This window comes from Sinohyriopsis cumingii, chromosome 15, assembly GCF_028554795.1.
Source record: "Sinohyriopsis cumingii isolate HCF-2022 chromosome 15, ASM2855479v2, whole genome shotgun sequence".
Lineage (NCBI taxonomy): Eukaryota > Metazoa > Mollusca > Bivalvia > Unionida > Unionidae > Sinohyriopsis > Sinohyriopsis cumingii.
In genome coordinates, this window is record NC_142975.1 from 26,092,294 (window position 1) to 26,236,472 (window position 144,179).

Genomic DNA, 144,179 nt, shown 5'->3' on the forward strand with positions numbered 1-144,179 from the left:
TAATAATAATGTCTTATTTAGAAAGAGTAGGTCAATTAGTTGAGTACCACTAATCTCCAATGAGGCCCTCTACTAATTACAAAAATACACTGTATTATTACGCATTAAAAGGAAAAGTCTCTCTCAGTAAGTATTTACAATTAAAAGTAGCCGCACAGAAATTGCTAACATACACACAGAATAAAAGGCAGTTCCAGTTGTCAATTCAGAACTAAGACTGAAAGAGGTGAAGGACATCATTAAAGGGTATGGGCAGCATCAGCTCCTGGACCGAATGATGTGCCTTACAAGGTTTACAAATATTATCAGAGATTAACCAGGAGACTTGGCAAGCTAATAAAGGTAATATGGAGAAGAGGCGAGTTGATAGAGAACTGGCTGGTTGCAGAGGGCTGCTTTATTCCGAAGGAAGAGAGTCCATCAAGAATCATCAAATATAGGACAATATCACTCCTAAACGTGGAAGGGAAGACATACCTAGCCATCTATGCACAGGTGTCGGTTGAAATACATGCTGGAGAACATGTACATCGATACATCAGTTCAGAAAGGCGGAGTTCCAGGAGTGTCTTCACTAAGATCATGCAGTATGGTAAGGAAAACAAAGTGATCTGACGGTGTTGTGGTTAGACCTCGCGAACGCATATGGTATAATTAAACAAAATTTGATGAAGGTGACTCAAGAGACGTATCATGTACCAGAGAGGTTCAGAAACATGCTTCGATACTACCTCGATAACTTTAAAAAGCGTCTCACCGTGTCCAAATACACAAGAGCATGGTATAAATTTTAGTTGGCATAACAAGTGGATGTACCGTTTCTGTGGGTGGTACTTTTTCAATTTCAAATCGTCTCCTTGTGAAGTCAGAACATTGGGGCTAGGAAGTCTGAAAAGACCTACATGGCAAGCATATGACATCAAGGGAAGCGTGCCATGGTCCAGAAAGGAGTACGTCTTGCAGAAGGATAAGAAAGGCAAATTAAAGCTGTGAGCATGAGAGAGCAGGATGAATGGCTACGCTAGGAAGCTGTCTTGGAGTGACATCTTGAGAGTTTATGCCAAGAAAAATAGCTTCCTTGTACGCTCAGTGTACGATGTTTTCTTTACACCAATACACAACAAGGCATGGGGATTAACGGATGACCCAAACTGTAAATTTGTGTGAGAGTTGCACGATCTGTCGGCCCGCAATGCAGCTTAGACAGATGGTCGTTATCGCTGGTGCCATGACCAGGTGCTTCTTGAAATTGCTGCCAGTATGGATACAGCCAGGAAACAGAAACATCAAGTAAAAAGCAGTCCAAACATCATCAATATTGTGAGAAGCGGCGAGACACAAAGGTAAAAGACTGAAGAAAGAGGAATCTAGACAACCGCGCAGGGTTGGAAAATGCAGGCAGATATAAAGGACAGGTGAAATATCCAATGAACATCGGTAACACGAAGTTTAGACCTACATTGTATTGTGGCCAAAAGGCACCAGCTACGTGATTTTGTTGGATCTGACAGCGCCTTTCGAATTTAGAATGGAGAAGGCCTATGAGAGGAATCGGCCAAGTACCGGCTCTGAGGCCAGCAGAATGGATGGAAGGCCTGGAATCTACGGGTGGAAATAAGATGCCGTGGCTTTGCAGCACAGCCCGTTTGGTTGCGTACTTTGGGAGTCATACAGGCCTGAGACGCTGAAAATTAATCACCTAGGTTTGCAAACTAGCAGAGGAAGCTTCACATTGACTTTGCCAAAAGAAAGAAAACACATTGGAAAAGCTAATCGGGTTTGGGCTGAGTCAGATCAACTCAGTCGGCCAGTCCATGGAAAGCGTTGTGGATTAGTGCCGAAACTCACGATGAAAGGGAACTCCTATCTGATGATGAATTCGGTTCCATTGCAAATCTGTATTTATATATGCAATGAATGTGTTGAGCTCATTTTAGGTTGTTGTCAACAGAAACTAACAGCGTGCAGCATTGTGTAAATTGTACGAGGAGGACGAGATAAATTATCTATAACTCGCGAGGAGATATCATCCTCAGCACGCAATAATGCATCAAATAAAAAGGGCCTTTATATTAACTTTCATTACTCTATACATTATTAAAGCAAATAATCAGAAATTGTTATTGCTTTCAAATTAACGAAAAAAAATTGTGAGAAATCATGACCAGTACTGGTTTCGGGACTGATTTACCAACTAACATGAGTTCAGTCACTATGGCAAAGTGTTTCTTAGCCGTCTTGTTTCGTAGTCAATTTCGCCGTATCTAAAGACACTAATTAATCTTTAGTTTAATGTAAATCTTCGTGTTATATACAGTATACTTTTGTTATTTGACGGTAATATAATGGTAATGTACAAAAGTGATATAATTTCACGGTGATATAATTTCATGGCACAAAGTGATATAATGGCAGGAAACAAAAGGCAATGCTTTCCTTCTCTATTTCACGTTCGTCATCATAAAGGTCACCGGCCACCTGTATTGCATAAAAGTGTAATATTATTATAGCCATAATAGAAGCGCATTTGTTATACATGTACACAATACAAAATGCTTAGTTAAACTAAACATTCCGTTTTTTTAGTGAAAACAAATTGCTCGGCAATCTCTGTGAACAATCGGTAATTTCCGCGTGCCAAAGACGGATATGACGTACATTTATCCCTTCGGTTAAACCTAGACATTCATGCGTTGAATATCCCCGCGTAAATGTCTACGCGTCACACCTTAACGATTTTGGTTTTCTACAAAAAATATAGTGCACTGTGTTGCTTATGTATGTAACCAAAACAGCGACGATGGGACAAAATGGTTCTTTCTTTATCCGAAAGACAATATTTACCGGAAAAAGTGGATTGAAGCTGTTGGGTCCAATAGAGTGAGGGATGGGAAAGTTGTACCGTTTATATCAACTGCAACATCCCGTCTGTGCATACGGTATTTTGAGGACAGTTGCTTTATACACCCTCCTTCCGTGATGAAATCAGTTAGTTAAAAACGGCAGTGCCTACAATTTTCCCAGAGACTGTTGAATAAAAGAAGAAAACCCTTCCGTCACCAGAGAAGTTTGGACTAACTAAATCAGGCAGACCATATGTCAAGAGTCTCTCACACAACATAGGTAAAAACACACTTCAGCTAAATTTTGATTACTATATTTTCCTTTATATAACTGTTAGCAAAGACAACTCTCGTGCACAAATTATCTCGTGATCATACATGTTTTAATTGTGGATACGACAATAAATCCAGGCTGGAAATTTCATATCTCGTGGGTACAAGATGGATAAAATATAAGTTACTATTGTATTTTGTTTACAAGAAGTTTTAAAATGACGAGACCTCAATTTTGATTGTTGAGTACAAGGCATTTTTGATAATTTACTTCCTTAATGGCATGTTCCTTATAGAACATGTATTCACAAATATGTATCAAGCTCTTAATAAAAAGTGAATAATCCAAATGAATTCTGCTTAGTGGTCTTCAGGAAGAAAAGACACACACATTTTATACAAACTGTTGAGTATATGACATTTGTGTTCACTTGTCCCTCATGCACTAGTCTTGCCACAAGAAACATCCAAACAATTGTAGAACTAATGTTGATGTAAATTTTGAATTTGATGATAGATATTTGTCACTTTTCATGGGTTTGTAATTTTTCTTTCAAGACTTTTCTGCATAGGCACACAGTGAACAAGGCATCCCAGGTCAAGCCTCAACAGAGGGAAGTTGGTATGACAGTATTGCCAGAGATGAAATCAGTTGCACGTGGCCCAGATGAACCAAAATACTTTATTGACAAACGTTCAGTGTTTCCAGACCCTGATGACCATCCAATAGTAGAAGAGGAGGAAACTTTATTTGATGCAGAGGAGTGGGGATAGTTAGTCGACAGTCACGACACTGATCCTGACTGGGGACCAGATGACGGAGACTATGCCGATATGGATTATGAGGAAGAAGAACAAATATGGTATGTGATAAAGTAACATGTACTTTACTTTTTGTAACAAAATGTTGTTACAAAAGTATTCTAAATGTTATCAAGTCACTTTCATAATCAAAGAACAATTTTTATGCAAATAATTATTATGTGGATAAAGAACATTTGCAATATTGTGTTGTAAAGGATTATGAAGTTCGGTAATCTATGTTATTGCTAACAGCAGAAAGTAGATTATTTTCAGTGATGAAATACTTGAAGTTGAGGCAAATAGCATGAAGGAAGCCAGATATATATATATGTGTATGAGAGCTGCTTGAGACAACTTTTACTTTTGTGTTTGTTATGGTAGTACTTGTCATATGATGAAGAAGAAATTGATGTGCACAATGGTTGTGTTAGAGGCAATGTGCGAACATGGAAACGGTAAACTTTGGAGCAGTCAGCCGCTAATTAGAAAGACTCCTATTATGAACCTTCTTATGTCTGGGGCAATTATGTTCAGTGGAGCATCACCATCAAACGTTTTGAACATTTTTAGATTTCTCAGTGTGCAAATGGTAGCAAGTAGAACATACTCAAGGTTTCAGATATCATTTGTTTTACCTGCCATTTCAATTGTATGAGAAAGAACTCGGACAGAAATATTGAGAGAATGTAGAGGCATACCTGTTAAGGTTAGAGGGTATACTAGATGCTGTTGTCCTGGTCATTCAGCTACATATGGTAGTTATACCATCATGGATCTACAGAATGGGCTTGTGTTGGCTGTGGAGCTAGTGCAGGTATACTAACTATTAATGTATATATTCTTTAAAATAGTTAGATATTGATTCAAAGTCTGTTGCATGGAAAGTTCAGTTACTGGTCATTTTAACTTCACAGTATTTTACTGAGTGAATGTTGAATAGAAACTAATGATACGTTTATTTTGTAAAAAATGTGTTTATCGTACTATAACATACATTCTGTTCAAAAATGTGCAGTTGGCATTTTGTAAAGTTTAACATACTTTAACAACATTTGCACAATAATAGGTACCCCATAAACACAAAATAACATTAGCAAAGTCATAGTACATTACAGTGCTGTCATACAAGCCAAAGAACTCAGCATGCATTAGTCTTGAAAACATTACATTTTTAATAGAGTAATGAGGAGAAAAATTCAAATGCAATGAAGTTGGAGGGTTTGAAGAGGACACTACGGAGGATAGACGATACTGGCGTCTCCATCACCGACATAACACCGGCCCGGCATATACAGGTTAAGCGCTATCTGAGGTAGGAACAGAAGACTATAATAATAATAATAATAATAATAATAATGAGGACTTTGTATAGCGCCTAATCTTTAGAAGCTCTAAGCGCTTTACAACATTAGAAAACACCTATAAGATAAAAAACATATAATAATATTATTACAAAAACAAACACCATGAAATTAGAAAAACATAAAAAAAATAAAAAAACATGCTGAGACTATTTCAGATAGGAAATATTATTAGGCCTTTAAGTTTGTTCTTGCAGTCGAAATAAGTGAGTTTTGAGAGCCCTCTTGAATGTGATAATTGTGTCTTTGTGTCTAAGTTCAGTGGGCAATTCATTCCACGTTGCTGGGCCTTGGTATGCAAAAGAACGCTGTCCATATGAATTTGTTTTCATAGTGGGAATAATGAGTATACGATTGTCAGAAGAGGAGCGTAAGTATCTTGCTGGTGTGTACACATGTGTGAGATCGGATAGGTATGTTGGACTAGAGTCCGACAGTGAAATGTAGCACACAGAACAAATTTTGTGTTTGATTCTGGATCGATTGGACAGCCAGTGTAGGTACAGAGCAGCGGGGAGGTGTGTTCTGATCGTGGTACTCTAAGTATGATCCGAGCAGCTGTGTTTTGAACTTTTTGAACTTTCTGGAGTAGATATTGAGATGAACCAGATAGAATTGAGTTACAATAGTCCAGTCTTGAAAGTACTAATGAACACACAAGTGTTTTAGTGGCATCAACTGAAAGATATTTGCGAATTGAGCTGATGCGTCTCAGCTCAAGATATGCAGCCTTGCATATGTCATGACATGTTGGTGCAATGTGAGATTACTGTCCAGAGTAACACCTAGGTTTCGTACTGATTGTGTGAATTTAATGTTGGTGTTGCTGATATTTATTGTTTGAGGTGAAGGATGTGAATGAGAAAGCCTTTGTGTTGTGATCAGAATGGCCTCAGTTTTGTCATCATTCGTCTGCAGCTTGTTACAAGTCATCCATGATTTCACATCAGAAATGCACCTCTCTACACCTTGGATGGTAGCATCAACTTCAGTTGGGTGGCTAGATTTGTATATTTGGGTGTCATCAGCGTACAATTGATGAGACACTGGATGATGATCTACGACACCTGAGAGCAACTGAGTGTACAGAATGAAGAGAACATGTACAAGAATGGACCCTTGTGGAATACCACAACATAGATCAACTGGGCTGGAGTGTATTCCATTTGCAGATACAATATGTATCCTGTTGACCAAGTAGGACTTGAACCACAGTAAGGCTGTATCATGAATGCTAAATACATGCTGGAGACGGTGAAGTAATATATCATGGTCTATTGTGTCAAATGCTGCAGACAAATCAAGGAGGATGAGGACTGTAATCTTTCCGCTGTCCAACTGTGGTGGTTGCACGCATTGGGGTGGGGTTCTTCCAATATATATTAATTAAATTATGGTGAAAGTTCCACTCGGGCTCGTGGGGTTAGAAAGTTAAATTAGTGACGAGGTGGATTTACAGCTCTGAGCCCCCAGTCAGCAATGCCGACGGTTAAATTATAGAGAACACGAAGATGAAATTCAATTAATAACAATTTAATAAATTCGATATTTTAAAACGATAAACTCTCAGTCACCCGTCTTTCCCTCGACCAAGTGACAGCCTAATTCATCCCGTGATTTACAGTGTGAGTTCGATTTTCCCCCTGTCCTGGTGTCTACTCATCTCTTTCTTTCCCGCTAATTCCTTCCTTCCTTCCGTTCCTCCAACACCTCCTTCGACTCCGTTTCCTCTCGACTGTCTCCTCCTCCAATTTCGCTCCCAATTTCCTCTTCCTCCCTTCTCTCCCCTTTTTCTCCTAGACTTCAACTTCTCCTGACTTCTCTTCTTTCTTCTCCTTTGCTACGTCTCTCTATCTGAGACTACGGGACCAAATTGTAACTGGTCTGTCCCTCAAAGCTTCCTTATTTGAAGCTGTCTGTACTTAGAATTTCCTGTTCTAAGATATTCCCACCAATAACGAATGGCTGTTCGGAGTTACGCTATCCTCCACTGGGCAATCTCTCTAGCGAAATAATTCTTGCGGGAAGACGCGGAGATATCATTCTAGCCAAATCAGGGTCTCTTCCCTATCTCGATTCTGATTGGGTGGCGCTGTGACCCTGTCCAATCGTCTTAGCGGCCAGTTCAACCTGGCTGTCTGTCTGCAGGGAAAAGAAGTTAAGACACTCCCACTTCTTCGGGCAACTTCTTTTGATCTGGACAAACGTTTCCACATTTAGGTGATAATTGACTATTTGGCGGCCTCGCAGCTCCTAGGTCTGGCTCTCCACTTCTAGCCACGGCAATCTTACGTAAGGGATTAGTGCTAGCCTGCGGCAATGTTTAACATCAAACAACGGCTTGTCAGAATTGCCTTGATTATACATGTTTCAAATTGGGGCTACTCTGGGTCGTGGTAAACGTGACACCAACGAAGAGAGAATGTCATTTACTACTTTTAGAAGAGTAGTTTCAGTATTGTGGCAGGGGCGACATGCAGATTGTACATTGCTAAAAAGACTGTTTGAATTTAGATGAGATACAAGCTGGGAAAGAACAACCTTTTCTAAAAAAATCTATATGAATGGGAGATTAGAAACTGGGCGGTAGTTCTTTAAATCGTTATGGTCTAGTGTTGGTTTCTTCAGCAGAGGCTTTACAATGGCAGTTTTGAAAAATGATGGGATGTGAGAGAGGTATTAATAACATCAGTTAGTGAAGGCAATACTGGATCTAAGCACTCAAGCAGCAGTGATGTTGGAATTCGATCAAGTTCACATGACTTTGGTGCACTCTTCATCACGATTGTACGTACAAAATCCTTTATGACAGGTTCAAATGCTGCTAATGGTTGACACTCAAATTCTGTATCCCAAATGTATGGTGACGACGAGTCAATTGAAATTATGGTGTCAAGCTTATCTCTAATGGTTTGTACTTTGTCACGGAAGAAATTTGCAAACATGTCCGGAAGGATGGCTGGAGAGAAGGTAGTTGGAAGTAGTGTTGTTTTGTTCCTTGACATTAGCTTGTTAGTAGTCTCGAAGAGCTCTTTGCAGCTGGAACTTTCCATAATCTTAGTAGTGTAGTGGGCTGATTTCGCTGCATGGACTATATTTGTGACATTCGTCCTAGCGACTTCATAGATTTGCTTATGAATAGTGAGTCTGGTGGAAAGCCAGAGCCTCTCAGCTTTACGGCGGTCTCTTTTAGCAGTGCGAATCTGGTCCCTAACACTACAATACCATGGAGAACACTTCTTTTGAATTGATACTCTGCCCTTGGTAGCTGGGGCATGTTTGTCATGCATTGAACGCAGACAGTTATCGAGTTGTTCTGCGGTAGTACGTAAGCAAGTTGTTAGGTTAGCTTGGATGTCGTGCATCAGTTTGGTTCTATTTATCATACGGAGGTTTCTCTTAGTAGCAGATAAAGGTGGAGGGTTAGGGACTGAAACGTCAAGATGGCATATAATGCAGAGGTGATCTGATGCAAGGTCATGGGATACCAGGGAGGACCGTAGAATGTTATCATCAGGTCTATGAAGAATCCAGTCTGAAATGTGACCATGTTTATGGGTGGGTTGGTTAACTGACTGTTTGAGGTTGAAAACATTAATGGAATCTATGAGTTTTGATGTATCTGAGTTTCCGGGACAGTCAAAGTGAAAGTTGAAATCTCCAAGAATAATCAGGTTGCCACCTATCGAATTTCCATAGTCCAGGAGATTCGGAAACTGCTCCAAAAAGAGAGAGTCAGCCAGCTTGTTTTTTCTACTAGGAGGAGGGCGGTATAGGCAGAAAAAATGGACTGATCTTTGCTCCAGTGTGAGTGTGGTTTGGACTAGTTCAAACGATGTGTGGTCGAAACTGAATGTTGTGGTGTAGTTAAGACGTTTTATCATGGAGTTCTTTGCGATGACAGCAATTCCACCTCCGCGAGAATTACGGGGGAACGACTTGATGGAGTAACCAGTGGGTGTTAGATCCGCACACTTGGGTTCATCGCCTGATGTTTATAGCCATGTTTTTGTCAGGGAAAATATGTCAAGATTTTGATCGTTGACCAGTTGTTCGATGGCTGGCATCTTGCAAAAAGTTAGCTAAGATTAAGTCGTATGCATTTCTGTTTTAAAAAAGAAATTGCAAGAATACGTGTTAAACACACCTTGTAATATTCTGAACAAGTATTGTTTTTTTTCTTCACAGATTTTAGTGGCACACATTTTCTTTGAAGAAATTGCATTCATTGATATCCAGTATGCATAAGTAGATTTGTCTGTAAAACATGTAAGTTACCACTGCAAAGAGTCTATGTTCGAAAATTCTTCTTTATATTCTAACAAACTTGCCTACTAAATTTCATTTATTTCATATATACAGTGGTTTGGTCCTGATTTTGCTAATTATAATTTTTTGAAAATTCTAAATTTTAAATATAAAAGAAAATTTGATAATTATGTTCTTGTCCTGAAATGCAATCAAGCAATTTGTACAGAGAACTAACAATATTAGGTCATTTGTTCCAGATATGAAAAAACAGCTTAGCAGTCTAGGGAAGAAGAAGGGATGTGAAATTATCAGTCAGTGGACACAGTCCATATCAAATCACCTATACTACTGTGCAGCATCCGGTGGTAGTGATCGTGATGGAGTGGAACAGAAATGGATGTCGATTGTTAATCATGTGACCAACAATCATGAAGGTCATGGTGAACAATTTCCATATTGTCTCCATGGCCCTATCGAGCAGAACTGTATCAAAGCAGGTAATATTATTCGATGACATTACTTATACTTTACAGTATCTCATTCACCTTAAGAAAATGGTATGGAAATTAAATTATAAAAAAATACATTTCACTCTTAAATTGGAAATAATATATATGGTCAGCAACAATGCTTCTGTCTGACATGTTTTACAGTTCCTGTTTGCATATGTTTTAATTGTTGCATACTTATGAAAACGAATGCTTCTGGTAGTTTGTTTTGAACAATATTATGTATTTCGCAGTCAAGTATTATAATCAATTACAATACTTAGAGGCAATGCACTTGTCATATTTCAGACACTAAGTCGCACAAAGAGCTAGACTTCTCGTTGTTAAATGTTCCTACCTCACGTGACGAGCATTTTTTGCAGGAGTAAGACGAAATTATGTACGCTATTCATGACAGAAATGCAAAATACGAAGTTCAGCATGGAAAGAGATAAACAGACACAAGTTGACATATTTCTGTATATTGATGCAATGATGGCTTTCTATGAAAATAAAAGATTTCCTGAAATATGTATCTACTTTATAATTCTAGATACTGATCATAATTTATTCGCTTGGACATCTAAATTCTTATCTTTTCATAAATTTTATTCTGGGTACTTATAGATTTAAAAATTATAAAAAAAAATATTTCGATGACATAATTCTGGTAGAATCCATCAGAGAGTATCCCAGTGGTTTAAAGTGTCCATGACAGAGTAGCCTAGTCGGTTAAAACGTCCGTTACAGTTTAGCTTAGTGGGTTATGAAGTCCATTACAGAGTAGCCTAGTGGGTTATAAAGTCCATTACAGAGTAGCCTAGTGGGTTATAAACGAACATGAAATATTAGCCTAGTAGGTTAACCTTGCAATGGAAGGTTTATTATGACATAGTCAAAATATTATTATAGTGGTTACCAGGGATTATACATTCTTGATATATTCAGTATCAACGACGAACACAAAAGCATGCAGAACAATTCTTATTTTAGTGGAGTAAACCGTAATGTTTATTCTGTGCTAAGGAAAGGTCAAATCGACATGCTATTTTGGTACATTTTACTAGTTATACAAAAATTATATTCTTTTTATTCGTTACTTAGTTCCATTTACGTCAGTCTAGTCTAACTGGTGCGTTTTAAACACAGATGATGAGATTTTGTGTTAAACAGAGATCTTTATGTTAGTAAACTAATTTGTAGTACACGTATAAGGTAGTTCATGAGATAAAAACTAAAACTATTTCTATTTTTCATATGTTATGTATGTATTTAAGCAATTTATCCAATGAACTTGGGTTTATTTTTTCTTTTGGAGAAGAGGTAGTAAAATCGTCTCAAGGGGGGTAATTCTTAGACTAGGTTTTACATCAAAGCACCTGAGTAAATGCAGTCATGTCTAGTACGCTGAATCGTTGTTGTTAAATATTAGTTGGCAGCCCTGTTTCATAAATGCTGTTCTGTCGGGCCTTACCGAGAGACAAACCAACCCTATGTTATGGACTTGGCAAGAGTAGTGTGGGGAACATTCACACACATTCACACACACACACACACACACACACACACACACATATATCGGGACACTATACGGACAAGACTTTTCATATCACCCTGCTACACTATACGGACAAAAGGTTGGGACTATATACAGACAATAGGAATGGAACAGGTAGATTGACGTCATTTTACTGGAGGTTGGTAACAATGTTGCAAGGGGTTGACCTCAATCGGGCCAAACAACAGGTGACAGCGAGGAAAAAACTAATTCAGCTAATTCAACTTTTAGCGGGTGACGGGTAGCGAGTAGCGGGTAAGTTCAGTCAGTTCATAAACTATACGAAAAATAACGCTTGGCGGGGCGGGACTGGCGGAACATACCCATAGGACACATACATACATACATACATTGATGAACATCAATTTATCACACCTATATAAAATCGACCAAAAACTTTTTTAGGCAAGAGAACAAATATTTTCGAGACAGTGGAGTGGCCCGGAAAAGGGTCTTTGAGTTTCTTCTTTTTATTTTCTTTTCTGTCCTCCTTCCACTTCTCAACCAAGACCTCAATTTTTCATCGCCGTTGTCTTCTTCTCATTCTTTCCCTCGTCCTGTTTCTCCTTCTCCTCCTCCTCCTCTTTCTTCCTCTTCTCATACCCTCTTCCTTTTCTATCCCTTCAATCCAAGCGCTTATTAGGATTTTATCTTCTTCATCTTCTTTCTCTTCCTTTTTCTCTGTTATTATTTCGTTCTATATGTCTTTCCCTTTCTTTAAATTGTTGATCTCCAGAGCCAATCTCTGCGGGCTAAAAGATCTAAACTTCACTGCGATCAACATCTCCTCCACCATACCTAGGGTATCTACTACCTCCTGTAACTTCATCATTTTCTGCAAATGTTTGGTTGTCGCTATTGCTGAGTATTCAGCGTTGAATTACGCGAATTGATTATTGATTGATTTCTTGGATTATAGATGCGTTCACATGGAGTGCCTGTGCCTCTAGTTTATTCCTATTTATGGCAATTGTTCCTGGGGAATGGAATTGGAGCCACATCCCCAAGGCGTTTATGCACTCAAGGAGTGCTGATAATTAAGCCGTCAGTTAGCGAGACATATTGTCCCATGCTATCTGAATGGTGGGCTGTCATAGATGGGAATTGACCCAACACGCACTTATGTTTAAATGGCTCTTATAATGATGATGAGATTTGATTAGCGTCGCTTGCGCACATAGTGCTTACGCGACGATTTAAATTCCGCAATAGCGGACTCCTTAATTGTTCGAGGGGAACAGAAAAAGAGCCTCATCCCCCAACGCTTTAATGCACACAAAGTGTGCTACTTAGTTGTGTCTGATTTCGGGATAATGTAATCCCACGGGACAAACGACGAGCGGGACTAGGAGCACCCAAGTTCATCGTTTTTAGTTTGTATCAATTGCGTCGCTTATTGGAGAATTATACACCATTTATATCGCTACCCCAGTACCATAATGGCACGTTCATCGGGGTAGTAGGTTTAATACGTGCTAGCATAGTATGATTGAATGTCTGGTTGAGGGTAGGAAGGTAGGGGTATAAATAGGACGGGAGCTGTTTCCGAGTTAATTTTGATCCCAATTTCCAGAGTAAATAGCGTCTGGCTTAATTTGTAAAGAGTGTATATCTGCTGTTGGAAATCGTGAAAAAAGAAGGAAAGAAATAATAATAATATTGTAAAATATATATTTCTATCTTTTTTAATATTTGTTTTTTTTAATATATATTATTTTGTTTGTGATTAAGTTCTACTTTATTTTCATAGGGTTTTTATTTGTATCATTTGATAGTTTATGGCTCTAAGTGGAGTGGAGTGAGGGGATGATCATAAGGGTTTAAAATTTTTCTTTGTTTGCCAATTTCTTTCAGGAAGAATAGGATATTATTATATATAGAATTGATGTTAGGGTTACTGGACGACAGGAATTCCGGGTAGGTACTGGTGATCCTATGTGTTTTTGATTTGTCTTAAAGATGTCCCGTTGTGCTTGATGTTCGTTGCATTCATTAAATACATAGTGTAAATCTTCTGGGGTGAGACAATGTGGGTAATTCACGCCTCTAACATTGTTAATATGGATCTATTTTCCGAAACTGTTGGCCAATAATGTATTTCCAGTTTTGATTATATTGATAACTTTCTGGTTTTGTTTTGTTGGCCAGAGTCGGCGCTTTTATATTCCTGGATACTTCCTTTTGTATGAGGTAAAGCGTGCGACCTTTGGTACTATTGTCCCATTCCTGCTAACATTTCCCTAGAATCGTATTCCTGATTATGCTATAGTATTCTTTGCAGCTGTACACGAATGCTTTCTTCAAGTTTGTTTTTAGCTGGTTGGTCAGCTTTTTCGTTTCATGGGATGTTGATATGGGATGGTACCAACATAAATTCGATTATCCTGTCCTTGTTTGCCATTTGTCTCAGTAACAGGTTGGTCTCTTTGAAGAAATTGTCGCAGCAGGTGGAGATGCCGGATTTCAGTGATTTTAAGACACTTGGTGAGTCATTGATAATTTGTGCCTTGCGAATGTTTGTCGATTTCACTCATTTAATGGCTTCAGTTATGGCCCAGAATTATGCTGTGTAAATAGAGCAGTTATCTGGGAGTCTAGCTCCAAGTTCTATTGTTTTTTTTTCGGTACTACTATAGCGGCTGCTGTTCTGATAGGATTGTTTGTTTTTGATCCATCGGTGTAAATCTTAATATCATCTGGATATGAGTTTTCTGTGTTAGAGAGCATTGTAGATCTTATCTCTAGAGGTATGTCATTTTTAGGTCCAGTCCTAGTTGAGCTGAAATTGATATGCACCGTGGTGCATTTCCATGGTATGGGATCAGGGTATGCGATTTGTTCAGCTTGTATGTTTGGAATTTCAAGATTTTTGTTTAATTAACGAATCTTCTTTCCCCCTGGTGTCACCGGGACTAACTTACGTCTGAGGGGGATGTTACATTTTGCTACACATATCTTGGTTGGGTGTGAGTCTTCATGGATCGATAATCTGAACGCATATCTTTAGCAGCAGAGGGGGCGAACAGACCACTTGTCTGAAACGTCATTTGCTTAAAATAAAAGCTCCTCCGAAGTAAAAAAATAAGGTCACAGACCACTTGTCTGAAACGCCATTTGCTTAAAATTACAAAATAAAAGAATAAGGTCACTGACGCTATAAATCAAAGCGTCTAACTTGACCGAGAGTTTCTCTAATTGGATTAATTTATTTTTGTCGAAATTTTTGTTTACCCACCGGACGTCTCATTGAGGTCCCGCCCCCACTGCTGCTATAAATTTATCAAAATTTTTTATCAAGTCCAATACGATATCTTGTTCTAGGATCATGTAAATTTATTGTTATAAACCCGTACTGGGTTGATTGTGTTCGTGAAAAGAAATTTCTGAATTTAGTTATATCCATGTCACCGCAACACCAAGTTTGATGAATATTTCGCAACGTATGTGTATCGACTCCATTAAACATAACTAAAATATTACAGTTATCTCTGATCACTTTTGGTATTTGTGTGTATCGCTGAGTAACATAAATCACATCAGTGTTTTTATGTCTGCCACGTGAAAATATTCTAGCAGGATTTGATTGTTTGTCCAGCATCACATCATCATATACAACTAAATTATTAATAAATCCGTCTAAAACATCAACACTCGGCGCTTCATCAATATCGGTTACAAACTCGATAACATCGTTATCTTCGTCCAGTAATCTTGCGTTTTCATTAAAATCTTTAAGTACATCATAGCATCTCTGATCATCAACTGACGGAGCTACTAAATACAACTTATCCCACTTTAGCCATCTCATTATCAGATTAAGTAATAATTGCATCTTACCCGATCCAGATATACCTATTATTATCATTCTGATGGAATTCGGTAGCGGAGGATGGTGTTTAACTGGCTCTTGCTTTCGTGTCGCTGAGAAATCAATTATATCCATATTATAAACAATGTGAATTTATATTGTTTACGTTGTAGAGCTAAAACTCCAACTAATGATCTTTTATCCACAACAACAAAAAATAAAAGAATAGCATACAGTGGAAGATGTGCAATATGTACTAGGAAGAAATTTTCGTTTTTACCCAATATTGCTACATTAATGTTAAAGTTCTCAGGAACCCCATGGGCTAAATACCCTGGAGAAAAACATCTACTAGGATATAATTATTGTGGTCCTGGTACTCGACTTGATATCAGGCTTGACAATCAGGATCAACCAAAACCAGGTGAATATCCCATAAATGATATTGATAAAGCATGTCACGTTCATGATGTGGCTTATAAAAATAAAGATCTACAACATAGGCATATTGCAGATGTGAAGTTGATTCATTCGTTAAATTCTATAAAAAAAATAAAAATATCAGAGAATCATTAGCTAATTGGTTAGTAAAATCTGCAATGAAAGCTAAACTCGTATTAGGAGCTGGTAATTAATTATAAATGGAATTAATTTATTATAGTCCAAGGGGATACTGGAGGGGTAGAGCAGCAATTAATAAACTCGCTGATACAGCAAAAGCGTGGTTATCCAAACAAGCAATATGGCAAAGTTACCTACCATCACCGAAACGAATTCAGTACGCACATTTCGATGTTAGTGTTCCTAATGAAGTTCATCAGGCTGATATTCTGTTTTTACCTTATGATACGATTAAAGCACGTAGGCGTCAAATAACATACAAATACGCGTTAACTGTCATTGACGTTGCAAGTAGATATAAAGAGGCAGAACCATTATCAACTAAAACATCATCTGAAGTTTCTTCTGCGTTTGAACGAATTTATCAACGAGGACCATTACGATGGCCACAACTATTACAGGTTGATCCTGGCAAAGACTTTATTGGTCCAGTATCATCGTTAATGAAGCAACATAATGTCAAAATCAGACGAGGACATACTGCAATTCATCGTGATCAGGCAATTGTTGAACGATTTAATTGAACAATTGCTGAGCGGTTATTTGGATATCAATACGCGAAGGAATTCATTCAAGATAAAAGATCTCGCGAATGGGTTGCAAGATTACCAAGTTAAATAATTAGATTACTCGAACAACCAACATGAAACCTATTAACGCAATTACCAAATAAAATATACCCGTACAACGACGTGATTTTTCAGCGCAGCCAGCACTGGGTAATATTACTGTAAGATATTTATATGAGCCCGGTGAACTTGAAGGTGGTAAAAAAAGAGCGACTGATCCTATTTGGAGTATTGCCACACACAAGATATCTAACTTAGTGTGAAATTCTTTCTTGGCGCCGTGAATTTTATTGATGAAAATTTTATTTTTCTGATCAACCAGATCTCGCATCGGTAGGTCGGGAGATATCCGGTCGAGATTAAATTTATATGTTTTCCAGGGCTTGATCTTGGATAATCTATCGAAATCGTTCATATTATATTTCAAACAAGTATTTAAATTAAAATATTATATATAATGTCTTAATGCAAATGGTTGATGATCGGTTCATTAACTCCTTGTAACAAATCCTGTCAAAATGAATTCTGCGGACAACACTTACAGAGTGTTCGTGGTGGAAGTCTAGGACCAAAACCATGTCTATTATGTGGTGTCGGAGTACAAGAAAAAACACAGTTGTGTACACGTTGTGGTGGTAAAAGATACAGAGAACTTAAAAGATATTATGATAAAAAATAATGACAGTGACAGATCTATAAAATCCGTAGAGGACTATCTAAATAAATTTTTAGGCAAATTGTGATTTAAACAAATACTATTGTTATATAAATGAGCAAGAGTTTGTAAAGCATCCTACAATGACAAACTACAAATCAAATCGTGATGCTGTGATTAGACACTGTAGGTTGAAAAGACCAGTTGGTATTGTTATTAATACGGTTATATCCAATTTACTGTTGGGAAGAAAAGGTATTTATGTCATCGATTCACATACGAATGTTTCTTCCGGGTGATCAAAGACGGTCTTGTGATCGATCACATCAATGGTATTAAAACCGACAATAATTTATCCAACCTTCAGGCTATTACACAGAGTGAGAACTCTGCACGGGGAGGGACTGGTAAATACTCAAAAATTCCTAGAGCGATTAAATCCTTCAACACAGAGACTGACGAGGAGAGAATGTTTCATTCAATGAACGCGGCTGCGAGATATTTTGATATTAATCCGCGTTCGGTACAAAGAGTTGCAGAAAATATAACCAGATCTGCTTTCTCAAAAAAATATAAACAGAAAATTGTTTTCTATTATTGTTGAGTATAAACTATCATCTTTAGCAAGTAATTACCTCAAAGTATATTTAATAACTACTATTTAATTTTTATTTTTGGGTCCAGCATTCTCCACTCGTATACTACTTAATTTTCGACTTGAGCGAAGGGAGATAATTCTGTAAATATATCTTTCTCCGTAGATTATTTATTTTTACGGTCGTAATTAGTCAATTAACCATCTACGTCGTAATTAATACCAGTAATGTAACAAGTAGAAGAATATTTATGGTTTCTAACTTACAAAATAGAAGAATAAACGTTTTTACATCGTACAATATAGCGAGTTATTTTTAGATCTGTTACGAGAAATCGAGGCAAAACACGCTGTTTTTTAGTGCAGATATTTACAATCTATTCAGAAACCGCTGTTATAATGCAGAAATGTTTAAACCGATATGTGGATAATTCTAAACGGCGCCGTGGTAGGAGATGTACATATATTTTATAAAGGCAGAACACGCTGTTTGAGTGCAGAGTTCAGAAACCGATCTGTAGGTAACTATAAAACGTTTGATGGCGTAGTGGTTAGAATTCTGGTGAAAATAACTCGACTTTTAGGATACTTTCGCTATTATGATAAAAGACTCGATTTTTTCAAGGCAGAAATCGTTGTTTTAATGCAGAAATATATATAATTTACAGTGTGTTCAGAAATCGATCTGTAAGGTAACTATATAATAACTTCTGAAACATATATAAGTAGATTACAGCCATGTCGCAGTTGGTTGCGCAGCTGATTCTCAGTCAAGGGGTCAGCGGTTCGAATCTCTTAACGGTCTTATTGTCGACGGTACCGATGGTAGGGTTTTTACTGTATAAAGTGGGGGCGGCAGCAGCCCGTGTACATCTCACGCTACGAAAACCACCTAGTGTGAGTGCGTTTTTGCAACCCCGGGTTTTCTCCTGGGGGTGTACATGAAACTGGCGCATGGACAATCTTCTGAATATTCTAACATTTCGTTTCGGTTAGGAAATTCTCCGGAGATATGTCTATGACGCCCCCAAAATAAATAGTAGAGTGGATGTATAAGTTCTAAGTCTCAGCGGGGCACCTCTCACAAGTACATTCAGAAAGAATGTGGCCAAAAAGAAACGATCATGGGATGCCGAGAAGACCATAAGAAAGGTCTCAAATGAAGACAAAAGTCTCAAACAAAGGATCCCATGGAGACACACAGGCCTGAGGCTACTGTTTATTTTTGTCATGTTATCGTGAAATGCCGAGTACATGTAATTATTCTGAGTATCATTTACCCCATCAAAATCAACAAACTGATTGATTTGCATGATTTTGAGTACCTAACTACCAATCAATTTCTGAATAATAATAAAATATTTCAGAATAATAATAAAATATTTCAGAATAATAATAAAATATTTCAGATTATAATAATTATTTCAGATTATAATAATTATTTCAGATTATTTGCAAAACTGATTGATTTGCACGATTTTGAGTACCATTTACCCCATTAATTTCTGAATAATAATCAAATATTTCAGAATAATAAAATATTTCTTGATAATAAAATATTTCAGATTATAATAATTATTTCAGATTATAATAATTATTTCATATTATTTGCAAATCTGATTGATTTGCACGATTTTGAGTACCAACCACTCCATCGGAATTAACAAACTGATTTATTTGCACGATTTTGAGTACCAACCACCCCATCAGAATTGCAAAATTAATCGATTTGCACGATTTTGAGTACCAACTATCCCATCAATTTCATAAAAGTAAAATATTTCTGAATAATAATAAAATATTTCTGAATAATAATAAAATATTTTTGTAGTAATTTTTGCAAAACTGATTGATTTGTATAATTTTGAGTATCTAACTACATATCAGAATTACAAAATTGATTGATTTTGTTAATTTTGATTACCTAACTACATATCAGAATTACAAAATTAATCGATTTTGTTAATTTTGAGTACCAACCACCCCATCAGAATTACAAAATTGATGGATTTGTATAATTTTGAGTACCTAACTACATATCAGAATTACAAAATTGATTGATTTACACGATTTTAAGTACCAACCACCCCATCAATTTCAGAAAAAATAAGATATTTCAGAATAATAATAAAATATTTCAGAATAAATAAAATATTTAAGAATAATAATAAAATATTTCAGAATAATAATAAAATATTTCTGAAAAATAGTAAAATATTTCTGAAAAATCCAGGATTTCACATACAGATTAACAATTAATTCCTCTCCCCGCAGGTCAATTAAGCGTCCGAGGTTGTCTGTGAACTTAAAATTTATTCGTGTTAACATATTATTATGACACCGCAGATATACAGGGTTAGTTGATTCTTGCACGATCAAATCCCAGGGGAAACTCGTGGAGTGAACGTGTATAAGATATATCCTTGTTGAGCCTGATTCGACTTTCCAAGATCTATTTGATAGCTACCATCGACTACGTCACAAACGAGATTAACCGCGATCGCTGAGGTTATATTAACGATTCTTGGTGAGACGTGGCGTCCACCTCCGTATTGATCGTTAACATGTCTTAAAATAACCGGAGGTGGAGCCATTTTTCTCCATGATTCGATGATTTTAGAAAAGTTTTCGCTGATAAGATCGTTGAGTGATTTTACTAGTTCGTCGGCATTAATCCCTGGTATTACATATGCTGGTAATTGTTGTTCAGTTACTTTGTAATGATTGAGAAACAACTGTTTAAGGGTCATTGTTGTACGTAGTTTTGTATAACGATCAAAGAAATCATCACCGTGGTAAAACATATTCCAAATGACAGTTTTATTGACGTATCTAAGATCTGATATAACCTGATTTAGATGTTTTATCGTCTCAACTATTTGTTGTTTCACATCATCACTGTAGTATTTTGTGATGTCAGAAAAGAAATTTCGTAGTTTGTTGATTGATTGTCTAAATTCAGAATTAACAGGATCGGAAAGAGACTGAATAAATCCTTCATTGATGATTGGATTCACTTTATCATCATGGGTATACAATTGTCCTATTATTTTAGGAAGAATTTCACCATCAGGAGCAGTTGTAAGAAAGGTAATTCCACTCCATTTCCAAGGATATTTATCTCGATATCCTGGAGCTGTTATAAATTTCTTTTCATCTCTAATAAAATCATCCCGACGTGGTTCTGGTGGTCCATGATATTCTGGCGCAATATCAGGCCAACAAAGTACGGATCTTATCGATGATTGATAAATATCAATGGCATAATCAGGAGAATGTATCTCAACCGTAGAAGATAAAGTCGGCTCATGAACTTTAATTGATATTTTTGCTTCTTTTCCGGTCATTGACTTTATTCTACGCGCAAATTCATCGTTGATTTGTTCAATCTCATAACTGTCAGTGGGTATCCCAACAACAACCCAGTCAGGTGTTCCATCATCTTTACTTTTATTAGCAAATACAAGCGAATTATTTGCTGGTGTACCATTAAATGATCTCGATCTGATTTTTGGCCAACTGTAATATACTCGTAATTGTGCTAGTGCGATTTCTTTTACTGGAATCGTAGTTGGAAAACTGACGTTAAATTAAGGATTAGTCGAACTTACTGAGATCATCGTTGTTTTTGGTGGAGTTGTGTTTGTCACGATCTGTTGAAGTAGCTCTACTGACGTTGTCATTATTTAATATATTTGTACCTTTAATACCATCGCATTCGTGATATATTTTAATCATTTCTGAAAACTCAAAATTAGATATAATTCCATCATTAAGACTCACTGATAACAACGAAGATAACTTCGAGTATGCTACCGTCGCTGTGTGTAATTTTATCATGTAATCGGATAATCATTCATTCGTGCAAGTACTTTTTTTTTATTTTGCGATGATATTAAGAACATCTGCAATCGTTTTTGTAGCTGAAATACAGATTGTTATTGCTACTGGCGCCATCATTGTTATCGTTGATAATAATACGCCGGTGGACACAACAATAGCGGACACTGAATAAACGTTTACGTCGACAATAACTAGTCGTCGTCGATATTTCTTTATTTTTACCTTGTATTGTTCGACTCGATCTTTTAAGTTTGTTTGCCATTCACTTGCTTGATTGTACCTGTAATGTTGCGATGCAATGTCGATTGAGGTACTCATTGTATTTTATACAGTAACCAATTGAGGTGTTTCAGCTACAAATTCTAGACACCACCAGAAAGATGTTGCGGTTAATTTCTTATCAGCTGCTTCCAGAATAAATATTTCTTCGTTTCCTTTATTGAATATGATAGACACAATTCCGGAAAACTTGTCGGTGGAATGACACCATGTATACGTTGTGATAATCTCGAATTTTGCAGCACTCAACACAAACAGCCTGTACACACCAGTGACTGTTGCGATATGCTTGATAGTTTTATTTTGCTGTGACCATGTTGCGAACCCGGATGATACTGTGCATATGATATTGGTAATATGCCCGGGAGTTATTCCGGCTGAAATTTTAATCAGACTAATTTTGTTAACCATATCAGGAATTCCACTTACGACATCTTCGAGTGTTTTTTTAGTTGCGTCTAGGTTAGTTTTGATATCAGAAAGTTTTATGTCAACGGTGTGCGGAGTGCCGAGGAATTTATCTATGGCTTCATCGGTTTTTTGAAAATTTCTTCGAAATCTTCCAAAAGCGCCTACTTGCACATCATACTCGGCCCACAACGTGGATAATTTATCGTCAACGGTGCTGTGGCCGACGTCCACATATTTTTTCGTTGCGGCATCTTCGTCGTATGTTGGATCTCTTAACACTGTTATCTTGTTTTCGTTCATGCTGAGTTCACCGGTCATTATGTCACCGGTATTTTTTAAGCGATTAGTAACACTTTTTGCAATTTCATCTCTGATGGTTGTAAACGCTATACTTGAATCTCTGATTCTACCGCCGTCAGTAAACATGGGAATGTTATCCGTGACCGCACTGAGTACTCGTCGAACTATATCATTCCATTTGATGTTGCTTGTTTTTAGTTTTCCGTATCTGTCCTGAAAAACAACAACTTCATCTCGGTCAACTCCAGCCAGGTTCATAATATCAGCGAGTTCATCTTTAGTTGAGTACTTCGACAAATCAATATCATCTTTTTTTCTTGTCCTTGATAGAAGAAGATCTTCCGTAAATATCAACTATTATATAAGATCTAAGATCTGTTTAAAACGAAGCGGTTACTTGTATAATCATGCACGACTTTATGAGATGCCTTCGAGGACTTTGATATAGCGTCGAGTACATTAATTACTTCACTGCCGCATATTGTCGGATCCGTCATTGTTTGTGTTGGTAGTGTTGAATACCAAACCGCTGAGTGAAGTGGCGCGACATACTTGATAAACTCACGAGGAAGAGCTAACACGAACGAATCGAAATAAACGATTCCACGTGGATCAACCCCGTATGATACCCAATGGGTACCGGGTCCTGAATTATCATCAAGATTAATAATACCCGTTTCAATATTGTTTGGTCTGTCCGGCAATTGATCTCGCATAAAAACTCCTCTAAAGTTTTTTATTGTTAGTTGTTTAGCAGCATCAAGTAAATAAACATTTGATGCTGGAATAATTAACGAAGTGATCCTGGAAGCCTCAGACCTCTTCCCCAACGAGATCCCGGTAATCTTAATCCGGTCCCTCTTTTTTTTAATCCTCGCCCTGTTGCTTTCTTTAATGCCATTCCAGCAGCGGTTCCAACAGCACCTAATGCGGCTGCTTTTGCTACGGCAGGTGCGGCTGCGTCAATTAATGCTGCAATAGCCGCGAGAAGTGGAAAAATACCACCTGTTTTAATTGAGTCTTTAACCGCACACGAAGAGAGATTAAGTTTGACGCTTGTCTTTGATTGTTTAGCGCCGTTGAAATGTTTAAGTTGACGTTCTGATACTGATAATTTATTTTGACCACCCGTAATCTGATCTCACTTTAATGATATTTTCATTCCGCAGTTTTTTGCTGAATTTGATTGAAGGTTTTTAATCTGACCAGGAGTCAGACTGACACTAACGTGATGATATGGCATTTTATGATAATACTCGTGTTTTTAAAAAACACCATTAAAGATTTTCCACTGGTGCATCAACGACTCTCATTCGACCACTACCACCTTCAAGTAACATTGCCTTATCACTGAGTATAACCGCGATTGCTCTGTAGGTACCGCGAATAAAGGGTGGACCAACTATATCAGGAGGAGGGTCATTAACACGAGCTCGAAAGTGTATATCAACGACAGATTGCTTGGATAAATCAAGATGCTCCAGCGAAAAGTAATAAATCGGATACAGATTTGTAAAATCTAACTGTGATATTTGCAGACCAGTATCTATATTTTGATCACGTCCCATAAATGACATTAAAAGATGATATGCACGCGCTACGTGATTTTGATCAAAATTTAACAAAATATCTTCAGCTTGTTCTTGATGTCCATTTATCCGCAAGGAAACTTCATCAACTCCAAGTTTGTCAAATGTCATATGTGAACGTTCCTGACTGTCCACCCGGTTTTTATTTTGCAGCGCAACAAAAATATGTCGTGGCGCAGAAACACCCTGCTGTGACGCTATATGCCATATAATAAACCATTAACAGAACTTTGAGCAGCATCTGTGGTTACTGTTAACCATGATAACAATGATTTACCGCCCGAGTCCATAAAAGAGAGTAATTTTTGTTCTTCAGCAATAGATGGAATCATTACTGGCATCCACAATGAAAGTTTTGTTATTTTTACTTTACCAGCATCAGCAACACCAGCACCTCGCCAGATTGCATTATGATCATCACTTTTTCTTACAAGCACAACTGTGTGTTTAGCTCCAAAGATGACCTTTCTAACATTTCTGCGAAATCGAAAGATGTGAGACAGTGGAAATGCACATGAAAAATTTCTATTATTTCCGGACAACGCTGCTTGGCGTGTTGTAAATCCTAAGTTGAAAGTTGCATTAACACTTCCTATCATATCAAAAGCATCAGCTGGTCTAGCTGCATATTCAGGACCATCAGCAACTGGCTGTGGATCAGATGCAGTATTTTGTGGTGTCCGTATTTTAGTATATTGAACATGATCAGCGTTGTCGGTAATATCCTTAGCAAACATCATTGGTGGACCGGCTGATCTTGTGTAATCATCAGAATATCTCGCTAGATCAATTATTGTTGTAGCAACATCGACATCATTCTGAATGGATTCAATATTTTTTCCATTAATCATGTATGTGGCGCTATCAAACAGTGCCATAATCCCATTGTTGACAAAACCAACTCGTGTATTGGGGTCGTAGTTATTATCATCCGCCTTTACAAGTTCACCTTCTACTTCAATAAACGCCTCAGCGGGCAAGAAATATCTACTTGTGTCCTGAACTTGTAATTCGATTCGACCATGTTGATTTGGTTGTATTGCATCATAGGAATACAATTGATAATCATGTACTGATTCATCTTTGAGGACCGGTGCATCAAATGCTGGGTCGGATATACGCTTGAACATTTTATTATAATTACCCATTTTTTCAAATGGTGATCTAAATTATTGTCGTCTAACACGAAGACCACTTCCTGCTATTAAATTTGCAGTTATAATTCTTTCTGCTTCTTCAGATAATTCCGCTAGTTTTTGATTTGGGGCTTGATTTATTATTTTACTGACATTTGCGGGCATAACTTCAGTGCTGGCCAGTTTCACTGGTTGTTGCGGTTTTTTAGTACTAATCGAGATAGTCTGCCCTTGACTGTCGAGAACGCTTTACTGGCAAGATTACCAATAGCGCCAGGAATTTTATCACGAACAGCCTCACTAGCCTTCATAGATAATTGTCTTGCAATTGATATTGCTTTTGGAGCAATCCTTCTAAATAGACCTTGAACAACATCACCAAGTCCATCTCCGTAAATTGTTTCGTAATTTGGCAGTCGTGAGTTTACTACCCTGACCATGATCGGTCCACGTTGAGCAGTGTGTATAATCATTTTTATATACTGATTAATTAATTGTTTAGTCGCTGTGATAATCATCAGCAATTTCATCAATAAGGGAACGATAAATGCTGCGATCCATAATACCGCCAGTAAATAACCTTCGACAAATATCAGATATTTCATTAACAATTTCTGGAGAATTATTTCCAGCTCGTTTTCCTCCAATCAGTATTTCTAGTCGTTCTACGTCAGAAAGAACATTGCTAGGACAGGCAATAAGACCACTTCCCAAACCACTTCCGGTTGCTCCTTCTTCTGTTGCTTCCGTACTTTTCTTAAATAGTGTTAAGGGTAATCTTTCTTCCCCTTTTGCTTTTTTAAGTAGCTCCTCAGACTTTTCAAATTCCGACATCAACCTTTGCTGCGGTGAAGAAGATTGCGGTTGTTCTATCTGTTGCTGCTGTTGTTTTGTTTGTTTTACACTCTGTTTATAAAGTCTCCGTACTTCTTCAAAAAGACCTCTGTATTCTAAATCATCATCTCTGGCCTGTTTTTTGTTTTTATATATGCGATATATACATTTAATAAGATTATGATCATTTACTTTTTCAAAACCGGGTTTTAAGATACTAGATTTATTAAATATACTAACTGATATTTTTTCAGGTAATTTTTCTTTTTTAGTATTTCTAATATCTTCAACAAAACCCTCCCTAAATTTTGCAATCAGTCCAACATTTTCCTTTATTGGTTTAGATGCAAGTTCTTTTTTCACGTCGGCAAATTCAGTACGAATTTTACCAATACCTTCAACTATTTCTTCGCCGACGGGTGGAGGTTGAGCTGCAGCTATATCAGTTGGAAGGTTTCGTAAAATCCCTTTTATTTTTTTTTTTAGTTCTTCCTGCTTTTTTTTCACTTTGCTCAGCGGTTTGTTTTAATACTGGAAAAATACCCTTTTTCCTCCCCTTATCATCCTCCTCAATATCTCCCCATATAGTTTTTTCAGCAGCCGTTGCAGCTTTTTCAGTAGCTGCAGTGACGGGTTTAAATAGTTTTTTAGTGTCTTCTTCGTACTCAACTTGTACTTCCTGCTGCGCTCGAAAGTTTTCTCTAAATGAATCTCTAACAGGAAGAAATTTCTTTATTGCTTTTAGTCTTTCTCGAGATAATCTAGCGGTGTGAGATTTACTATCGGTGGCATTTATTAATATAAGACGTCCGGTGGGTAAAGAAAACTTTCGACAAAAATAAAGTATTCCAATTAGAAAAACTCTCGGTCAAGTTAGACGCTTTGGTTTAGCGTCAGTGACCTTATTTTTTTACTTTGTAATTTTAAGCAAATGACGTTTTAGACAAGTGGTCTGTGACCTTATTTTTTATTTCGGAGAAGCTTTTATTTTAAGCAAACGACGTTTCAGGCAAGTGGTCTGTTCGCCCCCTCTGCTGCTTCTTTGTAATAGTTCTTCTCTTCGTAGACAAGGGGGGCGGGTGTCTCCTGTTAAGATTTTTATTTCCTCTCTTGTGGTATTGTTATGCACACCTGTGCATGTGCGGAGGGCTTTTGCATGAATGTTGTCAAACTTTTTTAATAGGTACCACTTCGACGAGGCATACATCTGGCACCCATAAACCAACTTAGATCTCATTAATGATCTGTATAGGATTAAGAGGGCATCATGGTCTGCTCCCCAATTTAATCCTTTAATGTTTTTGAGGATGTTCAAGTACAGGCTACATCTTCTAATAAGCTCCTGGATATGATATTTCCAGGTGAGATGCTCATCAAAGTACATACCTAGGAATTTGGTGACTTTTTCGAATTTAATTTGTGTATCTTGAATGTATAGGATTGGGTACTTTATTTTGATCTTGGTTCTAGGTGTAAATAGAATTCCTACCGAGTTTTCTTTTCAGATTTTGAAACCCGATTTATCAGCCCACTTTCCAATCTGATTTAAGTTCGATTGGATTTCGCTTATTATTTTGTTTCTGGCAGGGTTCTCTGGCCTCCATATACCGATGTCGTCTGCAAATTGGGATAAATTTATTTTATTGAGGTCAACAGCGCGCTCCAGACCATAAATCATAATATTGAAGAGGGTAGGACTTAGGACACTGCCTTGTGAAGTGCCATTTACTAATACGTGGTTGTCCGAATATTGGTCCCCTATTCTTGTCCTAATTTCTCGACCGGTGAGGAAGGTAGATATCCACTGGTGCATACGGCCGTTAATATCGTAGTGGTTTAGTTTCGCAATTAGGCCATTTGTCCACACTAGATCGAAAGCTTTCTCTAAATCCATGAAAATCGCTATTAGATTTCGGTCGCATTTCCTTTTAGCGTAAATGCTAATTTAATACTCGATTCCAGTAGGAATAACTGATCTAGAGTGGATCTTTGTTGCGAAAGCCACTTTGATTTTTAGAAATTAGGTTATTGCATTCCAAGTGATGTTTAAGCCTGTCATTGATCATAGTTTCCGTTACTATACATATATTCTCTGAGGGAGATTGGCCTATAGGAGTTTATTACTGTCGGGTCTTTTCCTGCTTTTGGAATTAGAATAACTATTGCTTGTTTCCACTTGTTAGGGATTTTTCCGGTTTCCAGGAAGTGTTGATTCGGTCCAGCATTATGGTCTCCATATTTTCCGGTAGGTTCTTGTAGAATTCGTATCCTATGTTGTCTTCCCTTAGTGATGTTTTTTTCTTCTTTTTTTTCAGGACAGTTCTCCATTCATGTATGGTAAACACTAGGTTAAGAGGGCTTTTGTAAATTCTCAAGTTGGTAAATAGTTCGGGGTATTTCTTCTCCACAAGTTTCCGGTGTGTTTGGAACCGAGCAGAATGGTTTTTACTACTGTTCATCTTGGCAAAATGTTCTGCTAACAGATTAGCTTTATCCTTTATGCAATATGTTCCGGTTATATTTGGCGTAGGTTGAGTAGCTTTTCCTTTCATTGCCTTTATTCTGGTCCATGCCTGTTTTGGATTGCTTCTATAGTCCAGAGACGAGCAGTATTCTTGCCAGGTGTTCAGTTTTGCGGTGCCGATAGTGCGTTTGGCTGCTTGCTCCTTACCTTTGTATATTATAAAATCCGAGGAAAGGCCGGTATGTTCAAACTTGTTCAGGGCATTTTTCTTTTCCTTAAAGACTTTTTTACATTCGTCATTCTACTATGGTACGGTTTTTTTATATCTGGATATTATTTCCTCCCGTTTTGGGAATGCTTAAGTTAGCCGCTGATGTGAGCGCATCTATTACATTCTGGTTATATTTATTGATATCCACATTATTGAAGTTCATCTATTTTTATGTCTTCAAGTGTAGTCCTAAATGTGAGCCAGTCATCCTTATCTAATTTCCATTTGGGAATCCTAGCTGAGTTAGTGTTAGGGATAGTTAGGTTTAGGGTGGTTATTATTGCGAAATGGTCACTCCCTATCGTACTGGTTTGGTCCACTTCCCATTCTGCTATTTCAGCTAATTTGGGTCTAGAGATAATGAGGTATATAGCTGCTAACGAGCCGTTTTCCGGATTAATTCTTGTTCTAGCTCCGTTGTTTAAAATGACTAGATTTGTACTAAGCACCCATTCTTGTATTTGTTTCTCTCTTTTATTCCTATGACCACCACCCCTTCTATCGCTATTGGCATTAATGTCTCCACATATGATGCAATTTATTTGCTTATTAGCAAGTTGCTGATAAGTCTTGATTGTGTTGGGAGTTATAATCCCTGGATCATAAACATTGCAAATTTCAATATCTGCGCGTCCTCTATAAATTATTACAGACTGAAATTCAAGTGAATATGAGTTGTTTGACTCTGTTTGGGTCAATCTTAATGTTGTATTGGGGATAGAGGCATGAATATAAATGACTAATCTCCCTTCCTTTTTTCCATTTGTTCTGTTTTGTAAATAAATGGTTGCATAACCTGGGATTTTTGGTATGAATCTAGTAGAACTAGACAGGTGTGTCTCTTGCAGACATATGATGTCAGGTTTAATTTTTTCTTTATTTAATTTGACTATTAATTTAGGATTGTTCTTAATTAATCCGCGGCAATTCCATTGCAATATGACTGATGATTGCTTGTTGTCCTTATCACCTTTTGATTTTGATTCTTTATCAATAATATTAAGATATATTATATAAGGAGCATTGTGAAGATAAAGTTTGTTTAGTTAAATTTACTTATATATTTTCCAAGTAATTCAGCTAATATTCTAAACGTGGGTTGGGTTGGGGTTAAATTATTCTGGGTTATATTTATGATACCCACTATGAATTCTCCGATATACTTACGCAGAGCGCTTAGCGGAAAGTGGTCTATTAAACTAATTTCATCTTTATTGTTGATCTAGTTACCATCCGTGTACTATTGTTTGATGTGATACATGTTGCAACCGTTATCAGAGGTAACGTGGGTTCCTTTTTTTGTTTTGTTTCGGTTTGCGTTGCTATAGCTTATTAATCGTTCCTTACGAGATGGCAATTGTTCCTGTTTTCCACTGCCATTGTATATTTTCATATCATCTCCTTTTCTTTTATTTGCATTGCCATTGCATTGCTTGTTGGATCGTCGGTGATCATTTGGTGACATCAAGGAGTATGGTTGAGTTGCTTGAATTACCATTGTCTGGGTTAATTTTCCTTGATTAAGTTTCCTCACTGAGGATTTGGCCTTTTGGTATGATATATTATCCGTTTCCATTTGATGGATGATGGATGACTGGAATTTTGTAGGTGTCTTCTGCTTAGCTTGAATACCTTTTAGTATGTACAAGTTGGTGCAGATTCCTTCAGAGGTTTCACTTGTTCTTTTCCGGTTTCGTTTGGAGTTTACTTTTTGCTCAGGTTGTCGTTGGGTGACCTGGTGTTATAAGCGGTGTTCCTGGTCACTGACAACCTAATGTGACAAATTTGGTCAATTTCCCTATATTGGGCCACTTGATGTAGCGTACTACACCATACTTTAATGCAGCGTGGTTTTGGTCTTATTAGTTTAAATTCTCCTCCATGTGCTTTGGTTAAGGCTGTAGCAATAATTCTAGTGCTAAGGTTAAGTACTTGGGAACCATTACTCGTGATAAATATAGTATGTTCTCTGGGGTGGTATTTCCGGGTGTGTTGATTATGATATATGGATTTGCTAGCCATTGTAGGGTTGTTATTTTTTTCTCATTTGGTGATACTGTCATTCTCCTTTGGAGTGCTATTGGATTTTGGCTGGGTATCTGTCTGGTTCATTAACAGTTAAGTTACTTGGAATATTTTTTATCTTCTTTTGGTTTTGGTTCCGTTTTTTTTTCTAAGTTGTTGATTTGGCCTTGGATTGACCACTCATAGTTGTTTGTTTTCAATTGTCGACATATTTAACCGCTTTTACTACTGTTGATGCTATTTTTGGTGCAGTTTTTTCTCGATGTGGTTGACTTAATGAGGCAATGAGTGTTTCAATTCTGATATCCTCTTGCTCTTGATAGTATTTTAACACTTTTGAAAATCCAAATGTTTGGCTGTTATGTAGCATTTCCTTTTTAATTCGATGGTTATATTTCTCTGAGACCGATGACCTTTTTATACGGTTGTCTGTTGACGGGGATACATAAACCGTTGTTGATGGCTCTGGAGTCTTGGGAGGTAGATTATTGTTTGAGTTAACCACGTCAGCGTAGGTTCTGACTGGTGATGTTATTTTACCTTGTTCCAGTATCCCGATTTGCTCTTCTGTTGTAGATAGTGGCTGGTGTAGATCCACCACTTTACATTCTTTAATTTCTATTACTGTCTTGGTTGGGCATTGCTTAAGTGGGATGGAGGTAAGTTTATCTAATGCGCCTGCTTGATGTGTATTCATAGGGGTATTTAGGTTGCGCTCTTGGTCGGTCATGTCTATAGGATTCCAAATTGAAGGAGAAATTGGGATGGTATCCTCTAAGTTCTCGTTGTCTTGTAAGTTCCCACTTACAAAAATGGATAAGCATGGGTCATCTGAGGGAGACGGCATAGAGTCTACAAAATCCAAATTTCTTTCCATTACCACGTCAGCGTAGGTTCTGACTGGTGATGTTACTTTACATTGTTCCAGTATCTTGATTTGGTCTTCTGTTGAAAATGATGGCTGGGATATGTCTACCAATTTATATGCTTTAATTTCTGTGAATATCTTGATTTGGGGGTTGCTTAGATGGACTGCAATTAAGTCTATCTAATGCGCTTGCTTGGTCTATATTCATAGGGGTATTTGGGTGCACCCTTGGTCGCTCATGTATATAGATTTCCAATTTGTAGGATATATTAGGTAGGTATCATCTAAATTCTCGTTGTCTTGTAATAACCCTCTTCCATAAATGGATACATATTGATCTTTTTCCTACTCCAATATGATGCTTCCTATGATTTAATGTTTAATTGCTTAATAATTATTGCTGAAATATAAAAAGTTTATTTAATAATTTCCTAATGTATAATAGAGTTTTAATGATACAAGTTTTAAGCTACTGTAATTTAATTGGATATTATGGCTTTGATAATTAGTTAATCAGTAGATGTGTGAGTTCTAATCACTGGCGGAAAATCTTGCAGTGGTTTACACAGGCTTGCTAACTTGCAAGGATTCCGCCCAGGTATGAGCCAGTATGATTCCTGCAGCCTGTTTTCAGTTTCAGTTCACCGTGTATATTATTCACCTCTTGCTTACTTATATATCAGAATTCATACCATTTTGCTTACTTATTTGATTACTATTTCAGTGTTAAGTAAGACTAATAGATAATAGAAAGAGTAAGTGGAGAAAAAAAAATCAAAGGTAGTAATTGATTTTCAGCAGTTCAGATTACAATACCCGAAGGTTTAGTATATAATTTCCCATACCTTACACTACGATTGTTTTGACTCCATTTCCAAACATTTCCTAGTAATATTTTATCAATTGTATGGTATCACTGCTAGGTGGACTGCTAGACCTTCGTGCTGATCGAAACTATGATTCAAGTTTGATCTGCGTTGGTTTGCCAGACAGCTTCAGGTGCTTCAACTTTTTTGTGTGTGTAGGTGACAATTCCCAGATTACGTCTACTAGGCTCAAGTTACGTTGAATGATGGCGATGATGTGGCTCGAATAATGAACGCTGAACTTTGCATACTTCACGCACTTACGTAAAGAAAAACACCCCCTTTCAATAACTTTTCATAATATCTACTGTCCACACAGAAGGAAGGGTAAAGAAAAAATAATATATACTATCAAAACCCCAATATATAATATCCACACACGGGAAGAGGAAAAAACACCCCCAAAATATACTATCCACCACAAGAGAAGGAAACCCCCTAAACTATCCTATCCACATACGTTAATGAGCAAAAACAAACGCCAAATATGCTATCCACACAACGTACACGCACGCATACAAACCCAAAATATACTTTCTAGAGATCTGGGTAGCCCTGAGAAGAACTGCTTTTAGAAATCTAAATATACCTCTTAATGATGGCGCCTTCCTGATCTGGCGCCACATACACATCGCCGGCTCCAGTCCTGCTCCCAACTGATGTTTGTTCTTGGGAGCGCAGAGGCCTCTTGAGTTGCTGCAGCACCCCAATCTTCCGTCTCTGAGTTAGTGAAGTCTTCACTCCTTCTCCTATGCCACGCCCGTGGATGATGAAGTTTTGGTGCTGGTAGTGGTTGTGGTGCAGGTAGAGATTGTGGTGCTGGTAGTGGTTGTGGTACTGGTGCTGGTTGTCGTGCTGGTACTTTTCATGGTGGTGTCCTCACCTCAGTATGAGGCAGGATCCATCGCTTCTTTTCCTTCTCGTCATCTTTCTCTTTCTCGTATTCCTCCTCCTCTATCCTAGCTTCGTTTTTCAGCGGGGCCTGATGTATGGGATTTAAGCCACATTATACTGGCTATGTTTATAGGCCAGTTTTGATTCTTAAATTTAAATGATTCATCATGCCTAAAGTAGAAAGAGAGCAGGTAGAGATTGTTAGTATACGTGCTGAGAGCGAATTGGCTACCTGGCTCCTATTGCATTGCTTAGCGGGTCATATTTCCGGACTACTCAAAGTGCTGTAGTGGGTGGTAGGTGCAGGTTCAGAATCAGCCCACGCTTGGCGGTATACCCCCTACTTGGGCGGTAAACCGTTTGCTACCCTCGCACCTAATTCCCCACACAGTCATACCAAGATGGGCGTCCGGTGGTAACACGACAACCTGTTTTTGTAAAGGAGGATTGGGAATTTACTTACTTTTCTGTCTGTCGCTCCATTACATTGCTTATCGATTCACACTTCCGGACCAACCACGGTGCCGTAGTGGGTTATGGGTGCAGATGCAGCATCAGTCCGAGTTGTTTGATTTTGACCCGTCTGTGTATATTTTGACGAATTCCTTATAAGAATTGTCCAGTATAGTCAGGATCTTTGATCTTATTTCTAATGGTTGGTCTTCTTTGGAGCCGACAGTTGTTGCTATGTTGTTCATACTGGGTTTTTTGTTGTTGCTTGTCCATTGTGTGGGATCTGGGTATCGTGTGGATTCTGCATGAAGATAGTCGATTTGTAATTCTTTTCATAGTGCATGGATCTTTCTTCTGTGTGGTGGATAGGAGACGATTCTCTGGCTAAATGGGATGTTGCATTTGTTAATAATGTCCCTTGTGGGATGGTTGGGGTTGTGTATATAGATTCTGGCTGCATATCTTAGTGTTACTTCTTCTCGTCTCAGTGTTATCGTTTTTTCGCCTGTAAGGGTCTGAAGTTCTTCTTTGGAAGTGTTTTTAAGTGTGCTTGTACATATACTCAAGGCTTTGGCTTGGATTATGTCCAGGCCTTTGAAGAGTGATGGTTTGGCTGAGGCGTAAATCTGGCATCCATATTCCAGCTTGGACCTAATAAAGGTACTGTAGAGCGTTACGAGTGTGTCTTGGTCTGCACCCCACTTTACACCTTTGATGTTTTTCAGGAAATTTAGGTCTCCATTACATTTGCGTATCAGCTCAGTGATGTGATGTTTCCATGAAAGATGCTGGTTGTAATACATACTTAAAACGTTAGCTGCTTTTTCAAATTCGATGGGTTAGTCTTGTATGTACATGGTTGGGGGTTCTATTGTGTACCTTTTCTGGGGTGAAAAAAGAATTCCAGTTGTTTTTCCTTTTGATAGTTTGAACCATCACTTGTCGGCCACTTTGTCAATGAGCTTGCAGTTCAGTAATTATATGTTAACCCTAAGTTCATATTTTTTTTAATTTTTGCAGAATTTTTTCCAGGGAATTAAATTATTGTATTTTCTCAAAGCTTGTTGTTTTCACTCTTTTTTGTGTTACTGTTTATTCCAGACTAATCTCGTGACATAAGACATTAGCAAATTGCGATATATCAGTTTTAATGAGGTCTACAGAGCGTTCTAGATCATAGATCATGATATTAAATAGGGTCGGGGTTAATACACTTCCATGGGGGTGCCGTTTTCTAATACGTATTCTTCTGAATATTGATCACCTATTCTAGTTCTAATATGTAGATCTTTTAAAAAGTTTTTGATTCAGTTATGCATGTGGCCGTTGATTCCATAGTGGTTCAATTTTGCTATGAGACCAACTGCCCTAACTAGATCAATGGCTTTATTAAGGTCTAGAAAGATCGAGCATTGAAGGTTAGTTTAATGCGTGACTCAAGCCTTATTAGTTGGTCCAGGGTAGATCTTTTATTGCGGAAGCCACTTTGATTATTTGAGACAAGATGTTTAAGTCTGTTTTTTATCATTGTCTCCATCACCTTACATATCGTGTTGGTGAGGGAGATTGGTCTGTAGGATGATAGTTCTCTTGAGTGTTTGCCAGCTTTTGGGATCAGAATAAATATAGCCTGTTTCCATTTTTGGGATATTTGTCCTGTCTGCCATGATTGATTAAGCGTGTCTAGTATGATTTCTTTGATATTGAGTGGAACGTTTTTGTATATTTCATGTCCTAGATAGGTAGAGTCATTGTTTCTGAGGGCAGGTTTCCGTTCTTCTAAGTCAAAAAGGTCGTTAAGAGGGGGAATCATGGTGTCTAGGTCAGCAAAAATATGGGGATATGTACTCTCTACCGTTGCTCTGTGTGCTTGGAATTGAGCATAATGGTTATCGTTCTTGCTCATTCCGGCGAAATATTAAGCTGTGTGTTCAGCTTTTTCTTTGTTGGTTGATGCACCATTGATTTTAGGCATGCTGTTACTTCTGTTGCCTCGCATTGCTTTTATTTTGTTCCAGGCCTGTTTGTAATTGCATTGCTTGATTTCATGGGTGGAGCGATATTTTTGCCAAGCTGTTTCCTTTGCTCTTTTGATAATATTTTCTGTGCTTTTGTATTCAGTATATTCTATTGATTGTCCTGTGTATTGGGGGCTTTCTTTTTCTCCTTGATTATATTATGTAGTCGTCATTCCACCATGGAATGGATTGTTTTTGGGAGTGAGTCGCTGCCGAAGATGGCTAACCCACCCCCTTTTTATCATTATCTCTCATGATGAGCTTACGTTCTGGTGGAAAACCCGGGGATTTTTGGAATAGGTTTCGAATTTTTGTGAATTAGAGTTTCTTGAATAAAAATTATATTTGATTTGTGTTTGGATTGTTGGAGTTTGATCATTAATTCTGCTTTGTTAATGTTTAATCCCCGGCTATTCCATTCCCAAATTATTAATTTATTTTTCATGATTTCAACCATTTACATATTAATATAATTAACGTATTTGTTTTATAGATTCTAATGTTAGTATTAGTGTGTGGAGTCAAGGTGTTTCTCTAATAAGTCTGACAGTAATTTAAAGAAGGGAATACATCGTATACGGTGGTTCTGTGAGAGAGTGAGAACTCCCTCCAGGGGGTCTTTTAGATAGTGTATAATGATGGTACGTGAGAAAACCTTGGAGGAAGGCGTCCTTGTGTTATCTACACTGCTTTTGCATTTGTCACTTGCAATGCTCGTCATTGTTTTTTTTCCAGTCTTACTTAATGCTTTCATTTTTAATGGGTCTTTTACCTGTTTTTTGTTATCGTTTTAGGGCAAGAGGGAGGGGCCCTTTTGTCAGCTGTTTTGGGGGATTGGGTTGGCGTGGGTAGGGGCGGGATTAGGGTTTGGGATTCTTGAGCTTTGAAGCGTTGGTTCCGTTTTCTGCGAGGAAACTTTCAGGTGCTTTAAAGCTTTTGTTTTTGGGTATGACAGTTTCTGTTCAGTCATGAGTAGGGATATTTCTTTCTCTCGCCTGGTATATGGGCAGTCATTTGAGATCAGGTGATGGGGTCCATTGAAATTTGCACTTTTGTGGCCTGTGAATATGCATTTGCTACAATGGCTACCGCCGCATGTATAACAACGGTTCCTATTATTACACAGGTTAGCGTAATCTCCCCATGCTTCTAATTACTGCAAAAGGGAGGCTTGTTTATGTACTCTAGGTGGGGGTAAAAGTAACCATCGAAGTAGACAAGTATGGGGGTGGTGGTGTTGAATTCCAATAGTATTTTTCGGGTCATCTGTCCACGACTAGTCCTAAACCTGGAGGCTCTGCAGATGTCAGCTCTTTGTTATTAACTCTTAGGTGAGATCATCATTGCCTAGCGAGTTGTACTTCGCTTGCAATTTTATGACCTTTCAGTAGGCTACAGTTGGTTTCGATACATTTGTTTGGGTTAGACTGGTCTTTGTTGTTGAGATTGTAGCAATCTTTTGCTCCTTTTCGTTGTTCTTGGTCCTGTCCTGCTGGGTCTTGCTCGAAGAGCTTGTTGTGATAGCATTATGTCTTGTTACTTTCAATTGGATTGGTCCAATTTGTTACATTTCCATGTATTTTGCCACCTGTCTGAGGGTACTGCACCTCGCTATTGTATAATTAGTTCTTGGTCTGGTGATTTCTAAAGCTCCTGAGTAAGTTTTCGTCAAGATCGATGCTATACTTTTGTTGCTGATGTTGATGTTTTTAGAGCTTCCGCAGATGATAAATATTGTGTGTTCTTTGCTGTCGTATCGATCTTTTTCTGTGGATGTCCTCTTGTACATTGGTCGTACTTTTTCGTCGTTTGTTTGGTAACTACTTTCGTAGACTTTGCTGCTTGTGGTTTGGGGGTGGAGCGTTCTTTTGTTGAATTCTGCAATTTTTGGTTCGCTGTTTTGGAGTTGTCTTTGGTCTTCTTCCCTTTGGATATTCCATTCATTAGCGTTTTGCCCTTTCATTGGTGTTTCCTCATCTGGTGATGTAGTCTTACTTTTGCCTTGGAGTTGGTTTTGCACTTTAGTTTGGAGTTGTTTGTCTCCCCGTCCTGGTTTTTGCCTTATGGTAATGGTGGTATGTGAGACATTTGATTTGGTTCGTCATTCCTACCCTGGTTATTGGTGGGAGTGGGAGGGTTTGGCGCGTCTGTCACATAGCTTACCTGTTGGCTTTGGTGATTTTTTTTTTTTTTGGGGGGGACGGGTTCTTGGTGAGGTGGGTAATGGAGATAAGCATTGCGGAGGATAATTAATTGGTGATGGAATAGAAGATGATGGCGGTTGTGGGTTGGACGATGAATAAGGGGTGAGAGTAGATGGTTCAGTTGAGTGAGAAAGTCGTGCTGGTGTTGATTGGGTCCCTGGTAAGTCTGGTAAGTCAGGGAGTGTTTTATTATCTCCCATTTTGTTTGGTGATCCGGTATCTGTGGTAAAATGGGTGGATATTTATGGTGCCCCCCTTCTATGGTTGCCATGGAATTATACTTGAAAGCAAGTTTGATGGGGTTTTTCCTGTTGGGAGACAATTTTAGCATTTCCAGGTTGCTTATAGTTGACATTGTTGTTTGGGATGTGATGTTTGCTGGTGTACCCCGATTAATAAATCTTGGGCTGCATTGTATGGGTGAGGACATTTGAAAAGTTTCGATAATCCCGTCTGGTTCCAAAAATTTGCCATGGCCTGGATTAGTAGCTGTAAGGTCGTCGCTTGGTATGTGCAGGATCACGTCCAATGGTCGTTGGATAATTAAGCATGAGGTGGTGCTGGATGTAAATTGTCCAAAGATGGTATGAAAGGAAAGGGGGCTATCCAGTTTCACATTCGGAATTGATCTATTACTACTGTCATTGCTATTTGTGTTTTCACCAATCTTGCACGTTCGTTTGGGCTTTCTGAGGGGTTGATAATGGAACTGTTGAGTTTGTTAGCCATATCGAAGATGTTGTTTGTTTTCCTGACTGTATATCTATTGGCATTCATCCTGACTTGGGACTTAGTCACTCGTGACATTTTTGAAAAACGGCGCCAAGATCTGAATAAATAGAAATGGGTCGGGGGTTTGTAGTCTCTATATGCCAACTACTACTAGGTTGATTAAGGATAAAATAATGTTAGTTTTGACCAAAAGGGGAAGTATGAAATAGAAAGTATACTATTCGAAACAGCACAAATAGATAAGTACGCAAAGTTTTAATGCCAAATGTATAGAATTTACCTTTTGATTAATTCCCTGAACAGATATGAAAAATGGCGGTGTTAGCGTATTTTTGGATATCCGCTGGGTGGGCAGCTTGGCCTCGTCTGCAGGTCGAAACTGCTTGGCTGGCTGGTAGGCGGGATTCTAGGCCTCTTCTGAAGGTTGAACTGCTTGGCGGGTTGGTAGGCGTGCTGCTGGTCCACGTCTGCAGGTCGATCTGCTTGGCGGGCTGCTGAACTACATGTGCAGGTCCAAACTGCTGGGCAGGCTGTGAATAGAGATGTTGTTCTTGTTGTTGATTCGGCGGTTAATGTAGCGTGATGACCAGCACTTCCAGCAAAACTGTTTGACTTATGGATCAGACACTTCTTAGGAATGTCAAGACCCTTTACGTCTGCTGTGCTCGTCTGCTCATCGTCCAATCCAGGTATGGAATGATGGTCAGACTGATGATGATGATAACAAAATTTAGGTCGCCTATGCAACTAGTGCTTTCGCGACCGGTTAAGTCCTGAAGGTCAGGATTCTTAATTGGTCGGGGACGTGTGTATGGTGCCACCACAGCCCCGTTTTTATGTGCAAATGTCGCACTCCTTAAATTTTTTTGCATGTCTAGGCGAGGCAAGGAGGAAAAGCACCCCGGGGACGCAAAAAGCCACAGGAAAGCGGTACGCCCTAAAACGTTGAAGCGCGTATTATCAAATTTTAGTCCAGTTTTGTTAGTGGACAATTACTTTCCCGATAGTGTGTGAGCCACCTGTGCAATTTTGCAATTTCATTGATTTGTATAATTTCCATTACTATTTTGGCAAAAAGTTAGAATTTTGTGTACCTGGTGTATCTTTAATTTTATAAATAGTACCAATCACATGGGTGTCAGATTTTGGGGATAGAGCTTTTATCAAAAGAGGACTTCATAAGCCAGAGGAAGAACTTCATATAAGACGAAAATTTGAAAGTCGATGCCGGTCTTCTTTTTCTTCTTCTTTGTTTTCTTTTCTCCTCTTCTTTCTTCTTCCTATTGGTCTGATGTTGAAGTAAGGTGTTTTGGTTCCGACGCGACTTATAATGTTGTAGGCCAGCCATGATGTTTGCGACTGTTTCATGGGCTGTTATTTCTTATTTACTTGTTGGAAGTTTGCTAGTACATTGTGTCTCTTAATTGTATTATTCATAAATGTATTGGTATGATGGGTAATGTCGGGATTGGAGTGTTGTGTGTTTAATAATTTGGGGTATGTGTATCTGTTATTTATTTTATTTCCACCTTGTGCGGTGGGCCTGATGACTGGGATTTGTCACCTTATATTCTCAATTCTTATGAGGAATTGGGTATTTCTGGTGTTTGTTTAAACATTACCAATCGTTGTCGCCTTGTGCAACCGGGCCTGGTGACAGGGTTAGCCACCTTATATAGATTATTGTTTCTTGGACGGGTGAGGTACAAAGTTATTTGTGTAGTTCTTTCAGACCTGTATGGTTAATATTGTATTAAAATATTGAACACATGCAGTTGAAGGGAGTGTTAATTAATATTTTTTAAATATATTTTTATATTTGTTTTATATTCTTATATTTTTATATCCCCTTTTCAATATGGATTTGCCCTTTGGCCAGCGGTCTCAACCTACCGCTTTAGTCCTGTCTGGTGATTGATATTTTGATTCGATTATTTTCCTAGTTTGTGGATATAGTTATTTATTTGGTGTTATTTTCAGGCTAAATCTATTTTGATAAGATATTTTTGCCAAATACTCGGTTCGATAGGACTATTCAAAGACATCTGGTCGTTTTTTATTCCCAAAATTTAAGTTTGTTAGCCCGTCTACTTGTTATGATAGGTTTGGACTTATTTGTTTTGTTTATTTTCCTAGCTGGTGGATGTATTTATTTATGTGATGTTATTTATGTGATATCTTACCCTACCGCTTTAGTTCTGTCTGGAGATTGATATTTGTTTGATGTTATGTTTTTATTTTCTTATTCTTGCTTATATTTTATCATATTTGTTAATTTGTTTAAGGTACCATGGTTATATTTTTGTATATAGTTTCGATGTTTTTATTATATACCTTGTTTAGTATTTCTGGTTATGTGTAGAGGATCCGTATTTCTTCTGTTCTTGGAAGTTGGTTTGTTGATTATGCTATTTGGGGCAGGTGTTTAAAACATGGTCTAAAGTTTCCACTGTTGGACAAAGGGGACAGTTTGTGGTTTGTTTTGTTTCTTTCTTGAGATGTTTTCCAAAACTGCTTCTTAATAAAGTTTTTCCTGTTTTGAACCGATTATTAATGCGGAAGTCGGTGGTTTCTATGTCTTTAGCTGTCATTACCTTTTTTTGCAGTTGGAATAGATGTCTGCCTTTGTTGGCATTTTCCCAGAGTTGCTGCCATTTCTTGTTTATTTTAATTATTATTTGGCTATATACCTCTTGTACACTGTACTGTTGTCAAGCTGTGACAGTATGATGTTCACGAGGATAAGTTTTGCTTGTTGGTCAGCTTTGTCATTTACAGTTAGATTAATATGCGAAGGCACCCATAATAATTCAATGCTTTGTTGTTTTCCTTCAATCTCTCTAATGGATGTCAATATTTCTTCTAAAATATTACCTCTGCCTTTTGTTGTACCAGTCTCCAAGGATTTGAGTACGCTTAGAGAGTCGTTTATAATAACGTACTGACTGTGCCTCATTTATTGCTCAAAAGTCTGCTGTATAGATGGAACAATCATCCGGGAGTCTGTTGTTCTTTTTAGTTCTTGGGATATGGATCCGTCTGTATAGATTTTAAGATGTACAGAGTATGTTTCCTCGATGGTCTTGCGTACTTCCGTTAGTGTTCCTATAGGGTTTTGTAGTTTGGATCCAAATGTCTGGGCAATAAGGTTGATTTTGGGGGTGTTAGTTTTCCATGGAGTCATTTATATTGTTCGAGCGTAGACGCGGTAAAAACATACTTTTTTTGTTTTGTAAGGTAGGAAAGCTTTGATAGTTTATTTTAGGGCGAGTATTAGAGAAAAGTCAATGAGCACGGATATTTATAAAATTGAACACAAACGACAAACACAGTTTTTTCAAAACAAAACACTTTTTATTCAGTCAACAAGCAACCAACAATTAACAATTAAACAAACACACTATTTTGGACAAGGTTGACAACGTTGTGAAGTCAATCTTGACTTCCAATGAGGCATGTCACTAGCTAGAGACATAAGATAGCCGTAATGGTCTCAAAACCATCTATCTACTTTGTCATTGTTTCTAGATGAGTGACGATCATAATAAGTTACTAAATGTTCTAAAGAATATCCAAGACTGCGTTGATGAAGAAAACAATACAATATTTTCCGCACACCATGGAATGTGTGCCCTGTAATTTCACATTATTTAATCGTGTCGTCTGGGTATTCCTTCTCATAAGGTCGATAATGTCGTCTTCCAAACGTGGAAATCCATACAAATCAAAATACTCCACACAACCGTCACGGGGAAAGTAAACGGCTGGCCAGTGGGTTCCTGAGAGATGACTGTCGTCCTTGTTGAATACGTAAGCATGATGGTTTTGAGCTTTGCGATGAGGCAGTTCATCTTTAGCACTACACGACATGATTCCAAGAAGCAGTGTACGAACTGGTGTTTAAAAGATAATTAAGTTCCCATGTATCTAGTTTTTGTTTTGTTTTGCTTTTTCCGTTTTTTATTCCACAGGTAATGATAAGTCATTAATTCAATCCTGACTTTTGCTTAAAACTCTCTGACAAGCAACCGGTTCTTCGCTTCGTCTACACACTCTGGGCCAAGAGAGCTTCGATGTGATGGATCTCCATTTTAAACAAAGGAGGAGAGGAATGATCATACAAGTATGTATACCACTGATGCAACACTGCTTCTTCTGAGATGAGACCCAAGCGTCCTACAGATACTCGTCTAATTTTTCTTCTTGACTCATCATCACACATGTATCGTGTTGAATTTGAATGGGATGATTGTTTTGACATCCATAGCAATCTTTCTTGATCAATTCCGTAATTTATTTCTGCCAGGTGTTTGCCGAAACAACAGACTAAACATTGTTCTTGTCCTGGCCATTTTGACTTCATCAATATGCCCCCTTCGTCTTCTACGTCTTCCACTAAATCCTCCCATTCCATTTGCATAGATTCTCCACCACTCAAAGATGAATTACAGTGTTTCATAGCTTCTAATAGTCTAGAATCACTCCTCTCAAACTGTTTTTATCGTACTGTCGAATTCAGCATGCAACATGACGTTCAACGTTACATGAGACTCTCGGTTTTGAAACTGAAGTTTCACACATATCTAGCAGGATTTTATAGGGTGGAACTGTCTCTCGTCGCTGCCTTTATCCGGAGTGAAATCAAAAGCCCACAATGTGTAACCTCTATAATACACTTCATACAAAATGCCGTAGCTGGTGATGGTCACAAACTGTCCGGAAGCTTCGTACAGGGACAAGTACGATCTCAAGTAATTATTCTCTTTAAAGACAGGTTCAAAGCATCTGGTACACAAGGTCTTGTCATCTCTACTGACTTCAATTTTGGACACATCAAAGTGATGAACGTTGAAAGGATTTTGTTTGTGGACTGCGTTGAAGGCTTAATTACTAAAGATACCAGTGATTAAACGCTTGGGTAACTGTCATTGGAACAGATGACCTTCAACCATGGAGTGCTGTCTAGCAGGAATGGTGAAACGCTTCACTTCCACGCGTCGTATCGGATACTTGGAAGTTATTCTGCCCAAAGTGTGACTACTGTCGTTTCCCACTTTAGGTAACACTTCCACGTGTCGCACGTAGAGTCGGACTTCTTGGAGAATGGTTTTGCAATCGGCAGTTGCAGCCATCAAATGGAAAGCGGCGATGCTACGATTCAATCTGAGGTGGATATCCGCGCCGTTCAGCAAATAATTGTATTGCAACCACATGTCCCAATGCAAACAATCCACCAGTTATAAACTACGGTTTTCTTTGATTTTCTTTTCACGTTCAATAAACCCCTTCTTGTCGTCATCTATAGCTAGATGAATTTGTCTGCTTTGTCCCGTTTCCATACCACACAAGCATCCAAATGGGTGTTCTTGGCTTATGTTCCGTACGCTTGGTAAGGGTAAATATCCATGCTGTTAATAACCAGTTTGTTATCCAAATGCAAATCCACTCCGCCGAACAACGAATGCATGAAATTGCTGACGGGAGCTACTGTCTCACCGTCGCTTAGTTTGGGACCGTCCGTCGATGTGTCTTCCTCTTCCACTTTCAAGTAGAAGAAAGTGCTATTCAGACCGAGGTAATCTTCTGGGTGTCCTTTGATGTCAAACTCGATGGACCTGAGTTCTTCAAAGAGGAGACGGGATAAAATTCGACCCATTGGGATTCTTGCATCGTCATCATAGTGGGTGGCGTGGCAAACAGATCCAGTTCCGACTTAAAACATCCGCAAGACTCTCGTTGCACTATTTACTTTCTTTCTCTCTGTGGTTTTTAATAATCAAACACGTCTAAGTCGCGGATGGTTCTTCTTTTCTGTTTTTTTTTTTGATTGTTTTTCTTGGTCTGGGGTGGGAAGTCCCCTGGAAGGGTGTTTTCGTCGTCGCCTATTTCTGCGTTGTCCTTGTTAATGAGTCAGAGGAGTGTTTAAAAGAAGATTGCTGTGGTGGTTGATCTTGCAGGGAAGAGCTCGGTGAATGGAGTGGTCACTGCGGTCTTTTTTTTAGTCACGCATTGTAACTCGGGTAAGTAAATCGTGCCATTTAAAACATCCCCCGTTGATGTCTTCCAATATATAGACGGCATGATAACTGCCACGTACTCGTCCAGTGACACGAAACAATTCGGTGGTCCAAATGGGTAAGTAACCTTATCAAAAGTGCGTTTGGTTTTACCAATGCGCACCTAATCTACTGCTCTCAACACTCCACCTTTCTTGGGGACAGCCACCGTCGGGGATGTGCCAAACAGGCGCACAAAACAGTCCCTTCGTTGTCGGGAGTCACATCTTTGGGGGCACGTCCGATACTCTGATGTCAAAATTGGCTGTACGCTTAGACCAGGTATGGTAAGACATCAAATACTTTGAAAGTGGAGGAGGAGGGAGTTGAGACAGCAGAAGTTTCCATATTAACGTATGGAATGTCATGGCACTTATGACACGAAGACAGACAAGACAAGAGCTTTTATACCTTTTTCAGGAACTTTTATTGATTTTTTAAAAATGGAACAACACGAAAGACAAGAATATATAAAATCCAAGTGGTAAAGTATAGCGATAAAATAAACATCAAAACAATCAAAGTGGAATATAAACAAGTCACTGTACAACATGTGTTTGGTAACAAAGGTGTCCTAGGGACAGTGTGTAATGTTCTTACAGTCTCTACACCGGATTCAGTCACACAGCTGTCCTCCAGGAATGGCCTTTCGGGAATGTCTATAAAAGTTGTATCCTGAAGAGAGTGTTTGTCCTCGGTGACGGGTTCTTCTTCTGACGCTGTCACCAACACAGGTTTAAAAGTTACTTTTTTCCTCTGGACGTTTGAATTTAGAATCACAGCTCTTGGGCATAATTGGCCACCTCTTTGGTTAAAGCCTCGAAACCCCAACTTTACAGTCACCTACATCTCTGTACGTCACAAGCTACACATACATCGTCGTACACATATTCAATACCTAAAAGTTTACGAATCTTTTTTCCTGTAGAGGTCGAGAAATATCGAGATCAACACGTAAGGGTTTTAACATAACGAGTCTCTCGTGGACATTTAAAGGTACCACTTTCATGTTTTATTTGGTAGAAGGTACTGTTCGTAAAGAGTCCACAAGGAATCGACTGGGAGAATCGAAATCCTAGAAAGGAAGTCACTAAGGCACATACCACACGTTAACTCCAATTCATGGGACACAGTTCTCGTAATAAGTATTAGTAATCCTCCACAGTTGGAATACTCTCTTTGATTTCCTAATAAAGATCGAGGCATGGTAGCCCAGTTTTATACACTCTTTTTTCGAAAGCAATAAGTGTACTTTCTGCCCAGAGATAATCTTACCCCAGCGGCGAATCGATATATTTCAGTCACTAACATTCACATCACACTCCATTAAGAAGTTTCCTCTTAAGCTAAGTTTACGTTGTGTAAAGATTTTGGTAATCCTCTAACTCTTCTTCTGGAATTCGTTGCAATATGTCTACCTTGTAGTAAAAAGAATGAGTAAGAACAAACCAATCCTTCTCGTCCAAGTCCAGTTTAACAATGTCTGACCACTGTAACACTTTCGTTTAAATCAATCCTCTTCTAGCCTTCAGGTAAAAGTGGTTTAAACATCGATGACGTCACGGGTGCAGTTGTTCTTTGCGTTTCACTTGTATTTTGACCAGCGCTCGGTAAATGTGTTCTCTCAACTCCACAGGCAAACCACGAATGTTCTCTTGTAAAGTATCCATTCATAGTCCTGCAAGAATCAGGAATCGCTGGGTCGTGACCAATAGCCTCGTTTATATTTGCGACTTAACTAGTATACTCACATAATTAGTCTTCGTTTAGTTTGCAAAAGAGCAGTTTAAAAATTGTGAAAAGATTTTGAGTTTGAGTTTCACTTGTATTTTGACCAACTCTCGTAAATGCGTTCTCTCAGTTCCAGATATCGATTTTTAATGTCCTCTTCTAAATTAAACATTCAGAGCAATGTCTTTCTTTTGTTTGAGGTAATAAGTTTACCTTTTGTACAGAACTGATCTTATTCCAGGAGCGAATCGAAATTTTTTAGTCGCTAGTTCACGCACAGAATATTGCTCAGCAGACAGAATTTCATTGCGTAAAAAAGTGCTAATCCTTTAACTCTTCCTGTGGAATTCGTTATATTATGGTCACCATGTAAGTAGTAGGATAAGTAGCCACCAACGTATTCTGGTCCTCGTTCAGTTGAACAATGTCTGACCATTGGAAGGATTTCCAACGAATCAGTCCTCTTTTAGCATTCAGGCACCAGTGATTTCAGCATTGGTGACGTAACGGATGCAGTTGTTCTTTGTGTTGGACTTGTATTTTGACCAGCCCTCGGTAGATGCGTTCTCTCAACTCCACAGGCAAACCACGAATGGTCTCTTTGTATAGTATCCATCCAGAGATTACTGAGTTCGTCACACTAAAGGTAGTAAATGCCAATCCGGAGACCATCTAGCATGTTCCAGGTATGCCGATTCTTTCTGCTCCCACTCGTCAAGTGATACACCGCAACTGAATTACTTGACTATATCCCCTTCGCCTAAGTAGATTAATCCGGCTCTGGCTAATTCTTCGGGGTTAGGTCCTCTCAGATATTTTGGCCATTTTCCTCGGAAGGTTTGGAATCATCTTTCAAAGTCACATTATTCACACAGTGAACGAATAGTCTTCTTTCACGGATTCATTTCGATGAGGGTACAGTGAAATCCGCTGAAATTTATTCAGGGCTGGATGACATCCATAGGGTGGTAGACGCATGGGCTCGCGTGAAGGATGACATTCACCATGAAAACCATTAAAGATTCCACGATAACGAGTGGATTCGCTTTCGCATCCGTCAGGTTTGACACGCACATTATCACTTTCCATGCTAGGTGTAGTAATAGTAGTAGTCATAGCAAAGTTCATATGATGTCATGTTGAAGCAGTCAAAGGAAAGATCCCATGATGTGGGTACTGAATCGCTGAGAGCACAGCGTACGGCATCAATGCAATCGCAAGGTACAGCATCGAACTCCACTTGAGAAAGCCCGATCATGAATTGTGCATGTCTGAAATTATCTTGTGCTTCTCTGAAAGAATTTATCTTTCTTGCTTGGTCTTTGAAGTTACAAAGAATTATCGGTCTTGGACGTTCTCCCTTTTTATATGCAGACCAATATCGACGTGTCGTACGGCAAAGAGAAATGGTTGGGAAGTCACACTCGTTTCTGGTACTCGATTTGATAGACTTTTTCCAACTGGCGACTGATGATTTGGTGAGTGGCTAAACGTACAACCATGTGCCGTTCATAGGTGCTCACTCTAAAATGTCGATCCTTTCCAGACAGCAAATCTTCTTTCAGCACACCAAAGTTCACCGCTCGACTGGTGCGACAAATGAGATTCTTATGTAACGTGTTTAAGCTCGAATAAACAAGAACACAAAAAAGATTGAAAACAACAAGCTTTGAAAAATGTAACAAATAATTTATTTCCCTGGAAAAATGCTGTAAAAATGAGAAAAAAAATAAGAGCTTACGGTTTTAAGAAGAAAATACCAAAAATAATCCAAGAATAATCCACGAATGAAATTTTAGAAGTCTTAATAATGAAATGTTCTAATGAATTCAAGTTCGAGTCCCGACGAAGAATCTAAGATGGAAGGCGACTACGTATGCATTATTATGTACAGTGTTGTTGTCTACAGTTCCTTGTAGAAAGACAAGAAATAATACTCCGGTGTTGGAAATCCGAATAAAATTCTGTATGAGCACACAAATATTTCCAGAGAAAGGAATTAATCTTTTAGAATCCAAATAACCTGAAGAAAAATTAACATATATCTCGAAAACTGACTACAACGGAAAAAACGGAATTGAAAGTTGAAGGGGTCCGAGGCGTGAGTGTGGTACCAAGTACAGAAAGCTTCTCTTTGTTCGGTGCTCATGTTGTCGGGGTCGTAGTTGTGAGCCTTAGGCAAATGGAACAGAACGGCGTGTTGACCGGCCTCATTAATCAAAAAGTGCGGTAAATAGCCTTTGGCCATTTCTCTCATTCCAAACGTTTTAGGCCTTCGGCTCAAAGCCATTGGCAAGTAACTCATCGAATCTTGAAACTTTACTTGTCCCAAGTACATGAAAATGATTTTGGCTCCATTCAAAGTCACTTTCGGTGGTTCGGTACTTTGTTCCGTATAATATCTGAAAAGAAATTGTGAGCCATCACCGTGGCATGGTGATGACAATCTCCGTAACGTTCGATATCCTCTGGGTTCCGTGTCTCGTCGATGTGGTCTAATATCCATTCGGCGAACTTGGTCAGTTGTTCGGTCCCCGAAATCTTTTTTCACGCCCTCCAAGAATCTTACTGCAGTGAGGGAAATGTCTAAAGAGAGCCGCTTTAATGCACTTCTCTCACGCTCGATGAGCCACGCAGAAATTATGACTATGAATACCGGTCTCTTGCAAGCATTCGAAATCGAAAAAGATGAAATTGACTTTATTCTAGTTATCTTTATCTCCATCTTTGGAATGGTATTTTTGAATGAAGCATTCGTGTTCCATGTCCATGATTTGGTGAAAAATATGACATCGTTTCTTTCCTGAACATACGTGCGCCTTGGCAATATTGGTGTGTATGCCTTGTCCACAGTAGGCCACAATCTCAGTAGTTGACAAGCACTTTTCTGCTGTAAAATTGCGTCTTCAGACGTTGTTAGTAACAGGTAGGAATGACAAAAATGCGCTGGCAAACAGAGCATTTCACTCGATATTGTCCTTTTTTACAGACAAGGTTTAGAGGCCAAACATTCCTCACATTTTGATCCACAATGATTGTGTTTCTCTCGATTGTTATAGCCATATTCACATTTCTCACAGCAATAACTGCATCCCAGAAATCAAGTAATACTGGTAATGGCTTCGAACTGTTTATCGTGGGTATAGACGTAAATGTATTTTCTGTCTTTGTATTTTCGCCTCGAACCAACAGAGGTCCGCGCACTTCTTAAGGGTGTACTTTCAAGGTGTAGCGTGGAGCCTACACGTCTTGCAATTTTTGCATTTCATGGATGCCCCAGGGTGTGTCTTTGGATAGCCCCACTTGCTGTAACAGGAGAGTTCTGCTTCTCCTCGTTGCTTGGTTCGGTTCGATTGTTTAATAGTTTGCCAATCCCGTTTCCATTCTGCCTTGTCGTTTTAGTCGGCATACGTTCGTCTCATCGCGATGACTCTGGCTGAACATATCTGGTCTTGAGGGTTGTTAATTTGGACGAGGCTAGGCTCGATGCTGCGAAGCCTATCCACCAAGAACATATTTTTGCGTCCGGTCCCTTGGGTAAGAGACACGTGGGTCACGAACAGTGTCGCTGTTCCATCGGTGATGTGAAACTTGTCGTTGGATTGTTGCACGTGTTGAATCTTATAGATGACTTTGGAAAGTGTCAGTTTTTCCGGGCTGCTAAACTCGATCCAAACAGAGGACTTCAAACTGTCATGATGAATGGAAAGTCTCAAGCGATCGTCTTATTTGGCTTCACAGTGCCGATTCGGTTTCGCTAACAAAGAATCTAACACATCGGTGATGAACTATTCTGCATTCTGTACGAGGTGTTAAATCACGTTTCGGTACTGTCGTTCTTCTTGCTTCTGCACGAAATGATGCGATCGTTTCATCATGATTGCACAAGATCAAATGACTACATTTTAAACGCCATGATACACTCTATAGTCCTGTCAGACAAGTGTATATAAAGGGCTAGTGTCTTCCTTTTCAGTATTCATTTCATTCTCAAACCGACCAGAACGATGGACGAGCCCACACAGATCGAACCTCTGATCAGAGCTTTGCGAGGTGTCATCCGAAAGTTTTCTTTAGACAAGCCGACGGACTACTCCCACTCCTTTCGAGATAAAGGTCAAAATACTTGCTATATATGTCAAAAGAAAGGGCAATGGGCTGCAGAATGTCCAGACCGTCAAAAAAACAAAACAAGACAGGTGTCAGAAAAGGACATTTGTTTTCGGACTGCCCTAAGAAACAACAGGAGCAAAAGGAAGAGAGGAGTTCCAAACAGGAAGAAGAAGAGGTACCCTCCCAAAAGGATGTACCCTGACACGTAAAGATAGAGAAAAAAATAGAAGAAACGAAGACGAGGAAAAAGTGAGGAAGAAGAGGAAAAGCCTGTGAAAGTGAGGAACTTAAAAAAAACAAAGACAGAGAGAATGAACAAAACGACAAAGAAGAAGTCTAAGAACTTTTTAAAGTTTTGTATTGTGAGTTGGATTGTAAAATTTGTAACAGAATATACCAGGCAGAAAAAGTAAGTGTTTCTTGGTTTTCATTTTTTTTAGAATATGAACCTACACTCACTCATTCATACACGTACATCATAGGCAAAACATAGATTTTGAGTTTTAATTGATTTTGGGAAAATAAATGCTATCTCTTTTCGAGAAAGTTGAGTATCCCTGAAAATGACCGTTGGGTGTTTAAAAAAACAACAACTCAGGAACAGGACGTAATCAGCTTTAACTGCCTTAAGCCTTTGCCACGGCCAAGGCCTACTTCTGGACTTGCTCCTGTCGATGATTTGGTAGAAATCACTTGGGGTGGGTATCTCAGGCGTATTAACAGGGTTCAGCTACTTGGCTCGGGGAGGTCTTTCTCTCTTGGGTTGTATTAAAGAAGTCTGATACTTTTGTTCAGGGTCCTTAACTCTGCCAAATTGTCTAATAGTACCTTCACCGTATGACTTTCACTGTCCTCCTTCTCTTCTAGACCTTGTTTCTTCTATGCTGATACTTCTTTCTGTCGCTTCCGTCTTCTTGCCTCTATTTCTTCTCGCTGCTGCTTTTGTAGGAGAAAAGCTTTTTCAGCTTCTTTCTGCTCCTGTAATATTTCTCCAATTCTTTTTCTGTCTCTGTTTAAAATCCTCGACGTGTGGTAAGGAAGGAGATGGTGAAGGTGCTGGTTCCGGAACAAATTCTTGCGAAGAAGAGATCCAATCCACAAAAACACAATTAAATTCGGTCTGTACTGGAAGAAGGTCTGTGTTGACTTTGGTAGCCGCTGCTATGCCATCACTTCTCGTCTCCACGGCCGGTGCACGCCAATTCATCCTCTTCTTAGTTTTCGTCATGTTTGAAAACTCTGTCGCATTGATTGGCTGCGCACAGACGCTATCGCATCTATATAGGGAATGTGACGTCACAGTCAGCTCACTTCCGATTGGAAGACAGGCTCCGCGCTGTGACTGAATTTTATAACGCGTACTGGAATTGGTGAAAAAGCTCAATCCGTTTTGATCCGCTCTTCCACTACAATAACCGCGGTTTACTTCATTCCGTTCACCTGTTCTCGTCACAAGATGTGGACTAACGTTGAATCATGTACCCTCGTATCATCAACGCTGTTCTGTACGGACTTACTCATATACGTCAGATCATCATGGACAATAATCAAGATCATCATCGATGTATGTATGTATGTGTGTGTGTGCGTGCGTGCGTGCGTGCGTGCGCGTGTGTGTGTGTGTGTGTTATGTCTATGTCCCGATAGTCCCGCCCCGCCAAGCGTTATTATTCGTATAGTTTATGAACTAGCTTAACTTAACCGCCACCCACTACCCGTCACCCGCTACTGGCCACCCGCTACCCGCTACCCGGGGGCTCTGAATGGCCTAGTGGTCTAAAGCACTCACCGTTACGGATCAATGCCATCTCACTGCTGTCTGCGTGGGTTCGAGTCTCAGCTTCGGCTAATGTGAGAAAGCTTGTCAGTAGCTTCTCCTGGGTCGTTGGCTCTTTCCGGGGTTTTCCCGGGTTCTTCCTCTACCACTGATACTGGCCGCCATTTATAGCCAATCTTGTGCTGAAAATGGTGTTAAGTCCTACAACAACAACAACTACCCGCTACCCGTTGAACTAGCTGAACTTACCCGCTACCCGCTTTTTTCGTTTGTTGTAACTGTTGCTTGGCCCGATTGAGGTCAGCTCCTTGCAACATTGTTGCCAGTCTCCAATACCATGACGTCACCCTACCTGTTCCATTCCTATTGTCTGTATATAGTCCCAACCTTTCGTCCGTATAGTTTCCCAGGGTGATCTGAAAATTCTTGTCCGTATAGTGTCCAAGGGGGGTCTGTAATATATTTTCCCAATGTCCGTATAGTATCCCACTCCAGTACTGGCAGGATTCTAACCCGTACTTTTGTCCTAGCGACATCTTTTGGAGTTCATGGGTTGCCTCCCTTAGTATATAATGCCACTTTACCAATAACGTGTAACAGCGGAATATTTGTACATCCAACGAAAATGGTGGATACAATTGACTTGAGTTTAACATCAAAAGTATGACTAGGTACCAGAAAGAACCATTGCAAACTTTCCCCGATAACAGCGAGAAGTATTGTAACTAGCTGTAGAGAAATTTCTTTTATTACACTGCCTTGGAGATACGAGTATCCTGGACAAAACGATTCAAAATTAATTTAAAGACGGTTGGATTGGTTGGTTTATAATGCCACTTCAAACATACTATTGCCTATATCAGGAAATAGTAGGCAAGTGCCTTTTCCAAGGGCGCAGCAAGGCAGCCGACCATGACCGGCCTGATCAGGTAATGAACCCGTGACGCATGGATTACAAGTTTAACGTTCTAAAAACGTAGCATCCACAGCTTGCAAAGGATTCTAGGCAGATATAGCTGCGTTGCTTGCAGTTCAAAGACCGAGCCAATACAAAGTACCTCGGTATTCAGAATACTTCATTTATCTTTCGTATTTCATGCCAAGACGTGTTGCGAGTAGTTGATTATGTTAAAGATGATTAAAAGCATCATTTGAATCTGGTCCATGCTGTTACGTAGTGACTTGGTAAGGTCACACATTATTACATTATTATTAAGTACTTTGGAACAACAGATCTACCCGTGCAAAGTAATTTGCATGTTTTATATCCGCACAAAAATGTCCCATACCTCGTACAAAACATGCATTTTCAACAATACCAACGTTATTGTATAGATAAATTTATAACGGCCATTCAACATAAAGGTCAGTTCGACGCGTCATTCTTGCCAAAATGATAAATTCTGGTCCGTCTGTGAAAAATATTCTGGGTTATTCTCCACACAAGCAAGGTTGACATTTCGTCATCTAAGAGTGTGGAAAATAGATTCAACATTTAGGGTTTTCTATGTTACCTGCACTGAAAATGTAGCCATACTAAGTGAGCTTATTCATAGTTCACTTAATGTTTCATAGTAAATGAAGTAATATCAATTATGCATAGTAATAGTTTACATTATCATTTCATCTTAATTCACTTACCTGTTTCGTAGCAACTAATGTCTTATCTAGTAAGCTTTGCTGGAATTCATTTACTTGTTCTTATAAACGATATCATATCCAGCAAACCTAAATTAATTCGCACGTAGGCGGACAACCTCTGCCCTTTGGGGCTATTCAATACATAGAAAGCAACATTGCGTGTGATGTGTAAATACATATATTCTGTAAAGAGGTTCAACATTATAGAGCTTGGTTGATGTGCTAGGTAGGACTAGTTCAGAATGGAAAGGACAGCAGAGAAACTTAACAAGAGAGAGAGAGAAACAGACAGACAGACAGAGACAGACAGAGAGAGAACAGCGTCGTCGTTCAGTTGTGTGGGTGTTCTTTACATGAGAACTTAGTCGGTAAAAAATATCAAATGCAATTTCACGTAAATTATCGTAAAGCCAATTAAGATTTCATTTAGCAAAGGTTTTTATCATTCGCTGGGTTTTTATCAAATTAATTACGATATTTGTCTGTATTCGTTTTTCCTGTGCGAGGCGCAGATATAAACTTTAACATTTGACTGAGAACAGCAAGAACTAATATTGGTAAATGCTATAACAAAGGGTTTTGTATTGAGAACAGTAGGCACTCAGACCAGAAAGTTGCAAAGTAAAATTGCCACAAAGACGTGGACTCACAAACAGATGAGCCATCAGACAGATATACAGAGAAAGATATATCAATATATTGATTGGTATACGACACATTAAGCATACAGGGAGATAACTGTTTACATATGCTGTTAGAATGATACAAACTACAATCATTGAAACATCGGAAGCTTATCATTTTTTCGCTTCCAAAGGTACAACTATGTTTTCTCGAATGTTTTCACCAGGAACTTCGCGTCATCATTGATCATCTTCAAGATGACTGACTGATTTTCGAGCGTAATTCTTATAAGCTTCATGGTTGCAGAGCTGATTTAAATGACCTGATAATTTGTTTTGGCATTAGAGCTTGGGGCCCAGTCTCCTCCAAAACAAAAATAAATTATATAGCTAAGTGCAAGAATGGAGCACACTTGATATATGATCGATGAATCACACAGATCTATATTATTTACTTCTTACGAAGAATTCAGTCAAAATGAATATTTTCACAGCAACTTCAAATTGGTAAGTTATTCTGGAGCAACACGGCTAGTGTTATTAAATGGGTCTTTTACATGTATGAATACAACTGACTAATATGAATGACTATTTCCCAGTATTGCTGTTGATTCAACTTTGGTGATGCGATTTTGCCAGAAAATGAGATCTTTTCATCGGTCACTGAACAATATTACCTGGAATATTAGTCTTTTTTTCTTATTAAAAAGACGAAAAGAAATGATTTGTCATAAAGATTTTCAAATAAATTTATAAAATATTCCATCAAAACAACCAAATCCAAACAAACGTAGCTTTTTTTGTAGAAGAGAGTGGGGAGGAAAAATTCAACAAGTGCAAGTACCTTACAAGGATTTACAATGTTGTCCACAAGAAAATGCAATCGTATCAAATAAACTCAATCACTTCGGAAGAAAGTGTTAGTGTGCCATTTGTCAATGCATTCATATCTAGAGACCTGCTATATGATTGTTCATTTACATTTTTAAATTTCATTTTTTCAAAGAATTAAGGTTGTCGATGGATATTTAAATTATTTTTCTGTCTGAGCCATATATATGAACTCGAGAACAGCCAAAAATATTAGCTCATACTATGTAAAACCCTTTTCCTATAAGAACATCCAAATCTGGAAGCAATTCTAGATATGACAAATGCAAAGTAAAAATTCTACAGAGAAGAATTTGAACAAATAGATTTGTATGCTCTCGGATAGATAGATAGATAGACGGATTTCATACAAACTCCAACTAATAAGCAGACAGACAAATTTCGTAATTTTCCGCTTGAAAATGTACAAGTGTTGGTAAAAAGTATTTAATCATCATCGTTATGATTGAATGAGTTGAAATGGTTCTTCTTGGAGTTTTCCCGGGTTCTTCCTCCACGAGATATACTGGCCGCCACATATATATAGCATATCATGACGTTAAACATATTTAAAAAAAAAAAAAGCATATACTGCATACAAGAATCACGTACAGAAATGCATATTATTTAATTGTTAGAGAAAACCTGGCCTTAATGATTACTCGACATCCTAACACAATAATGTCTCCTGTTAACGGGACACTCATATTAATTAAAACAGGAATATTAATATCTTTACATCTGTTGTGTTACGGATTCAACAAGTGTGATGTGATTCAAAAGAACCCAACCCAAATCAGCCTGGTTTTCTTTCTAAGAAGAGAGTGTAAAATCGAACCCATAAGCGTAATTGCTTTACAAGGGTTTACCTAGTAAACTCCATCATCACTTCGGGAAAGAAAATGTAAGTACGCCTTGTTTCGTAGTCAGTGCAATTATATCTTCAGTACATAACTGCACCGGCTAAATGTTAATTCATTTACGTTTCAAGGGCGCCCGCATAATTATTTTCGGAACGGGGCAAACATGTAGTGGTCAGCTATTTAATTTTTACAGATGTAAGCCAAAACACGTTGTTACGAGTCTATGGTCGTACACTAAGTAACAGAAAGAAGTAAATCCAACAAGTTTTGTCAATCTTAACAGATATTTTAACTATCAAAGTTATAACTGAACATGTGAGAGTAACTTAAAGTATTATGAAGTGAATCCAAAATAATCCTGAAAAGTTATATTAAAGTCCAAAAGAAAAGTTCCGTTCATATTTAAGAACTGGTAATGTACTGGTCCGTCAAGAATTCTGACGTTGTCAAAATGGCGATGTCCGAAACTCCATTGAATAATGCACAATACTTCTAGGATACTATTTAAGTCAAATGAACACCTTCCATTTCTACTAACAGTCCAAACAAACATTTTCACCTCAAATAATATCTAAGTACAGCCTAATATTCATCCTCAAACTTGATTTTACAACAGGATCACAATAAAAAAGAGATAAAAATGTCTCATAATAGGAATGAATCTGGCTGCTTAGTTCGCTTCTTATGTATACTTTCAAGAGACTATTTCGACTATTTGTCGCAATATACCCCACATGACAGATCATATCACTCAATCTAATATTCCAAAATACATATTCATGTGACCTAACTCATCCAATAGGAAGTAACTTAATTCTTCTAAGACACCTCCTGACTGATCTGTCCAATGGTAAAAAGGCAGAATATCGCAAACATATTTACTAATAATTTTATTATTACTAACTGTTAACACATAGATAAGCATCTATTTATAGATCCTATGCAATGTTACGTTTTTTAATATGTTAAAATAGTCCTTATGCACGTACGAAATCTAGCTATAGATAATCACTACCAATTATTCATGAATTTTTAAAAAATATAAATTTGACACAGTCATGTAACAGAAGTTACAAAAAATATATATATATAACCTAGGTATAGTACATGACATAATTAAAATCACGCGTTCTAAGTCGCATCTGAACGTACTTTCCGACGAGTTCAGTTCAGCGCCGGGATTATTGGCAAAAACTAGCGATGTTTCTTCAGAATGACTTGCCAATACGAAGCAAGTGCACTGGATCAGCAAGAGATCTCGTGTGTCAGGGCTTGATTAAAATAAATGCAAACTCTGGCAACGAACAGAGCAAAATTAGTTTTAAACTAGCCTGAACGCTTTCGACTTTCACTGAGTCGTTGTTAATGCCAGTAATAAACAGCAACAACCAATAAACAGAAAAGAAAGCGCTAAAGTTACATAAATTTGCATGACTGCATATATAATGGAATTGTTGCTTGAAAATGTTAGATGTCACGCCTAATTTGTTTGAAAATGTTAGATGATGATTTTATTTGTTCCTTCAGCGCCCTTTTGGAATCTTCTCGATTTTGACTGGATAACAAATAAGCTGGACAGAAGTCCTGTTGCAAGATACCTCTCTTATCCTGTTCATAATTTCAGTGATATAATACTAACTTCAACAGCCCACAAACGCAACTGGAGCTCTTAAACCAAGAAAGAAAAGAATCATACTGGATACGCAGATTAAGAATACTGAAACCAACCGGCCAATGGGAATAAGACTTCAAAATGGCAGACAGACGCCAAAAATAAATTATTCGTCTATTTACAACCTATGTTTTTTAATTAAATAATTTGTTTCTTTTGATTATTTATTAATTCACCCATCTAAATACAACATATTTGTGTTTGCTATTTGTATGCTTCATTTTTTGTTTGTAGTTTTTTTTGGCTTTATTATTACTACCTTGGCTAGGACTGCATTTTTCAGGATATAATGTAATTCTTGTTATAATTATAGGTTACTGCATTTGTATGGGAAAATATGAATGAGTTTTGGGATGGAATACTGCACGAACTTGTGAGTGCAGTATATCCTTCCGACAAAACGAGTTCATATTTTCCCATACAAATGCAGTAACCTTTTTATTATATGCTCATTTTTTTATTCTACCTAAGGTTTAATTATATAAACAAAATACACTACAAGAAGCAACGTAAATGAATGGATGCCGTATTCCAAACTAAATACACAAGCGCAGATTTGATATTACAAAATGACATCGCGCGGTCGACATAACTTTCGAAAGAAAATGGCGTGTCTAGTTAAAACTGAAATTTGCAGTCATATTATGAATGAATGCGCATTGCAACGACTTTTCCATCTGATCTGGAGTGAATATATTTTGGTATTTTGTTTCGATTCGACGAAAGTTTGTGATTTTGGACTGGATTCATCTGTGCAAATTATACATGAAATACATCGGACTGAAGTGGCGGGGGAGAAGCGTGTTTACGTCTGCAAATGTGTTTCTGTTTCTGTCATTGAATGTTTGAAATCATAACGTGGGAAAAATATGAAGTCTTTCAATTGCAATTTTCAAAAAGACGCTATGGAATTTAATGTGTATTTCATTTTGAGTGCAGTAAGGAGGATGCAATTGCACTTATCATCGAAATTACAGCACACTTTCGAAATGTGTAATCCAGATTGAAAACCTATGATATGGCTCATGTAATTCGAATTTGCAGAATTAAGAAAAAACATTTTGAGGACTTTCAGCATGTAAAACTGTAAGTATATTTTATTTTGCCATTCTTATCACCAGATAAAGAAGACAGTATATGCCTTGTCACTTGTATGTTATTTGTAAGGACATAATCGTCCGTCTTTTATATAATGTAGCTAGCCTAAATCCGTAACATTGTATCAACGCGGAATGTGCCAAAACAGCTGGGGTTTTTTTGCAGTCCACGAAACATGTTTTAGTTCATTCAGAAAAAATTTAAATAACCACAACGTAAAGAGCCTCTTACGCGAGTGTATATGATTTGTTTACAGATCAAAAGTGTTGGTGTCTGCGTCATTGTTTGTTTACAATAGACAGTAGTTCCTTTATTCACGTGAATGCTATATGTGTATTGTCACGAGCGTTCAGTATTGGGGAATATTGAACGATTCTGACAATGTAAAGTTAACGGGGCAAAAAATGAGCATATAATAATCTATAGTTACTCAACTTATCATTCAGACAATACACGATGTTAATCCGCCATTTGTATGTCATTACAACCTAGATTGACATTTTATCATTGGAGTTCAAACCAGTTAGGCGCAACATCTGAAGTTATTAAAAAAATATTTAAATTAGACAGTCATGTAAAGTTGTATTATTTTGTGCTTGTGTATGTCTCGTTTGCATCTGTTCTGCCTTCGACAAAAACTTGATGAGAATTTAAAGCGCTGAGTCTAGTTTGAAACAAGTTTAGCACTATGTATGTATGTATGTATATATATATATATATATATATATATATATATATATATATATATATATATATATATATATATATATATATATATATATATATATATATATATATAGAGAGAGAGAGAGAGAGAGAGAGAGAGAGAGAGAGAGAGAGATTAGATTATCATGATTAGAAGTTTGGTTGCATACCAAAACCAGACCCCGCCCCCACATCAAAAATTCAAATCACAGCAAGGCAAGGGAAAATATAATTATGTGACTTGCAAATTGTATTGAGAATAACTTTTGAACGACTATAAACATATAGCATAACTGCAGAGGGTGTTATACACTTTAGTATTGACCTCAGTGTCAAGGTTAAGATCCCAGCCTGCGAAAATATAAATCCCCGACTTCTATCCATGCATAACATTTAATCCAACAAAGACATGATTATGAAACTTAAACCTGTTATGTATATATAATTGACAGTCTTTCACGTTCTTTCATTCCCACTGCCCTCAAGGTCCAGATAAAAAGTCCAGTCTGTCACGCCATATCATGCAGCTAGGACGTTTATAGGTCAGTAATCAAGGTCATTAGGAAGAAAAAGGTCATGAGATGGATACATATAGTGTTCTGCAATATTCTTGTAATTTAAAGCCTCAAGGTTGTGACACATGTCACTGAGTGGGTACCACCTTCAAGATCAAACTTTTAGACTTTGAGAGGTATTGTACAGGAAACGATTGATGTTTTGAGTCTATGTGGCTGTAATTGTGTTTGTCATGGAATTTTCGTCAACAGTATGTGCATGCGATTAAGAATACAAAATAGGTAGGGCATGCAATCATGATGCTTTTCAGAAGACTTCTGTTTTAAAATACCTTCCTCATATATGGGAATGTATATGAAGTAGGCTATGTGTAAGAAGAGTTTTGCTTCATGGAAATTGAGATACACATTATTGTCTGCCACCATATTAACCTACTGAGTAACTTAATCTTATTTTCCCTAGCAAACAGATAAAAGAGATATATAAAAGAAAGCAAGCGAGGAAGCTGCTAGTACCATTTTGGTAAATCTTTGGTATGACTCGGCCGGGGTACGAACCCGCGACCTCCCGCAGCCAATTCTGACTCTCTGACCACTAGGCAACCGGAGCGGTATATTTAATATTACAAAACTTTTAGGAAATATTTAATTTCATAGATACTACTCAGTTGTGTTTCATTCCACTACTTTTTCACCTATTGCCACCAAACTTGGATTTAGAGGTCTATCTTGAGACGAAATAATATTTCTTACCAGATCAAGAGTGCTATGACCTAGTTTTCAAGACATATTACAATTACGTAAAAACTGTCCATCCTTCATGTTTGGGTTGTAACTCCTATATATTAAAATATATTTTCACAAAACATACGCGATGTGTGCATATGGAGACAAACATATGTTATACACAAATCTGGTTATTGTACCCTTTTTTCCAGAATGTATTAACAAGCAGCATAAATTTGTATCCATACAGTTTAGCTAATACCTGATCAAACTTCTGTAAGAGTGCAACTTAGGACTGACATGTTTCGAGCCAAACTTTGTCACTATAGCGTACTTTTAAGAATTTGTTTCAAAACTGCTTTTAAACAATGTGTCAAGTTTCGCTGTCAGAGCTGCATTTTGAAACCACTAGATCTACTGACATTGAACTTGCCCTTTTTTGTCTCTTGGGATGGGATGGGTGTGTCTAGAACACCAACACTGGGTAAAAATAACCCAATAGTTAATACAGAAGTGTTGCCAATTATTTCTTGCACCAAAGCCGGGTTGCTGTGACCCACAATCTATGGTTAGTTGGTCAGACTCAAACATACTGACTGGTGTCAGAAACGGAGGTTATCTTGTGAACTCTGGTCACTAACAAGTCATGATCACTAACAGCTTTAAAAAATTTTCCGAGTAAGACATGATTATACCCAGGAGATATGTAGCAGGTGCATTTGTACCAGTATAATTTCATTTAATTTAATTTGCGAAAGCTAATATAAATGTGAACAACACAACTAACTGGCACAGCTAATGACTCTAAGCTGTTTAGTGTCTTTTGCTGGCATAATAATTAATTCTTTCAGAATCAGCGAGTGGTTAGAGAGTCTGCCTCGGATACGGGAGGTTGCGGGTTCGAACCCCGGACAAGTCATACTAGGCCGACAAATCAGCCCTTCACCCCTGATGATACTGATTTTCGGGAGAGGGGCTGATATCACGTATTCATTAAAAGCTGCAAGGATCTGCAATCAAATTTGCCTGCACACATCGGTGTACATTTTACACACCTACCAGTATTTCTCGTGGCTGTGCAGCTACCGTCGGCTAAACGGTTCTTCTGGTGACATATACGTTGTATTTCCGGAGCAAATCATGTTTTTTGTGACTTGTAAATCAACCTGGAATTGCACAACCATCTGTCCTGTGGCCACTTTAAATTTCGCGCTTGTTATGGCTGTTACCAATTACCGGTATGTGTTTAAAGTGTACGCAGGTTTGTTCCGGAAAGATTTGCATGCAGCAAAATTGCATATTTTAATAAACAGGCCAGTCACATCAGACCCACATATCGTCCATCAGCATCAACACAGATCTGGGGGGTTGATTTAACGGACTATAGTCATACCAAAGACTTATAAAAATGGTACTAACAACTGCCTCGCTTGGCACTCAGCATTAAAAGGTTAGTGTTACGACTGTTCGATCTTGTATCAGGATAATGTGACTGTGTGGAACATGATGCTACATGTCTGCGGTATGATGCCACAGTGCTAGACATCACTATAAACTGTCACACAGCGGACATCGTAGCGATAAAAATTGTTAAAGATACGTTAAAAATCCAAATCAAACACACACACACACACACGGACGCACACACACACACACACACACACACACACACAGAGTCAGGGAGATTAAACTGTCCAGTGTTCTTTGCTAATACAATTCCATTTATTGGGCTCCTGTTATTAGAGTACTTCACTTAAGGCCCTAGGTGGCGGATTGAACTCAGGCGACAAATTACGGAGATAACACATCTGTACACGTGGGTTCGAATCTCGGGCTCTGCCAACGTGGATATGTGAGAAAGATGACCTGTAGCTTCCGTATGCCAGTGGTTCTATGAGGGTTTCCTGTGTTCTTCCTCTGTCAAATGTGACGACTACCATGTTAAAGCCTATCATATGCTGAAAATTGGCATTATGCCATCACAACCAACCAATTTCATTCACATTATATCGCATTTAAAAATGGCGTTATACCAATCACAACCAAGCAATTTCATTCACATTATATCGCATTTAAAAATGGCGTTATGCCATCACAACCAACCAATATCATTCACATTATATCGCATTTAAAAATGGCGTTATACCAATCACAACCAACCAATTTCATTCACATTATATCGCATTTTAAAAGGCGTTATACCAATCACAACCAACCAGTTTCATTCACATTATATCGCATTTAAAAATGACGTTATACCATCACAACCAACCAATTTCATTCACATTATATCGCATTTAAAATGGCGTTATACCATAACCAACCAATTTCATTCACATTATATCGCATTTAAAATTTGGATTCTGGAGATAAAGAAACTTTAATAATGTTGACGTAAATGTACAGAAATATTTCAAAACCAACCTAAATGGAATTTTATTTCATTGTCAATGTATTTGTGCAGATTTTGATATCAAGTTCCACCTTGTCTCAAAATTTCTGGCATACTTTATATTTTCAAGGAATGAAATACTTATAATAATGTTTTGTAACAATACATCAATTTCTATAATAAGATTTTATTTCTTTCAGAAATAAAATAAAAATGGGTACAGAGGTAACAATAATGTTTAATTTTCCTTTGAAAGAAAAAGGTTTTCTTTTCATTACTCCAGATAAATGAAAAACAGCTGTAATGGATTTCATGCTATTTATTCTACAATACATGAACTGACACACGTAAGAAATTCATATTGGAGACAATTATCTTATTGATCTGGAAAATAACCATGTTTCTTCAACTATTTATCCTTCATAATTAAGCAAGAAATCTGTTTGTTAGATCTGTGGTACTATCTTCGCCACAAATTTTATCAAAATATGATAAAGATGTCGATATCAACCCTGATTTCATCTGTATCATAAATAGTGTGTTATAACGTAAACTCTAACCTTCTAATGTCTTGAGATGACCCCTACGATCTGATTACATAAAAATGTGGCTTTCTTTAGTGCTCTAAAACAACGTATCAAAGCTACTCTACTAACAGGTGAATATATTACAATGTATGAAAGCTATTTCATCCCATTGGCAACGGCAGCCGATATAATTTTAGTGTCACAGAAATTAAAGTAAAAGCATCAACGTTGTTGTTGTTGTGGGGTTTAACGCCATTTTCAGCACTCTATAGGCCATAAATGGCGGCCAGAATTAATGGTGGAGGAAGAACCCGGAAAATCCCCGTAAAGAACCACAGACCCTCGAGAAGCTACTGGGAAGCTTTCTCACATACCCACATTGGTCGAATATGAGACTCGAACCCACGCAGACAGAGGTGAGATGACAGTGATCCGTAACGGAAAGCGCTTTAGACCACTCGGGCCCCAAGCGTCAACGTACACTCTCACAAGGCCTATATGAAAGCTGCATCCTTGATTACCACTTGATGTGTCACGTGATCATGTTATGCGTTGTCCAGCTCTATTTATGACGAGACCTAACGTCGAAGCTTGGCCTTCTGTAAACGCGTTTCAACATTTTTACACTAACACAAGCACTGACATTTTGAAAGAAAAAATAAAAATAAATGCAAAGTCAGCTTTGTGATAATTCAGAGCAGCGTTCCTTGAACGGTAATGTTCGTATCATCCATAATGGTCTAGAGGTTTAACCTCGCTGTCATGTTTACCCCGACCCAGAGTAGCCCAGTTTGAAACATGTATAATCAAGGTAATTCTGACGGGTCATTGTTTGATGTCGAACATTGCCGAAGGCTAGCACTAATCCGTTACTTAAGATTGTTGTGGCTAGAATAGAAGAACCGGACATCGGAGTTGCGAGGCGCCCGATAGCCAATTATCACCTAGGTGTTGAAATGTTTCCAAGATCAAAAGAAATTGCCTGAAGAAGTGGGAGTGTCCTAACTTCTTTCCCCTGCAAACAGACAGACAGGTTGAACTGGCCGCTAAGACGATTGGACAGGGGCACAGCGCCACCCAATCAGAATCGAGATAGGGGGGAGACCTTGATTTGGGTAGAATGATATCCCTGCGTTTTCCGGCAAAAGTTAGTTCGCTGAGAGAAATTACCCAGAGAAGAGGTTAGCGTAACTCCGAATAGCCATTCGTTATTGGCGGGAAAATCTTAGAGCGGGAAATTCTAAGTACAGAAAGCTTCAAAATGTCAGTAGATATTTGTTCGGTCTTTGTGGAATGCGATTGCATTTTAATTGTAGGTCGTATGTATACTTTATTAGTACTAGAATCGTAGTACGAAGAATTACTTTGTTTTGTTAATATGTTTGCATATTTGAAGAAATGAGTTGATATTTGTAAAGAATTATATAGCTTGCCAGCCGTCGTAAGAGTTAATATTGTAATTTACTATGTGGGTATTTTATAGTAGACTAACACATATGTTCATATGATTATAGATTTTGCCATTGTTGAATATTTGTAATGTACAGACATGCGTCTGATTTTGTCAGATTGTAGTACGATGAGATTAAATATATATGTGTATATACTGACGTGACGCAATGTATTGATGTCTGTATAACAATTCGCTGATACTGTGTTATTACGCCATTGTTTACCCTGCAAGAAGTGTGTGGGAATTTCGATGTGTATGCATGCGTGGCCGAAACAGTGACAGCTATCTGATGGTTAATTGTCGTTATAGTGTGAGGTGAGGCTCGATAAGACATTTGTTAACGCCTTGTGGTTTTTCACAGGAAGCTTTGAGGGACAGACCAGTTAAAGTTTGGTCCCGTTGTCTCGAATAGAGAGACGGAGGAAGGAGGGAAGGAGAAGAAGGTGGAGTTGAAGTCTGGGAGCGGAATTGGAGGAGGAGACAATAGAGAGGGAAAGGAGAAGAAAGGAGAAGTTGAAGTCTGGGGCGAAGCTGGAAGAGATAATAGAGAGGAAACAGAGACAAAGAAGGAGTTAGAGGAACGGAAAGAAGGAAGAATCAGCGGGAAGAAATAGATGAGTAGATGCAAGGACAGGGGGAAAATCGAACTCACACTGTAAATCACGGGATGAATTAGGCTGTCACTTGGTCGAGGGAAAGACGAGTGATTGGAAGTTATCGTTTTAAATTATCACATTTATTAAATTGTTATTGATTGAATTTCATCTTCGTGTTCTCTATAATTTAACCGTCGGCATTGCTGACTGGGGGCTCAGAGCTGTAAATCTACATCATCACTAATTTAACTTTCTAACCTAACGAGCCAGGGTGGAACTTTCAATTTAATTTAATTAAATTATATTGGGAGAACCCCACCCCAATACGACAGAACGTCACAGTGGGCGCTTCGTCCGGGATTTGAATTGGACATAAATATTATTTTACGATCTAAAAGTTTATTTGTTAGGAAGTATTAGTGAACAGTGTGAGATATTTTCCATCCTATGTATTTTGAATTTTTATGATTTTCTCATCTTGTGTTTGTTATATTTGATATTTGCATGTTTGGTAGATCTTTAATTACTTGCAGTAATTGTGAAGCAAATATCGAGCAAATATCTTACCTGAACGAAATTAGTTGTTGTCGACAGGTAAATATTTGGCTGGGAACTTGTAATATCTGTCCATAGTTAGTAAGGTCGAGACAAGGTATCACATCCTGTTAGTTTAACAATATGGCTACAGAAAGGCAAATGATAAAGGAGTACCGTGCCATGGGTTCGGAAGATCTCGGATACGAGGGAGATCGCCTGGCAGCATTTATTGAAGAAAGAATCAATGAATGGAAGGCAGAAAAAGCAGCGGAGAAGGAGCTGGCCAAGATAGCAGCGGACCGAGAGCTGGCCAAGATAGCAGCGGACCGAGAGCTGGCCAAGATAGCAGCGGACAGAGAGCTGGAGTTGGCCAAGATATCCGCGGACAGAGAAACCCAGAAAGAGCTGGAGCTGGCCCGGATAGCCGCCGAAAGAGAAATACAGAAAGAGTTGGAGCTGGCCAGGATATCAGCGGCCACAAAAGAACGAGAGCTTGCTCACACTCTCGAAATGGAGAAGGTCAGGTTAGCCGCTAGGGACATAGATCGGGACGACGCTAGCACAAGTTCTGGAGGGACCGGACGACCTTTCATCGACCACCGAATGGTCCAGATAAGTATGCCGCGGTTCAGCGATAAGGAGGAATCTATCGACGATTTTCTTGTTCAGTTTGAGAAACTCGCTCACGCTCATAAAATTCCTGAACAACACTGGGCGAGTAATGTCTCAGCTTTTTTGCAAGGTGCAGCTCGTGAAGTCTACCACGGCTTAGCTGCAGACGATGCTGACGACTACAATGCGCTCAAAAAGGCCCTTCTCTGCCATTATCGGCTGACCGCCGAAACATATCGTAAACTTTTTCGGGACTCGGCGAAAAAGGCAACGGAGACCCACTCTCAATTCCACACCCGTGTTCGAGGGTTATTTGAGAAGTGGATGAAGATGGCCGAAGTCGAACGATCGTACGACGGGCTACGCGAGGTTATACTCAAGGAACACGTCCTGAGTTCTTACCGTCGCGAGTTGACAGTCTTTCTAGCAGAGAGAGAGCACCGGACGCTCGAAGAGATCGCTAGCATGGCGGAGCGATACGAGCAGGCACACTCGAAAAGTGGAGGTTCCGGGGGTGCGGATCGACCCCGACCCACTGAGTCGCGCCGTGTGGTTGAGGTAGAGCCGGCTGTCCGTAACCGTCAGGGCCACGGGAGGGTCGGAAGGGGATCTACAGGTAGGGATGCCAACCATAGACCTGGACAGGCCTCACCCACGAAAGCGGGACTTGCAGGTCGGCGAGGGCCGCCGACGTGTTACAACTGCAAGCGCCCGGGGCATATTGCCAGGGACTGTCCCAAGGGCAGGCAGACCCAGGTGAATGCCGTCGCTAGGAAGGAGCGCGAGCCGGACGCAAGCTGTAACCCAGCCAACCTCGCGTCTGCTACTGTCAACGGAGAAGGTGCCACCATCTTGTATGACACTGGGTGTAGCGTCCCAGCCCTTGTCGACAAGAAGTACGTTAAGCCCGAGGATTACACAGGGGAGGTAATCGAAGTTCAGTACGCGAACAGCGCGCGTGACTCATTGCCAGTGGCTGTCATTGACCTCGATTCACCGTACGTGAAGGGGAAAATTGAAGCTGCATGCTTGGATGGTTTGTCGCATGACGTCATACTGGGATGTCGTTATGTGTTGCCACAACCGAACCCAGAAACCTGCACACCGATGCCGGTGAGTGCTGTGGAAACCAGGTCCAAGAGTCGACAGACGGAAGCGAAGCCGATGAAAGTTACATCGACACCGGTGAGTAACGTTCTTCCGGCCGAGCTGAGGAAGCTGCAACAGGAAGACGCAACTCTGGCGCAGTTGCACCAACACGCTGCAGCAGGGACGGAGAGAGAAACTCCGAATGGCGGGGTGAAGTTAGCATACAAGAAAGGGATCTTGTATCGCTACGCCAGGAATGGTAACGAACACTTTAAGCAAGTCGTCGTACCAAAAGAGAAGCGAGGGGAAGTGTTGAAACTCGCGCACGAGAGTCTCATGGGTGGACACATGGGAATTGCCAAGACGCGTGTCCGTCTTGTCAAAGGATTCTACTGGCCAGGGGTCCAGGGAGACGTCAAACGGTTCTGTCTCTCCTGTGACAAATGTCAGAGAATGGCACCGAAAACGGATCATCGACCCGTCCCCTTGGGGAGTACACCCCTTATCGATGAACCGTTTAGACGCGTCGCGATGGACTTGATCGGACCTATAAAACCCGCGTCGTCGCACGGAAATCGGTATATCTTAACGGTCGTAGATTACGCTACACGCTATCCGGAGGCCGTTGCGCTGCGTAATATTGATTCGGAAACCGTCGCGAAAGCGCTGTTTGGGATTTGGTCAAGAGTTGGAGTGCCCGACGAGATCCTGACCGACCAAGGGACACAATTCATGAGTCGCGTGATGGCAGAGGTAAACCGACTGATGTCAATTAAGCACCTCACGACTACACCGTATCACCCTCAATGTAACCGACTGGTCGAACGGTTGAACGGGACCCTAAAGAACACGCTCAAGAAGCTGTGCGAAGGCCGCCCCAAGGATTGGGATCGGTATATTCCTGCCATGCTTTTCGCCTACCGGGAAGTACCTTAAGCGAGTTTAGGGTTCTCTCCCTTTGAACTCCTGTACGGGAGGACCGTACGCGGCCCAATCGCCATACTGAGACAACTGTGGACGGACGATCACGCTGTGGAGGAGGTACGCACCACCTACCAATACGTTGCGGACTTGCGCAACAAACTGGAGGAAGTTTGTTCCCTCGCACAGGAGAACCTCAAGCGAGCGAAGGCGCGTCAGGCGAAGAATTACAACAAGCGCGCAAAACCACGCCAGTTTGAAGTAGGGGACAAGGTGTTGTTACTGCTGCCCAAAGAACACAACAAGTTGCAAGTTTCCTGGAGGGGTCCATACGTTGTCACCGAGAAGGTCGGAGGTCAAACATATCGGATACGGCTACCAACGAAGGAGAAATTGTACCATGCCAATCTCCTTAAGAGATACCGGGAAGGAGAGACAGCCAGCGATTTTGTTATCGCCACGATAGTCACCGAGGTCGCCGAAGGCGATACGGAAGGTGCCAACACTGTTCCGAGCTGTCCGTTAACGAGGGCTGAGACACCCTCAGACGTGGAGTGCGACCCCATGTTGACTGCGGTACAGCGGGAAGAGATTGATACGTTGCTGGCCGGGTATTCCGATGTGCTTACGGAAATACCCGGGAGAACGTCGCTTGTCGAGTTCGGGTTAAAGCTGGTGGATAACCGGCCAGTCCAGCGGAAACCCTACCCCTTGCCTCACGCAAAACGACAAGTCGTAAGGGAGGAGATCGAGCAGATGATTGCTCTGGGAGTGATCGAACCCGCCGACTCTCCGTACAGCTCTCCGGTAGTCCTAGTGCAGAAGAAGGACGGCACCCATCGGTTTTGTGTCGACTACCGGAAGCTAAATCAGGTGACAGAATTTCAAGTCGAAATGCTACCTGACCCGGAACATATTTTCGCTTCTGTCTCGAAAGCGAAATATTTCTCCAAGCTGGATTTGTCCAAGGGCTATTGGCAAATTCCGGTAAGGGAGGAGGATAGGGCAAAGCTAGCTTTTGCTACTCCCGACGGGACCTACCAATGGTTGGTCATGGCGTTCGGGGTACAGAACGCGCCCAGCGTCTTTACTAGGATGATGCGGAAGTTGTTGGAACCCTTTCGCGATAGGGGTGTCCACAACTTCATGGATGACCTCTTGTTAGCCACAGCGACGTGGGGTGAACACCTCACTCTGTTAGCTGACGTTTTGGAGCGGCTGCGTCAGGCGGGATTGACAGCTCGCCCTTCCAAATGCCACCTAGGGTTCCGGACATTGGACTATTTGGGACATACCCTGAGCCAAGGTACGCTGTCCCCAGAGAAGTCGAAGGTGGAGCAGCTGAGAAACGCCGCACGGCCCACCACGAAAACTGAGGTGAGGTCATTTCTGGGATTGGCCGGGTATTACCGGAGGTATGTGGCCAATTTCAGCGCGATTGCGGGACCGTTGTCTGACCTAACCAAGAAACGTGCCCCGACTAAGGTTATTTGGACAGATGCGTGTGAGCATGCTTTCCAAACGCTGAAGGATAGACTTACATCCGACGCAGTTGTCCGTCTACCGGATCTGGCAAAAGACTTCGTTCTTCGCACCGACGCATGTGGCATGGGACTGGGAGCAGTACTACTACAGGAATACGATGAGACGCTTTTTCCTGTCGCGTACGGCAGTCGGAAGTTGTCAGCTGCCGAGAAGAACTACTCCGTATCGGAGAGAGAATGTCTCGGAATCGTGTTCGGTATATCACGGTTCGAGCGGTACTTATACGGGCGGAAGTTCATCTTGGAGACCGACCACCAACCACTCGCGTATCTCGCGCAGGCGAAATTGTCGAATGGACGATTGATGCGATGGTCGCTGTTCTTACAACAATACCAGATGCAGATCAGATACGTGAAAGGAACTGAGAACGTAGGCGCCGATTTCATGAGCAGGAGCGCTGGAATGGTATAGATCGCTCTATATATATATATATATATATATATATATATATATATATATATATATATATATATATATATATATATATATATATATATATATATATATATATATATATATATATATATATTCATGTTCGCACTCAGTGTGTAGTGTCGCGATAATTTTGTTCTTTATTTCGTGTATTAATGCCATTGCATTTGAGGTAATTTTGAGGGAATAAAATCCCGCTTTTATTCTCAAGCGTGGGGGGGGGGGGTGTCATGTTTACCCCGACCCAGAGTAGCCCAGTTTGAAACATGTATAATCAAGGTAATTCTGACGGATCATTGTTTGATGTCGAACATTGCCGAAGGCTAGCACTAATCCGTTACGTAAGATTGTTGTGGCTAGAATAGAAGAACCGGACATCGGAGTTGCGAGGCGCCCGATAGCCAATTATCACCTAGGTGTTGAAATGTTTCCAAGATCAAAAGAAATTGCCTGAAGAAGTGGGAGTGTCCTAACTTCTTTCCCCTGCAAACAGACAGACAGGTTGAACTGGCCGCTAAGACGATTGGACAGGGGCACAGCGCCACCCAATCAGAATCGAGATGGGGGGAGACCTTGATTTGGGTAGAATGATATCCCTGCGTTTTCCGGCAAAAGTTAGTTCGCTGAGAGAAATTACCCAGAGAAGAGGTTAGCGTAACTCCGAATAGCCATTCGTTATTGGCGGGAAAATCTTAGAGCGGGAAATTCTAAGTACAGAAAGCTTCAAAATGTCAGTAGATATTTGTTCGGTCTTTGTGGAATGCGACTGCATTTTAATTGTAGGTCGTATGTATACTTTATTAGTACCAGAATCGTAGTACGAAGAATTACTTTGTTTTGTTAATATGTTTGCATATTTGAAGAAATGAGTTGATATTTGTAAAGAATTATATAGCTTGCCAGCCGTCGTAAGTGTTAATATTGTAATTTACTATGTGGGTATTTTATAGTAGACTAACACATATGTTCATATGATTATAGATTTTGCCATTGTTGAATATTTGTAATGTACAGACATGCGTCTGATTTTGTCAGATTGTAGTACGATGAGATTAAATATATATGTGTATATACTGACGTGACGCAATGTATTGATGTCTGTATAACAATTCGCTGATACTGTGTTATTACGCCATTGTTTACCCTGCAAGAAGTGTGTGGGAATTTCGATGTGTATGCATGCGTGGCCGAAACAGTGACAGCTATCTGATGGTTAATTGTCGTTATAGTGTGAGGTGAGGTTCGATAAGACATTTGTTAACGCCTTGTGGTTTTTCACAGGAAGCTTTGAGGGACAGACCAGTTAAAGTTTGGTCCCGTTGTCTCGGATAGAGAGACGGAGGAAGGAGGGAAGGAGAAGAAGGTGGAGTTGAAGTCTGGGAGCGGAATTGGAGGAGGAGACAATAGAGAGGGAAAGGAGAAGAAAGGAGAAGTTGAAGTCTGGGGCGAAGCTGGAAGAGATAGTAGAGAGGAAACAGAGACAAAGAAGGAGTTAGAGGAACGGAAAGAAGGAAGAATCAGCGGGAAGAAATAGATGAGTAGATGCAAGGACAGGGGGAAAATCGAACTCACACTGTAAATCACGGGATGAATTAGGCTGTCACTTGATCGAGGGAAAGACAAGTGATTGGAAGTTATCGTTTTAAATTATCACATTTATTAAATTGTTATTGATTGAATTTCATCTTCGTGTTCTCTATAATTTAACCGTCGACGTTGCTGACTGGGGGCTCAGAGCTATAAATCTACATCATCACTAATTTAACTTTCTAACCTAACGAGCCAGGGTGGAACTTTCAATTTAATTTAATTAAATTATATTGGGAGAACCCCACCCCAATACGACAGAACGTCACACTCGCATTGACGTTTATATTGACATGGTCAACTTGGAGGGGAAAAAATGGTTTAGCGGTTTTATACGTATTTTTATATTAACAACCGAAATAATCCATTATCTCACACACAAGGCATGTTCATTAATACATGTTATTTTAATACTTATTTGAATGGATTAATCAGTAATTGATCCTTCTCACAAAGGTAAAACCAGCAACTGAATCCGACACGCAATAAATTTAAGGTTTCTTTTACATGCAGTAATACCACGAATGAATATGAATGTATATACTTCCAGCACGAATGAATATGAATGTCTATACTTCCAGCACGAATGAATATGAATGTCTATACTTCCAGCACGAATGAATATGAATGTCTATACTTCCAGCACGAATGTATATGAATGTCTGTACTTCCAGCACGAATGAATATGAATGTCAATACTTCCAGCACGAATGTATATGAATGTCTATACTTCCAGCACTAATGAATATGAATGTCTATACTACCAGCACGTATTTTTATATTAACAACCGAAATAATCCATTATCTCACACACAAGGCATGTTCATTAATACATGTTATTTCAATACTTATTTGAATGGATTAATCCGTAATTGATCCTTCTCACAAAGGTAAAACCTGCAATTGAATCCGACACGCAATAAATTTAAGGTTTCTTTTACATACAACAATACCACGAATGAATATGAATGTCTATACTTCCAGCACGAATGAATATGAATGTCTATACTTCCAGCACGAATGAATATGAATGTTTATACTTCCAGCACGAATGAATATGAATGTCTATACTTCCAGCACGAATGTATATGAATGTCTGTACTTCCAGCACGAATGAATATGAATGTCAATACTTCCAGCACGAATGTATATGAATGTCTATACTTCCAGCACGAATGAATATGAATGTCTATACTTCCAGCACGTATTTTTATATTAACAACCGAAATAATCCATTATCTCACACACAAGGCATGTTCATTAATACATGTTATTTTAATACTTATTTGAATGGATTAATCCGTAATTGATCCTTCTCACAAAGGTAAAACCTGCAATTGAATCCGACACGCAATAAATTTAAGGTTTCTTTTACATGCAGTAATACCACGAATGAATATGAATGTCTATACTTCCAGCACGAATGAATATGAATGTCTGTACTTCCAGCACGAATGTATATGAATGTCTGTACTTCCAGCACGAATGTATATGAATGTCTGTACTTCCAGCACGAATGAATATGAATGTCTATACTTCCAGCACGAATGTATATGAATGTCTATACTTCCAGCACGAATGAATATGAATGTCTATACTTCCAGCACGAATGTATATGAATGTCTATACTTCCAGCACGAATGAATGTGAATGTCTATACTTCCAGCACGAATGAATATGAATGTCTATACTTCCAGCATGAATGAATATGAATGTTTATACTTCCAGCACGAATGAATATGAATGTCTATACTTCCAGCACGAATGAATATGAATGTCTATACTTCCAGCACGAACGAATATGAATGCCTATACTTCCAGCACGAATGAATATGAATGTCTATACTTCCAGCACGAATGAATATGAATGTCTATATTTCCAACACGAATGAATATGAATGCCTATACGTCCAACACGGATAGATTTGAATGCCTATACTTCCGACACTGATGATTATGAATGAATGCCTATACGTCCAACATTTATAAATATGAATGCCCATACGTCCGATATGAATGCCTATACCGTAGGGGCGCACCTAAAATATTTGGTACCGAGGCGAATCCTTCCTTTGGCACTCCCACAAATAATTAAAAAATATAAACACTAAGAAAAATGCACGTTTGCAAGTAGATTTTTAAACAGTACGGTGATGTCATAAACAAATTGGAAATAACTTTAACTTTGGCGAATTTTCCATTTGGTTTGAAAACTTGTACTGGTATTTCAACTCTCCAACCCGCCGTTCTGGTTGTCACCCGCGACGGACCACACCCCTCGCAGTCCCCTTAGGACGCCACTACCTGTAAGTCCAATACGGATGAAATATTTATTGCTTATACGTCCAACTCTGATGAACATGAATGCGATGAATATAAATGCCTATAAGTCCAACGCAGACAAAGATATGTTTCGTATATATAAGTAACATAACCATGCTTGCAGATAAAGCACGCAGATTTCGTTTCGTTCATAGATTAATATTAATAATGTGGCCAGCAAGAAAAATATTCTGTAATTTGTTATTATTTCACCATCCAATATGGTATATGAAACGTAAAAGGGGAAAGCAGTCAACCCCCACCCACTTCTTTCTGCGAATGGTCTTGTTCTTTTCATCTAGAAGGTTAAAAAGTTCGTACATAAAGTATCAAACTTTTCAATGAGTTCGGTAATTATATTCGAACACGTCCATGACTACAGAGCTGGTCAGTTTGTTATGTGGGAAGCAGATGAGATCGGAAAGAAATAAGAAAAATAAATAAAACCAATGGAAGGAAAATGTCAAAGTCTCAAACATCATTCAGTGACAATTAGATTCTTTATTAAAAAAGAAAGTACGAAGACGTTATGGCCAGATACTTTCATGATCTGTCAATTAACTGAATTATATTTGTCAATAGTAATTTTCCACTACTGTAACAGGCATGTATATGAGTAGTATATGACTCTTGGGGGTTCTGAGCCACTTTTTCGGGGACGGGGGAGTGGTCACTCAAGCTGAGTACAATATTGGTGGTTCTGAGTCATGTGTTGACGCAGAGATAAAAGACAGGAAAATAAGTATTTCTGGAGTGATTCTGAGCCAGGTGGTGACAAATATGTCTGGAATGGTTATAATAAAATAAAAATAGAGACAAACAGTCATACATATAATTGTATTGTTATAAAGGATATACAATGTATCAATTTAAATTATACAATTTTATATAGTGCATTAACATTAAGTCCATTAGGATACAGAGTATCTAACTTATGAATCCAATAAGTGTCTTTTATGAGTCTATTCATGTCACCATGCACAATAAGGTGTGTTGAAACATTAGAGGAAAACTGAGGATCACTATAATTTTTTATATGAAAGCGATGATTATTCGTTCTCTTAGAAACTTGTTGTAGTGTTTGTCCAACCTATTGCATGCTACATTTTTTACAGGTTATTAAATAAATCACATCAGTTGATATGCAGTTAGTGTTATCGCGTAGAGAAAATACCTCTTTTGTATTAACACTACTGAAAGAAGTACTTTCTCTTATGTTTGCACATTGAGAGCACCGGTGTCTGTTACATTTAGATGACGAAAAGTGTATTTTTTTATTTTCTGTCTGTTTAGTTCTGATTAAAAAATCTTGCAAATTCTTGGGTCTTCTATAAGCGAGAATTGGTTTAATTTTGAAAAGTGATTTGACGCTAGTTTTATTGGATAAATTTAGGAGACTATAATATTTATTAATTATACGACCTATATTAGGTAATGAAGGATTATATTGCATTGTGAAAGGAATTACATCTCTCTCTATTTTACATTCTGCTGTGTTTAAAGCCTCATGTTGAGTAAGATTACGGGCTTTGTTCAGTGCGGAATCAATTATTTATGTAGGATAATTTCTATTTTGGAAATAAGTTCGTAATTTATTCAAAGAATTTTGTAATTGACAATCATCTGAAATAATGTGTCGGTATCTTTTGGCCTGGCTATATGGTATACCGTTGTTACATGACATGGGATGACATGAAGAATATTCTATATATTGGTGGATATTAGTTTCCTTGATATGCATATTTGTAGAGATAGTGTTATCAATATTTTTTATTACATTTACATCTAAAAATGAAACATGCGTACTTGATGCAGTATAAGTAAATTTAATTGTCGGATGAAAATGATTCAGGCGATCAATAAATTTTTTCAGTTCTTCATTTGAATGGTTCCAGATCATAAATATGTCATCTAAAAATCTGAACCAAACAGATAGATTAAACTTTTCGTTTTGAAGAAAATCTTTTTCTAATTTACCCATGAAAAGGGAAGCGTATGAAGGAGCCATAGGACTACCCATTGCTGTACCCATTATTTGTATGTAATTCATATTATTAAATTGAAAATAATTGTTTTCCAAGATAAGTTTTATTATTTTACAAATATCTTCACTAGATAGTGTGCTATTATTAGGATTGTTATCAATAAAATATTTACATGCTTCAATACCATCTGCATGCGGAATGTTGGTATATAGTGATGTACATCTAATGATACAAGGATTGAGTTTTCAGATAGCTGTGGAATAGACTTCAACTTTTTAATGAAATCAGTGGTATCTTTAATGTATGAAGGAAGTGATTTCATTAAAGGTTGTAAAACACTATCAATAAATTTGGATAGGTTTTCAGTATATGAATTATAACCTGATATAATTGGTCGTCCTCGATAATTTAAAGGTAAATTATGGTCAGGATTTTTATGAGTTTTGGGTAATATGTAGAAATGAGGTGTACGTATGTTAAGAGGGAAAGTATCAAATTCCTCATTTACGGAATTATTATTTTTAGCAATCTCATTAATGCATGTTGAAATATTTGATTTAATTTCTATTGACGGGTTTTTGTCAACATGTTTGTAGCATTTTTCATCATTTAATTGACGTTCAACTTCTTTAACATACTCATCTTGATTCATAATAATAATAGTGTTTGATTTATCAGCCTTTTTAATAAATATACTTTCGTCATTCATTAGATTATATAAAGACCTAATTTCGTCCTTAGAAATATTACTATGATATTGTTTTTTATGATTATCAGTTAATATCTCTTGTGATCGCGTCAATATAAAAATCTAAATATGAATCACGTCCACTAGCTGGCGTAAAAGATGATTTAATTGTGTTAAAATAACCCATTTTTTTAGAATGAAAAGAAATCGATTTACTCTCTGAATTGTTGTATGCTTTATCATTAAAAAAATTCTTTTAATTTTAAGCGTCAAAAGAAATTAAAAATTTCTTCAGCTAATTTAATTTTATTGTGACATTTTGGTTTGGGACAAAATTGTAGCCCTTTGCCTAACAGTATATAGTCATTATCAGTTAATATTCTACGTGAGAGGTTTAAGACTGTTTCTTTACCTCTCTTAATTTGTTTTCTTCGCTCTGTTTCTTTTTTCCACTCTCTTCTACTTTTGAATCTGTGGAACCGCCTATTATTTTGTCTTGTGACCAGATAAAACCAGTGTAAACCAGTTTCTGGTCATATTTTTGGCGTTTGTGTTGTTTTTTATCACAATTCTGGAGTGGTTATAGAGATGCTGGTTCTGAACCAGTGTTTTTATTTGTTGTGTGCAAGTGTGAGTGAACGTATTCGAGATTACAATACAGCATAAAAGAATGGATATTCGAGAGACGTCATTTTCCGTGATGCGTTTATTGAGGGAATTTGGGTCGGACACATTATGTCTCACAGAGCTGCAGTCGACAGAGTCGATCATAGCACAGTTGATCTCTAAGGATGACTACGAGGATGTGGCAAAATATTTTGATGACTCTGTGGTTTTAGTGAATCACGTTTTGAGTTATATCCCAGAGATGATATTTTCTGAGGTGGACATTGATGAGTAAGAGAATGATCAATGGAAGAGACGGCGTTACAGTCACTAGAGACCAGCGTAGAGATACAAGCAGCAGTGCCACATCCAGAATAAGTTAAAGCGATTTAATTTATCAGCATCCGATCGACGTCAGTTTCGTTAGTTGCTGCATTTGGTGACGAGAGTATCGCTTCCTGGTCGTTAGATATTTATCAAGCTTGATTAGGTGCTTAAGCATATTTTGGAGGTGATGGAACTTTCAGAGCATGCATTGAAGTGTAAACCAGTTTCTGGTAAAAAGGTGTCAGAAGCGTACGACTGAATTATTTCGGAGGCGTTAGCGCCTCATGCGCTGTTTCCAAGAAGATCAGCCCCGCCGTCGGAATCTACGAGTTAAATGTGTCAGAATAACAAAACCATTTGACGAGAGATTTTTTGCCTTTGGTTGAGAGGACTTTTTCGATTCTGAACGCGTCCTGGCTTGTTTTCTGTAACGCCTGGTTGTAAAAAGAACCTTCGATGGGTTCTTCTGAGGCATCTTTAAGCGTTTTGGTTAATGGTATGGTTTTCTTGACTGCATTAACCTCAAAGACTCCCTCGGTCCTGTTGGGTGTGTATCCTTTTTCGAATGTGTTGTTTTGTCTGCTGCTTCTGATGCGATCAATTACCTTAAATTTAGGTCTGAAAAATAAGGCGTCTGTTACCTCCTGTTTTCAGTCATGTTAACCGTGTGGGGTTATTGACGAGATTCTGATGGAGACATTTTAATGTTTCGATGCCATGCATGATTATACTGGTCAACAATCTCTGTTTAAAAAGATCTAAGTACCTATTGGTGTTGTTGCTGGCGAACTTTCCACATGCTGTTTTTAAAGTCCTATTAAAGTGTCTACGACAGCGGCTTTGGCTTGATTTCATGTGCTGTGCATGCCGATGTTATTTTTTTAAGCCAGTGTGATACTTCTTTGTTGTAAAATTCGCTGCCTGCATGGACCCATAATTTTGAGAGTTTGCATGTGCCCACCACTTTTTCTAGCGCCTCAACGATAGAGTTTCCTTTTTGTTTTTCAGAGGAACCACCCAGGCATATTTGCTAAAGACATGGATGACTGCCAGCAGATACTGGAAATGATAGTTATAGGCTTTGTAATATAGTATGTCGACGAGATCGGCAGACTATATGTCGTCTACAGTCACAGCAATGACTCTGCAATGTGGAAAATGCTTGCGAACAGGTTTGTGAAGCTCTTAGAGTCACTGACGACTGTGTCGCCAACGCAGGCGTCTTCGAGACAAATGATGAGTACAGATATAGAACAGAATAAGTGAGTAACAATTAAATTAATTAGGTTAACAAAATACTATTGAGTGATACTGTATTAATGTGCATGCTTTGTGTGCGTCATTGTCTGATGCTGTCTTAATGTGCATGCTTGTGTGCGTCATTGTCTGATGCTGTCCTAATGTGCATGCTTGCATGAGTCATTGTGTGATGCTGTCGTAATGTGCACGATTGTGTGCGCCATTCTGTGATACTGTCTTAATGTGCATGCTTGTGTGCGTCATTGTGTAATACTGTCTTAACATGCACGCTTGCAGGAGTCATTGTTTGATACTGTCGTAATGTGCATCATTTTGTGCGACATGGGATATTGTCGTAATGTGCATGCTTGTGTGCGTCATTGTGTGATACTGTCTTAAATGTGCATGCCTGAATGAGCCATTGAGTGATACTATCGTAATGTGCATCCTTGTGTGCGACATTCTGTGATATTGTTTCGTTTTAATGTGCATGCTTGTGTGCAATATTCTGTGCTACTGTATTAATGTGTATGCTTGTGTGCGTCAATGTATGACACCATCGTAATGTGCATGCTTGTGTGCGTCATGTGATACTGTCGTAAGCTGCATGCCTGTGTGTGACATTCTGTGATATTCTGTTAATGTGCATGCTTGTGTGCGCCGTTCTGTGATACTATTTTAATGTACATCCTTGTGCGCGTCATTATGTGATACTGTCGTAATGTGCACGCTTGCAGGGGTCATTGTGTTCTACTGTATTAATGTGCATGCTTATGTGCGTCATAGTGTGATACTGTTTTAATGTGCACGCTTGCAGGAGTCATTGTGTGATACTGTTTTAATGTGCACGCTTGCAGGAGTCATTGTATGATACTGTTTTAATCTGCACGCTTGCAGGAGTCATTGTGTGCTACTGTATTAATGTGAATGCTTGTGTGCGTTATTGATGATACTGTTTTAATGTGCACGTTTGCAGGAGGCATTGTGTGATACTGTTTTAATGTGCATGCTTGTGTGCGTTATTGTGTGATACTGTTTTAATGTACATGCTTGTGTGCGTCGTTGCGTGATACTTTTAATGTGCACGCTTTTGTGCGCCATTGTGTGATACTGTATTAATGTGCATACACGTGTGCGTCATTGTATAATACTGTTTTAATTTACATACAAGTGTGCGTCATTATGTGATACTGTCGTAATGTGCTTGTTTGTGTGCGTCATTGTGTGATACTGTCGTAATGTTCATGCTTTTGTGTTCCATTGTGTGATACTGTCTTAATGTGCACGCTTGTGTGCGTTATTATGTGATACTGTATTTAAACTTAAAAAGTCCTGTTTAAAATGAAGAACAGTATAATTACGGAATACATGTAGTGTTTCCTATAGGTGTTTTAATTACCAAGTAAACTACTACATAGAATGTCCTTTCTGTATGGAAATAATTTTACATCAATCCTCGTTATAGATAATTATGTTCAGTATCTTATTCATTTGCAATTTCGAGGTTAGTCCTAGAGATCATGCACTGAATAGAGCCGATAGCTACATTAGGATCACCTCAGTTACTTAATGCAACAAGGATTGAATCAGAACTTGCGAATGTAATGAATTATTTTCTCTAGCAATCCTAGAATCAGTCCAGGAGTAGAAATAGACGAGGTTCTCCTTAATAGATTGCAGTTCCTGTTTTGAGGAGACATTTCCGGAATACAAAAATCTGGTGGTTTTTTTTCTTTCTGTAATATACTGCGTCATCATACATCCATTGCATATTTTGTCTCGCTGAGAAAAGTAGAGCACGTTTTGATTGTAACTTAAGAGTTAATTCAAAATATCAGAGTCATTTATTGAGAACACCTGTAATTATCATAGTTATGGTGTCATTCAGTAATCACGACCGCAGTGCAGTTTTCTAACATGTAAGTAAAAGAAAAAGAGTAAATAGCTGCACAATTAGAAATGCTTGCTTCTGTCGGGGGAGGGGGAAGAATTAATACCATACTTCGACAATAGCGGTCACTGTGGCTGCTGTATGCCACAGTCTTTGAATTTCGAAACATTATATCCAAGCAGCTTGTAAAAAGAACCCAGATTCACAAAAGCCGAAAGCGTTGATGTCGGGTCATAGCTGCCATATTTGCTTCAGTCTGGAATTTACTTCTAACCTGGCTATATTTTTTCCATCGATCTCGAGTTTCGAGATGCACTTATGTAGCAAAATCTCTAGACCCGATGTTTTCATTCTATCTTGGAATTAAAAGGTTGTACCTGACTCAACTTCATTTGCTTTTGAGACCTCGGTGCGTGTACCAGAATTCCCGCCTTCCGTCCGTGTTTTCGGTACTATCTACAAGCACCGAACACACGACTTCAAAATACAAAGAGGAGAACAAAATAAGACATGAGCATTTACAGAAAGGTATCCATGGCAATTAATGAGAGTAATGAAAATTGTATTCAGCACTAAATAACCCCCGCGCTAAATTGAGTGTTATTAACAATTACATGGTCGGATGTCTCAGATGGAGATTTGACTGCTCATCAATAAGTAGCTTTATTATTAATTCACGTTTCTACCTGTAGACCTCGTTCACCCATTTAAGAGAAACGATACACTCTCTTTTCTTGGCTTTTTTCCAAGGGCTATATCTTATTTCCTATTCTATGAATACAATGTAGCACATTACTCATATTCAGTACAGATTTACAGTATTTTCATTGGCTGAGGTAACAAGTATTTTTAATCCATTTTTGTAGCTCTAAATAAAAAGAAAATATTGTAAAGGGAACGATTACCTTTCCAAATGTCTTAGTGTGTACATCAATATGAAAATCGACCTAGTGCAATTATAGCTTTAATAAGTACTGAAGTTAGCGTACTATTTAGAGCATATTTTTTGAGAAGCGAGTTTGATTAGCTGTTTGCTTAGGTTATGTAAAATTTCCACAAGTACAATATCCAAAGAAATCACAGCCACCGTACTTGAAAGTAACATAGAGGTATGCGAACATTCTCTCCATTGTTCCATGCTGCAAATGCAAACAACTTCATGTTACAATTGTCACTCTCTGATAAGTACTTAATATCTGTAGAGCCTCTCCATTATCTCTTCGATTTACCTCGACGATACGAATGGGGAGACGGGATCAAAGTCAGTTACTTCAACTTCAGTATATCAGTAGCTCCGCTAAGAACTCTGCTTAGAGATTCTCTTTGATTCAGATTTTGTTTTCTCCTAAAAACGAAAATTCTTTGGCCTCAATAACACAAGGTTGGGATAAAATATGTTTGCAGAAACGAAACAAAAATTAAACTCTTCATCTAGGAAACAAACAATCGACCTATCTCCTTCTCCCACCCCGGTAAAAGAAACTTCGCACATCAAGAAAAACATACAGTTATGGTCACAGTGAAGACAAAAAAAATTTAAATAATTATTATGTTTAATAAAATAAAATAAAATATGGCAGTGACAACTGAGAACAAATACTTATTTCATGCTATTTGTCCTCTCAAGAAAGTGTTTTAGTCCTTTAAAATAAACACTATTTTTGAAATCTTGCATGTGAATGGCAATGATCAGAGATGAAACAAAGACCTGCTATGATATACTGAATTTGTAAAAATGGAAAGTACCAATGCATTTCTAAAAACCTTCCCGCCCACCCTTTCGAAAAATTATAATAAGTATATCAATATTTGTTTATTTATTTATTACATAACATAATTAAGATGGTATTATTGTATATTAATTTTCGGTCACATATGTTGCTTTTAAAGATCTTTGCCATATTTGGGACAATAACCATACATTGCTTTAAAATACATCATCACATTCATCTACTAGCGGACAAAAGATGGTCCAATCAGAATGTTGCCGTTGAAATTTTATTGTCATATGTCCAGTATTCCAATTTCACATGTTGTATCAAAATTGTTTGTCCTTAAAGTTCCATTTTCTAGGTCGAGGTTTTATATTGTGTCGTTTGAACTACACGTCGGAGGTTGAAATTTCAGCATCATACATCGAGAATAACTAATTTACGTATTGGTTCAAAGAGTGTATGTTGAAAGTTCCATTTCATATGTTGAGTATTTAAATTTCATCTGTTGAATTATACAGCGCTGGTTGAAAATTTGATGTACAATGTCGAGCTTTTAGATAGATTGTATCCTCCTAATGAAAATCATTCCAAGCCACAATTGGAGGAAAATTTGCTCCACTCCTTGTGATGGATGGTGATGTCAAAGGGATGACAGAAACCTTCAACACAGTCATGACAGCAGCTGCCAAGGACATCATTGGCCTCCATCGTCCGAAGAAAAAACCCTGGGTTACAGAAAAGATTCTGAAGTTGTGTGATGCCCGAAGAGAACTCAAAAACACCAGACACACAACAGGGGCAATGGAGTACCGAGAAATAAACAAGAATATCAGAAAAAAACTTGAAGAAAGCAAAAGAAGATTGGATTGGACAAAAGTGCACAGAAACAGAGAGCAGTCTGATAAAGAATAACAGCAGAAAGGCATTCCAAATTGTGAAAGACCTCACCAGACAGAAACAACCAAGAGTCGGTACCATTCAAGACAAAAATGGAAAATGCCTCACAGAAGCGAGTGAATTGCAGAAAGATGGACTGAGTATTGCAAAGAACTCTACAACCACCAGTCCATATGAGACCCAGAGGTGCTTGAAGTTCCAAACTCCTCAAATGATGATGACTTACCTATTCTCAAAGAAGAGGTGAAGTCAGCAATAAGAGCACTGAAGAATGGGAAGGCAGCTTGAGTAGACAACATCCCAGCTGAACTTATCAAGAATGGGGGGGGGGTAGTGAAAGAGCTACTAACAAAAATCTGCAACAAGATCTGGCAGACAGGTGAATGGCCAACACAATGGACCCAGTCACTGATTATAACACTCCCCCCCAAAAGGCAATCTCCAGCTGTGCCAGAATTACAGAACTATCAGTTTGATCAGCCATGAAAGTAAGGTAATGCTGAAGATCATCTTAAACAGACTAAAACCACAAGCAGAAGAAATAATCGCTGAAGAACAGGCTGGGTTCCGGAGTGGAAGAAGCACAACAGAACAAATATTCAATCTCAGGGTTCTGTGTGAAAAGTACTCGCAACACCAACAAGATATCTATCATGTGTTCATAGATTTCCAAAAGGCCTTTGACAGAGTGTGGCATGAGGCATTGTGGGCCACAATGAAGAAGTATAACATGGGTCAAAAGTTAACCAATACCATTAATCAGCTGTACGCCAAGGCTACCAGTGCAGTAATCGCCCAAAGTTATGTGGGGGACTGGTTCCAGACAACAGTGGGAGTGCGTCAAGGCTGTCTCCTGTCACCCACGCTTTTCAACATCTACTTAGAGCGAATAATGAGTGAAGCCCTGGAAAACTACTGTGAGACAGTCAGCATTGGAGGGCGTAACATCACCAACCTCCGCTTTGCAGACGACATTGATGGGCTGGCAGGCAGTGAAGACGAGCTTGCCACCTTAGTGAAGAACCTGGATGAAACATCTTCCAGATTTGACATGGAGATAAGCGCTGAGAAGACAAAGCTGATGACAAATAGTGGCAAACAAATCTCAGCCAAGATTAAAATCAGAGGGCATGAGCTGGAAACAGTGAGCCAGTTCAAATATCTTGGTTTCATAATCACCGAAGAGGGATCAAGAGCAGAAATTTTGTCAAGAGCAACACAAACAGTGGCAGCTATGTCAAAGTTAAGACCCATCTGGAGAAACAAGAATATATGTCTGAAAACTAAAATCAGACTATTGCGGGATCTAATCATCTCAATCTTTTTGTACTCATTTGAGGCCTGGACCCTCACAGCAGAATTACAACGAAGAATCCAGTCACTTGAAATGAGATGCTACAGAACCATCATTGGCATCTCTTACATGGACCACATCATAAATGAAGAAGTGCATAACACCATCAGGCGCGAAGTAGGCCAATATGAGGACCTCCTCTCCACCGTCAAAAAGAGAAAGCTGAAATGGTATGGCCATGTCGCTAGAGCCAACAGTCTATCCACAACAGTCCTACAGGGCAGCGTCCAGGGTGGCAGAAGGAGAGGTAGACAGAGAAAAAAGTGGACTGACAACATCACAGAATGGACCAGGAAAAGTTTTGCGGAGACACAGGCATTGGCACATGATCGAGAAAAGTGGAGGGAACTGGTCAGATGTTCAGCAGCACAGTGCCTCGACGACCACACTAGGTCAGGAGACTGATGATGATCCTCCTAATTACACGGCGGTTGTTGAAATTTTAATGCCATGTGTCGAGAATTTAAGTTTAACATGTTGAATCACATTGATCGTGCTGAAAGTTCCATTTTGTATGTTGAGTTTTTAAATTGTATCTGTTGAATTACGCAGCGGTGGTTGGTCATTTTATTGTGCTTGTCAGAATTGCTCTTTTTATATGAGGAAATGATGTGTTGGTGTGAAAAGTAATATTACACAATGTCCACTTTAACAATTCAAAATAATATCGAGTATTAAGATACGTCATTCGTGTGTTTAATTAAGGAGCGCCATTACATTTCATGCAGTTACAGTTTGAAAGTTACCATTCACAGGTCAAAATGTATTATGAATATCTTCGTTAGAGATCGCTCTCGTGAATGAACCGCGTTATTTTAAACAAGAAGATTGCTTCTCGTTGCTGTGAAATTCAACAGACGAAATCTAAATACTCACCATATGAAATGGAACTTTCATCAAAAACTATTACATGCAACGTGTGAATAAGGGATTCTCGACATGTGATATTGAAATTTCAACCACCGCTGTGTAATTCAAAATATACACTATGAAACGTCGATATAGGAAATAGAACTTTAAACCACCACTGTATAATTCAACATATAAAATCTATAATCACGATCTTGAAAATGGAACTTTAAGGACATGCAATCTGATCCATCACGTGATATTGGATTTCTCGACATACGACATCGAAATTTCAACTGCAACTGTCTCATTGGACCAGCTTTTGTCTTCTAGGCGCCTCATAAATTTGGGTGGGTGAGTCGTCGCTCGATTGAAGCTGTCCCTTACTCGGAGTAGATGAATGTGATGATGTATTTCAAAGTGATGCAATCTCAACCTAGTTTCATTAACCTTTGCTTACGACTAGAACTTATTATGAATATTGCAATCCAAAATGCAGATATAACTTAATGACGCGGCTTTACGTAAAGCAATGTATGGTCATTGTCCCAAATATGGCAAAGATCTTTAAACGCAACATATGTGACCGAAAATTAATATATATATTAATACCATCTTCATTATGTTATATAATGCATTTACTTGTAAATTAATATACATTAGTACCATCTTCATCATGTTATGTAATGAATTAATGAAAGTACTTCGTTGTATTCCACATGGGGAAAAAACTCAAACATTTACCGTTACTGGCTGGAATACGAATAGGATTAATAGTGAAAAATAATATCATCGGCTTCTCCCCCAACCAACCACCATAATGTGCTATTAAAGAATCCTTACTAAATACTGCTCCAATGTTTTTAAAACGATCTTATTATTTCAATATCAGATATGAAAAACAAATTCCTTTCAGCAATCATGCAAGCTGAAATACTTAAAGCAAAAACAAGGCTTATCAAAATTTTTCTCTTGCCAATTAAAAAACACAAAATCGTCTTTGTCTAAATTCGCCTCTTCCATTCACGACTCGAGGCATCACTCAAAGCCAAAATAAAGACTGACAAAAGCATCAGCATCAAGGGAGCCGCGGTGTATCGTCAGTGTAATTATATTAGTTACGCTTTAGTTTTCACATTACTTCATTATCAATCTCATAACGGTCAATTGTCGCGTCTATTGTAAATATTAACCCGGGCCCACATTTAATGATAGTTAAAGATACCATGCACTTGCGCAATATATCTTCATGGCGTCTGAGTTGGATACAGACTGGATTCGGTCACAATATATCTTCATGGCGTCTGAGTTGGATACAGGCTGGATTTGGTCACATTATATCTTTATGGCGTTTGAGTTGGATACAGGCTGGATTTGGTCACAATATATCTTCATGGCGTCTGAGTTGGATACAGGCTGGATTTGGTCACAATATATCTTCATGGCGTCTGAGTTGGATACAGGCTGGATTTGGTCACAATATATAGGTGACCGATACATATTTCTATGCTACGCTGCTTTTCTTCAGTAAAGATAGAGAGTAGGAGTGGTGTGGTTTTTTCTGCTTATTTTTTAAAAATCTTTTCCAGCTGAATCACCCATTTATTATGTTTTTGGTTTTGTTTTGAAATGCCTAAAAAAGAAACATATGTAAATTTGAATGTTTGAAGGAATAGACGGATAAGCTTGGATATAAGATTCGTAATATATCTTAATATAGCACTTACTTCTTGAATTATACAAAAGCTTTTTTTTTTTAACTTGGCAGACGTTAACATTTACATAAAAGCAAAACAGAGGAAATGCTACCTACAGCAAAGAAAGAAAACATATTTTCACTATCTTTTGGGAGATTTATTTTAAAAGAAGCTACAAAAAGGGCTCTAAAAGAACAATACTCGGGTTTTATTTGTCTTTGCTTTTATGAAACCATGGTGATCTATTTTGCATTTTTATGACTCCAAATTCAACCATTTTCTTTTTACGGGAAGATAAACTTGACCCCAGATCCCTCTACGGGTTTCCTATTTGCATAGTAGGTACATCGAGCAGGTGTATATTTAGTTATATTCTTGGCTTTCTGTCTTATTCATCTCGATACAAAAAGTGTGCTAGTACATAAATACTGTCCTGTCAACCACCTGTTCCATTTGAGAAGGGGGTGCTGTTGTATTTTTTTTCAAAAAAACCGGCCCAAACAGCTATAAACAATTCTTCCTCTGAATTATTTTTTTCTTCAGTTTGTTATTTATAAATACAACCTTTTTATATCCATTATATTAGTTGAATAATTAATTATATTAAGCAAAAATGTATAAAGGTACTCTGGTTCAAAAAGTAAAGCTAATCGTAAGCCGTCGATGAAGTTTGAAACTCATGTCCCCCCTTAACAGTTCGAGTAATTTCCCCATTACTCCCGCTTTTTGGACTCCGAATGGCATGACTACCCATTGGTAAGTCCCATCTTGAGTTTAAAAGGCAAGTTCTGCTCAGTGTTCATTTCGGACTGGAATTTGCCGATACCCTTTTGACAGATCTATGATCATCAGGTAAATATTGACTCAAGATTCGGTAACATTTGGACCTGGAATTGTGTGATACTATTTAATTTCCTATAATCGACACAAAATCGGTTAGTGCCGTTCCTTTTCTGTACCAAAACAACAGGAGAGCATTACGCTAATTCAGCTGGCTCTATGATTCCCAATCTATCATTGCTTGGGTTTCACTACAGACAGTTTCCATTTTGCATGTGGTAGTGGACAGGGTTTTTAATTTCACGGGCCTTTCGTCCCGTAGTTTCAAACTGAACTCCTTTAAATCCGTATTGCCAGGTCTTTCTGTCAAGATGTTTGAGTAGTCTTGGAATATATGCTCCATCTCTTTACGTTGCTCTGACTTTAACATTTCGTCAAGGACAACGTCATCTTAGGTTTCTTCCCTCGTCAAAGGACAACTGGGGAGTATCCGCTTCTCCTCCGTTGCCAACAGTCTCTTTAGTCACAGCTGTAACAACCAAAAACCGTGGGCGTTTCTCTTGCATGATAACGTTTCAGGAGGACGTTAACCTTGTACAGTTTCTCTTTGTCTCATATCCTGCTATGTCAGTTATATCCACCCGTTTCAACCATCATAACGAATAGTCCCCTGCAATAAATTTGAAGTTTGTTGTGCCCTAGTGGCAACTACAGCAACAGTTAGTCACCCACCTCGACACTGTCGTTCCTTGTTCTTTTTATTTTTAATACTTGGCTTGACATCTCCGTACGTTTCGGAGATTCTTCTGGGCCAATTTGCAAACTTCCTCCAGCTTCTGTGCACAGAACAACAACATACTGGTATGTTGTATGCACTTCCTGTGATGCTTGTTCACCCGTCCATGCCTGTTTCAATACAGCCATATGTCCTCTTACTATCCTCCCATAAACTAATTCAAAAGGTGAAAAATTCTAAACGAGCCTGTGGTACATCGCGGTACGAAAAAAGTATTGCGAGGAGGTCTCGATCTCAATCCCTGGGTCAACCTTCACAAAGCTCTCTCAGAGCTTCCTTCATGGTCCCATTTAAACGTTCTGCCAGACCATTGCACTGCTGGTGATACAGGTGGTAATCAGGTTTCTGTTGAACATTACCTCGTCCATCACCTGATTGACAAGCTGCATCCCCTAGACAGTTACTACATTCTCACGAACACAAATACTCTACCAAACTCCTAACAAAGCCTCAGTCACCGTTACTGAGTCAATGTTCTATACCACAACGGCTTCCGGTATCTGGTGGAGTACTCAACTATCATTTATCGGACCTATTAGATCCACTGCCACTAGCTAGGAATGCTCATCAATCAGTGGGGTGGTACCTAGTGGCACTGGGCGAAGCGAGGTCGTAGGTGCCACTCGCTAACACTTGTTACACGTAAACCTCTCTGAACATCCCCATCACACCTGGCCAGTATAACTCACGAACTAACCTGTATCTGGTCTTCGCCAAGTCCGCATGACCCTCACGTGCCAGCCTGACACTTCAGCTTGCTTAGCTCTCGGCACATGAACGTTTCTGAGAATGTTTGTTCCTTTCCTGGCGTACCAGTACAAAATACCTCGTTTAGAAGCAATTTCACCTAGCAGTCCGGGATATTTCCTTTGAATAACTGCGTACCTTATTGAGAAACAAATGTTCCTCTTAAAGTTGTCTCAGCTCACCAGGTAGAAAATTTTCTATGACAAAGTAGTGGGTGACAGCGGTATGACCCTGACGTTTGCTTCATAGACCTCGTCTCAATGGATCCCACGTGCACAGGTGTACATGTCATAGGGTTAGGCTTTGGCAATACATGCATACACCATAAGACTGCGTCATGAGAAGACTCAGACAAACACGCTGAATGAACCTTTTCATATACGGCGAGTCTAGGACAACGGGGAATGAATCTTCAGTACTGTTAGCAAACTGGACATGCACCAGTTTCACCTGTATAATATACATGCTTCACATATTTAAAGGCCTGATAGCTACAGCCGGTGGCATAGAGTACGGTCGCCCTCTGGTCATTAACCGTATCTACCGCTGTATTGGTCAACTCAACTGTTCTTGTTTCATAACAGTATTCGGAGTTACCGCTTTTATCGTTGTCTGACGATACTTTCTACAGTCCTTAACAACATGGCCTGGCTTGTTGCAGTCGTGACACATGACTTCTCCTTTCTCCCAAGGGCTACCCTTTATCTGCCCTATGGGTCTTCCCCGTCCCGCAGAAATGATCTCATCTGGGATTACCGGCCCCTGGCCTCTGACTTTTCTGATCATTCAATTTTTGGTTTGCCACCTCAGTGGCCTTCCCTTCAGAAACTCATGAAGAATATTGTCATATCCTGCTGCTTTGCCTGATTTGATGCTGCATAGCATTGTTTCAAAATATATTGTTATAAATGCCTCTGGAGTATTTTGATCTAGTTAATCTGACTGCCGGTGACGGTATTGTCGCCATTCATTTCGTCCTTGATGTCGGTGCTGTTTTTCCAGAGGTGCTTATAATAAGTGTCTAGCTACAGCATTCAGCTTGACAACAGGGTGAGCTTGAACTGGTGGTTGCTGATCGGTGCAAAGTCTTCGAATCAAGGATAAGGATGGTCACCAATGGATACCCGGGTTGTTAAGGAACAGTGCATGCCGACTTTGTGGCACGAGGCAAAGATTATTGTGTTCCCAAAACCTGGCAAAAGATCCCCACATTGCGGCAAGTTATCGGCCGATCTCCTTGCTTTCAGTCTGTTTTAAGGTACTGGAGCGCCTCATTCTCCAAAGAAGTGATCCTGACTTGGAGAATGTCATAACTGTTGATCAGGCATTCTTCAGGAATGGCCGTAGCACTTGCGATCAAGTCCTTGCCCTGACTGTTTTTCTGGATCTAACAGCGGCATATGACGCGGTCTGGCATGTGCGGCTGCTGTTCAAAATTTCCAGAGTATGTGTCACGCTGGGTAGTTGATGCTATTGAATTTGTAATATGTCGAATTTTGAATAAGTATTGAACCTTAAAATTGAATACATTGTGCATTACAAATTTAGTACAGTCAAACCAGCAAGGTTTTATGTGAAGGGTCACTTCAACATTTTCCCATCAGTTGTTAAATTTCGTTGGAGTAGGAGAGACCAGCATTGCGGCTAATTTGTAATTGGCCCAGCCATCGCAAAGCCGTCCTATAAAATTAAACATTAATATGCCGACCATATCCACGTAATGGGAATGTCATGTCTAATAGTCGTTTAATAAAAGGAAGTTGGTATAAGTCGTATTTCTCAGATTCACTAAACTGTCAAAATCTGACGTAAAGTAATAATTATCTTGGGGAACAGTTAGGAACGACTGATTACGATTGGTCAGTTTAACTTAAGGCGTACACCCTGGAAGAAATGTTAATTTAAAGTAACCGCTTTGGGAGAATTTCCTCAGTCCGAGATTCCGAGATTCCTACAAGAGAAGCAAGATTAGTTTGACTCCGGGGTAATCTAAACAGTAGTTCTTTCTCGTTAAAACAAGTAAGGGGACCAGTTGGCTGTCTTGTAGGCAAAGACAGGCCTTTAGTGCTAGGACGCACATTTTCTTGGATAGAACAGCGTTAAGGTACGCAGTTTTAATTTTCATCAAATTCTCTATTTTGTTTATTATTTTTTTCTGCAAATGTGTTTGATATGCCTAAGATCCATACTATGCAACTTTTGTATTCGATTTCATGGAAATCTGTTGAGATGCATGAGTTGTCTATGCAATTTATTTCTTTAATTTTATAGTTACTAGTTCATTGGTAGAGATAACTGATTCAATGCGATCCAAATTTTCAGATCTGTAGGTTGAGAACTCTCGCTCAGCTAAGAATCCGATCACATCTTTACAGTATGTAGTAAGAACATATGCTTTCAAAATGTTCTCCCATATGCCTTTATTCATTAGCGCCGTACCAGTCAGTTTTATCCACTAATGAAATTTTCAGCCAACAGCTCATAATGTCTCAGCTGCTCTTTCTTTAGAGCGTCGTAGTTGTCCACCTCATTCGGTGCCATATTTTGATAGACGTTTTTCGCAACTCCCTGCAAGAATGTTGCAAAAGTTAATTGCCCACTAGCCTTTGGGTAAGGGCAAACTTTTCGAACTTCGGACAAACGTTGCCGATGATTTCGTCCTTGTCGATGAACATGGGCGTTGTGACCTGGATAAATGATCTATATTCAGATCGCATACTTGTGGGTCCCCAACACTTTTTCATGACTTCACACTCCTCGACTCGGCTTTGATCGTCAACCTCTTCATTGCTAACGCATGTTCACATTCCCTTGCTTTTTTTCTCGGTTTGTAATCAGGCTAACTCAATCTCCTTTCGCTCTGCTACTTGTCGTTCTATCTCTCGCTCTTCTGCTTGTCTTTATCTCTCGCACTCCACCGCTTGTTGTTCTTTATGTTTTCTAATACTACTCTCAACAAATTTAGTTAACTGGGCCACTTCGTCACCTAACTTGTCCTTCCCAATTAGCCTAAATTCCTTAATTCACTGCCTGTCGCCATCTTAGTCTACTTATACGGTGTCACAAGGAATAAACTCTCTCAGTTTTTCTACCTACTCATTGTTTTTAATGCCCTACGCAAAAATAGTTCACACATGTATTTACCTACTCTGGTATGGTCTTACTTATGGACTTACTTACACCAGACTATCCCTTAACACAAATACTCAGCAAAACAATATCACCAAAACGATAGCCTGAATTTCTCCCCAAGATGAAGTGTAAGGCTTACACCAAACAACAAACTATCTCTGCTTTGGGATGTACCTAATTATCTCTTTTCTCAATATAATATAAAGGAAATTTTACCCTGAATTTCACAAATTAAGTACACTACCCCTTTCTTCAAAGGTAGCGAATTAAAGCTCAACCATATAAAATGCACAGACAATGGTTGGCTCACTCTAATTGAATAGCCTACAGAATTTATCAAAATGTTTGGATGATCTACTTTCTATTTTATCTTCTCTCAGATTCTTTCACTGGAATACATTCTCCTAATATCGTGGACGACGAGCAACCACCTTTAGTGGCTCGGTTTTATTTGTATGACCTTTCATGGTTGGGAAGTAGATGTCTGAGGCATGATTGACCTTTGTGTTATAGCCCCGATCGAACGAAAATTAAAAATATGAAATTGACGGATTGAATGAGATGAGTAGGGCTCTGAGTAGATATGTACAATAGAACAATACGAGACCTCTTATACATGGTATAACAATGTAATTAATTAGATAAACAAAATAAAGTTGTACAAGACGAAGTGTATGATAAACTTCTACTAGAAAAAAAATTAATTAAAGGTTCTAAAATGCAATTAGCAGTTCTGTTTACTTAGATACGGCACACCTTCATTATGAATCGAGGTAGTGTTTCATCATATCTGCATAACCGCGACACCCTCACGAATAAACGTAGCTTGTCGGTTGGAAGTCGACTTGTACGGCAAAACTCTGTTCCCTCTGGTCTTCGCTCTTCGACGATCAGGCGTGGATACTTTAATCCTCCAAGGATCTTTACTATCCATTGTATTCAGTGTGAAACGTTCTATCTGACGTTCTGACGTTGGATTTCAGACGTGAAAAATATTTTCCTGATAGATAAAATAAATTCAGGCTTACAATGTGCACTTTATAACTGTAAGGAATAAACTAACGTTCGATCTCTCGTCCCATTAAGAGTTTAGACATGGTTACAGGTCACGACCTTGCATACCATATCGTAATTTTTTTGCATGCCCATCTTCAAAAGACATTGCATAGTATAGGAATTTAATATACTCCTCTGATATAACATGCCACCATTACTAATTGATCGAAAGTTTAGTCTGCTTTCGCATATTAAGCCCCTGCGGTGTGAACTATTAATAACTATCTCGACTAGCGACAGGCACATGCACACATACGGTCGACACCAAATAGCCGTATTGTCCCGATTGCTGCTGCAGTGCTAATTCAGCCTAGTCAGAGCTTAAGAGAATTCACATCTTAATTATATAAATGAATTAACCAAAATTCGCTTCTTTTCTTAACTACATTATTTTCTACTAACAATCCATTAGAATACAAATCCTACATATATAACAAATAATCAATTCTTAGCATTTATGAGTCATATGACACATAATTAAATAAATTCAAACAATTATCTTAAAACCTATACCAAAGAAAAATAATGTAGGAAATTAAGACACTGTATATTACTCTCTTTTCCCGTTTAATGAATCGTCTCTTACACTTTATCAGAATTGTCCCCTTTTCACCTATGGTAACGTCTCAAAGACTTTCAATTACAAGTCTATTGGACAGTTTTTCTTTACTTTGGATAAATAAATCATATTTGCCTCTTCGTGCCAGTTTGCCTGGTGCAGTTATCTAACGCAAAGTCAGAAGAGTCAATCATGCCGACACCAGGCACATTAGTATAAGTTATCCTTATACATGCCATGGATATAATTCCATGCCACATCACACACATTCTTTTAATATTGTTATGTGTCACAATGACACCTGAGCATTACAGACATCTGTATAATTCATAATGTTACAGTCAGCAATTTAAATTTGTTTCCAGGTCAATAACATATGTATACACATATGTTTTTTGTCCTGACAGGAATTGGTACAAAAAAGTATTGGTCATACTTTTAAGGAATGGCAAACCATTTCCCCAGGCTAACGAATAGCATGGCTATGATCGCACTCGACCGTTTCGGTTGCTTGGTGGTTAGAGCGTCCACCGCGTGAGGTCGTGGGTTCAATCCCCGGCCGAGTCATGCCAAAGACTTACAAAAATGGTACTAACAGCTGCCTCGCTTGGCGCTCAGCATTAAGAGGTTAGTGTTAAGACTGGTCGGCCTAGTGTCAGGATAATGTGACTGGGTGGGACATCATGCTACATGTATGCGTCATGATGCCCCAGTGCTAGACAAAGCCATAACCTGCCACACTGCAGACATCGTAGCAATATGACTGAATAAATGTTAAAGCTACGTTAAAAAATCCAAATCACACACATATGATCGCACCCGCTTGATATGCACGTGCAACGCACAGAATGGAGTACTGTTCCTGTATTGGTCTACTGGAAATCCGTAATCTTAATCTTAACATACAGGTGGGGATGTTTTAGGCAGTATCTGGTTTCAAGTTACTATGAATTATCGGCTTTTGTTTTCCGTTTTCAACCATCTGTACTTTATGACTTAGCGTTCGTTTTTAATTCACTATGGATGGTCCGTCACATGTCATACGCAATTTCTGACATAATAGATCTGCCTTAGTTTCATATAGATACCACACTGCATCTCAAATCTTGTAGTCATTCATCTATTGTTTCACATCATAATCTGTTTCTGTTTTTCAATTGCAGTTTTCAGAGCAGTCTCCATCGTCTCTTTCAAGTTTTCAACACGTTCCCATATTACAATTACACGTTTAGTGTCACATTTAAATGTTACAGCAGCAGGGAAGTTTAACAGACCATTTTTTCCAAACAAAATAAACGCTCCTACGAGAACTTTCTCCGTAGAAGCCTCGGAATTCAAAAATAAAGCCTTCCACGAGAACTAATTTTCATGCATTCCAGACTCGATGCATCAGGTAGGTATGCCAAGTGTGTCATAAAATATACCACCGGACAAGAATAAAAATTCCTTATCAAGGGAAGATTAACAGACCATTTTTTCCAAGCAAAATAAACGCTCCTACGAGAACTTTCTCCGTAGAAGCCTCGGAATTCAAAAATAAAGCCTTCCACGAGAGCTAATTTTCGCACGATTCAGTGCATCTGGTGGGTATACCGAATGTGTCATAAAATATAATATCCGAGACAGGAATAAACTAGGCGGAATAATTTTTTTGGTTATTATTTTTTGTTTCCATTGTGGTTTGCTTTGATTCATTTTACGTCACATTAAAATAACATAATTAAAAATAATATGAGCTCGAGCACCGGTACAATTGGAGAGCCGCATTCTGCTAGATTAGCGCGAGAACAATTAGCAGCATTAAAGAAACTTATTCCCACGAAGGAATTATTCAAGAAAAATGTACGTGAATACGAGGACGCAGAGCAGGGATTTACCGAGTTATCATCAAAATTGTTAAAGCCAGTCACGGAAGTAACCGAAAGAGTCTTTTTTGGTGACGATGACGATCCGGATATTAGGAAACGTGGAATTCTTCCCGTGTTGAGAGGTATTGAGGAACATTCACGAGTATTACCGGAACGACTAGCAATACTAGCACAACAACATGGTCAAGCACAACCAACAAAAGCAATTGGTTTTAAAGTAAAAAGGAAAAAAACTGGAGCAAAATCGTTCCATCTCGAGGATATAAGAGAAAATTTTACCGAGGAAGGATGGTAAATAATATCACAGCCGTTCTCGACGATTTATGATATAGATAAATTTGGTAAATTTGCGGAAAATTATTTTAGTGGTCGAGGAGAATATCTGACTGATGAAGGGAAAAAAAGATTCACAAAACGTGAAGTTTGGTATAAAATGTTATATAAAGTTTACTCGGGAAGATCACAGGTAAAAGAAACGGATCCATATTACAGAAGATTTTTAGTAGCCGCAAGGGGAACACAAATATATAATAAGGAACAGGCGGAATTGCTAAAAAAACCTAAATCTTCACGAAGAAAAAAAACAAAACCAAAAGAAAAAATTCAACCACAGGAGTTTGAAGAAGAATTTCAACCACAGGAGTTTGAAGAAGAATTTCAACCACAGGAGTTTGAAGAAGAATTTCAACCACAGGAGTTTGAAGAAGAATTTCAACCACAGGAGTTTGAAGAAGAATTTCAACCACAGGAGTTTGAAGAAGAATTTCAACCACAAGAATTGGAAGAAGAAATTCAACCGCAGGGATCAGGAGCAAGAATTCAACCACAGGAATTGAAAAAAGAATTTCAACCACAGGAATTAGGAGCTAGACCAAAGGAAAGAAGTCAACCTCAGAAAAAATCAAAAAAATCAAAAAAATCAAAAAAATCGATAAAAGATAAGAGCGACCTAGAACCAATACCAGAAGAAAAAATTCAACCACAGGAAGAAGAATTAACTGAGGAAGAAATTGTAGCTATTCCGAGAAGATTATATGATCCTAGTAATCCGCCTGCTGATAATTATTTGAGAAAAGAATATATTGATAAGCTCAAAGATGATTTTACAAGATAGGAAATTGCTTCGGATTATTCTCTGGAAAATAAAAGAATATACTTGCGAAAAAAATTCGTTGATTTATTCGGACCAAAAACATGGCCGGCGATAATTTATTTTGCTAATTTAAGAAGGCCGATAGATTTATACGATCTCGGATATTTAAATTTTAAAAAGGATGTCGAAGATTACAAAATATTAAAAGAATCAAAACCTAAAACAGGAAGCGGATATACTATTTGTCCTGACAGCGTTGTTAACGACGTATCTCGCCTCGAAATACTAATAGGAGGAAAACGAGCCGGAAATAACTCTTCTGAAATAATCAACGAAGCCTCAGATATTTGCCAGCGATTATTTCGCGGTGGTGTTATCAATTCCTACGTTTACAAAGAGCTCGTTGACGAACTTATCGATTAAAACAATACACTTGAAATAACATGATTGTTCACAAACATCAACGTAGACCTAGACAGGTCCGCGTGGCTAATTCTCGATTGCCCGTATACAAATATATTCACGGCAATGGATTCGGCGACATCGTCAAAAGTTTCGTTACAAGGGTAGTTCCTAAAATCGGACCTACAGCTAAGCAAATGGCATCAAAAGCAATAGGAAAGATCGGCGAGACTGTTATTTCTGGCGTTGGTAATTTGGCCAGTAAAGGCTTCGATGTTGTCAAAAGCAAAATATCAAATTTAATGCGTAAAAAAAATCAACCTGTCGAATTACCTAGCACCAGCGAAATGCCCACCGATGTCAGTAAGGTTATAAATGACGCAGCAAATAAAAAAATAAATGACCTAGCACAGGAAGTTGCAAATACAAGTTTCATATCAGGTAGCGGTCTTCGTTTTAGACGATAATTTTAATAATAAATGTTCGCACAAGTGTCAAATGAGGTATTCGACATGGACGAACCTGTAGGCAAGGACACATCCGTGCGTGATTTCCAGTATTACTCGTACGACGCAGTTGAACCAAACACACCTAATCGCTTGGAAATTCAAGTTCACGATACGACAAGATATTTTCTTCCATCTGAGGCATATATCGAAGTTGTCGGGGAAGTTGTTAAAGCGGATAATACCGCTTATGGAGCAAATTTTAGAGTCGGATTTGTTAACAACGGCATCATGGCATTATTCAAGAGTGCCACTTACATGATCGATGGAAGAGAAATTGAATCAATTACCAATGATGTTGATTTAGCAACAACGATAATAGGCCTAGCTAGATACTCGGATGATTTTACTAGATCAGCTGGCCCTAGCATGATGTTTGCCAAAGATAATTCTGATCGTCCCTAAAGCAGACAATTCGAGATCAGACAACCGAATGATCGCGCCGCTCCTGCTGCTCCCGCTGGTATCGAAGATATGATTATTAATACTAATCCTGATTATAATCTCGGATTTGCCGCGCGAAGAGCCATGTTAGCAGGAGGTCGCAGAAGATTCTCTTGTGCTATTCTGCTGTCCCATATATTTGGATTTTGTAGACATTTCAGGAAAATTATCTACGGAGCAAAACATACCGTAACGTTTGTCAGAAAGGGAAATAGCGACGATGCTATCTGGCGAGAAGGTACTGTCGATTACGCTACTGGCGTGATAGGTCCCAATGATGCCGCGAATAATAACGGCATAGTAAGATTACTTAAATTTACCTTGTGGATGCCAGCGATAACTCCATCAATAATCGAAAAAGAAAAATTATTATCGTTCATGAACCAAGGCGGTAAATCTGTCATGTCATGGCTGACAACAACAACAGATTCTACAAATACCGATATTAATGGTGATTTTACCTGGCGAATTGCATCGCAGCAAGGTACCTCTGCACCTAGGCATATCTTTATCGCTTTTTTGCGTACCGGAAGATATCATCAATTATACAGTCACATGATATTTGATAGTATCCAAGCAACAAATGTGTCGCTAAGAGTAAATGGTCAACAAGAACCATCCGAGGAAATATCGATTAATTTTGAAAATCACTCGACGGCTCGCGTGTATCATCGCTTGCTAAGTTTTATGGGTCGTGATCAAAATATCGATACAGGATTGCAAATATCACAGCTGGATTTTAATACCCTTTATCCTATCTACTACTTTTCCCTGGAGCATCTTGATCTGGTAAAACAATCCGTCGTTGATATCCATTTCAAAGCCAGAATTACCACGGGAGGTGCTTTATATAAAGCAGTCGCGGTGATTCTCAGCGATAGAACAATGATCCTGGAAGGCATCAGTGGCAGAATGAGAGTCATCGACGCACCTGTCGAAAAAATGTAAAATTGAAAATCGAAGATTTTTTAAGGTTTCTAAATTTAGATTAAAACGATATTAATATGCCATACGAACACGTCAGCGTAACTCTGACCCCGGGTCAGATGAAAAAACTCCAAACAGCGACAGCAAAGCGATGCGGTGTGAAATTAACCCTGAAAAATGATCAAATTCAGGGCGGACCTAACAAACTATCGCTAACTAAAAATCAACATGGACGTTTTACCAAAGCCAAATCAGCTAATTCCGGCGTTCATGTGAATCTTAGTATAGGTGCCATCAGAGACATGGTCAAAACAGGTGGATTTTTCCCTCTACTAGCTGCTATTCCCGGATTATTAGCCGCAATTGCTCCGTCGATAGCAACCGGTCTAGCATCAACCGCGGCTGGATACGCAGGTAAAAAACTACTAGAAAAAATAGGAGGGCGATACGGTAAAAAAAAGGGAAGCGGCCTTTATCTAAGACGCCCTCCTCCGTACGGATCCGGCCTAAGATTAGCACGCCCTATTCGAATTTAGATTTATTCAGCGAAGCAAAGAATAAAAAAATAAAATTTTTCAGAGGCGTATTTATGCGGGATCAACTACCAGAAAAACCAAATTCCACCGAGACGGGAATAATAAATCTCGATTCAAATACTGGCCCTGGCACACACTGGGTCGCCTACGCAATTAATCCTCGCGAAGTTGTTTATTTTGACTCATACGGACTAGCGCCACCAAAAGAATTTATCGATTACGTATCAAAGTTAAATATTCCAATTTGGTATTCTACACTTCCGACGCAGACGTTAATGGATCCACCGATATGCGGTCCTGAATCAATTAACGTCCTCGATGCGATTTCAGAATCATCTGGTCCGTATCATAGAATCGTATTTGAATATGCCGCAGATAAGTATCATGGTTGATATTTACGGAAGATTCCTCTACAGGAAGAAGGAAGTAGCTGACGTCGATCTATCAAAATTCGCCACCAGGGATGATATTAATAATCTTCTGTCGCTGTCAGAGATAGATCCTGGCGAAGTTGCCATTTTTCAGAATAAAGAAGGAAGATTACAAACAAGTAATATCAAAATAACCGATATAATCAAGCGGGACGAATATAACGATCGTATTGATCAATTTACTCGCCTATCAGAGTCGGTATCAAAATCCATCGCTGATATCTCCGATTTTGTAACGAAGTTACCCTTGAAGGCTGATATCGCGGATATGGAAAAAAAAGACAACGAGTTATCAGCAACGTTGCTTCTGAAGACCGATAAAACATCACACGACGATCTTCAGGACAGAGTGACAAAAAGATTTAATAGGCTAAATAACGATCTTAAAAAACTCGACGATGCCTTATCTAAATTTAGTAAAACAATTGACGAGGACATATAAACATCCGGCGATAATTCATCCGCCGCACACGAGCTAGCAAAGAAAAAAGCCGATCAAGAATCGCACGATGATCTCAGCGAAAAGGTAGGAAAAATCAACAAAGACATCACTAACATTTTCGCCGATATTACCGAAATAAAAACCGTAATGAGTCAGAAAAACGATAAAACATCGCACCATTACCTTGACGAGAAAACAAGAAAAATCAACGAGGATATTACTAAAATTAACGAAGAAATTAACGTGATACGCCAAATTGCACACCAAAAGACCGATAAAACATCACACGACGATCTCAGCGAGAGTGTGAGAAAAATCAACGAGGATATTACCAAAATCAACGAGGAAATTTCCGCGATGCGTGATTTGGCGCGTCAAAAGATAGATATATCGTTGTACGAGGGAGAAATTCGAGATTTAAATGCGAAACTTCTTGACGCAACTACAAAAATTAACGATATTAGCACAAAAATATCGTCAGTGAATCTTGAAAAATTAGCGCGTATTATTATACCACCGGAGGTAGAAGCAAGAGGTCTTCGTTGTGACATGTCATTTGTGGTAAAAACACAAAAAGGCAAATGGACCCCCGAAAATAACACATTTATCTTCCCCGTGCCAATTACTGGTGCGTATCGGGTATACGTTTTTTCCAAGATAAGATTTAAGATAATACCAACATTTTACAAATGGAGCCATACCTCCGATGAATATCTCGGATTTTTAAATGTTTTGTTAAATGAACATACCGTTGAACTATTCACACTAGAACCGCCAGATAGAACAATAACAAACCCGATCGATTATTTTGTAATTTTCGAATTTATTACCAAGACATTCTCATTTGATTGGAAGAATTAACTAATAAATGACCGCATCGGATTACCGATACAATCAGGCGCGTTCGTGGCAGGATTCGTTAAAAAAACTCCTCGACGAGTATCAGATAAAAATAAAAAAATATCAGCGTAGATTAGTCACCATCGATGTTGCCGTATACGCGGTAAGCGCAGTAATCGCCGGCGCAGGAATAATCTTATCCGCGGTGACAACAATCGCGCCGATCGTAGCAACGATAATAATCTCATCAACAACGACAATCGCGGGTGTTCTCAATATTATCGCAAAAAAAATATCCTCATGCACGAATGAAAAATTATCCCTGTACACGAGTAAATTATCCCAGGTCAACGAAGCGTATTCGAAATTATCATCGCTGCTTTCTGAAAGTCTCAACGACGGAGTTATATCCGATCTAGAATTTTCCATGATGATAAATATCTACTCTGAGATTGAACGAATGAATATCAATAATGTCGGAACTAACTCAAATCGTGACAAACACAACACCGCCGATAACAACGCTGATATCGGCAAGCTCAACCAGGCCAGAATTTAGTATCGATTTCCCAATACCAATTAGCGTCAAGGAAATTGCGCTGTCACAGTTACGCGTCTATAACAGCTGGCCCAATATTAGATCAAAATCATTTGGTAGATTATCATCGAACAATTCGCTTGTTTTTGCCAATAAAAACCGTCCCGATGGAACTCCCGATTGGATCGTCGTTGGTATACCAACAGGCAGTTACAAAATTGAGCAAATCGATAAGGAACTTACTGGTAGGATATCAAATATAACCGGCGATGCTACGCCAGGAATAAAAATATCCGCGCACGAACCAACGCTGTCATCGATAATCGAGGTAAAATCGCCATATATCGTCGATATTTACCAGTCATCGATCAGATCCGTGCTAGGTTGGCCCGAAATCGCACCTCTGGCAAAACCAGAAAACCAGATTTTATTATTCCAGGTTGGCACGAAGAAGCTCCTCCAGAACTACCGGAGCCAAAAAAATCAGATTTTATTACCGATGAAGGATGGTACGGAACTATCAGACACAAGCCTCTAATCCACAATGCCATCAACCTCATGAACAGCTACAAATTTAACCTGGTAATGTTCGCTTTTACTTTCAGGGACGAAAGAATTCTCTCGTGGTTGCCTCTTCCTAAAATTCCCCCAAATGTCGAAATCTTCGATGCTACCAACATTAACAGGATAATAGCCCCCATAGACGGCATCTTGATAAAAAGAACCATCGACGAATTTAATCAAGAACATAAATTACAATTAAATTTATTGCGGAGATCCTTTCATGAATGTATCTTAAATAAATCAGGTTCATGCAGCGAAATTATCGAACGTGTGAAGATTTTAAATCAACTCGCGAATGATATTGAATATTATCACGATATGTTCATTCGGGCGATAATTGATGATATATCAATTGCCGATTACGTTCTTCCTATTAGCAGCTTCAAGTTGATCAGAAATTCGGGAGAAAAACAAAAATTCATGACAGTATTCGGATTAACCGAGGAAACGCTACCAAATTTCAAATTTCCTGATTATGACGTTGATGAAATGAGAATATCCGTCACTGATACCATCGATGATTTATTTCCGAAATTACATGCCGCGTGGACTAAAAAAATACAATCAGAATCGATTCTCAAGCACAATAATGATCCAACCGGGCAGGGACGACAAATCTCGCCGGGTATCGTTAATATAACGGAGGTTATCGCGATTAATCTTCACGCGGACGTTGTTGAAGGTAGTTATAATGTGGATTCATCTACGTCAGAACAGGTACAGCAGGGATTTATCTTATACTCGTTTTCACCTAGCGCCTCTCCGGGATATCTAATAATAAAAGAGCCAGTAAATCCGTTTTATCTGCGATGTCACAATCGATTATTGTCGAGGATAAATTTCAAACTAACGGATCAGAATGGAAATTTACTTGATATACGCGAGGAAACCCTGAGTATCAACTTGCTGGTGAGATCGTAAAATTAAAATTAGAATCTTCGATTCCTGATTCTCAAGATTTTCATTCTCAAGATTTTCAAATCTGTCCACGGTAAAAAAATGGCCAAAAAAATAAATAAAAATCAGGGAAATTAATAAAATTAATAAAATCTTTAATTTTTGTTTTTTTTGTGGCAAGAATCTTCGATTCTAATTTTAATTTTTACTTTCATCTACTAGCTTTATTAGCTGCCTGACGCGTGAGCTAGTAATTTTTCTTGACTCGTACTCGTCTGATAAACTCGATCTTACTTTTTCTACCAGCGTCGATAATTTAACAAAATCCTCGATTTGATCATCGCTGACAATCGCGAGTGATTGATACATCGCAATCTGGATTTTCTTTATGAATTTGTATTCGGATGGCAGCGTATATCTGTATTCGAGTTTTCCTTGGACGATCGTCTCAAATTCGGACCGGATTTTATCTGCGTCCAAATCCGAAGATAAATTTATATTTTTATTTTTCAAATCCTCGATGGCTTCGATGATATTGTTTACGTTTTCCTCGTTCATTATACAAATTTGTAATATTTAATTAAATTTAGAAAATCTTGAGATTTTTAATCTGATATTATTGGAATATAGTAAAACTAGATCCACTCGCCGAGTTTATATGAGAATGTCGCGTTGATTATTTTTTCTGTCGCACGTTGCACCGATGCTGGATTAATACTAAAATATCTTGCAGCGGCACTCATCGACGTGAATACAATTTCCTCGCTTGTTTCTCGATTTATCGATTTGACTGCCTTAGCTGGTCGCCGTACGCCGCCAGCATTACCAAATTTGGAATTTTCACTCGGAGTTACCGCTCGAAGATTGGATAATTTGTTATTTAACTTATTTCCGTCGATGTGGTCAATAACAAGACCGATTTTGATTGGTTCGTGGAAGCATTCGAATATAAACTTGTGATTGGAATAACTCGTGCATCTTCGTTTTTTGTTTTTGTTGATGGTAAATTTGAGATATCCATGTTTATCAATTATACCGACTTGATTTCTTGTTTTGATATGCCTAACGATACCATCGGACGACGACTCGTATCCGGTAATCGTAGGATGAGATTTAAACTCGTATGTCATTTTCTCCGGAATTGTTGATTCAAGAATCGTTGATTCTGGAATCGCTGATTTTTGATTCATATAAGATATTCCTTTTGTCTAAATCGTTATTAGCTTGAAATCGATTAATATAATCTTCTTCACATGTTATCACGGACGAGGATTTTTTTTCATAATATCGCCGTAATTCCCGATAATTCTTTCCTCCACATGCCAGACACAACCGAGTTTTCCCTCGCGTGCCAACTTGACAAACTAAGCACCGCTGTGGTCCTTTGCTACCACGCCGAATCGCATGTATGTGAGCGCCGCAAAAATCGCCTCTGCAGGATTTATCACAAAAATTTGTTGAACCGATTAATAGCCATTTGCAATGCATATTATTTAGATATTTGTCTAAAATATAATCAATGGATACATTTGATCTTGATGAGGCAGAATATATTATTCCTGAGGTTGACCGAGCGAAGAAAGAATTCTTCGATGATGGAGCGGTTCATACTTGGTCGACCTGGAAAACAAATTCCATCGATGCTACGATGAATTTGGAGCGTGCTAAGAAAATAATCGAGCACATAAAGACCGAGCACCCCGAAGAGCGATTTATTTTTGGAATAAAATTTATCGCACAAATGCCCGATGATACTTGGATTATTCGCGATAAACGAGATCCTGTGCGTGGCGGTAAGAAAAACGTTATTCTTGATAAAAATTCTAAGCCTGGATTGTTATTGGGAATCGATGGCCCTTATTATGCTAGATCGTATCCATCCAGCGCTGTTGTTTATGGAATTTATCGGCTAAATAACAATCCGGATGTGAAAAACCTACCTGCGATGAAAGAATCACCAATGATAAATTGCGTGGCTGGGCGCGTAATCGAACACATGAAAAACGCTCGACGTGGATCTGGTTTGACACAATTGAGGTTGGATAAAATTTATGCGTGGGCAAGAACCGTCGCTGATGGTGCATCGGTGGACGACGTGGCTGCGTTGAGTAAAAAACTAAAATTTCCTATCACGGTGAAAACATTATCGGGAGAAATATTATACTCGTCGCCGTATAGATCCCGAGGAGCACCAATCGAGATTGTCGACCATAATTCTCATGCGTGGTCGCATTCGGTAATGATATTTCCGCGGGATCGTGTGGTCAAATTTTATCCTGTGGAAAATTCTACGGCAGAGAATAATAATTCCGATGATATGTTCAGATTTATCAAAAACTTAAGCGCATCTGATCCAATATCGATATGGTTATTTTCGAGCGAGGAAAGATACGATCAATTTATTCGGTCATGTGGCGATATTTACAGAAACGAAATATTACACGAGTCGATGAGAAAACTCGCGGTGAAATATTCGTCAAATCCCGATCAATTACTAACGAATTGCTTTACAATTTCGTCTGTGGCCGCTCATGCCGCCAGAGAAAAAAACTCGTGGAGGCATCAAGAAACGAATATCTTGCTGATATTCAACTTAGCTGTATCGAATACGGCCATGGCGGATTATGGAATACCAGGTACGATTTCGAGGATATGATTTCCGTTGACATGAGCGCATGTTATCCTGAAAGTTTTCTTGGATATGGCGATTGTGCCAAGTATTTTGCTAAATTCGGCCATCCTACCAGCGAGATGACAAGGGTAGCAATTAACGGACCGTTGCCTAATTTTGTCATAACAGGATTCGCTTGTGTCACGTCGTTCGAGTTTGCTGAAAATTTGCATAAAATTTGCTATATTTGGTTTGGCAGGCATTTCTCTCAGCGTCGTTGGGTCCCTACGGTGTTGTTGAGATATATGCTAGATTCGTCGATGTTAGTGTCGTTGACGGTGAGTGAGGCGATTATATCGTACAGGAAACAGACCGATGTGTGGCTGCCGACGGATTGTGATAACGCAAAAGATATAGGAAGAAAAATAATCGGTAAATTTACTCAGGGTGGATCCGTTGATCACAAGCATCGACACGCTAGATTATTTATCAATGACGCCGAGATGGATTTTATAATCGCCGATACAGCGTCACAAGGAATATTTTGTAACAGGGAGAATATTATCGTTGATGGAGCAAAGTTAGGTACCGTGATTAGTTACCTTGACGGAGAATCAGCGCAATATACGTATTTGCGATCATCGATGGTCACCTATGTGAGTATAAATTTGCTATCGATGATAAACAAATTTTCTGATATCGCAGTAAGGGTTGCGACGGATTCGTTTTATATCGATAAAAAATACCAGGATAAGTTGGAAAATTTAATTACCGATGGTATCTCATGGGGAACTTGGAGAATAAAAAACGAAGATATTTTAGATTATTGTGAGGACGCTGACGTTGAAGATTGCGATGAATTTCACCAAGGTAGATTTGAAGAATCTTCGGCGGCCGCATCTGCGATCGATCCAATTTCACGCAGCAAATTCGTTTACCTAAATGGACCTGGCGGTAGCGGTAAAATAACGCGAGTAATAAATTTATTTGCGAACTCCGATATGATCGTGTTGACTCCGACACATAGATTAGCACGAGAAATAAAGCAGCGTGGCGTTAATTCTTGCACGTACCATAGCTATTTTAAGTACAGCGGTGGATCATGGGACTCGGTGCGTATGGGCGATAAATATATCAACAAAATTATAATCTTCGATGAGATTTGCACGGTGAATTTAGATATATTAAAATCGATATCAACTTGGCTGGGGGGGGGGGAAATACCGCCGTCATAATGTGCGGCGATCATGGTCAACCTAATCCTATCGATGGTGAATCGCCTCACGAGTGGCTCAGAAGCTTTGTTGATTATTACGAGGAAATTGACGCTGATCACAGATCGACAGATAATTTACTGACCGAATTCAAAAAATTAATTCGATTACAACCGAATAAGATTCAATGTGACGTCATGAGAAAAATAATCGATGAGACTCCGATGAGTGATTTTCTAAATTTGTGGCGTCCTGATCATTTGATCGTCGCTAGTAGAAAAATTATTCGTGATATTATCCAGGAAATGTTATTCAAGTTACATTGCGAGAAATTTCCAACGCTGCAGGTACCGTTATGCTACAGGCCCGCTAATACTCTACTACAAAATATCAGCGTTACTCTGCCATGCGGAGAGGAGAAAAACTTGGTCCTGAATGATATTATCTTTGTTGATATTAATCTTGTCAATGATGCGCTAAATGCAGAAAAATCACCGTGGAAATTAGGATACGCAACAACGATACATTCGTCGCAGGGATTGACCGTAGATGGTCAAGTTTGGATCGTCGATGATAGAATATCCTGGTCAAATTTGGTATATTTGGCCGTGTCGAGAGTAAGAAAATTATCTCAGCTAGGACGAATTCGAGTAAACTACATTAGTGACGCTGGCGGTAGTTGAGTATCTTCGGGTACTATCTGTAATTCTTCTCTGGTAAATCCGCGTTGTGGCGCTAACGAATCTAGGATATAAATTGCCGGTCTTGCAGATGATCTTGTTACGGCAGATATTTTGTGCGTTGTGACACTCCAGGTTGGGTCGGTTGCTCTTTTTCTTCCTCCTTCGGCTTCACCTTCCTTATACAAATATCTGACTGTGACGCTACCTAGTACAGGCTGAATTGTGGAATCTCGCTTTAGTGGTATATTCGATTTTGTAATTGCAATTGCAGGTTTCATTGATATTGTTCGAGTCGTCTCGTTATTTAGCGCGTTAATTACATGAGGCAATCTTGATACCCAATCGTGAGATCGATTATCCTGAATAAATTCACGCGCGTATTGGTATCCGAATAATCGTTCTGCGAGCGTTTTATTGAATCTTTCAACGATAGCTTGATTGCGATGAACACCTACAATACCACGACGGATTTTAACGTTGTTTTTTTTCATCAGTGAAGTAACCGCGCCAAGGAATTCTCGACCTGGATCAACCTGGAGAAGATTCGGCCATGTTAATGGAGATCGGGAATAAATTTCGTTAAATGCCTTAGCAATTTCCGTTGCTGTTTTATTCGATAATTGTTCTGCTTCTTTATACCTGCTAGCGATATCGACAATGGTCAGAACGTACTTATATGTGACTCCGTCGACGGTATCGTGAGGAAGAAACATCAGATCCGCTTGGTGGACCTCATTAGGGACACTGACGGTGAAACTCGCGTATGGTATTTTTTTAGGTGGAGGGAGATATATTTGCCAAATTGCCTGTTTTGATAACCACGATTCAGCGATGGATTGTTTTACCGATGCGGCCTTGGCGAGTTTGGCAATTGCTGATTTTCCTCGCCAGAATCCTCGCGGAGAATAATATATTTGTTCCATATTATTTACCAGCGCCGAATACTAATTTACCTTTCATCGCGCCTTTTACCATCCAGGATGCTAATTTCTCTTTGAAATTTTTATCAGGAATCGCGTCTAATGCGTGAATTAGCTTAATATCAGCAAGATGCCTTTGTTGTAAATCTCCGCTGCGATATGCGAGGTCGTGGTAGTAACAAGCTTCATCGATGGCGTTTATTGGATTTTCGCCTTGCTTTGGTTGTTTATTATTATCAAGTCTGATATCGAGCCTCGTTCCAGGTCCGCAATAATTATATCCTGGTAGATGCTTTTCTCTGGTATATTTCGCCCAGGGTAATCCAGGTAGATTTGTCAAGGAGGCTGCGATATCTCCTCCGGTTCTTCTACTTTTTTTTTTACAAATCTAAACTTGCATGTCTTACAAACTTCGCATTCTCCTGCGATTGCATTTCTGTTGTTACGTGTAACAATTTCGGTTGGATTTATCGTAGCTGTGTGCGTGCGACACTTAACACAATATAGATCCATATATTTTATTAACATGAATGTAATTGATTTTTCTGCCACGAAACAACGCGAGCAAGTGAAGTATCATGCAGCATTACCGAATTCGGTTAGAATGATCATCATTGGTCCATCAGGATCAGGCAAGACGCAATTATTGCTGAATTTGATTATGAGATGGCTGAAATGGGATAAGTTATATTTAGTTGCACCATCCGTGGACGATCAGCGTTGTTACCAAATTTTAAAGGAATTTAGCGACAATACCGATGAGGGCACGATCGAATTCATCACGGATATCAATGAAGCTCCTTCCGTGGATAATTTGGACGGTGATACTAAAAATCTTGTTGTATTTGACGATGTTATGCTGGAAAAGCAGATCAACCCGGCCAGAATATTCTCGCGTGGCAGACACAAGAACACCGATGTTATTTACGTGACACAGAGATATACGCAAATTCCAAAGGTGATCAGGGACAATTGCAATATTTTATCTGTGTTCAGTGGCGTAGATACACACACGCTGAGAAATATCCATCAGACCTGGTGCAACGGTGACATGGATATAAATAAATTTAAAAATTTGTTCAGCCGCGCTCAGATGACGCCGCATGGTTTCATCACGATAAATCTGCATGATCCACGTAGTCGGTATCGTATCGGTCTTGATCAAATTTATTCATGAAAAAGCAGCCCACGTGACAACAAAAAACAATAACCAAAAAAATTATTCCGCCTTGTTTATTCCTGCATTGGGTATCATATTTTATGACACATTTGGTATACACACCAGATGCATCAAGTCTTGAATGCGCGAAAATTAGCTCTCGTGGAAGGCTTTATTTTTGAATTCCGAGGCTTCTACGGAGAAAGTTCTCGTAGGAGCGTTTATTTTGCTTGGAAAAAATGGTCTGTTAATCTTCCCTTGATAAGGAATTTTTATTCTTGTCCGGTGGTATATTTTATGACACACTTGGCATACCTACCTGATGCATCGAGTCTGGAATGCATGAAAATTAGTTCTCGTGGAAGGCTTTATTTTTGAATTCCGAGGCTTCTACGGAGAAAGTTCTCGTAGGAGCGTTTATTTTGCTTGGAAAAAATGGTCTGTTAAACTTCCCTGCTGCTTGTTACTTCTGCTCGTAGTAACACTTCCTGACCCAACATCCAATGATTTTATAATCATCTCATTGCTTTCATTAGGTTTTGCTCTATAAGCAATAGCCAAACAACCTAAATTCAAGTTCCAGTTACATTCCTGTCTTATTAGATATACCCTAAGCCAACGTATAGGAGTCTTATTAAATATTCTCACTTAACGAACTTCCTGTTTTCCTCATTTCCTGTAGTTCACACTATTCTGCAACAACCCAAGCCATCCAACCTGGAAGGTATGCACATCCAACGGACACCGAACCCTAAAAACCTAGACCCATTTACTGAAGTTACATGCAAACACTGGTACATATCGATTCCCTCTTAGAGTTATAGGTAAGGACGAAGAATATACATTGCCAGACGACCCAATGGAACCCTAACCAATATACTTCTAAGTGGTGCGTTTATGTTTTATAAGGACGGCTTGTCATCTCTAACTGCGTCACACTGAGCTTAACCAGTTAGTTGCATCCTCTCTCAACCCGAATTAATAATATGTCTGCAAATTTGTTTTCTTCTTCGCACGATGACTTGCTAACACATGGGTTGTGCATCTGATAAAAGCTTTTCTTTTATATAACTGTTGGTACAGTGAACTGCAAGTATGGTCCAGATGCATTTTTCTTTCTAAAGTTACGAAATATCCCATGCCGCATTGTCATCCCAATTCAGCAAATAATGACATCTGGTAGGACTAGCCGCATATACATCATGTCCATCTGGATTGTGTCAATTTCTCTAGCCACTGAAAGAAAATTTTTAAGTCAGTATATTGCTGCTGTTTTTGCCTGCTTTTCTCTATAGTGAAATCAGATTCCTTAGAAACCAATCCCACACAGTTGATGTCTGATTGCATGTCGTAAAACCCTCTGGCTAACATCATAACCGATTTTGTATTTTCCAGCAATTATGCAGCTTCTCTCTGTAAAATCATTAATACTGTATCCCTGCTTATCTGTGAAATGATATATACCACATATATTCATTTCTGACATCCTTATGTTCTCTCCTTGAAGTGTATGTGTGCTTGTGTGCGTGCGTGCGTGCGTGTGTGTGTGTGTGTGTGTGTGTGTTACTGGTTATCCAAGATTTAAAGAGCAATCTAAACATAATATGTATCTTTGTAACCAGATAACGTAAACAATATTGTCCAATCTCTATTATAAAATTAACCCTATCTTAGTACAGGTCATTTCATTTTAAAATGATTTGTCTGTAGTCTATTGAATTGTGTATATTTCAACCTATTCTCCATTTCTTTAGCACGTTTCTCGTGTTTCTCGCATTTTCAAAACGGACCACATGGCAAAATATCTGATGTCTTTTGATGAGCACCTTTACAATATTTTGTGTTGGAACAGCTTGATAGTGCATCTGCATTTTCACGCTTGATTCTCAGTCTGTATTTATTTCCAAATTGTAATTATAAAATGATTTCAATCCAACGAGCAAAAGTAGTATCGGTTTCTTGATGCTAAACAGCAAGTAACGGTCTGATCTAACTTTGAAGTATCTCCCCAAAACGTAGTGCCATAACTGTTATGTGAAATATCTATCTGACAATAGTTCCTTATCAGTGAAATAATAATTGATTTCTGCTTTCGTGAGAGAAAGACTAATATAGGTAACGACTTTCTCTTTGCCGTCCGGTTTCTGTGACAAACTGCACCTATCGTATCTTCTGTTGCATCTGTATCCAAGATAAACGTTCCAGAATCTAGTGGGTAAACATTCATCTCCGTACCTGTTAATGATGCTGCTTTTAATTTTTTGTAGGCCGATTGACAGGCTGGTATCCAAATTAGGTTACTCTCCTTCTTAGTTAAAATCAAACTAAGGTTTCTGTTATCTTTGCGAAATCTTTTAATAAACTACAATAGTAGGAGCAGATATCTCTAAGAACTGTCACACATCTATGACATTTCGGGGTGCTTCCACTGCATAATCATTGAAATAGTTTTGTCGTCAGTCCTATTCGATGTTTTAAAAATTGTGTCCAGGAAATCCTACATTTGGAAGTACACAAATTGTTTTCAAGCTTCTTCATTATCTCCAAAACCGCCAGTTATCTCTGTATGTGCTCATGAAAGTCTCGACTGAAAATAATGATATCATCAATGTTCATTAGACAGGTAAGGTTGTCCATTCAGTACCTCTCAAAGATAATTGTGATGCTCTCTGCAAAGTTTCGGTTACTTTTATCTATCCAAATGACATTAGAGAAATTTTCAGTAGACCGTGATGGTCGTTAATAGAGGCAATTTTGGAATGTCTTCATCTTTGATCTACACTTGATGATAATCCGATATCAAATCCAAAGTGCTTAAACTAGCTGTACCAGAAACGGTATCTAGGAATTCTTTTACCCTTTTTATTAGGAAGGCCTCAGGTTTTGTCACTGCAGCCTACGAAAATGAACACGCGGTTTGATGCCCATGCAGAAGATGACTCACTACCGTTCCATATAAAAAAGTTACATCCTTTCTCTCACTTGCAAAAGCTAAAGTTATTCTCCTGAAAGTCTGCTTGATCGCTTTGTATCTCCTGTACTGATAACATGTATTATCAGATGTGTTGACCCAATATTATTTCATCCTTGGAGAAAATATCCTGGTATTTTTATATAGAAATATCTGCCAATTAGCCTTCTCAGCTTTTAATTTTCCTTCTGATTCGAACAACAAAGTTACTAAAGTATCTAGCATCATGTTGTTAGGTTTTCCTTTTCCTGGTCAACTGCAGATTTCAACGTATCATTCATGCATGATCTTTTGACTAAAACATGTCATATTCATGTGCATTTTACTTTATAAATATTGCTTGGACGAAATAAGATGATCAAGCTGATATCATTGCTGGGAACATGATGGAATCTCCAAGAGGAAGATTCAACAGTGCTGGCAAGCATCCTGATAATAAGAGAAAAGTGGATTGCTCAGAAAATACAGTCAAGTGGCGTAAATGAAATACTTGAGGAATTGCGAAGGAATGTTCTGTGCACAGATGAGGGAGCACTGAAAAGTATATCAAGAGAACTGAACGGTGCAATTGTAAAAATAGATTTTTACAACAATAAGGTGTATCTTGATTACCAATACGGCCAGCACTTAGAAATTCATTGCGAAAGTAACAGTTCCAATGTAAGGCAAAGGGCAGTTCTTGGATCCAGTGAGAGATACGTGCCTGATTTTGATCATTCTTGTCAGAGATTAACAGATCGAGACGGCAATAACAAAGTGGTAAAGAAAACATAACTATCTTCTCAGTCAGAAGAAAACAGTTTGCAAAGGAGATAAGAATAAGAATTCTTTATTTCAGACTACAAAGTCCATACCTCTAAACTAAAATATAATTATAAAGTAAAAACATTGTAAACATAAAAGAACATATATATCATACATACAAGTATACAGATACATTTAAAACAATTAATTGAGCCATGCATTGTTAAGAATGAAATTGAATGGCACATTTAAAGAGTAATTTGTTCCATATACTAATAATATGAGAATTTAAATGAATGTCATAGTTCCAAGGAGATTTCAATATACAGTTCGTACTATTAATTATTCTTGTCATCATTGAGAAAACAAACTTTCTCATTACTTCATGAAAACTGAATACATTATGATTTACAAACATGGTGGAAGCACTGTTCCACCTAGGATGACCTAATAAAAAACGAAGACTACTATTATAACCATTAACTAGTTTTCTTTTCATACATTCACTAAAGTTTGTCCACAGAGGAGCACAATACATAGTTCAGCAATAAGATTTGATATTCAATGAACAATTCTTAAATTTACGTAGAAGCATGTTTGTTCGAGTACACAAAAATCGGTAATGTCTCGTCATATCTTCATTATCCGACCGATTTGATTTCAAAATATGACCCAAATATGTATAACTGTTGACATATGTAAGAACATTGCCGTTAAGATGTACAGGGGGAGGAGATGGTAATTTGAAAGAAGTAGGCTGAAAGACCCTGCATACTGATTTTTTTTTTGTATTATAGATGATATCATTCTCAAATGCGTATTGTTCACATATCTTTAATAATTTCTTTAAACCTGTGATAGATGGACTTACCAATGACATATCATCAGCAAAACTAAAATTATTAAGAAACAACGCATTTGCTGGCAGACGTAATCCCACGTAACACTGACAGAGCTTACGATTTAACTCGCCTATTTATATATCAAATAACAAAGGGGAAAGAATCCCCCCCTGCCTCACCCCATTGGTTACATGGAAAGCGCTGGATATTACACTTCCCCATCTTACACAATACAACTGTTTGCCATGCCAGTTAACTAAATTATGAACTATGTAGACAGGTATTTTAATATGAATCAACTCTTTAAAGAGTGTCCAGTGATTGACGCTATCAAATGCCTTGCAAGCGTCTAAAAAGCATGCAAACACTCGGCTGCCATGTTCCACATAATAGCTAACAGTTTCCTTAAAGGCATATATGCATAAATCTGTTGAATGCTGCTTTTTAAAACCAAAATAATTATCGGAGATTGTGACTTCACATCTTTGCAGCATGATGCATTCAAATATTTTTGAAATAATAGTCGTAAGAGCTATAGGTCTGTAGTTATTTTTGTCCGCCAGGTTACCAATTTTGCTCTTTAGTAGTGGTATAATTGTAACTTTTGTGAAATCATCTGGTACAAAGTGATGCACAAACATACAATAAAATAAAATCATCAATAGCACATGAAGTCTAGTATCTGAAAATTTAAAATGTTCCACATATAAAAAAGAGAAAGAGAAAACAGTAAAAAATGAGATCCAAAACTCATTCAGGTTAGGAACAGCAATGGAACTAATACATACAGTTCCAGATACATATAAAGTAATAAATTTCCGAAATTAGCCAAGTAGAATTCGAAAATTTATTATGTTCTCCATTCACTGTATGTTAGCATGCAGCATGACAGAGATATTAACAAGCTGGTATTAGATTCACAATATGAAAAAGATGACATTTTGCAAATTTTGTAGACGGATTCGAAAACAAAAAATATGAAAGTTTTATGATTCTAGCTTTATTCTTATGAAAATTACAGACTGTCAATGAGCAAGTTGCTGAATCAGAACCTTTCTACAATACGAGATAGAATATTAGCAATTAAGAAATGACTGACGTCTAACGTTCAACTGAAGTTCGTGTTTGGTGGACTATTATGGATCAGTATATTTACAAAATCTTTGATAACACTGGTCTGCAACGTTTTATAAGTCGTCTGCTTCAGAGACATAAAAATTGTGCTACTGATTATGGATTTTGATGTGCTGAATTCAAATATGACAATTAAAACAACTGGTTGACTACTGTTTCCAAAGATATTTTGTACATTTTACATCTATGTATATTGTATAGACAGCAGAGTTTTAATCATTCATTGTAAGCCTAGGTCTTTTCATGTGTTTATGGTTGCTTTACATGATACTATTTCACCTGTCCTGTTTAAGCAACACTTAAAAAACAGAAAAAAAGCTTTTATAAATAAAATTTATTATGAAAACACAAGGCAAAAAACTGTTACGTATATATAAGTACACAGTTTAGTCATTATTCAGTGTGTACTCGACGCTTCTTGGCTTATCTATTGTATTCATTAATTTGAGGATCTCTTGTCACTGTCCAGCAATAGTCTGCAAGCATTGATGCGTTCCATTTGCCCTGATAGTGTTTCTCCATTGTTGCAATGTCCTGGCGAAATCGCTCGACACGCTTGTCGCGCACTGCTCCGCATTTCGGTGGAAAAGCAATTCTAGATGAGAGTGCATGTTGCAAGCATTGTTTTTGCATGCCTAAAGAAGGTTTACACCAACTCCTGCCTTGTTTGTAAGAGAAAATGTGTTGCCACTAACTGGAAGGCTTTCTATGCAGTATTTTCCTTTCCACGCAGTGGACGGTCAAAGCTTCATCGCGAATATGAGGACCAACACAGACACCTTCCTTTATCTTACCTTCACTTAACCTTGGAGCTGCCATCATACCATCAATGTTGTTGAATGCTAAAAGGTCACCTTCAATGAAGAAGAATGAGACAAGATCCTTTTGACGGTCAGGGAACATGTCAACCCTAACATCACCTACCAGAAGATTCCATTGTTATATTATGGAGCTTAACAGCTCTGTCTTACTCTTGGATAGTTCCAAATCCCATACAAAGTCATTTAGTTCATATTGTGTTGAGAGGAGGAGGATGCGAGAAAATATGGGTCATGTGATATTGATGGTTCAGGACTAGAAGTTTCATGCTCTTCTTCGTCTGACTCGAGTGAGAACGATCCAACTGAAGGCACCATGCATAAGTAAGAATTACTGATATGATCTGTTGGTTCTCTCCAAATCATTGACACTGCAAAAGCAATAGGTTTCCATTTCCTGTTCAACCACTGACGAAGATTTGTTGCAAATGTGTTACAGCATGTGGTGACCACCCAGTGGTGTCACTAGGGGGTTGCGAGGGTGCGGACTGCACCGGCTGCCACCATCAGAAGGCATGACACCAAAACGACTGTCTATAAAAATTTTGTGCAGGGAGGAGATCCGTGGGGGTGACACCATTAATTACTGCACTGGGTGACACCATCCCTAGTGACGCCACTGTGCCCACCTCTTGTCCTGATCTCCAATTTTGCAGCCAATAAAAGTGATAGGCTTTCTTAACCATAGTGGTTATACTATGCTTTTTATGCAAATGTAACTTCACCACATACATAGCAGAAGTTATCTGCATTATTCACACAAGTACGAGGCATCTCTGCTCATTTTGTCTATAAAAAAAATGTGTCCCTTTGCAACATCAAACAGACAAATAAGAGAGCATGATACTGTATGATTTCTTCAGCTGATATAGGGCAATTTGTTCAGCAGAGTGATGTAAGCTTAGTTATAATTGCATCATTCAGAACTTTTAAGAATAACATGGTCAATTCATAACATGAATGACGCAATACCAGCTTCAAATTACATCATTCATTGGGTTGTCTAAAAAGAAAGTACTGTTCAAACCCAGTCATACTTTTATTCATAGATCCAGACAAAGTTGTATTTTAGTCATTTCTGGTTTAAATTGAAATCCCTTCCCTTTATAACACACTTATCCTCCGCCATTCCCATGTCAAGGGTCGTATATACTGACCCAATATCATATTTTTAAAACCAGAGACAATAAACAATTTTAGGCATCATTATCGTTCTCGTTGACCCAGAATTAGAAGAGTTTGACTATATTTATTTCGGAACCATGTTGGCTGTAGACCAGTGGTGAATTATAATTCACTTACTTGGTTTCAATCTTACCTAACAGGATGGTAAAATTGTGTTTATGTGGTCAATACCATATCCTCTTTACAATATGTAAAAAATGGAGTCCTTTGAGGATTTAATCTTGGCATTTCGCCTTTTCTCCATTTCAGTAATGATTTACCACTTCCTATGAATGACACTTAGACTGATATTTTTTCGGACGACACAACATTAGTTACATTACAATCCCGTACCTTGAGCAAAATTTACAATATAATGTTTATAGTGCTATGCCTTGGTGAGGAACCAACCAAATACAATTCAAGACAGAAAAATCTAGCTGTATAACAATTGGATCAAGGCAAAAAACAAAGAAATTAGAGGATATAAATATATTTGTTCAGGGAACTAAATGAAATAACACAGAAAATCAAACAGCGATTAGGTTTATTTTTTTTCAGCATTTTATAATGGGGAAAGTAAAATAAATCACGTGTTCTTCAGTATCCAACAGAATGGCCTTATTCGTATGTGCCAGATCATATGCTTAAACTTTGTTTTGTTTGCCCTGGGATTCTGTTTTGATTCATGCAGATGACATGGCCAGTCAAAAGAAGCTGGGCCTGGATTAGCTTGGCTTCGATGCTTGTTGTATTGGCTCTGTCAAAGACTTCCTGGTTGTAGATTCGGTCATGTCACTTGATCCGCATGATGGATATCATGGAGCGTTGGTGGAATTATTACAACTGACTGATATGCCTACGGTAGACAGTCCACGTTTCACAGCCATAAGGACAATTGCATTGTACACCTACTTCTTTTTATTGACAGGCGTATGTCCTTGTGCTACAAGACCTTCGTTCAGAGTCGTCCCAGTGCTTGACTCGCTTTTTGGATCCTCGCAGTAATCTTTTTTCCTAGGGAGCCATCACTGGATATAATACTACCTAGGTATTTGAAATTGTCCACATTCTTCAGCTGCGTGTCACCACTGGAGATGTGGGGTTGTGAAGGGACAATGTTTGGGGAGGGCTGGAAGAGGACTTCTGTCTTTTAGGCTAATTAGATTGGAGGCTTCAGAGAACCTTTTCACAATTGCCTGTAGGTGAGTCTCTTCATGGGTCATGAGGGCACAGTCATCTGCAAAGAGAGCTTCAGTGATAATTCTTTCTAGGGTCTTGTTTTTTTCTTAGATAGGCGACGCAGATCAAACACTGATCCATCCAAGGTCAAGGTCACGGATGGCATGGAACAGTACCTGTGTGAAAAAGAGGTTCAAGAGTACCGGAACGAGTACACAGCCTTTGGCACAGTTAGATATGAGGAATTTCTCGGAGGGTTCACCGTCTGAGAGAATTGTTCCAGTCATGTATCGTGAAAGAGCCGGATGAGGGTAGTAAACTTCTGAGGACAACCAAGCTTCTTGAGTATTACCCACAGTGCGTCTCGGTTGACTGTATCGAGTGCCTTCGTCAGGTCTGCGAAAAAGGCATACAGATTCATGTTCTGCTCAAGGCACTTCTCTTGGATTTGTCTCACTACGAAGATTATACCAACGGTGCTACGGTCTGAGCGAAAACCACACTGATACTCGGGGAGGTTTTATTCTGACACTGCCGCAATAAGCCTGTTGATAATGATGCCTGCAAGTATTTTGCCAGGTATGAAGAGCAAGGAGACGCCTCTGTAGTTACTGAAGTCCGCACGTGTGCCTTTAATCGTATAGACGTTCATAATTGATGCAACGCGGAAGTCGTCTGGCATCTCCTCTTCCGTCCAGATGCTGATTAGCACATCGCGGAATGCCTCCAGAATCTGTTCACTGAGAGACTTGTACACCTCCGCCGAGATACCTTCCTTTCCAGATGCCCTGCCACAGTTCATTTCTTTAATGTCCTTCCTCAACTCCGCCATCGTGTGCGGAACATTCAATTGGTCGTGTGTTGGCTGTTGTGTATTTGTTCAAGGACAGATTGGCTGACAGATGAGGACAGGTTTAGGAGCTGGCTAAAGTATTCTTTCCATCTTCCCTTAATGCCTGCATTGTCCTTTATTAGTGTACTGCCATCATCAGCAACGAAGGGGGCAGAGCCAGACTTTGAAGGGTGGAAGATTGACGTGATCAAGGTGTAGAACTCTTTGGAGTTGTTAGTGTCGGTATAGCTGCACTTCATCAGCTTTCCTTTCCCACCGCTGGTCATGCTTCTTGCGGATTTCTCTCTGAGCCTCAGCTTGACAGGAATAGAAGCGGTCTTTTGGGGGGATGGAGTTTGAGTAATTCTGCCAGTCCAAGAATGCGTTGTTCCTTCTGACAAGCAGATCATCAATGCCACCGTTGTTATCGTCGTCGAGCCAGTCGAGATGGGTTCGCTTGTTGGGGCCAAGAGTCGCCATAGCTGTTTCTCTTATCATATCGATGGGCTTGTTCCATTTCTCGGAGGCATTTCCACGTATAGGTCCGTTGGTGGACAGTTTGACATCTAGGCTGTTCTGTAAATTGAGCTGGGTGGAAGGCTGCTACAGTTTGAAAATGCGCACAAGCTTATGACACCTTGGGTGATGTGGAGCAATGCGCAGCTTTAAGGTAGTTTGTACAAGTCTTTGGTCTGTCCAACATTCCGCTCCTCGCATGGCCTTCGCGATGAGGAAATCTTCGGCATCGCGATGGCTGATTATTACATAGTCGATTAAGTGCCATTGGCAAGATCTGGGTTACATCCGAGTGCTCTTGTGTTTGTTCGTCATTCTGAACATTGAGTTTGTGATGAGGAGGTCAGATTCGGTGCATTTGCTGAGTAAAAGCAGGCCCTTGTTCATCTTGCCGACACCGTGCTTGCCAAGCACACCTTTCCATCGAGTATGATCTTATCGTCAGCTGGAAATTAGCACAGTAGAGAGCTGAGGCCCTCATACAACTGCTCAATGGTTTCCGCTGGACTCGAGAGGGTAGGAAGACACCCGCTGATTATTTTTGCGTGGCGTTTGTGGCTGATAGGTGATAGGTAGTTGCAATTTCATTATCCTCTCGTTGATACCAACAGGCAGGCCCGGAAGTTGCTTTAGAAGATTTGATTATATAGCCAGGTCAAGTCCGTGAATCCTGTCTTCGTTTTGGGCTTTTCCTTTCCAGATGAAGGTGTATCCGCTTGCCAGCTCAGTCAGAGAACCCTCCTCTGCGAACTTGGTATCACTTACGGCTGCTATGTCGATATTGTAGCGTGAAAGCTCTTTAGCGGTTAGGGTTTTACTCCACCTGTAAGGTCTTGCTACGTTCTCTTTGTTCATGAGAGTACGGATGTTCCATGCTCCAATAAGAAGTTTTTTCTTTGATAGTTTCGACCGCAGAGATAGATGACATTACCAGCCGCGTCAAGGTGGCCAGGTTTCGAAGGGTAGACTTTATTTAGGCCACCTTTTCTAGGCCCCTCCCTATGCAGGGTGAGCATCACTGTCCTGAAAAGATCTGCTCATTCGCCCTGGATGCTGCCGAACTGTTCCGCTGCCCTGTGTACAGAACAAAGCGAACACTTGTCCAATGGCCGCCTACGTGCATTATCCGACTACAACTCCCAGTGGTTATCTCCACATATTGCTTCGCCAGTCGCCCATCGCCGTAGAACTTTTGTAGGTGCAGGTAGGGAACGATGAATGTGATGATGAAGATGAACGATAGATGCACAACATAACCTGTGCGTGAAGGAGATTTAAGTAAAACAGCATCTGCACAGAGACAGTCTAACTCTTTCGGCATCGTTAGTTAGGACTCATTGGTAAGAATATTCGTCACGGTTGCATTGGACATGATGTTTCAGTGACTTGGCATGCCCTGCGCTATCCATAAAACGTTTGCAGATTCGCCGTCGTGGCCATTGGATCGCTCATTTGATCTCTTCCGCAGAGCCTGTCGAAGCTGTCTTTGCATGCAAGGATAGGCAAGATCCTAACTCACCGAGAGTTTGAGGCCCGTCGACTACCCTCAAACTGGTTTAGACGGCCAGTTAGAGCCGTTGACCGTGGTGTGGCCGCTCCGCATGCTGTTTGGAGCCACAGGTGAGAGCTGAGCGCCTGATGGGGACCAATGGTGGACATACATACATACATACATACATACATATCTTTTGTTTCATTAGAGTGGACCATATGGGGATATATACATATATCTTTTGTTTGATAAGAGTTGACCATATAGGGAAATGCTACTAATCGCACACAAACACACACATGTATATTTATATCTTTTGTTTATTAAGAGTGGACCATATGGGGAAATGCTACTAACCACACACACACACACACACACACACATATCTTTTGTGTGATAAGAGTGGACCATATAGATAAGTGCTACTAAGCTTAATCATCATACAATTAAGCAATCTCCTAGAATTATTGCAAGAACTGACTATCCATCCTCTATTCGATAATTTATAGTGGCGTCCTTTTGATTATACAGTAAAGCTACTTTGAGGAAAAATTCTTTTCATAGCATTGCTCCACGACATATCAATGATCTCATTCCAACTTCCAAATCCATTTTCGTAGTCTTTGGTATGTATAAAGATGGTGTATATTTCGTACTCTGATCTTCATTTGCTTAAGTTTAAAACGAATCTTTAGAAAGCACTTTTTACGTATTCCGTGGCAGCATTGTGGAGCATCATTCCCAATGATAAGGCAGCGATGTGGAACATCTTTCCCAGTGATACAGCAGCATAGTGGAACATCATTCACCATGATACAGCAGCATAATGGAACATCATTCACCATGATGCAGCAGCATTGTGGAACATCATTCCCAATGATACGGCAGCGATGTGGAACATCTTTCCCAGTGATGCAGCAGCGTAGAGGAACATCATTCATAATAATATTAAACAAACAAGAATAGTCTATACTTTCATGAACGCGTTTCACAAACTTCTTCTTTCTGATTATGCCAAATCTGAAACAAATTGAGACACCTAATTTGGTGACCCCACCATTTTCCTACCTACTATATGTATATATTACGTATGTTGTAATCAAATGTATGTATGTATGTATGTATGTATGTATGTATGTATGTATGTATGTATGTATGTATGTATGTATGTATGTATGTAGACCGCTCCGGTGGCCTAGTGGTTAGAGAGTCTGTCTCGGAAGCGGGAGGTCGTGGGTTCGATCCCCGACCGAGTCATACCAAAGACTACGAAAATGGTACTAACAGCTGCCTCGCTTGGCGCTCACCATTAAGAGGTTAGTGTTAGGACTGGTCGGCCTGGTTTCAGGTAATGTGACTGGGTGGCACATCATGCTACGTGTCTGCGGAATGATGCCCCAGTGCTAGACATCTTTATAAACTACCACACTGCAGACATAGTAGCGGTATGACTGCAAAATTTTTAAAAGCTAATTTAAAAATCCTAATCACACACTGTATGTATGTATGTATGTATGTATGTATGTATGTATGTATGTAGACCGCTCCGGTGGCCTAGTGGTTAGAGAGTCTGTCTCGGAAGCGGGAGGTCGTGGGTTCGATCCCCGACCGAGTCATACCAAAGACTACGAAAATGGTACTAACAGCTGCCTCGCTTGGCGCTCACCATTAAGAGGTTAGTGTTAGGACTGGTCGGCCTGGTTTCAGGTAATGTGACTGGGTGGCACATCATGCTACGTGTCTGCGGAATGATGCCCCAGTGCTAGACATCTTTATAAACTACCACACTGCAGACATAGTAGCGGTATGACTGCAAAATTTTTAAAAGCTAATTTAAAAATCCTAATCACACACTGTATGTATGTATGTATGTATGTATGTATGTATGTTTTATGATTACATGTGTTTAGCAAGCAGTTTTATTTGTACATTTATAATTGATAATTTTAATTATTGATGACTACGTGATTTCGAACCAAATGTATTATCCTGAGACAAAACTATAATTATTATCATTATTATTATTATTATTATTATTATTCATGCATACATATGTATATCATTAGTTTTGGGACAATTTGTTTAGTGTCTGGTATTCGATAGGAAGCAATACCTTCACTTGACGATACTTTACAGGGCACTCCTAAATTTGTGCCATAATTCTGGTTATTCTACATCATATGTGGTTGTTATATTACATTAAAGCATCTGAATGGAAAGTACAGGGCTTCAACAGTCAATTATGTGTCGTTAAATTTACGTAGCCGTCCCATGAACAAAACTATATCCGTTGTGTAGAAGCGTAATATTACACCAGATATTGCGTACCTTGTGACCGAATTCAGTCACATACCTCTGACCCACTAAGTATTGACTTTATAGGTCAACATATTCCTGCCCTTTTAATGTGTCATACATCAAGTTTTACTGTATTTGTAGACGCTATATACGTGGATCATATTGAGTGATTATAATTTGTTTTCCCGCAAGTATTCCGTGAAGAAGGAAAGAAAAACAAGAAGGAGAGAAAAAAGGTCTGAAATGAGAAAACAAGGTACATACTATGCACGTCAACTATAAAAGATATTACTGTATTTATTTTTAGCTTTCTCGTTGTGGCAGCCGGTGCCTGTGAAGATTTTATCAGTAAAAAAATAAATTTGATCTTTATTACATCAAGTCATGAAGTGCATGGTATCGATTTCAGTTTAAATGCTATATTTTTCAGAAAGTACCCAGTACTTGGCAAATTGTGCAAAAATTACAAAAGGATTCAAAGGACGAAATGGTATTGAAAATGATCATCAATTTAGCTTAACACTGCTTTTAAGAGGAAATGCAGGTTGAAAGAAACAAAAAGATCAAGTGATTTGATGTAGACTCGTCACCTCGGCACTTTCAGAACAGTTGTGGTTATATGTGTCTTACGGCCAAAGCAACACTTTAAAGGAGAGTTTAGTGTCTTGCCCGAAGACATTCCACGTTAGCGAGGTTGATCCGACGGTGTGAGTCGAACCAGCACCCTTCTATTTAGGAGTACAAGGCTTTAACCACTGAGCTACCGTAGCATTATGTCCAAACAGACTTGAAGAATACAAATCAAGCGATAAACATTTAAGTGTATGGATTTTTGTAGTTTAAATCCTACAAAACATGTCATCAAACACCCTGCAGAATATTTCAAGCTGTATTATCATTTTCAACACAAGGAACAAAATGGTAATATGTGCATGGTAGTGAGTTTTCAGGAATGATAAAAAATTTATATTATCTCGGATTTTCCTTTTGCAGCGGAGAGCTAGCCAAGCATGTTTCGTATATGGTGATAATTTTACTCCTCGCAAATCCTAACAAATTACGATGATTCAACTGAACTCTAGATTTTCTCATTTTTGCACTGCGTTCCGATCTTAAAGAAAAGGTATTCCCAGATTTTCCTCACTGGTAATCCTCGTTTAAAGCAAAACAAAAAACAAAAGCAACCGTAAATGTGTTAATCCTATAAAAGGTTTAAAGAAGCTCTATTTTGCTTAACTTTGATATCAGACTGATCGGAAGGTGGGAATTGTGTTAGCTGACTTAGAAAGCATACGCCTACGTATTACTTCTGATAAGCATCTCATAGAAGATTGCTAGCTCTGCATGCCTATTTGGACTTGCTAAATTACGGATGATGAAAATCTCAAAGATTGATTGCTCATGCCTATTTGGACTTTCTAAATTTCAGAGAAAGATTATTGAAAAAATTACAGCCGATAACTTTTAAGTATTTTCTTTCATGTCGATATTACAATTTCAAAAGTGCACTTTCAGAAAATAATCATGCCTACACTCTGAAAATTCCTTTTTGTATTTCAAGCAAGGGTAAGGTTAGTAGTCACATTTTCTGCGCACACAGCGGTAGTAAATTTCATTGGCTGGCTGATTCAGACTACACATCGTAGTCATAATGGCAGTTAAAAAAGCGTCAGTCAAAATACGTACAAGACAATATTGTGTTTGACCTTTATTTGCATTATTTATAAGAATTCCAGTAGTGTAATCCCCACTTCAACGGTGCTCTTAAACTTCGGATTACGACCTGTGGAGCTAAAGTTTATTGAGAAAACCGCACTTTTAGTGAAGTAATCGAACTTCTAGGGAAGAATCTGCAATTGTATTTAAATTCTTCTAATAAAACTTCTGTGGTAAAAATAAGCTAATTTTCATTTTGTTGTAATTTATCTGTACAGTTACGGCGCGACAGGGGTGGGGATGAGGTGTACCATGTTTGAAGCTGAATTTATTTCACTTTTACCTTGGTCTAATGGTGGCAATTCTTCACAGAACACAAAACTTATATTTAGAAACTGGGGAGGGATGGGGGTAGGTGGAAGGTGGTGGTTGGCAACTGACATAAAACTATTGTATGTATCAAAGTAGGGGAGTCACTAAATAGCATTGCCCCCAGGCGCCTTGAACCCTAGCGGCGCCACATTATCTGTATGAACAGTATTGAAAAAACAAGGTTTATGTTACCAAAAATATGTTGCAACATAAAGGTCTTCCTCTTTGTTGTCGATGACTTTGACACATAACCCGTGTGTTATAAAACGTATTCCAAATGTCAGTAAGTCACCAATGACGGTCTGAGAGCCATTATATTGGTTTGATCTAATATAATTAACATTTAAATTACCGTAGCAGACGTCTTTCAGCTAAAACGTATTCTAGAGTAATCAGGTTGCATTTATCTGGTTTTAAATGTATGATTTGGTTATACCAGCCATGATAATAAAGAAGACATGCACGTTTTGTTTGAGTACAGTCTTACATATTTAAAGCAAAAACTATTTTATTTGTTGATAATTGGTACAACATTTATGTTGAATAATGAGTTATGATAACGAACATCCACGGACAGCCAGCGAGAAGGACATTGTCCGGTAAGTTTGATTGGATCGGGTCAAAACGACATCCAATCGTAATTGAAACTGAGTGTGTGATAACAATTTCGATCCGAATTATAACTTCTAACTAGCAAGCGAAAATTTAGTCTCGCCTAGGAAGATTGCTGAGCAAGATAGGGTTAATCCGAGGAAGCCACTCGTAATTTGGCGGTAAAACGTAGAGAGGATATTCTAAGCAAAAACAAAGTTTCGTAAAAGTATGTAAGTTATTTGCTCGATTTTTGCAGAATATTAGGGCATTGTAATTGTAATTATGTGTAGTATGTATACTTAATTAATAGGATCGATTAGTACGTATAATTACTTTTGTAGTATTTAATTTACGTGCGTATTTGAGAAATGAACTTCAATATTATGTGAAGAATTATGTTAGCTTGTTAGCTTGTGGTCAGAATTAATTTTGTAATTCGCTATTAGATTACTTCGTAGTAAACATACATATTCATGTGATATATTAGAATTTACACATGCTTGAATTGTGAATTTGGATGATGGTTTATGTGTTGTGCGATCTTGATTTTTAACGTAGCTTTTCAGTCATATCGCTACGATGTCTGCAATGTGACAGTTTATAGTGATGTCTAGCCGAAGACATGTAGCATGATGTCCCACCCAGTCACCAGGCCAACCAGTCATAACACTAACCTCTTAATGCTGAGCGCCAAGCGAAGCAGCTGTTAGTACCATTTTTGTAAGTCTTTGGTTTGACTCGGTCGGGGATCGAACTCACGACTTCCCGCATCCGAGGCGGACGCTCTAACCACTAGGCCACCGGAGCGGAGGAAAAATGGTTTTTAGTGTGTAAGATTAGTTAATATGTATGTATGGATATATCAGAGCATGGATATTTGAATATTTGTGTACTTTGTATGAGTTGTAGTGTAAAGAAATGTGTCTGATTGCTGTGCTATTATTTAGTAAATTAGGATTAGGAATATGTACTTATGTGATGCAATTTATTGATGTATGTATGAGAAGTAATTAATACCGTGCTTTAATTACGACGTATTACAATGTGAATGAACGCCAGACTGAATAAATTTTTGTGCCGTTATCTGATGATAGGCTGGGTGTAGTGTAAGATGAAAGGGATAAGGAAGATATTGTACCGTCCTCATGTTTTCACAGAAAGCTTTTTTGGGGGGGGACAGAACTTCCGGTTCAGGTAAGTCCCGAGTCTTTCAGAGGGGAGACGGAAGTATGACTAGCAGAGCAGTATGAGTCGACAAGTCTAGTCGGTGGAGAGATTCTAGGAGGAGGAGGAAAAGGAGTCGAGGAGGAAAAGGGATAAGGAGAAGTCGAGGAGGAGAAGGAATTTGGAGAAAATTGGGAGGAAGAGGAGAAAGAATTGGATGAATAGGAGAGAAGAATATAAAGACGAGTAGAATACAAGGACAGGTGGAAAGCTATCTCACACTACTAATCAAGTGATGCAATAGGCTATTAAAAGGACAAACGGAAGTTGAGTACTTGGGAAATTTTAATCATTTGACTTTTGAATTGTCATTAAGTTGCTATACTTTCAATTTCATTTTCTTGTATAATCAATAATTTAACCGTCGGCATTGATGACGAGTCTCGGAGAATTATATCTATATTTCACAATTTTACTTCCAACCAAAATCGAGCCTGGGTGGGACTTCTATAATAATTTTAATAATATATTGGAAGCACCCCACCCCACACCTATCACAGCGACGGCATAGCAACCCGTCATGTCACACACCTGCACATGCAAGTCATGTATGATCCATGTATTCCAGTTACACCTGCATTATTGGACTCTAACTTAGATACCAAAGAAAAGTCTTTAAAAAAAAACTGTAACTGACAGGAAAAATAATGTGCCATTTCAACGGGCCTAATGATCTCAAACCTTATGCACAAGAGGAAAGCTCAGTTACAAATAAAACAAAAGGAATCATTCTCAGTAACATTTTACATAATTTCCGTGAGAAACACTTTTTTGTCATGTTATTTGGAATAATATTAACTCATTGACCTTTGTTTGAAAGAAAAATGACGCATCGCGAACAAGTAAATCTCACTCATATGACTGATGCATATGAATAGGACCTTTGAAGCAAAGCGGAGATTGACATTATAGGTTTAGTGGCCCATAAATAGTCACATATCACAACCGAAACTCATTTCTATAATTATTTTATTACATGATTTAGAGCAAAAGTTTGCAATATAACCTTTTTTGTTTTGGCGGGTTCTTAGAGCGTAAATGCAATTTAAAATGCAAGACGCAAAAGAAAACTACATGGTAACATCACGACAGTACAATATCATCAGTTACTAGGTTTTGTCCCATTTGCATATCAGTAGTGAAATAAATTGTTAAGAAGTTGAAAGATATATAATTTTAACTTAATTAAAATTTCAGACTTGTAAGTTTAGCTGCATGAAGGCCCAAACACGTCCCGAAAATATGGGAGTAAATGTTATTTGTAGAACAACGATTGTACTTAATGTTTAATCGATTTTGATGACTAAGAATTTACCACACTCCTGTTAAGTAGAGGTTTTTTTCTTTTAAAGAACACAAAACTGTTGTCAGGTTGAACTTCCATTCCAATGATTGAATACAACTGACCTCGTAAATGGTCATGCTGTCAGACCGGACGGAATCGGTTTGATCATATCACACTGAGGCTTTAGATCTTGACCAATTTATATGACAGCTGATTATACGATTTTCAACTAAAGCAAAGCAAACCAAAATACCAAATAACCCTATTTCAAAGGAAGACCACAGTGTTAGATTGTACTATCAAATTCAATAGAAAACCAAATTAAACTGACATGCGACTGCCAGTGACTTGCCTTCGTAAACTTAACCCGAGCCAAGCGCCAATAACCGGGAGAGAAACGTTAATTAACGTTACATTGATTTTCTCTTGCGTGGAAAACCCCGCCAGGTCGTAAAAATTATTCTAATGATGCTGTCAACCTCACTAAGGTCGTATAATTATTCAAAAGAGGACGTTTTGGGTTGGTCAAATGGCTATTTTATCTGATCTGATACATATATATGGAGCACGAGGAAGGTGTTTGCAGTAGTCTCAGCTCTTTACTACACTTCAAAGATTCATCTCAGTTTCGATTTGTCACTTCGACAGAAAAGATATTTACAATGAACTGAATAAATAATAAACCCAAAGGTGGTAACAATGTCGATGTGCGCTGCAGTTATAAGGTTGCAACACTCAATAGAGAGATATCCCCCTCATACATTCCTTTCTTTTTGACTGTGGTACGCAGTGGGGGTACAAAATAAGTCCAACTGTTATGTAACACAAACGTTGCAAAACGGAGGATATAAAGTAATAGTTTCGTTACGTTTAATCGTAAGGTAAATGTACCTCTCATGATCATTACACCATTGTTTTAGCCAATTACTTCAAATAAGCACAGTAGTAACTATACACTGTCATTACTGATATGAGTATCTAAGTTTGTAAATATAAATATGTATAAATAGTTAATCACCTGCTAGTAAAACAGGCCAGTTAATCGTTGCTAGTTTTCAAAACTTCAACAAAAATTGACAAGATTCATGTATTTAATATTGAGTTAACCCTTTAAAACATGTACAGTAGAACTTCAATTATCCGTCACCCTAATAACCGTCAGTTTCTATTAACCGTCATGGCATTGTGTGTGAAAATATTAAAAACAGGTACACGTACATAGGTAGATATTGTGATTTTTTGATGACCCAGTCTATTGTGTAATACTTTTAATGTACATATTCTATTATCCGTCTATTCTTATATCCGTCATTGTCTCGGTCCCGCACCCTGACGGATAATCGAAGTGCTGCTGTAGTTCTAAACTTCAGGTAGCTCATCTATGGTACGAAGACATGCGTGCGTGTGTTCTCCTGTACACTATAGGGGTTGATTCCAAAACGTTTTTACATGTTTTCGATTGGACCGTTTTCTTGTGAACCTGTAGGAACAAAAGGGCAGTTATTATGTGAAAAGATTCTTTTCATGACGAGTAACCTATGCAAATATCTAGATGTGTTCTAAAAAGTCATACTAATTAATGCTGTAGTTCATTGGGCTTCAGATGGTAATATTAGTCCTAAGTGTCGTTGATTTTTAACTTAAACAAATTCACATTATCAAAAGTAATTTACTGAAGGTATTTGCAAGGATACTGACATTTCTTCAACTCTATTTTCAAGACACTGTGACCATTTGGTTGAGATGAAGACCTTATAACATCCATAATGTTGTGTTTATCTATAATGATGTCAGAGATAACAGCTTGATTTTCAAGTTTAAAATGCGGTCGCACTAAAATTGACCATAAATAAGTTGACCTGATAGGATTAAGTTACAATTATTACCTATGGGAATATATCCCATGAATGGGGTCCCAATCTATGTTTAAAGTATTGTTCCTCCATTCTTCTGGAGGCGATCCTTGGATCAGAGTGAGACATTTTTGTACTGATTTAAGGAAATTGTTGTTCAGAATAGGAGCTTTATGATATAGTTGTCCGTGTGCATTTTGGCGGCTGTGCACAGTGAGTAATCTGGTATTAATGCGTTGCCATATGTGAAATTTGTGACCCGTGGCATTTTGCTTTCTGTACAGTCAAGCCTTTCAAAAGACTACTGGAAACCTATGACAATACATTCACCGTGTTTCCATGTTTGTAGATATTTTAGATGAACATAGATATTTTGTATGAGAAAATTTGAAAGAAATTTTTGTAAAATACTGTAAGACTTTGTGGAGTGTAGCATTCTTCAGAAGAAAAAAAACAAGAGTTAATATTTTCCCACACAAATTCGGTAACCTTTTTATTAAATGCTCATTTGGTTTAAATACCTAAGGCTTAATAATGAAAGACATTACAAGAAACAATGTAACTGAATTTATGCTTTATTCCAAATCAAATTCACAACCGTAGATTCATCAATAACAGTATTTGTTCGCACATAGCTCAACCTTGCGACTTTTTGACTTAGTCGCACGCTCTACTTCAGTTTCAAAAAGAATTTTGGTTTTGGTCTATTTAAAATCGAAATTTAGAGCCATATTGTCAATGAATGCCAATGGATTTTTATTTCTATGAAGATTATGTGCATAAATGTAAGTATGTTTATTACCATTCTTATTACCAGATTCAAAACAAAAAAAAAACATTTATGCCCTGTCATTTGCATTTTGCTGTTGAAGGGACCCCAGCTATGATCTGTATGATACAGTGTGTCTTTTATCGCTAGCCTAACATTGTATCAAAATAGTTACACGGGGAAAATTGCACAGCAGGTGTTGTGTGACACTCCATTTACACAGCAGAAACCATACTTTTTTGTCGTCTTGGATTTGTGGCTCTGAAGCTCTTAGTTTCCAACCAAGACCTTCACTTGAATATTTTTTTCGAATCTACTATTTTGACAGACTTGTAGAATGGTATGTCTCTGATAGATATGTTTTTCTATGCTATATATTTATACCCTAGAGAGCACTCGTCATAGTCTAAATTATTATATTTGCGTATGAGAATATTCTCCTAAATAACTGTTTCAATAACCAGAACTGTATTTCCAATTACTGCGTCTCTCACGTTTGTTGTTGACATTTCGAACATGACGTTCATTCGTTTGCTTCTTTGAAGGTTTCATTTCTGACCCATCATTAGCAGTATCATCAATACTTTCAAATGGACGAAAAAGCTACTTTAGTTCATTCGCAAACAAATTTATTAAACTAAAACCTAAAGTGTCTACAATACGAGTGTACATGGTTTATTTATAAAATAGTTCCTAATAACACTGTAGTATCTTTAGCACACCTGTCGTGCACATGCGTGCAATATGAAGGTGTTCAGTATAGTAAAATATTGCGTGATTCTGACAATGTCAAGTTAACGGAGACAAAAATGAGCATATACTAAATGACATTAAAGGATCTGGAACACTGGAAATTTCCGTACTATACAATGAAAACAGTTGTGAAGTAAACAACTTTTTATATTTTATTCTCGGAGTAAAATGATTGATTGTTATCAAGGTCATACTGGGGCTACGTGATTTTTTTTTATGTAAACATGATCACGTGACCTTCTATTTCGCAATTCCGGGATTTCCGAAATTGCGCATTACTTAGTTTTAATAGTGATGCTTAGAGAGAGAGATCTTAGTATGGGCTTACACATTTGATGTCAAGGTGTTCTTTTGTTGTTTCAGTCTGGAGTTATTTTAATGTTTATTCGAATTATTTGGATTCAAAAAGATTAATTATTTTTTCCTGGAAATGTATATGTTCTCATACAGAATTCTTGAACAAAGACATTTGATAAAAAAGTAATTCGGATTTCCAACACCGGAGTATTATTTATTGTGTTTCTACAATGAACTGTAGACAACCACACTATACAGGATACAGCATACGTCATCACCTTCCATCTTGGATTCTTCGTCGGGGCTCGAACCTGAAATCATTAGAACATTCCATTATTATGACTTCTAAGTTCTTATTTTTATTTTTCAGTATTTTTCCAGGGAAATAAATTACTTGTTGCATTTTTCAAAGCTTGTTGTTTTCTCTCTTTCTTGTGTTACTGTTTATTCGAGCCTAAACATGTAACATAATGGATTGCTCGATCCGGGCAATAACACCTTGGTCGATCATCTCCTAGATAATGATAACCAAAACCCTTAAGGAGTCGGGAGAGATCACACATTTCCAACACCCCATGACAGGTGGGAATGTCTTGTAGATTTCTGTCGTTTTCGTTACATCTTTCGTTATCTGAAACATGAGTACACCCTTCGTTTCTTTGAAATACGAGTACAACAGGTAATACGTTCAATATAAGTTCCGTTAACGAGGTCATGAAATAATAGTTTATGCACCGAAATTTATTGTAAGGGAGGGTACATTTTTCCCAATGCTTTTAGTTATATGTTCATATTTACTGAAGATACTCCTTAAAATTCTTCAAATTAATATATATATATATATATATATATATATATATATATATATATATATATATATATATATATATATATGTTTAAAGTCTCATATTTTTTCCTTTGCGAAAATATAAAAATGCATATGACTTGCGATCATGGCATTACATGATTATCCAAAGCTCCCAGAGTAGTGAATAGGGTCACTTTAGCCTCAATGGGAATTAGCATTACAGAGACCCCTGGGTCGTTTTAGCCTCAATGGAAATTTAACATGGAGAAAAATCGTGGGTCGTTTTAGCCTCAAGGGGAATTTAACATGGGAAATAGTCTTGGGTCGTTTTAGCCTCAAGGGGAATTTAACATGGGGAATAGAGTTTGGGCTTGTCTAGGGACAAGGGGAATTGAACATGGGATTTTTTTTTTAAAAAATTTTTTAAATTTAAATTTAAATTTAAATTTAAAAAAAGGGGTAGGCAATTGAAAGGCTATCTCTTTTCGAGAAATATGGGTGGCCCTGAAAAGGGCCTTTGGGTTTCTTCTTCTAACACTTCCACTTCTTCAACCATCTTCTCACTTTTGTCACTATTCCTGTCTTCTTTTTCTCCTTTTCTGGCATCCAGTCTGGATGGCCCAAGGCTCTAAACTTTTCCTGGACTTTGATCCAATTTTGATTTAGCCTTTCAAAATCAGCCTGTTACTTTTTGTTTTCCTGATCTTTTCTTTCTTTATACCATCTCTATTTAATCTTCTTTACCTCTACCTCCATCACTTTTTCTCATCAACTCCTCTCCTTTCCTCAGTCTTTCCTGACCTCTCTCCACATAAGAGCACTCTGTCCCATGTGACATTTTTTCAAGAAAGCACCTGACTTTGCTTGCATTGTCAAGTGCTTCCTTTAGGCTTCCCACTCTGACATAGGTGGGATTTATCATACCTCTCAATCTTTTTTCCTCCTCTTCAATCATTCCTGCTATCACTTCTTTTGCTATGTTTAGACATTTAGCGTAGTCCAGGTACTCTGCTATCTTCCATTCTTATTCTAGTCTCTCCACTACATAGATACCATCTATTATCCAGTTGTATATATGTACCAAATTGTTGAACAAGTCACTTGCAACCACCATCTTCGTTTTTATTATTCCGTAGAATGGTTCGAACGACGAACGTGGTGGGTTCTTATAGTGAAAGCGCGGACGTGATGGAAAACATCCCCTAAAAACATAAAATTGATCTTACCTAGATCATGACCAAACAACGCGCGGACGTGAAAGAAAACATCCCCCTACTTTCTCATTTCATATAATAAAACCCTAACTATACTCTCCACATACGCTAAGAAACAATAAAGTAACCCATAATCTACTATTCACACAAACGTACGCGAGCCGTTACAAACACAAACACATACACTCACACTATGAATAAAGAGTTAGTGTTTATATTCACACTACTCTACCTACACACATTGGCAAATCGATCGTTATTTCTTTTCTAGAGTATTGGGTAGCCCTGAAAAGAGCTTTTTTTTTTGGAACTTCATGGACACCTGGTTAATGGTGGCACCTTCCAGGCCTGGCGCCACATACACATCTTGTCCCCCAGTTACTTTTTACCTTTTTGGGGGAGAGAGCAGAGGCAGGATATGTGGCTTCAGAATCCCAATTTTCGGTTTCTGGGATTCTGAAATTTCTTCTTCTTCTTCTCTCCTTTTCCTCCTCCTCTTCTTTGTTTCTTCTCTCCTCCTCCTCTTCTTTGTATTTTCTCTCCTCCTCTTCTTTGTTTCTTCTTTCCTCCTCCTCTCTTATCCTTCCCTCTTCCACAATGGCCTCCGCGGCCAGTTCGTTCAACAGGCGCCTGGCATATTCCAGATGCACATGAAGTTCCAACAGTTTCTCCAGTCTCGTGTTCATTTTTGGTGTTGATCAATCAACAAGGGTAGCTAGACTGCCGAACGAGTTTCAATTTATAGTGAAAGCGCGGACGTGAAGGAAAACATCCCCCTAAAAAACATAAAATTGATCTTACCTAGATCATGACCAAAAACAAAAACGCGCGGACCTAAAAGAAACACTCACTTTTTTATGCTACCCATTACTATTGTAAAAAATTTTGTATTAATCACTTCAATTGACTATTCACATACGCAAAGCAATCCAATCTAACCCAGATCTACACCTCTAACACCATAAAAAAGACATCATTTTAATCTACTATCCACACCAACGAACGTGAGCACTTACAAACACACAAACACATTCCCTCACATTTTTTAAAAAAAGAGTTAGTGTTTATTTTCACACTACTCTACCTACACACATTGGCAAATGGATAGTTATTTCTTTTCTAGAGTATTGGGGTAGCCCTGAAAAGGGCTGGGTTTTTTTTGTTTGCTATGGCAATCTTTTTTAGTTTCTAAGAATGCGATGTCCTCTGAGGATAGACTTTCTGGCGATAGGTCTGCTTCTTCGGAAAGAGAAGAAGAACTCTTTGGTGTCGATACGACAATCGACAAAGCCTCTGTCAGCTTCAGGTTGCTGCTGCTGTTGTTGTTGTTGTTGTTGCTGCTGTTGCTGTTGCTGCTGCTGTCTCTGAAGTCTGTACTTTTCTGTCCATTCTTCTTTCTCCCTGTTCACTTCTTCTCTGAAGAGTTCTTCTATCAGGTCTTCAGTGATTTTTAACATTCTCACATTCTCTATTTCTTCTGGTATCGGTATCTGACCCTATGCAAATTCACGTAGGCTTCGTTGAGCTTAGCTAGTTTGGAGCACATCTTCGTAGGAGGATGAGTCGACAATGGATGATTAGACTGGAAACAACCCCGGTTCTTAAAGTCAAAGCGCGGACGTGAAGGAAAACATCCCCACTGTTTTCGAGCCGCAACGTTCAGTGAGTGTCATGAGAGGGATAGTAAGAAATGAAAGAGCATCAATCCAACATTCTTATAGCTAAACAAAAGACAAAGGCATTTTTTTCAAAACACAACATTTTTTATTCAAAAATCACTTAACACTAAACAACAACTCTAACATTTTTAACAATAATCCAACAATATAACATCAGACAATTTTTTCAAATCACAAACATTTTTTTCTCAATTGACAATCTACTTTAAACAGGGCTGACAACGTTGTGAATGAAATTGTGATTTCCACTGTTGGAAATCATTAGGCCATTGATGGACACTACGTTTCCTAGCTTGAGACAAAAGATAAGCATAATGGTCACAAAACCATCGATCTACTTTCACATCGTTTCTAGCAGAAGAACGAGGATCAAAATGAGTCACTAAATGTTCTAAGGAATAGCCCAGGCTGCGATGATGCAGAAAATACACACAGTACTGTCCACACACCAATTAATCTGTGCCTTGTAATTTCACGTTATTGAATCGAGTAGTCTGAGCATTTCTTCTCATAAAGTTGATGATATCGTCTTCCAAAGAGGGCAATCCGTACGAATCGAAATATTCCACACATCCTTCTTGAGGAAAGTAGACGGCTACCCAGTGGGTTCCTGGGAGATGACTGTCGTCCGTGTTGATCACGTAAGCTTGATGGTCTTTAGGTTTGCGATGAGGGAGTTCATCTTTAGCACAGACGACAGGATTCCAAGAAGCCGTATTCGAACTGTGGTTCAAAAGGTAATAAAGTTCCCAGGTATCCATGTTTTGTGTGTGCTTTTTTTCTTCTTCACAGGTAATAATAAGTCGTCAATTCGATCCTGACTTTTTGCTTGAAAATGTCTGACGAATAAACGGTTATTCGTTCTGTTTCCTCACTCTGATTCAGGAGAGCTTCGATACGATGGATCTCTTGAGTGGTTAATGGTGGACAAGAATGTTCACGCAAGTCTTTATACCACTGATGCAACACGTCTTTGTTCGAGATGAGACTCCAAGCTTCGTCCAGATACTCGTCCAATTTTTCTTCTTGACTCAACATCAGGCATTTATCGTGTTGAATTTGACTGGGATGATCGTTTTGACATCCATAACAATTTTTCTTGATCAATTCCGTCATTTTTTCCACCAAGTGTTTGTCAAAACAGGAGACTAAATGGGCTTCTTGTTCTGGCCATCTCGATTTCATCATGATCACTTCTTCTTTTTCCACGGTCTCCTCACATTTCATCTTTAAAGTTTCTCCACTAGGTAAAGAGGGATAACAGTCTTCCATGGCTTCTAATAATCTAGAATGACTTCTCTCAAACTGTTGATTTCTATGGTATTATCGAATTCTGCATACAGGATGACGTTCACTGTCGCTGGTAGTTCTTTTGCAAACTGAAGTTCCACACGAATCTGGCCGGATTTTATAGGGTGGAAATGTCCCTCGTCGCTGCCTTGGTCTGGAGTGAAATCGAAAGCCCACAAAGCATAGCCTCCTGCATACTCGTCGTACGTAATGCCGTGACTGGTGTTTGTTCCTAACTGGCCGGTGGCTTCGTACAGGGACAAGTACGATCTCAAGTAATTCATCTTCTTGTCACTAAAGTCAGGTTCGAAAGGTCGGGTACACAAGGTCTTGCCATCGCGACTGACTTCGATTTTCTTCACGTTGAAGTGTTGAAAGTTGAAAGGATTTTCAGCGAAGGCTCCGTTGAAGGCTGAATTCGAGACCATACCAAGGATTAAACGCTTGGGTAACTGTCCTTGAAACAGATGATCTTCGATCATAGAATGCTGTCCCTTGGGAATGGTGAACGTTTTCACTTCCACACGTCGTATGGGATACTTGGCGGTCGTTCTGCTCTACGTTTGACTGATGTCGTTACCCACTTTGGATAACACTTCCACGTGTCGTAAGTAGAGTTTGACCTCTTCGATTTTGCTTTTAGGAGCCTTAGCAGGATCAGCCAGCAAATGGAAAGCGGTACTGCTGCAATTCAGTCTCAAGCGGACATTTCTCTTGCAACCACATGTCCAAATGCAAACGATCCATCAGTTCTAAACTCTTCTTATCTATGATTTTGCTTTCTCTTTGCTCAAAGCCGGAATTGCTTCCATCCAATGCGTCGAACTTGGTCGCTTCGTCAGGTTCCCACAGCACACAGGCATTGAGATGCGTATCCTTGGCATCTATTCCGTACGTCAAGAGATTTTCCAGGTAGGCACGGTAAGGGTAAGTATCCATGCTGCTGCTGACTAGTTTGTTATTCAAGTACCAATCCACTGAGCGGAACAAGGAATGCATGAAATTGTTGACGGGAGCTATATTCTCAGCGTCATCTACTCCACCATCATCCTTATCTAGAACTTGGACTTTCAGGTATAAGTAACTGCTTTTCAGATTGATGTAATCTTCGGGCTGTCCTTTGATTTCAAACTCGATGGGAGCGGAATCGGTCAATGAGGAGACGGGGTGAAATTCCACCCACTGGGATTCTTGCATCGTCATCATGGTGGGGGGCATGGCAAACAGATCCAGTTCCGTCTTGGAACAAGCGCAAGACTCTCGGTGCATCATTTTGTTCTGTTCTTTCTCAATAATCGAAAACGTCTAAGTCTCGAACGGTTCTTCTTTTCTTGGCCTTTCTAGCTTGAAGTCTGGTGAAAGGGTGTTTTCTTCGTCGTCTCTTTCTGCCTTGTCCTTGCTGAATGCCTGACTCGGTAGCGTGCAGGGCATTTATAGGTGTGTCTCGTCGGCCTAAAATGTCTTTACCCGTTTGCAGCGTGCAGGGCATTTATAGGTGTGTCTCGTCGGCCTAAAATGTCTTTACCCGTTTGCAGCAAGACATTTTTGCCTGCCCTCATGAAGACTTCTTTAGGGTTTTGTTTGTCGATGATGACATTTTGGAGAAATTCTTTGCCCTGCGTCAGTGCCGCATCTTTCAAGGCGTGCAATCCGCGTGTCACCATCGGTTTCAACACCGGGGCCACCGAACGAAAGGCCGATTTTAACATGTCTCCTAAACCGTGTCCTCGCTGTCGAGCAACCCCTCGGTACACTGGATACATGACTTACGAGTCGTGAGAAAACCGTTTTCGAAAATGGAGTTTCACCGTAACTTTTCCTTTGGTGAATGAAATATTTTGTCCCAAATCTCCTTTTATAGTAATGTTGACCGTGTCCAAATACGACTTGCTGACCGGCAAATAGTGAGGATGGACAAATTCGCGGTGGACGTGGTAAGTGTTTCCACCTTCCTCGTCAGCGTTCGTGGCAGAATCTACTTTGAAAGGAATGACACGCAGTAACGGCACGGAGGTGTGTCCCACCACGTTGTACTCCACCACATCGGAATACACAAATATCAAATTCAGTCCTTGGTTCAGTTCTACCGGGGTACGAAAATACTTGGCAAAAGACTCGTTGTCGTAAATGATTACTTGCTCACCTTTTTGATCAAATTTCTTTCTCATCTCCATGTCTCCGCCCATCATGTCAAACAATTCAGGACAAAATTAAATGGACATGATTTTACTCCGGTCAAATTTCATCGAGAAGCGACGAGCTACTTTGTGGTACTCCATGGTGACACTTTTGTTCTTGACATGCTCAAAAGCTTTCCCAAACACGCCATTAAACCTGGAGGCTATGGTGCTGACCAAATGATGACCACTAAAATAATAGCCTGGGAGAATGGACAAGTGGTAGGTCCACGTTTTAGTTTTCTCATTATAAGTTTTAATGTCAGATATGGTTCTCTTATTCAATTCCTGTTGCAATTGCTCGTCGTTAACTTCCACCTTAAAACAAATTTTGATTGGGAAGGACATTGAGGACTTGGGTCGGGTGAATCATTTCTACTAAAGCCACTTCCCAATGGGCTTCGTGATCTAAAGGGATGGCCTGAGGTAATTTGGCCGTGTAACAGCACAACGTGTTGTGGGGAAACACCTCCATGGAACTGTCACTGGGTAAGGTTAAGTAAAATTGGTTTTCGTGACTCATAATTCCAGAGTTCTGTGGCTGTCCGAGGGGTTATCACTGGACGTCAGAGGCGTGTCTCCGCCCAAAATGGGGTTCTGGTTGTTGTTGGAGTGGTGACTGGCACTGGCACTGGACACAAGGTTCCCGTAGTTCCCGTTCGAGGAGAATTTCAGGGAGGGATTGGGAAGCAGGTAACCGATGCAACTGCTCAATAAAATGGTCCACAATTGTTTGTCTCCTTGTTGCAAACTCAAATTGGCGATGGCTGCCCCGATGACACAATACACCACGAAGATTTGGCAGAAAAAGATGATTTGCATTTTAGGCACACGTTCTCCACACCACACCCACAAGGGTTGTTTTTGTAAATCTTGCACAGAAGAACTGGGTGAAGGAGGAGTGGTCGACGTAGCTGCGTCTGCTGTGTGAAAGGGCATGATGGTCACTTCTTTTTATAGTCGATGACTTGCGAAGCGTCGATCCAAGAATCAAAACTGGGCGGATATCCTTTCCAACGTACTTTGACTTCTTTGACACGTCGTTTGCCCACTTTACGGGTTCTGCGTTCGAGAATGCTTTCGATGTCGTACACGTCGTCTTCTTTTTTGGTGACACGTTGTAACTCGGGCAAATAAAACGTTCCTTTGAGCACTTCTCCGTTCATGTCTTCCAATTTATAGACAGCAGGATGACGACCATGCACTCGTCCAGTGACGCGAAACAATTCGGTTGTCCAGTTAGGTAAGTAACCTTTGTCGAAAGTGCGTTTGGTTTTGCCAATGCGCACCCAATCTCCTACGGCCAACTCTCCACTTTTCTTGGGGACAGCCCTCGTCGGGGACGTACCGAACAGACGCTCAAACACCAGCACTTCGTTGTCGGGAGTCACGTCTTGCGGGGCACGTCCGATGCTTCGATGGTAAGATTGGTTGTACGCTTGCACCAGGTGTGGTAAGATGTCGATGTACTTCAGAGTGTGGTGATGCGTAAAATATTTCCACATGCGTTCTTTCAAAGTGCGTTGAAAACGTTCCACGATGCTGGCTTTGGTTTCGGGATTCTCGGTGGTAAAAAAATGAATGTCACGTTTCTTTAATTCTTTTTGGAAAGCTTGGTTCAGAAATTCGGTGCCTTTGTCCGTTTGCCATCGAAGAGGGTGACGACCACTTTGTTTCAACACCCGTTGCAGGGCTCGCACTAACTCGCTGCTCGATTTGGAAGTCAAGGGCACAACCCAGGCAAATTTGGAAAAGACGTCGATGACACAAAACAAATATTTGTAGCCACGATTGTAGCTGGCCAAATGAGAGACATCGGCTAAATCGGCTTGCCATTGATGATCGATGCCTTCCACTCGGGTGCGACTTCTGGCAAACTTGCGTCGAATGGGTTTGTGTAAAGTGTAGGTAGCTTGTTCTTGTAACCATCGTTGCACTTGAGGTAAACGGAGACTTTTCAGTCGCGTTTTGGCAGCACGATACAATTTTTGAACTCCTGCGTAACCTGCAGGATGGGAGGGATCGTAGTAAATCCTGGCTAAGACTTTTTCCATTTTTTTGTGTTTCTGTGTTAATAAGACACCCACTCCTGGAGGATGCTACTCTTTTTCTCTTGGGGTACTTTCTTGGATTGCAATGCTTTGCGTGTGCGACCGGCAATAGGTGTTGAAGAGGAGGATGTCTGAGCGGGGGATATCGGTTCTTGTTTCACTTCTGTCTTCACTTCTGTCTTCACTTTCTTTTTCTCTTGTGATGAAGAAGGGGTGGCCATCATCTTTTTAATCCATCCAATTCTGGAGGTAGGTGGTGTTGTTAACTTGCGTACTTTTTCTGGTGGAGTTTGAAACCCTTCTTCTTCTTCTTCTCCTTTTTCTGTCTTGGTCACTGGTACTGGTACTGGTACTG

At 38.9% G+C, this 144,179-nt stretch overlaps 1 pseudogene; it reads left to right on the forward strand.

Annotated features, from left to right (window-relative positions):
• The first annotated feature begins 3,930 nt into the window (after positions 1 to 3,930).
• LOC149781441 (uncharacterized) lies at positions 3,931 to 120,933 on the forward strand (annotated as a pseudogene).
• The last annotated feature ends 23,246 nt before the right edge of the window (positions 120,934 to 144,179 follow it).